The 135546-nt window shown below is 35.8% G+C and overlaps 4 protein-coding genes and 1 long non-coding RNA gene across 12 annotated transcripts; 4 read left to right on the top strand and 1 right to left on the bottom strand.

Moving 5' to 3' along the window:
- Window positions 1-15381: 15381 nt before the first annotated feature.
- Window positions 15382-16676, top strand: LOC128210244 (uncharacterized). The gene has a single exon (XM_052914461.1). The coding sequence runs from the start codon at window positions 15411-15413 to the stop codon at window positions 16431-16433; it is 1023 nt and encodes a 340-aa protein (XP_052770421.1). The 5' UTR covers window positions 15382-15410; the 3' UTR covers window positions 16434-16676.
- A 3102-nt stretch (window positions 16677-19778) lies between these two features.
- LOC128211188 (regulator of G-protein signaling loco-like) lies at window positions 19779-81890 on the top strand. Of its 7 annotated transcripts, none has more exons than XM_052915654.1 (19): window positions 19779-19955; window positions 26745-26867; window positions 28356-28525; window positions 30474-31222; window positions 31816-33228; window positions 33815-33893; window positions 53349-53504; window positions 59192-59371; window positions 59635-59721; window positions 60000-60152; window positions 60501-60632; window positions 60822-60933; window positions 61212-61378; window positions 61697-61882; window positions 62062-62259; window positions 62466-62562; window positions 75209-75468; window positions 79175-79346; window positions 80113-81890. In XM_052915654.1, exons 2-19 carry the CDS (start codon window positions 26753-26755, stop codon window positions 81096-81098), a joined length of 5412 nt encoding a protein of 1803 aa, XP_052771614.1. In that variant the 5' UTR covers window positions 19779-19955; window positions 26745-26752; the 3' UTR covers window positions 81099-81890. The 7 variants fall into 7 exon arrangements, with proteins under 7 accessions (XP_052771614.1, XP_052771617.1, XP_052771616.1 ...); XM_052915650.1 differs by lacking the exon at window positions 19779-19955 and adding an exon at window positions 24610-24892; XM_052915651.1 differs by lacking the exon at window positions 19779-19955 and adding an exon at window positions 24610-24892 and having other exon boundaries at window positions 80116-81890.
- Window positions 81891-90767: 8877 nt separating this feature from the next.
- On the top strand, window positions 90768-93023 carry LOC128211128 (G-protein coupled receptor 84-like). Of its 2 annotated transcripts, none has more exons than XM_052915553.1 (2): window positions 90768-90837; window positions 91566-93023. In XM_052915553.1, exon 2 carries the CDS (start codon window positions 91618-91620, stop codon window positions 92929-92931), a length of 1314 nt encoding a protein of 437 aa, XP_052771513.1. In that variant the 5' UTR covers window positions 90768-90837; window positions 91566-91617; the 3' UTR covers window positions 92932-93023. The 2 variants fall into 2 exon arrangements, with proteins under 2 accessions (XP_052771513.1, XP_052771514.1); XM_052915554.1 differs by lacking the exon at window positions 90768-90837 and adding an exon at window positions 90900-90940.
- A 14157-nt stretch (window positions 93024-107180) lies between these two features.
- LOC128210313 (uncharacterized) lies at window positions 107181-108896 on the top strand. The gene is made up of 3 exons (XR_008257142.1): window positions 107181-107353; window positions 107944-108083; window positions 108568-108896. It is a non-coding gene; the product is annotated as an uncharacterized LOC128210313 (long non-coding RNA).
- A 2802-nt stretch (window positions 108897-111698) lies between these two features.
- On the bottom strand, window positions 111699-112752 carry LOC128210706 (neuroglobin-like). The gene is made up of 2 exons (XM_052915058.1): window positions 112715-112752; window positions 111699-112374 (listed from the first exon to the last, which is right to left on the bottom strand). The coding sequence occupies exons 1-2, from the start codon at window positions 112750-112752 to the stop codon at window positions 111699-111701; spliced, it is 714 nt and encodes a 237-aa protein (XP_052771018.1).
- Between the last annotated feature and the right edge of the window lie 22794 nt (window positions 112753-135546).

The raw sequence follows: 135546 nt of genomic DNA on the forward strand, positions 1-135546 counted from the left end.
TTATACAAAAAAGTGAGAAAAATAATACATATCTTTGTTGATGAAGTTGTCCACATAACCTTACGCAAACCTGACTGCCACTGTAGCAGCATTGCGCAGCTTCCCCAACTCCCCCTGCAAAGGGCATCTCTTCCGGTAGGATGGTTGGCCACTTCTGGTACCCTGGACACTGTAACATTGATATTTATATGAAAAACCGATGCAGTAACTTATTTCAATTAGTAGTTTATATATAAAAAACAAGTATAATAACTAAATAAACATTTGTTAAACATGTGAATTAAAGTAGTTATAAAAATATCAATCGAAATCAATTAAATTATGTTTATTAAACAAATATTTTCATATGAATTAATTCAGTTTTATTTTGTTTTGCACTTTCATCTCACGAGCCTTTCATACCAGTTTATTTTAGACCACGTTTAGACTTATACAAATGAACCTCACCCCCCCCCCTCCCCCAAATGTGAAACTTTTTATTTAAAAATATTACATTTTGACATACACGAAAATGAAATAAACATTTTCTGCTACTTGGGTTCGGTTAAAGAAATCTTGGGAAAGGATGCTGGCACCTTTTAGCATTTTCACTGTAAGATTTCTAAAACCAACAGAAAATGCCTTTTCAATTTTCATGTATTTAAAAATAGAATCATTAATTCCAAGATTCATTGATGTTTAATAACATAATTGATTTAATAAGAACCTTTTAAAAATTAATCCATATATTTTAATAAATTCATCATAAGGCTAGGAAATATAAAGTGACCTACTTAGTGAAAACATTCTATTAAGGTGAATTGTTTAAAAAAACAAATGCTGAGCCAAATAGTGCAAACAAAAACTTATACAAAAAGTGAGAAAAATAATACATATCTTTGTTGATGAAGTTGTCCACATAACCTTACGCAAACCTGACTGCCACTGTAGCAGCATTGCGCAGCTTCCCCAACTCCCCCTGCAAAGGGCATCTCTTCCGGTAGGATGGTTGGCCACTTCTGGTACCCTGGACACTGTAACATTGATATTTATATGAAAACCCGATGCAGTAACTTATTTCAATTAGTAGTTTATATATAACAAACAAGTATAATAACTAAATAAACATTTGTTAAACATGTGAATTAAAGTAGTTATAAAAATATCAATCGAAATCAATTAAATTATGTTTATTAAACAAATATTTTCATATGAATTAATTCAGTTTTATTTTGTTTTGCACTTTCATCTCGCGAGCCTTTCCTACCAGTTTATTTTAGACCACGTTTAGACTTATACAAATGAACCTCCCCCTCCCCCCCCCTCCCACAAATTTGAAACTTTTTATTTAAAAAATATTACATTTTACATACACGAAAATGAAATAAACATTTTCTGCTACTTGGGTTCGGTAAAAGAAATCTTGGGAAAGGATGCTGGCACCTTTTAGCATTTTCGCGGTAAGATTTCTAAAACCAACAGAAAATGCCTTTTCAATTTTCATGTATTTAAAAAAAGAATCATTAATTCGAAGAATCATTGATGTTTAATAACATAATTGATTTAATAAGAACCTTTTAAAAATTAATCCACACATTTTGATAAATTCATTATAAGGCTATGAAATATAAAGTGACCTACTTAGTGAAAACATTCTATTAAGGTGAATTGTTTAAAAAAAAAACCAATGCTGAGCCAAATAGTGCAAACAAAAACTTATACAAAAAGTGAGAAAAATAATACATATCTTTGTTGATGAAGTTGTCCACATAACCTTACGCAAACCTGACTGCCACTGTAGCAGCATTGCGCAGCTTCCCCAACTCCCCCTGCAAAGGGCATCTCTTCCGGTAGGATGGTTGGCCACTTCTGGTACCCTGGACACTGTAACATTGATATTTATATGAAAAACCGATGCAGTAACTTATTTCAATTAGTAGTTTATATATAAAAAACAAGTATAATAAGTAAATAAACATTTGTTAAACATGTGAATTAAAGTAGTTATAAAAATATCAATCGAAATCAATTAAATTAAGTTTATTAAACAAATATTTTCATATGAATTAATTCAGTTTTATTTTGTTTTGCACTTTCATCTCACGAGCCTTTCCTACCAGTTTATTTTAGACCACGTTTAGACTTATACAAATGAACCCCCCCCCCCCCCCTCCCACAAATGTGAAACTTTTTATTAAAAAATATTACATTTTGACATTCACGAAAATAAAATAAACATTTTCTGCTACTTGGGTTCGGTTAAAGAAATCTTGGGAAAGGATGCTGGCACCTTTTAGCATTTTCACTGTAAGATTTTTAAAACCAACAGAAAATGCCTTTTCAATGTTCATGTATTTAAAAAAAGAATCATTAATTCGAAGAATCATTGATGTTTAATAACATAATTGATTTAATAAGAACCTTTTAAAAATTAATCCATATATTTTAATAAATTCATCATACGGCTATGAAATATAAAGTGACCTACTAAGTGAAAACATTCTATTAAGGTGAATTGTTTAAAAAAAAACAATTCTGAGCCAAATAGTGCAAACAAAAACTTATACAAAAAGTGAGAAAAATAATACATATCGTTGTTGATGAAGTTGTCCACATAACCTTACGCAAACCTGACTGCCACTGTAGCAGCATTGTGCAGCTTCCCCAACTCCCCCTGCAGAGGGCATCTCTTCCGGTAGGATGGTTGGCCACTTCTGGTACCCTGGACACTGTAACATTGATATTTATATGAAAAACCGATGCAGTAACTTATTTCAATTAGTAGTTTATATATAAAAAACAAGTATCATAACTAAATAAACATTTGTTAAACATGTGAATTAAAGTAGTTATAAAAATATCAATCGAAATCAATTAAATTATGTTTATTAAACAAATATTTTCATATGAATTAAATCAGTTTTATTTTGTTTTGCACTTTCATCTCACGAGCCTTTCCTACCAGTTTATTTTAGACCACGTTTAGACTTATACAAATGAACCTCACCCCCACCCCCTCCCCCAAATGTGAAACTATTTATTAAAAAATATTACATTTTGACATACACGAAAATGAAATAAACATTTTCTGTTACTTGGGTTCGGTTAAAGAAATCTTGGGAAAGGATGCTGGCACCTTTTAGCATTTTCACTGTAAGATTTCTAAAACCAACAGAAAATGCCTTTTTAATTTTTATGTATTTAAAAAAAGAATCATTAATTCGAAGATTCATTGATGTTTAATAACATAATTGATTTAATAAGAACCTTTTAAAAATTAATCCATATATTTTAATAAATTCATCATAAGGCTATGAAATATAAAGTGACCTACTTAGTGAAAACATTCTATTAAGGTGAATTGTTTAAAAAAACAACAATGCTGAGCCAAATAGTGCAAACAAAAACTTATACAAAAAAGTGAGAAAAATAATACATATCTTTGTTGATGAAGTTGTCCACATAACCTTACGCAAACCTGACTGCCACTGTAGCAGCATTGCGCAGCTTCCCCAACTCCCCCTGCAAAGGGCATCTCTTCCGGTAGGATGGTTGGCCACTTCTGGTACCCTGGACACTGTAACATTGATATTTATATGAAAAACCGATGCAGTAACTTATTTCAATTAGTAGTTTATATATAAAAAACAAGTATCATAACTAAATAAACATTTGTTAAACATGTGAATTAAAGTAGTTATAAAAATATCAATCGAAATCAATTAAATTAAATTTATTAAACAAATATTTTCATATGAATTAATTCAGTTTTATTTTGTTTTGCACTTTCATCTCACGAGCCTTTCATACCAGTTTATTTTAGACCACGTTTAGACTTATACAAATGAACCTCATCCCCCCCCTCCCACAAATGTGAAACTTTTTATTAAAAAATATTACATTTTGACATACACGAAAATGAAATAAACATTTTCTGCTACTTGGGTTCGGTTAAAGAAATCTTGGGAAAGGATGCTGGCACCTTTTAGCATTTTCACTGTAAGATTTCTAAAACCAACAGAAAAATGCCTTTTCAATTTTCATGTATTTAAAAAAAGAATCATTAATTCGAAGATTCATTGATGTTTAATAACATAATTGATTTAATAAGAACCTTTTAAAAATTAATCCATATATTTTAATAAATTCATCATAAGGCTATGAAATATAAAGTGACCTACTTAGTGAAAACATTCTATTAAGGTGAATTGTTTAAAAAAACAACAATGCTGAGCCAAATAGTGCAAACAAAAACTTATACAAAAAAGTGAGAAAAATAATACATATCTTTGTTGATGAAGTTGTCCACATAACCTTACGCAAACCTGACTGCCACTGTAGCAGCATTGCGCAGCTTCCCCAACTCCCCCTGCAAAGGGCATCTCTTCCGGTAGGATGGTTGGCCACTTCTGGTACCCTGGACACTGTAACATTGATATTTATATGAAAAACCGATGCAGTAACTTATTTCAATTAGTAGTTTATATATAAAAAACAAGTATCATAACTAAATAAACATTTGTTAAACATGTGAATTAAAGTAGTTATAAAAATATCAATCGAAATCAATTAAATTAAATTTATTAAACAAATATTTTCATATGAATTAATTCAGTTTTATTTTGTTTTGCACTTTCATCTCACGAGCCTTTCATACCAGTTTATTTTAGACCACGTTTAGACTTATACAAATGAACCTCACCCCCCCCCTCCCACAAATGTGAAACTTTTTATTAAAAAATATTACATTTTGACATACACGAAAATGAAATAAACATTTTCTGCTACTTGGGTTCGGTTAAAGAAATCTTGGGAAAGGATGCTGGCACCTTTTAGCATTTTCACTGTAAGATTTCTAAAACCAACAGAAAATGCCTTTTCAATTTTCATGTATTTAAAAAAAGAATCATTAATTCGAAGATTCATTGATGTTTAATAACATAATTGATTTAATAAGAACCTTTTAAAAATTAATCCATATATTTTAATAAATTCATCATAGGGCTATGAAATATAAAGTGACCTACTTAGTGAAAACATTCTATTAAGGTGAATTATTTGAAAAAAAAAACAATGCTGAGCCAAATAGTGCAAACAAAAACTTATACAAAAAGTGAGAAAAATAATACATATCTTTGTTGATGAAGTTGTCCACATAACCTTACGCAAACCTGACTGCCACTGTATCAGCATTGCGCAGCTTCCCCAACTCCCCCTGCAAAGGGCATCTCTTTCGGTAGGATGGTTGGCCACTTCTGGTACCCTGGACACTGTAACATTGATATTTATATGAAAAACCGATGCAGTAACTTATTTCAATTAGTAGTTTATATATAAAAAACAAGTATCATAACTAAATAAACATTTGTTAAACATGTGAATTAAAGTAGTTATAAAAATATCAATCGAAATCAATTAAATTAAATTTATTAAACAAATATTTTCATATGAATTAATTCAGTTTTATTTTGTTTTGCACTTTCATCTCACGAGCCTTTCATACCAGTTTATTTTAGACCACGTTTAGACTTATAAAAATGAACCTCACCCCCCCCCCCCTCCCACAAATGTGAAACTTTTTATTAAAAAATATTACATTTTGACATACACGAAAATGAAATAAACATTTTCTGCTACTTGGGTTCGGTTAAAGAAATCTTGGGAAAGGATGCTGGCACCTTTTAGCATTTTCACTGTAAGATTTCTAAAACCAACAGAAAATGCCTTTTCAATTTTCATGTATTTAAAAAAAGAATCATTAATTCGAAGATTCATTGATGTTTAATAACATAATTGATTTAATAAGAACCTTTTAAAAATTAATCCATATATTTTAATAAATTCATCATAGGGCTATGAAATATAAAGTGACCTACTTAGTGAAAACATTCTATTAAGGTGAATTATTTAAAAAAAAAAACAATGCTGAGCCAAATAGTGCAAACAAAAACTTATACAAAAAGTGAGAAAAATAATACATATCTTTGTTGATGAAGTTGTCCACATAACCTTACGCAAACCTGACTGCCACTGTATCAGCATTGCGCAGCTTCCCCAACTCCCCCTGCAAAGGGCATCTCTTCCGGTAGGATGGTTGGCCACTTCTGGTACCCTGGACACTGTAACATTGATATTTATATGAAAAACCGATGCAGTAACTTATTTCAATTAGTAGTTTATATATAAAAACAAGTATAATAAGTAAATAAACATTTGTTAAACATGTGAATTAAAGTAGTTATAAAAATATCAATCGAAATCAATTAATTTAATTTATTAAACAAATATTTTCATATGAATTAATTCAGTTTTATTTTGTTTTGCACTTTCATCTCACGAGCCTTTCCTACCAGTTTATTTTAGACCACGTTTAGACTTATACAAATGAACCTCACCCCCCCCCCCCCACAAATGTGAAACTTTTTATTAAAAAATATTACATTTTGACATACACGAAAATGAAATAAACATTTTCTGCTACTTGGGTTCGGTTAAAGAAATCTTGGGAAAGGATGCTGGCACCTTTTAGCATTTTCACTGTAAGATTTCTAAAACCAACAGAAAATGCCTTTTCAATTTTCATGTATTTAAAAAAAGAATCATTAATTCGAAGAATCATTGATGTTTAATAACATAATTGATTTAATAAGAACCTTTTAAAAATTAATCCATATATTTTAATAAATTCATCATAAGGCTATGAAATATAAAGTGACCTACTTAGTGAAAACATTCTATTAAGGTGAATTGTTTAAAAAAACAACAATGCTGAGCCAAATAGTGCAAACAAAAACTTATACAAAAAGTGAGAAAAATAATACATATCTTTGTTGATGAAGTTGTCCACATAACCTTACGCAAACCTGACTGCCACTGTATCAGCATTGCGCAGCTTCCCCAACACCCCCTGCAAAGGGCATCTCTTCCGGTAGGATGGTTGGCCACTTCTGGTACCCTGGACACTGTAACATTGATATTTATATGAAAAACCGATGCAGTAACTTATTTCAATTAGTAGTTTATATATAAAAAACAAGTATAATAAGTAAATAAACATTTGTTAAACATGTGAATTAAAGTAGTTATAAAAATATCAATCGAAATCAATTAAATTAAATTTATTAAACAAATATTTTCATATGAATTAATTCAGTTTTATTTTGTTTTGCACTTTCATCTCACGAGCCTTTCCTACCAGTTTATTTTAGACCACGTTTAGACTTATACAAATGAACCTCACCCCCCCCCCCCTCCCCCAAATGTGAAACTTTTTATTAAAAAATATTACATTTTGACATACACGAAAATGAAATAAACATTTTCTGCTACTTGGGTTCGGTTAAAGAAATCTTGGGAAAGGATGCTGGCACCTTTTAGCATTTTCGCGGTAAGATTTCTAAAACCAACAGAAAATGCCTTTTCAATTTTCATGCATTTAAAAAAAGAATCATTAATTCGAAGAATCATTGATGTTTAATAACATAATTGATTTAATAAGAACCTTTTAAAAATTAATCCAAATATTTTAATAAATTCATCATAAGGCTATGAAATATAAAGTGACCTACTTAGTGAAAACATTCTATTAAGATGAATTGTTTAAAAAAACAAAACAATGCTGAGCCAAATAGTGCAAACAAAAACTTATACAAAAAAATGAGAAAAATAATACATATCTTTGTTGATGAAGTTGTCCACATAACCTTACGCAAACCTGACTGCCACTGTAGCAGCATTGCGCAGCTTCCCCAACTCCCCCTGCAAAGGGCATCTCTTCCGGTATGATGGTTGGCCACTTCTGGTACCCTGGACACTGTAACATTGATATTTATATGAAAAACCGATGCAGTAACTTATTTCAACTAGTAGTTTATATATAAAAAACAAGTATCATAACTAAATAAACATTTGTTAAACATGTGAATTAAAGTAGTTATAAAAATATCAATCGAAATCAATTAAATTAAATTTATTAAACAAATATTTTCATATGAATAAATTCAGTTTTATTTTGTTTTGCACTTTCATCTCACGAGCCTTTCCTACCAGTTTATTTTAGACCACGTTTAGACTTATACAAATGAACCTCACCCCCCCCCCCCCCCCACCTCCCCCAAATGTGAAACTTTTTATTAAAAAATATTACATTTTGACATACACGAACATGAAATAAACATTTTCTGCTACTTGGGTTCGGTTAAAGACGTCTTGGGAAAGGATGCTGGCACCTTTTAGCATTTTCACTGTAAGATTTCTAAAACCAACAGAAAATGCCTTTTCAATTTTCATGTATTTAAAAAAAGAATCATTAATTCGAAGAATCATTGATGTTTAATAACATAATTGATTTAATAAGAACCTTTTAAAAATTAATCCATATATTTTAATAAATTCATCATAAGGCTATGAAATATAAAGTGACCTACTTAGTGAAAACATTCTATTAAGATGAATTGTTTAAAAAAACAAAACAATGCTGAGCCAAATAGTGCAAACAAAAACTTATACAAAAAAGTGAGAAAAATAATACATATCTTTGTTGATGAAGTTGTCCACATAACCTTACGCAAACCTGACTGCCACTGTAGCAGCATTGCGCAGCTTCCCCAACTCCCCCTGCAAAGGGCATCTCTTCCGGTAGGATGGTTAGCCACTTCTGGTACCCTGGGCACTGTAACATTGATATTTATATGAAAAACCGATGCAGTAACTTATTTCAATTACCGTATTATATCATGTATAGGACGCTAGCATAGATAGGACGCAGGCAAAAAAATAGTTGAGAAAACGGGTAAAAACCCTTAATATTAAAGATAGGACGCAGCGGAAAAATGTCAAAATCGGAGCCGAAAAATTGAGGTTGGTAAAGAATTTATAACATATATTGAAGTAAAAGACAACCAAAAAATTGTATATAAAGCATATTTCGATAACTGTCTTGTGTATTTCGATAATTATCGTCGTAATTTAGCATACACAACAATGATATATGTCTTGATATTTTGAGAACATTCACGCATATTATAAGACTTATACAAATGCCGTAATAGTCCCGACTGACAGTCAACCGTTGCAACCGTTGCAACCGTTGCAATAGTCCCGACATGCCTTCTTAATGACAGTCAACCGTTGCAACCGTTGCAATCGCAACAAAACTGTGTATTGTCAAAACTATTGATTGTTTTGATAAGGCTTGTCGCTGCACGGATTAAAGCATGTTGGCATAATTAATGCATGTCGGTAATTAGCCTTGCCAGCGGAAGGCACATCGGGTTAAGTGCGAACAAACAACCATACGGAATTACCATCGCAATAGTTTGTTCTATTGATGTTTTTCTAATGACAGACAGCGGGTGTTTTTCACACATTCGCACATTTGAAAAGATTTGATAGTGACAATAATGCTACTTTGCATTATGCACATTCCTTTATTAATTTTTTAAAACAGTAACATACAACCCAAATGTTTTGTAAAATATCGAAACATTAAAATCATGAACACAATTAATTGATATTTACCTCGTTTCCCGATTTTCCGTTGCCGTTATAACTCAATCCAGTTAAAGTGCTGACTCACATCGAGTTTTTGTGAGTAGCGTCCCTTTTATAAAAAAGCAAACACTCATGTTTGTTTTCAATTTATTTCTCAATAAATCATTTTAAAGTAAACATTCAATATATTTCTGCGTGTGTTAACTTGCGTGATTTTACCTATGTCAGTTGTTCTCTTCGGTAACGCAGTACAGATACTTACTATTACCGCGTTCTTCCCCGGTCCGATATTTTCGACCTGAAATGGACTTGGAAAAAAACAGATGAAATTCTAATAGCATAGAAAGGACGCAGGCAATTTTTAAGACGAGGATTGGGGGTAAAAAAGTGCGTCCTATGCATGATATAATACGGTAGTAGTTTATATACAAAATAAGCAAGTATCATAATTAAATAAACAATTGTTAAACATGTGAATTAAAGTAGTTATAAAGAAATATCAATCGAAATCAATTAAATTATGTTTATTAAACAAATATATTCATATGAATTAAATCAGTTTTATATTCTTTTGCACTCTCATTTCATGAGCCTTTCCTACCAGTTTATTTTAGAGCACCTTTAGACTTATACAACTGAAGCCCCCCACCCCACCCCTCTCCTCCCACCTTGTGAAACTTTTTATTTAAAAATATTATATTTTGACAAATATTGTCTACGAGAACGAAGTTGGTCACTTAAGCTTACGCAAAGCTGACTGCTACTGTAGCTGCATTACGCATCTTCGCCAACTCCACTGCAAGGGGCGTCTCCTCCAGGTGGATGGTTGACCACTTCAGGGCGTCTCCTCCAGGTGGATGGTAGGCCACTTCAGGGCGTCTCCTCCAGGTGGATGGTTGACCACTTCAGGGCGTCTCCTCCAGGTGGATGGTTGACCACTTCAGGGCGTCTCCTCCAGGTGGATGGTTGACCACTTCAGGGCGTCTCCTCCAGGTGGATGGTAGGCCACATCAGGGCGTCTCCTCCAGGTGGATGTTTGACCACTTCAGGGCGTCTCCTCCAGGTGGATGGTAGGCCACTTCAGGGCGTCTCCTCCAGGTGGATGGTTGACCACTTCAGGGCGTCTCCTCCAGGTGGATGGTAGGCCACTTCAGGGCGTCTCCTCCAGGTGGATGGTAGGCCACTTCAGGGCGTCTCCTCCAGGTGGATGGTAGGCCACTTCAGGTACCGTGGACGCTGTAACATTGAACAGATGCAGTTACTTATTTCAATAGTAACAAACAAATATAATTTACAATCAAATAAATGAGCCTTGCTATTCATGTGAACATTGTCGCTGATGACACGTGCACAAAGTTGTAAGGTTATTAAGATAAGGCCAACGTTATAGAAAAATTGTTTATGTCCTAAGAATTAGTACATGTAGTACAATGCAAATAAATCTGAACAAGTCACACGTGAGTTTGTGGATTGTTTAAATACATCATCTAGAACGTTTGTAAGTTCTTTTTCCAGAATGCTTTTTTACAAAACGCGGAAATAAAGGTTCCTTTATTGAAGCAAAGAAAAAAATAAACACATCCAAATTACAAGTGCATTTCCTAAAACAACAGTTGCAATGTACAGACCATAATGAATGGTCAAGATACAAAAAAGTATAAAACAATGTGCAAATTATATGTGAATATTTTTAACGATTGTTTAACCTCATCGATGATACACTGTTCACCTGATACAGCCCAGTCATCATCAGTGAGTGGTCGCCAACAGCCATCTGGTCACCTAGCCAACTCCACTGCAGGGTCATCACTTCCGGTTGGATGATTGGACATTTCCGGTACCATAGATGCTGAGTCATCATCATTGAGTGGTCGCTAACAGCCATCTGGTCATCTAGCCATCTCCACTGCAAGGGCATCACTTCCGGTTGGATGATTGGACGCTTCCGGTACCATAGATGCTGAGTCATCATCAGTCAGTGGTCGCTAACAGCCATCTGGTCACCTAGCCAACTCCACTGCAGGGGCATCACTTCCGGTTGGATGATTGGACATTTCCGGTACCATAGATGCTGAAAGTGCTGAACCATTTAACTGATGCAGTCACTTTTTCAATATTTTTTTACTTAAACAAATACTTAGTATAATGAAAAAAACTTGATGTATTTCTTAAGCTATCAGGAAAAGCCCTTGTTATTCTAAAATTCTGTATTTTTTTATTATTATTACGAAGACTATTTTTTTTCTCAAACAATTATTGATTTCATTATGAACATGAGTACTGAATTCATTTTTCCCATTTTATTGTAGTTCATAAATGATAAGCTTTTGAAATATAAAGTGACCTATTTGGAGAAAACAGTTTAAGATTGACTTTGTAATGGGAAATCTATATATCTCTGTTAAATGTCAACTCCTCTTCCGAGTGTTACTGACATGATAGTGCAGATAGTGCCAGAACTAAAATGTAAAAGAGATGGTTTGGGTTTAAACTCATTCCAATACAAAAGCAAAATAGTAATAAAATAGCAAAATTACCTTTCGTTGATGTGTCCATGGCAGCTGCATAGGGCGAAGGTCAATACGTCGTGGGTATGCGTCAATGAATCGTGGAGAAACGTCAGCGACTATTTGAACTATATAAAACTGATTTTAAATACTTCCGGACAGAGCAATCATATATAAAATCGTTCGACAGGAAAATGTAGATAAAGCTGACATTCTTGTAAATATTACGCTTTTTTAACTGTTTAGCTGGTACCTTTTGAATGATCAAATGCCCTGAACGATTTGTTTCACAACCAGCAAGTGAAAAAAAAACGAAAACTAAATGGAAACAGTTCCGCATAGTCCGATACAATAATAAATCCAAGCACAATCCCAAAGAAATACCTGGAAACAGACAAAATTATCCTCATGGCAGCCACTATAATTTCTTCTTTTTTGTTCGCTTTCCTGCTTCAACTGACCAAGGTATAGCTAGCACATGTGTATACATGCAAGGTTGACCACATATGACTCCGTTCACTCAAACCTAATTGTACACATGTCCAGGGGCTAGAATACATTGTTTGAATACAATATAATCCTTCCACAGTCTTTTTTTGTTTGGATATATATATATATAAAATATAGAGTGGTTGGTGTCCTGGCACTGATTAGATGAATTATGTTAATATAGCGTGTACTGTCCTGGTGGGGCGAAGTATGCATTTATTTTGTTTGAAACAGGTCACAAGTTTTTTATTTGCCAATCAGCATTTTGCCTTTGGCCGATTACACAAAATAAATGTTAATATGGCCAAGTCACAAACGTACATGAGCAAAAAAATTCATACTAGCATCTGATATAAATTATTAAATATAAGTAAGCTAATCCAGTTTGATTCAATTCCAAGTTTTCTACGTATATCACTCTTAGTGGAACAACATAGTAGGAACTGAAATTATAACTCTGTGGAATAAATTTTCATTAACGTACTGCCATTATTTGTGATTGTCCTCGTCTTGAAAGAAGTCTAAATAATAGATACAGTATGAGTTTTTCTCTACGAAATGACGAAAAAACTAGTAACTGTATCTGACTTATACGACGATAAGTGTATTGCATATATTAGTGAGGATTTAAATGCATTAATGAATAAATACAGATTTATAAATTGATAAATAGAAATATTTTTTTCCGAACGATACACATTAGATTATCAGTATAGCCTTTCTAAATACAATGTATCGGCTAGTGGGATTACTCGAAATTCTCGTGCACGATCCGCTTACAAGCATAAGAAGACACTTTTTCAATAGCTGTGCTGGGGGTATAGTCGTTTAACTGCAGAAATCAATGATATTTTGCAAAAGTCTAACAGTGCCAATATTACCATTTTAAGTTAAGACTATGCAAATAAAAAAGATTGGAATGATAACGATAGCAATACTTTCCTTTGGCCGTTAGAGCTAGAAACTACAATTAGCTATCTTTTATATCCCTATACAATTATATATATACTAAAACGGAAAAGAATCATATGTCAGAACAAAAGTCTGATTAAGAAAAAAATACGATTCATATAACGTTTTACGGTACGGTTATCTTAGGCTACCTTTAAGCGTCATTAACTGCTTATAGAAACGAAATGATAAGCCATTAAAGGCAGTGCCATAAATCGTCGAGATGGTCGTTGTCCCCATGGCATGATTTTCGGGACGAACTTTAACGAAATCGTGATAGTAAGAGCTATTCTAAACGAAGAACACTTTTTATTGACTGATTACTGATAAGTATTAACATTACGAATTATGCCATTCTGTTGTTTAAGTCAGTTTCATGGTTTCTGTTTGTAAGCTGGTTGAAGGTTGCCTTTAATGGAAGCAATTTGCATCAGTTCATATACGAGTCTAGTAGTAGATTAATAAATAATGCTAATAATTAAACACCTTTACAGTAATTTCAAAAAGTTGAAAGGTATTGAATTATTATATGATCGTCGAATGGACAGTGAGCCACGTTAAAATACGACATATTCTTTGTTATTTATTTCCATGAACGCGTCGACGCGGTTGCGACTACTACGTTTACTGCGTCTGTTCGACGCACGCCTCCAGCATTGAGAGTGTTAGACGGTTATATTCACTGTGTGTATACCACGTGATAAATTACGTCATATATGCTACATCAGAAGGCTAAATTTTGCTTAAAATGAAGACTTAAATCAAAGATAACGTTTCTTTTACAACACCATCTTAAATGAAACAGTCTATGACGCTTAAAGAGCCCCGCCTTCGTTTTATTATTGGAGTTTGATAAGGTGATTAGTTTCATCAAACACTCCAGAATAATCTTTTGACAGTGCTCCGTCAGACGGTCGTATTGTGAAAAGGTTTGTCGAAGTGTTTTAAGAAACTATTTAACTCTCAATCAAACTCTGGTAAAAGACCGAAGGCGGGGCTCCGTAAGCGACTTAAACTGCGCTATGTTTCATTTAAAATGGTGAGAGAAAATAGGAAAGTTATTTTTGTTTAAAGTCTGTTTAAATATTGCCTTCCGACGTAGCATTTATGACGCAATTTATAACGTGGAATACACACACTGTATATTGAAGCGTACCTGTTCTGGTTGTGGCGGTGCGCGTGGACATAATTGAGGGTTGACTGTGTTTCAAGTTTTGGCTCATTTTCATCCATTTGATCATACGTTGTCATTCCACTAAATTACTAACGCAATTTCGATGTATATTTTTTTTTGTATTCAAAAATATAACGAATAAATCGCAACTCTTCTCTCAGCATGTAGCGACATGGCCACAAAAATCCCCAATTAAAAAGCGCTACTATTGTGTTTATATGTACGTAAACCATATGTGTTTTTGTTTTGTTTTGATCATTAAAGCTGCACTTTCACAGATTGAACAATTTGAAAACTTTTTTTTATTCTTTGTCATGGAACGAGCCAATTTTTGCGAAAATCCATAGAAACTAGTTTTATAAGACTCCTGACAAAAAATCAGATAGCAGATTTTTATACAAAAGTTTAAAAATTGATGTTTTATGCATATTTTCTTAAACTGTTCAGAATTTTTTTCGAACGGAAATATGAAATCTACGATCTGAATTTTTGTCAGCAATCTTATATCATTGGTTTGAAGATATTTGCTCTTTCCAAGACAAAAAATAAAAAAAGTTGTTAAAATGGTCAATCTGTGGGAGTGCAGCTTTAAATCCAAATGATTTTGAATAAGAGTGTCACTTTAATACTTATTGCGTGAGTATTTATAGAAGTCAAAACTCATCGACTGCGCTATTAAAATACCCGGAGGCAATATTTATTGATATTGATAAAATCAGAGTGTTTCCGTGTTTTGATATCACAAACAACAGTTTAAAATTTAATTTTGAAATAACATGATGGTGTAGATAGAAAAAAAACAACAACACAAAATCGAAATGAACATGGATTTATTGACAGTTAAAACTGTGTTTGTAATTGTCTTAAGCGCGTTTCAGCTGGTGACGTCATTTCCAAGCGGACCACCAAGAAGCGCATGCGTGAACTTACTTCCGGTTCATATGAAAGGTGGGCAGCGGCTGCGGCCCCAGAACACCTCGTGCCCTTACTCCATTACAGTGAACGTGACGTCATATGGTCCAGGGAGCGTCATATCCATAAGGGTACACAGTTATGTGCGGGCGATGTTCCGGGGACTGATGTTACAAGTGCGGCCGCTGCCGAATAAAAATGGCGAATCTTATAAAGACGAGCCTCTAGGAACGTACATCAGAGAGGTGGAAAATGTGAGGATGATGACGTGCGGAAATTCCCTGGACACCATCGCCCACAAAGACGGTTTTTCAAAGATAGAAGCTAAGTTCGTCTGGACGGCGCCCCTGATGACAAAAAATGACGTCCAAGTGACGGCAACTATTCTTAAAAACTTTACCCATTTCTGGTCTGACGTCAAGTCTCCGCCGATTCGGATTAACAGAGAACCCGGCACTCAACTTCCGGTGGAGACACTAGAAAAGCCATGGGTTAAGGAAATAGTTATGTCCGCGGAGGCGCGAAATGATAAGAAAATGGCACGGAAGTTAGTGAAAGATCGGTTTGAGAAGGGGCTTAAAGGCGTCGTCGATCCCAATGGGTATATTATGGTGAGCTACGTAGCGGACTTGCTTCCGTTCGAGGACAGATGGGCGGTGGCGCAGCAAGTGATTACGTCAAACCTTGAGGCGTCACAGAGTCTAGAGACGTCACTTGACGTCACGGAGGATGAGTTCGATACGAAGGTGCGAAGACCTGGGGCGATTGGAATCGAGGTGCCGGTAGGAATCAAAGTGGTTGAAGGCAATTCGACAGTCGGAAAATCAGACTATGTGAAGTTTTTACGGGAAGTGATTCACGGGGACCATTCACACATTAAGGAACTTACAAACATTGTTGAAGATGGTGACCAAGGAATCCAACACTGAGGCTGTATTTTTAGCTTGGTGTCATCATAGATAAGCTTAAATGTCGCCCATTTCTATATGGCAAATATGTAACTATCGATAATGGTTCGGAATAAAGTGAAACATGACCCTTAATTCAAGCAAACGATTGGTTGGGCGAAAATAATATTAAGAAAATAAGTTTGTCTACATAAGTGTCACAATACTGATTTATAATTTAACATTCGAATCACATACCGCTGTTAGAATTGCATGAATTGAATTGACAAGTATGTGCTGTATTGTGTACGTTTCTTATTGACCATGATTAAAAGCTATCATTACTTTGTTCGTATGTTGTTGTACTAATGTTATTAAAATTGCACAGTATAATTAGTATACCCCATCTAATAATCATGCCAATTATATAAATTTATTGAGTGCAAGGGGAATAATAGTGATTGGAACTACTAACTGGAGTTATCTCGCCTGTTGACAACATCCATCCTCAGTAACAATTTTGATGAAAAAGGGGCACAATTGCGGAGAACTTAATCCGGTTAACAAGAAAAATAAAGCCTACTGTATTTTCAACAGAACAGAACAGATATTTTATTAAGACTTGTACAATGTACATCATCTTCTTAACCACAAATGGATAATAAATAAACAAACACATGGTATGACATAGGTGATACATTCTATGAGATAGAATCATAAATACCTTAAAAAAAAGTATATATTCAAATCAGGTGAAAATGAACAAAACTATTATAATTAAAAATCAATATTTAAAGTTGATCTTCTAATACGCAGAGCTTGTTTAACAAATAAAGATAGTTTTATAAGTTCTTGTTTATTTCTTGTGTTTAACAGTTCAATGAACTTAAAAACATACGGACGTAAATAATAATACCGTTTTATGTATTTCTTTCTTATAGTTTCAAAACGTGTACACATACAAATAAAATGCAACGCAAATTCAACGCAAAGGGAAATAACTCAGTTTTATGATGGCGATTCATTGAAATGGACATGCCAATAAACAACTGTCCGCAATTTTCAAAATGATTAAACTGTAAATGCGTGTATATATTGTCTGCACTTTGCACAAACCAATCTTTAGGTAAACGGGACATAACTCTTGTGTTTCTGCGAGGATTCGTCTGGTGATCGAACTTGGCCTGGGCAGTCATGCTGAGAGACACTGCCACAAAGTTTCATCATAATCGGATATTTTTTTTTATTATTTGTCGCCGTATAAGTTGTTTCGTAGAATAACAAGTTTATAAATGTGTGTTCTTCCATATGCTTTCTATTTCTTGTGTTAAAATGGAGAACAGCTTAAATTGTCGAGTAATTGAAACAACGAACACAGTAAGCAAAAATATTGTTGATGAATTAATTATTATTAAAACGTAAAGAAGAAAAATAATGGACACAAAATGTTAGTCAATGCTCATTCAGAGCAAGTGGCAAAACAAGAGAATAAGTTGAGAAATATATATACGAAATGTTAGATACACAGAGACGTCAGCAATGTTTTAACTGTGTGCTGCTTCAACTAAAGAAGACATATTTACAGAATAAGGATAATTTTGTCAAAGTTGATTTATGAGTGCAGATAAGCAATGGACAATAATTAAAGCTGCACTCTCACAGATTTACCATTTTTACAACTTTTTTTTATTTTTGGCTTGGAAAAAGCAATTTAATGTTTGGCGTAAATATCTGCAAACCAATGATAAACTGAAGATTGCTGACAAAAGATCAGATCGCAGATTTTCATATTACCGTTCGAAAAGTAATGTTTTATGGCTTACACATTTACCAACGGTTAAAAAAAATGCATAAAACATCAATTTTTGGACTTGAATAAAAAAAATCTGCGATCTATTTTTTGTCAGCAGTCTTATATAACTGGTTTCTATGGGTTTTCGCAAAAAAGCCTCGTGCAGCTTTAAAAGTATCGTGACTATTACAATACAAACTATCTTCTTTTTTTTGTTGTAACAAAATTTAAATGTGAACTAGTGAAATTCAATTCCTATTACATGAACAGAGAAAAGGTTGCATGTTCTACACGCATTTTCAACATGACCGGTCGGTATATTCAAACACGTTTAAAGTGAAAGTTTAACCAGAATTGAGATTGGGTAATGACGTTAAAAAAATAGTAGTATACACTCACAATAAATGGTTCTTCGAACAAAAACAAAACAAAACAGACAGCACCCCCCCCCCCCCCCCACCACCCATTGTTTTAGACTTTGCATCGTTATGTAACCATTTCAATTGGAAGAAAATGTGTTTCTGTATTTATAAATGTAACCATTTTTTATCGAAAAAATGTCATACAACCTCAAGGCGCTACAAGTGGTACAGACAACATGTATGATGTCTAATGGGCTACGAGGAAACTATTTCCTTGAAATGTTCAGTGGTTTAACTCGTTTTTACTTAATAATTCTGTGTATGATGCTATTATATTATTGTCTGCACAAGAAATAAACTTAACCTAGAGTCGTATCCATAAAGCATCTTAATTTGTCAACAAAGTTGAATTTAAAAGCCCCCACCAACAACAATGTTTCTACACTAAAAAATGATAATAAGCAAGCAACAGATTCGTAGAGGCATATGAATAAATTTCAAGAAAAAGGAGTGTATTTGAAGAATGCGTTGTTTAAAAAATCGAAGAATTTCATTAACTAAGAGGCTTTAATATAAAAATATAAATACGTCCAATGGACCTTATATGTACATCCTGGGACCAATAACAAATCCTACTCCTAGGTACACCGTGTACCTAGTCCAAATAATTGTACGTTGACGGATTTTTTTACGAATTTTGATATGGCAAATAATTCAAGAAGGAAGAATCCCGTATAACACGTCTATTATTTTAGACTAACCGTGGACCATATTAGACTTCATCAAGATTCATCAAGACTTAATCATATTCAATTATTGCCTGTATGATATAAAGCTGACGATGCTATCAACGCCGCCTCAAGCAGTACCTTTAACATATATATTATACATATCAACATAAAAGTTTTACTGATGCGAGACACAAATGGTTTCAAATTTAAACAAGACAAAAGCAGAGCAAAATGCTAACCGGCGGTCAAACAAGACCCCCATCCCATCCTTTCGAATTTTTTAATTTGAACTCATTTTGCCCAATGAAGTATAAAAGCCGTCTATCACCAGACTATATATAACATTCTCTAGGCAATATAACAACTTTAATCGGTAATACAAAGAAGGACCGCAGAAATCCGCACTTTAAACATGACTGGAACTGTAATATTTAAACCAATGAGATGCTCAGATTTTATCACGTGACCGAATTTAATCGTCGGCCATCTTTAGCCGCTGAAAACAAAACAATAAATTTGAACGAAACAAGTTAATTGTTGGCAAATTTATATGCAAAATGCAAATCTCAAATACAAAACACATATGAGGTAGAATCTGCTTTATCTATGGACCACTTCCTTCTACAATTGCAAGAGCAGAACCCAAGCTTTTTCTAAAATTACCAATGTAAACAAACAGGTGCGTGTTGTTGAAATCAAATTGAAAAGAATTTTATTGATATAAATTGAACTGTGTGTACTTTGTTTATACTTTCATTATATACACTATTTGTAATAGTTACTTGATAAATTAATGTGAGTTAACATATTCTGTGTTTTGTAGTTTTGGCTGAGATTCTTTTTAAAATGAATTTGTGTTTATACATCTGTCAGTTGAATTGAAAGGGGTTTCGTACTCAATCACTTTCGTACCATTTTAAAACTAAAAACAGGTAACAGGTATACTTTAAGCTCAGTATAACAAATATAGATGTACTGCTTTCCATAGATATCCTCAGCCCATCTGTCACTGGGGGTTTTGCCCCGTATCTCAGTACACCCTCTAGATGGCGGGGCAGGTAGTGGTGATCAGTCACTACCTCGTCTGTGTCTAAAGTTGGTTCACTGCGTAGTAGCCATAGCCAACTGGATGCTCTCTCTGCAGCTCTCCCAAAAGCGTAGACAACAGCCTCTCTGACTCATCTTTTGATGCCCATAGTTCCCACTTTTTTCCACACTGACTGTGATGGAAAGCCTCTACATCCAACTTCCACTGGGAAACCACGTCTTCCAACCCCTCTCTCTACATGTGTTCACCATGGCTTGATATTTCCCCTTCTTCAGCTTGTTCGCCTCCTCACTTCTCTCTTCCCAGGGTACCGTTAGCTCCATCAATACAGCCAGCTTTGGAGACCTCGACCAAATAACTATGTCTTGCCAAAGAGTGGTATGGGTCACTTCCTCGGGAAACTTCCAACTTTTCCCTAAGTCATACCAACATTTCCCAGTATTGAGATTCTTGTTGGACACCCTGCATGTTGTTGTTGTAGGATTCTTTTCCCAAAGAAAAATAGTTATGTACTGCTTTAGCTATGCCTTGGTGAGTTGTGTCACTCATTGTTGTTGGCATCATTATTGTGCACTTTACCTTGGCCATAACTCAAAAATTGTTTAAGATATTCAAATAAAACTAAAAACACCTATACTTCCTCAATCTTTGTCTTTTAAACTAACCAGCCATTCAGGCTACTGTTATTGAAAATTTACAGTACCTGCCCGAAAAAAATATTTAACCACCAACTGATGTATGTAATTGGTAGACTGTTAATGCTCAAAAAGACAAATCTTTACATATAGAATCGTTTAATTGAAACATATTACACATGATACGACACAGGAATCTTTTATTTATTCTTTGCTTACATAAATAGCATGTTTTCAATTTTGCTTCAAACTGCTTCTTTAATGTTGTTCTTTCCTCGTGTGTCACTCTCCCTCCTGAATTAATTGCATCAGGCTGATTCTCGTACACATACTTCAATTTGGCAAGCAATGTCATAGAAGTAAGTACAGTAAGAAGGAAAGCGGAAACAAAATTAGCACATTACTTTTGCTAATTATTGAGGTTTGACTGTAAAAAAAGAATAGACAAGCGTTTGCTTCACTGCACTCTTGTTTCCACCATTAACTACATTTTTTTGCGCGCTTATGAAGATACATTATTATATGAAAAAGTTGAAAAGCAAAGTTTAACTCTAGACAGCTTATACTTTGGTAGTCAAGACTACCTGATCATACATCTAGGTGCCGGACTCTGAGATAAAAAGTTGAATAATTGTTTATAAAATTGTACATATTTTTACTGGTCAACTTGTGTATAATGTGCTTAATCAGTGCATCAGTTACTTCCCTTTGAACTTTGAACTGATTGAAATTAATGACATTGATTTACATCTCACTCATTGCTTTGCACTTAACTGTAGATACATGTAGCCCAACACCCTTTATAACTGCAATTTTGTGAAGTTGGAAAATTCTTAGAGTTTGAGAGGCATAAACTGCCATGTTTCAGAGGAAAACTTCCAATATTGATGTCAAGGAAGCTCATACTTCAAGTTTCAAGTTCTTAATGAAGCCCTGGTTATATAAAAAGAACAATGATTGAAATGGAAGGCTGTCTGGTTCTCCCAAGTATTAAATATATTTTTTTAAATTACATAAAATTGTATTGAACATATTATAATTCAATGTGAGTCTGTGTTTTCTGCATCCTAACAATAATTTATAACCCCCCATAGAAATTTTTAAGGGGGGTATATTGGAGTCACCAAGCGTTTGGTTGGTCTTTCTGTTTGGGAGGAAGTCTGTTGTAACTTATTTGTTGAGCCAAGGTTGAATTTCCATAGCTTAAGATCGATTATTCTGAAACTTGGTGTATATGATCACCATGAATTGTTTGTGTACATATAAAGTGCTTTACTCATTTTGTGTTTTTTTTTGCCGCCACTTTGTTAAAGAGTTATGGCCCATTACTGAATTTGACCATTATAGTGAAATGGGGTTTGGTTTTATTTGTTACTTATTATTATAATTTATGGTATAAACAACACCTCACAGATTGGTTATATATCTGATTAGTTATTTGTTAGGAAGATTTCTGCATTGTGGAAGTAAATATGTTGAAAAAAATGTCATTTTGGTGGGGTCCAAGGGAAAAGTCATTTATTTTGTAAAAGTGACAATGTTTTTAAAATTATGAGGATTTATAATTTCATTTTGCTTGTGATCCCACAGAATGTACATTCATATCAATCACAGAAAAATAGGTAAACTTTTAGGATAATACAAATACTGAGTTTCATCTCATGAATTTCAATTTGCAATAGATTTGGATAAGCTAGTTAATTATTGTAAGAGCTTGTTGACCAAGGGAAATTAATGTAGTGCGCTGAATAATGATGTTTGTACAATCAAAATTCAGTGAAATATACAAGTAAACTGCTGGAATGTTTAAGAAAAATTCTGATTTTGTTGATAACATTAAATAATTTTGTGGTGAATGTGTATAGAGATATAGAAGGTCTTTTGTCTTCCTTAATAAGTGGTGTGATTTTGGTTGGAGGAAAAAATAACTTAAATAAAAAGATATGTAAAGATAATGACTATTAAAAGGATTTATTGTGATAAAAACAAACATTTATAGATGTGCAACTGTGTGAAAATGTTTAATGGCAACATTTCATCAAATGATTTTTGCATTTAAAATTAAAAAATGTCCTTAAATTACAAATAATTTCTTTGAACAATAATTATTTATTAAAAAAAAGTGAACTTAGCTTTTTTTGCAAAGTACCTTTAGAGCTTTTTTTGCGTAAACATTTTGAAATTATTGATAAAATATTTACTTTAGAGCTCTGTTTTGAGCTGTTGATGGTTTTTATCATTTAATAAATTAAATGTTATCAATTCCCTTTAGAGTGGCACAATATATGATTTTATAAAGTTTAAAGCAATTGACTTTAATGATAAAAAAGAATACATGGTTTATGTACAGATTATAAAATATAAGCAATTTTTCAGCCTTTTACTGTGAAATTTGTGGGCACATGTCAATCACTTAATATATATATATATATATATATATATATATATATATATATATATATATATATATATATATATATATATATATATATATATATATATATACACTGAAAAGTTTATAAAGAGTATATATCAAGCTATTAATTTAAAAAAGATATTTATAAAGGCTAATATTATCCTTTTTATTATTAATGTCAAATGTATTAATAAAACATGATAATGCATTATAATTAATAAATATTTCTGGCAGGCATCAACCTATAAATATTGTGCACCTTTAGATTATGCAGAATTTGTTTGTTGATAAAGCGCAATAAGGAAATAGCAGTTATTTTCATAAGATTGATTTGTTACAAGCAATTTGTCTCACCTTTTTAGTACTATGTATTATGATCCTAAAGAAAAGTCTATCTATAATCATAATGGATGTTTTATCACAAAATTATGATGAGCCATCTCACTTGAACGAAAGAAGAAAAGTAAACTTTTGGTAGCTTTCCTTATTACGATTTCTTTTATAACATTGTTGATATTTAGTGTAATAGTATAAAAGGGTTCAAGCTTACTGAATTCCTGTGATAAATCATTAATCGGCTATTATAAAGGAGGATTTTTAGCTATTGATTGATATATCAGATAAACTGTTTATAACATATTATTGCTCGTAATGGTTCTATTATTTTTATATTGAAACGAAAGGAATATATGCTTTGGTGCATTTAATATGCTTTTAAAGCAGAAAAAAATGGGTGATGTTGCTTTGCTAAAATTGTGTTCCTCATTGATACATTTACAGTGAAATAGACTTGAAAAAGATGCTCTTTTTTTATTCAAAATAGAAGGAATTTAAATATGGGGAAATTAGTGAAAATTCAACCTGCTTTTTAAAAAGCACTTGCAATGCAATTTTCATTAGTGATTGGACGATTAACTCTTGCATATTTTGAATTACCAAAGTTGATCGACTGGGATGCAGAATTGGTATATTGTGTGACTGACGGCTATTTCGCATCATAGGTTACTATTAAATGCTTGGTTGGAAATGGTGTGGATTTATAATACCAGTAGATTTGTAAACTTTGGATGACTTGATATGTAACAGTGTAACCTTTTTAACGTTAATTATAGCGTTTTAACATACCATGAAAGGTTTTTTTATGATGTTAAACGTGGTTTAGCATTGATGAAAAAAAACGACGCAAAATTAAATGATGGTGGTTCTTGATGTTAATGTTAACACAAATAACAGTGGTTTAAAAATGGATAACATAATGAAACAATTCAGTAAAATGCCTAAGGATGTTAACATAATACAAAACAATCTGACCAGAAAGGAAAAACAAGTGAATGCGCAATACAATGGTAAAGACAGAAACACACATATTTGTGAACAGTTTGGTGACGCAACTAGAGACAGAGTTCTTGATGGTTGTGAGGATAATTTGGTCGAGAATGGGGATAATTTAGCAGAAAACTTGGATTCAAGTGCGAATTTAACTCCGGTTAAATTGGTCATTCACGATGCATGGTGCGGTGAGTCATGTGTTAAATGTACCGCTCGGGAAGTTGAAATCAAAGTTAACTTTCCAATTAGGGATTCAAATTTCAGACGCTTTTTGATATACCATATTTGCCCTATTGAAGTAGGGTGCACTGAAGCTATGAACTAAGCATTTCTTGTAATTATTAAAAATTTTGTGTGGCTGTCCATAATAAAATAAGATAGCTGGTAAATAACCTAAAATACAAAACAGAAGCTTGTACAATACTAATAAAAAAATATATAATTTATAGTAATAATATTTTATTTTTAGTTTTTAGTAATAAAATATGATGGTAGTTACAGTGGTATACGTTGCATTTTTGAAAGTTTTCCGTGAGGATAAGCATTTTTTCTTCAAGAATGTAACATTTTACCCACACATAGACCCCCTTGTGCTTCTCTAAGGGCATTTGTGTCTAGGAGGACAAGTCCAACATTTGTGAATTGAAAATTAAGGTGTTTAAAAACAAATTAAGGCTGTAAAGAGAACGTAAAAAGATGGGGAAATGGGGGTTATCCCCATAAGTCAACAGGGTCTTAAAAGGAATACGTGAGACAGCTACCCATGAACAGAACTCATTGAACTATTCATGAACTATTCATGAAGGTTAAATGGCCACCCATTAAGTCATGAACCATTCATGAATGGTTCTTGAACAAATATGTTCATGAACAATTCATGAATAGTTCATGGCTGCATTTGTTCATGAATGGTTCATGAACTCATCTTTTCACAATTTTTTGTAAAAGTGGCCATTTAACATTCATGAATAGTTCACAAATAGTTCATGCACTTGGTTCATGAACAGTTCAAGAAAAGAACATGAATCATTCATGAACAATTTAAAACATTTCGCGTATGGGGTATTTCAGCTACATTTCAGACCAATAGTACAATTCTTATGTTCCTCTTCAGAAAAAATATCATTAACCTGTCCATTATGAAGAGAATGGATGAATTGAAAAAAAATAGAAATGAGGAGGTGGTGATACATTTTCATACTTTTCAAACTACCTGCACAAGAATAATTACTCAGTTCTACTCATAAGCATGACATTTATAATCTCCCTTGGTTTTTAGCCCCCGAAATAATCACATGTCAACATGATTTTTTTATGATTTTTGCTAAGGAAATATTACTTCAGTTGATAAAATTGGTAGAATTCACCAAATATAGCATAGTTTATAGCTTTTTACCGTCTCCGTGGCCTTGTGGTTAAGGCGTCCGCCTACGGAGCGGGAGGTCGAAGGTTCGAGTCTCACAAGGGGCTTGTTCTGACATGGCCGGTTGCCAACCCAGCAGCTAGTTATATCGAGGGGTACCGATTGCGCCTGGCATTTGGGATAAGGAATCGGGGTAAAGATGTTCACGAATGTAGGTGTCTCATAAGCCCAATGGGCTGGCCCTTAACTAAGAGGGGTGACACTATAATAAACAAACACACACTTTAGCTTGTTTGTTCCAATAATATTAAAGAATTATCTAAGCCTTCGCGTTGTCGTCAGCGTTATTGGCATTGATGTGGAAAAACTAATACATTGCTCGTTACTCAAAATGGATCAAGATATTCAAATAACATTTGATACACTTCATACCTCTGACCATTTGCAAGGCACACATAACTCTTCCTTAATAATTGTCCAGTTATTGCCCTTTTTCATTTCTTAAAAAAACAGTGCATTGGGGTTTGCATTGTGGGCCCTTGTTTATGATTTGTGTTGCAGGAATAATTCCATAGTGAATTTGATCAGTAGAATCCACAAAATAAGTTATTTTTAGTACAATGGTATCAGTGCTGTGTACTTATGCCTGCAATACATTTTGCATACCATTTTTCCAGAGTTGACAATGTACCCTCCCCAGCAGCTTCATCAGCCAAGACGGCGGAAGAAACGCCCAGCCCATGGGCTCAAAACAGTGGAAGTCAGTCGCGGCAAGTCTGGATACGGGTTTACCATCTCGGGTATGCTAAGTTCATTCCTTTAACTAAGAATATATAATTTGGTTGATGCTGATTGCAATGAGACTTATAGATTATTTTTAGTTTGTCTGTTTTTCAATAAAAAGGTGAGGAGAAAACATTTTTTTTGCCCTGTTGTTGTTGTAGCCATTGTGTTGTTGATATAGCTTTGGTGTTGTTGTCGTTGCCATAGGTGTTCTGTGAAAACCTAAATGTTGGCCATGTGTAAACCTTTAAAGAAATGAACATGTCCTTATTTTTACTATGACAATGTCCATAAGGTGGAACAAGTTTCATAAATCTAGTTTATACTGTTATTAAGGTCAAAATAAGAAAAAGAGACAAGTAAAGTAAAAATCTAACATGAGTTTAGTTTGTTGGCAGTTTTTCTACCTATCTTTTAACATGCACTTTGTTCATGAAGGAAATGTCTTTTCAGTCTTCGCTCTTGCTATTTATCAAATTATTTTGGCAAATGCAAGTTTAGGAATATTAATACTTGTACTGTAAGCACTATTATCGAAACGTACAAAAGTGACGGCTTACATAATTATAGGTTTGCAGTTTTTCCATACAGTAATTGCACTGCTGTGTATTTACAAATGCATGATCATGTCCTGTCCATGTAATTAGCATTACTTACGTAATTCCAAATTCCAAACTGCTGATCAAGTAATTGTTAAGCGCTTCATGTAGAATGTTGCATGACTTTGAACACCAGTTTCAGTTTTATTGTCTTAAAAGTTAACTTCCTTTTTAAGAACGAAAAATAAAATGTTTTTAGTTTGAGAAGTAGAACATAATATTTTCCTCTTCCATGAAAAGATATTTATTTAAGCAAAGGGTTTGATATATATTTTGACATTAGGTCAATGTCCTACTGCCATCTATAAGTAATAAACATCAACATCTTTCTGCATTAGCAACAAATTGACATTGATATTTTATGTTTTCAGCTACTTATATGTCTTGAGCACTGAGTTACATGAATTGCATTACATTATTGACTATTGGCCCAAGCCCCTTTTTCCCCTATTGTTTTTAGGGGCTATAAGTTTACTTTTTAGTTTAGTAGTTAATTTGTAATTTCTTTCAGCTTGATTGTGACTAAAGCTTTTAGCTTATAGATTTACTTTCTAGTCCATTTTCTAGGTAGAAACCAGTACTGGTGTTGCTTTTTAAGAGACCATGAGGAAGTTTCCTTAGTGGGGATCAAACCCACAACCTCTTGGATGAGGGATGACACCTATACCACTAGACCACTCTCAAACCCACAACCCCTTGGTAGAGGGGCAGACACTAAACATCTAGACCACTCTCACTCTGGTGGGGATTGAACCCACAACCCCTTGGTAGAGAGGCGGAAACCTATACCACTAGATTATTTTCATCCTTTTAGTTTACATTTATATTTTCTGTCTTAGCTGTAAGTGAATATTAATGTAATTCGGTGCTAGATATAAGTCTTACATTAATGTTGTTCATCTTCAGGTCAGCATCCGTGTGTGTTGAGCTGCATTGTAAACAACAGCCCCGCAGACAAAGTGGGTCTGCGTCCCGGTGACTACCTCATCTCAGTAAACGGACTTGACGTCTCTCGACACAGCCATGACGATGTCGTCTGCATGGTCGGCACCTCCACAGGAACTCTTACCATCCAGGTATGAACAAAACAGGGGCCCACATTCATAAAGCTTTTTAAGTCTTTTCTTAACCTAAGTTGATTTCCTAAGATTTTTGAAGCCATATTGAAAAAAAAAGAATAATTGTTTTTTTTTGTAACAAAAATATTTGTATATTCAATAAAATCAATGAAAATAAAGTATTTCAGATATTAATACAGTAGGTTATTATAAGAATATCACCAGCGAGAAACATAACTTCAGAAATTCAGGGCTCTCCCGAGGGGGTGACTTGGGCGAAGTGGCAATTTCAAATTGACTTAAGTTAGGAGATGACTTAAGTTTTTTGATGAATACTTGAATCTAAAAAGTGTGAATGCAGATGACAATTTTTTATATAAAAGTTTGTCTTTTTTTTAAGTATGAATTTCATTAAGTGCGAAACCCAAGACAAAAGTATGAGTCCTTATGCAATAGTGTGAGCTGCTTAATATGAGTAAGTGAGGATCCTTGAAAATGTTGATTTTATACTTGTACACTGATAATTGATATAATCTCCCTCAATAATTGCCTTCTTTGTTGATCAAGAGAACACATTGAATCAAAGTCCACATTCAGTTGTTTGTCCAGCGTAATCATGTGACTAGTAAACGTTTGCATTGGTTTAACAATTATGAATATTTATATAAGGGACCTGGGTGATTTGGCATAACTTGGCAAAAACTGTTAGATATAATCATAAAACTAAGAATGTATATTACCAATGACAAAATGCATATATATTTCAACTTCATAAGACCTTTTTAGCAAATAATGGACAGAGACTTAGTCTATCTACATATGGGAATTGTTTTTATTTGTACATTCTTGTATCATGAAATTGGTTAAATAGCTAACAAAATTGGTTATGTAATGAAGGAAAAAAGTTATATTCTGTTAATACTATTGCTTATAGTCTTGTTTTCTCAATTTCACTTGAACTCCACTATTTTGACAGCTTTACAAGTCATGTAAGATTATCCTATATTATCGTCCTTATCAGGAACAATATTATCTAAATTTTGATACATGGTATTAAGCAAATAGGGAAATTTTGTCATAATTTGGCTTTTGGGAAGTAGCCTTATTTCGGCCCATTTTGCATTTGTATAGAAAGTTAAGAAATCCTTATTTACTTACATGTCTATTTTTTTCTTTCTTTTTTCTTACTTCTAAATCATGGATATTTGTACAGTGTTTTTTAAACGATACAGTAGAATAGGTATGTATGAATGTTACTTTCATGTTTTGTGTATGTTGTTGTACCTACTGTTTGAATAAACGAAAATGTCCATTAAAAAGAAAAAAAAGAAGAAAGTAATCTTTATGTGATGTCACTCTGGGGAAAACATTTTTTCTTTATGCAAGCCAACTTGGTCAAATACAGAAAGCAGACAAGTGTTTGCATTGACTTAAGTTTTTCTAGTAACACTATTATATTTTTGCATTTTACTTTCTTGAGTGAGCATGAAATTGGTTGACCAATGGTCAAGTGAAGTGAGGAAACAGATTTTTTAATCATCATATCTGATCAACTTTTTCAAATTATTCATATGTATAATTTAACTGCTGATATAGGAAGTAATATACAGAGTAAAAATAACTGTGTTCAAAATTGAGAGCAGCCTTGTCTCGCAGATAGATTGGATTTGTTATTTTCTATATTAAGACTTAGATGTTAAATTGGCTGTTTAAGTGACATTCCTTTAATGCAAGGTCTCTTTTTATATCTTGCTGCAAGTTTAAGCCGTAATATGAATTGCCATAATAAGCTTAAGCACTGCACTGGTAAAACACTTTCAAGGCTTGCTCAAAATCTAGATATAATATAGCATCCATGTCAAAAAATGATGCCAAGAACTAGTGCAAGAATTCAGGCTTGTGCGTTTGATGAGTGTAATTTTGTTACATGTTGAAACTCAATGATAATTATGTTGTTGTTTTTTAGGTGGTAGAGAACTACAACAGCAGCGACTCCTCTGATGATGAACACTACCAGTGGGCCAAATCCAAGTACCGTGCCCGACGTGGCCACCGTGCTGACAAATACAGTGAGAAAATGGACAAACTTCTCGCAGACATAAGCAACCAGGATCGTCATTGTCCTGATGGCACCAGCCATGACCCAACCTCTCGGCCCCTAGCGGGAATGGATAAGATTGATAACAATAAAAAAGCTGATCAATTAAAGGCGCGATCATCAAGACCACGTCTTCACATGCCAGTGGGCGCCGAAAATCATGAAATTCAAGCTGTGGGGACTAGTTATATTGAAGCGGGTGCTACTAACATGTTCAAAGTACCTTTTCAGAAAAGTATTTCGTGTTCAAATGTGCCAGCAACATCGAGTGTTCCTACGCGTAATAGAGTCGAACCGAAGCAAGCGTTCATTAAGAGCACATCTCAGGGACAATTTAATGCAAAACAAACACCAACGAACCAACATTCGTACCCTTCTCGATCTCACGCCACTCCGCACCTTGCTCAGATGTCGCGGGCCAATATGTACGACCAATTTTCTCCAAACTCATTACAGCAAATAATTAACCATTCACTACACTCCTATAGTGCTGCAAATGAGGCATTTATTATGAATGAAGATGAGACTGACAGCGACGACGAAGATGATGATGATGAGGAGGAGGGTCCGTTCTCACCCGAAGGAGAGATGGTTAGGATCGTGGTGGGATATATTGGGTATGTAGTTACATGTAGATGTATGCATATAATGTGCCTTTTAATCAGACTTCTTTATTTAGTTTCGTTATCAGAAATTTTAGCTTATTTGTTTTTCGATGAAAAAATAAATCAAGGTATTGTGATAGTGTGGTATTGTTGTCTGCTTCGTAATTCAAAAACAATGGCCATAACTCAAAAGTCATAATTTATTTAAACGAAACTTGGTATACATGTTGCTAGAGACAATACACACAATATTAATATTATTTAAATTTGGAACAAATATATAAGTATTTATCTGGCCTTCTTATTTTTCCTTTATTTCTAGGAAAAATGGGATTTTAAAAATAAAATCACGCAACACAATTTTACACAGTCAGAAAGGTCCTGGTGGATGTTTCAATAACTGGTTTTAGTCCTAACTTCAATAATCTTTAATCTGTATAAACATCACAAATGGCAACACATTAAAATCGACAAAGATCTTTATAGAAACAGCCCCCAGACTTCCTTGGGAAAAAACAACAAAGATATCAAGTATTGCATAGATTTGTGATTTACATAGTAAGCATTTCAACTGTAGTGTTTAATAACATCTCAATTTATTTCAGTTCACTTGAGATGCCGGGAGATCCGAGCCAACCGCATGTGAGGATACAGTCCATACGGAATGCTGTGCGAAGACTCCGAGTTGAGCAGAAAATCCATACACTTGTTCTTATGATCGTCACCCCGTATCGGGGCGTTACGCTTGTTAATATGAGCGGGAAGGAGATAGCTTTCTATCCCGTGGAGCGACTGGCCTTCAGCGGGGTGTGTCCAGACGATAAGCGTTTTTTTGGTATCGTGACGCTGCGGCGGATGGCAGACAACAGTGATAGTGATGGGGCTTCCCGAGAGGAGACGCAGGGTTGTGCGTGCCACATCTTCATGGTCGATCCTGAGCTAACGGCTCATAACGTTCATGCAACAAAAGCCAGGTCGTTCGGCTTTGATTGCACTATGGCCCAAGGTACACAGCGATGTGTGGAGTTTCCGCGATCAACTACACCAATAATAATGTCGATCTCAAACTTGTACAAAGACAGACCCAATACCTCAGTGGAAAATGATATGGAGAGATCTCAGGTGTTCGCGAATCCAAATAGACAGATTGAGCATGTAAGGACCAGTAGTAGTAGCAGCAACAACAGTAATAGTGACAGTGGTCTAGGGTTATGTAGGGATGATAATCGGCCCAGTAGGGGTGTGGGTGTGGTGGTTGAAGATCCGACCCCTCCCCCTGTCCCTGCCCGGCCACAACCCCCACCTCCTCAGCTTCCTCAGGTCAAGTGGTCGGGTAACACAATGTACTTGATGGATGGACCAGTGAGACAAGCGAGAACCTCAAGCTCCAGTTTAGACCAGGTTGATACGACTCATACAAGTAGTAGATCGACAGCTACTCCGAATCTAGATGCTTCAACAAGTCCAGAAATGTTAGCCTCAAAAGATAAGCTGAATGTTCGAGCTTTGCCTGGAAAGTCGCCAGGAAGAAACAGTTTGCCAGGTGATGGATTTGAAGACCAGAATGCAGCAGAAAAGCTGCGACAGGGCATGCAGAAGTTGTTACAGACGCGTCAGAAGACCTCACCTCCTGATCACACCAGCAGTGACACGGAATCCCGCAGTTCACATACGGGTAGCGATCTCACTAGATCAGCATCAGATAGATTTGAACGGCCCGTCTCAGCACCTTTTAAATACTTGTCAAATGAGCATCATTCTGATAGTAAGCTAACAAAGAACAAATATAATCACATAAAGCAGGACTCAGACTCTAGTCTTGCGGACAAACTGTCTCCACGGGCGTTTCTCTCGTCAGCATTTTCTCCTGTTGAGGGTCGAAATTCAGCCTACAAAAAGGGTCGGTCCAAATCCCGCCCCCATCAGGAAATGAGGTCACCTTCGGCCCCGCCAATCCCCAGTTACCATGGCGATGATGAAGACAGCGATGAGGAAGGAGTCAACAGTATTATAAAGAGGTAGGTTAGTTTATGCTTACATTAAGCCACAATCTATCATAAACATTGTTTGTAAGCAGTGGCTTGACTTACTCAGTAAATATGCTCTTAGGGCCGTATTAAAAACAAAATCTTAGATTAAACTTAGATAAAAGTGAAATCTGGCTGTTTTGATTGGACTTAAGATATACTGGCCAGTCAAAATACTTGATTCTTAGGTTTAGATCAAGATGATTTACATTGAATTTGGCCCCTGGGGGCCATTTTATCAAGAATTCTAGAAGTGATTTTGTACTTGGGTGAGATTTTCAGCTGTGAAGTACTTCTATCTAAAATCTCTAGGTATGAAATGCTGTTCCTTTCTTTTTACTTTTGAAGAAGCAAAAATATAAGGAAATATATTTCAAGCTATTGTCATAGCCTTGATTTCAGCGAAGAAGGCATTGGCAGCAACAGTGTCATGTAAAACCATTGCCTTGACCATATGAACTCAAAAAAAGTTCAAAATATTCAAATGAAACTTGGTGCACTTCTTGAAAGGTAGCATTTTTAGTGAACAAGGATTTGCTTCCCACACTTACTTTAACCATCTGTTTTTGTCTTGTAGATTTCAGAAGGAACACACTCTGGGACTGACTACCGACAGTATAGAACTCCTCAAGGGGGAGCACTCCATATACAAACAGGTAATTGTTATATCCCTTAGTTCCTTTTTTCATATATACTAAAACTTTAAAATTCAAAATACATGGTCAACACTTCCTTCCATGTCAAGGGGGATCACTCTATCTAAACCAGGTAGATCTTTATTTCTGGTTATGCTAGTAAGATCAATTAGTGATACACTTCCATTAAGATTTATGCTTTTGAATAGCATGTGTTTACTTGTGGAATTTTAAGAGAATGGACATATTCCTGAATTTCTTGAATTCCTTACATATTTAAACAATATTATCATTCTGAGAAATTAGTTTCCCATTTTCTTTATCGATACCTAATCTAGTTTCACAGTTACCTCCCTTAACTAAATATTTGCATTTGTAAAGTAAACATTCCTAATTTAGTCAATACTTGAATCGTTAGGCAAAATCATTATTTGCAGCTTCACTTAAATAAGAGATTAACCAAATCCTAATTCATGAAGTTTGATAATTAATTCATTTCAATCTCATCAATTCATTGTACATTTATGAATAAAAGTACATTCTTAAAACAATACATATAAGTGCATTGCCACTATATTAAGAGTTATAGGAGACTATCAATTTTATAATATCAATACATTCTTTTTACAGATAAGAGCAAAATACCCGTGCTATTCCAATTTAAAAAAAATGCTTTAATGCTGCACTCTCACAGATTGAATGTTTTGACAACTTTTTTTATTTGTGAGAGTGCAGCTTTAAGACAATGTTTTTATTTTTTAATTACTGATAGTGAAAATTTGTACACAAAAAAGAAATGGGGGTTAGATAATGAATCCACATATGATCGGATTATTTGTGGTCGGATTAGCAGAGCCATTTTACATATGATTTTGAGCGTTACATATGATTATTAAAAGAGAGCTATTATCTACATAAATTCTAAAATCATGAGTGATCAGGAAATGTAGTCAAAAACATTTGACTTGTTGAGATATCATAACACGTTATTTTTATACATTGGTCAATGTTATTTCGTATCTGACACATGAATTTTATGTGGTCATTACCAAAATCACCAATTATTCTAATGAGAATACTATTATGATCCCCCCACATAAAGTTCATACTATTAAGGGAAAACCATCATTATGTAGGCTGTTCATTTGATTACATCCAAGTAAATTGAAATATGTGATTGATTTCCCCAATTCTGTGTGTCAGGTTAGACACTAGTTATTGTCCGATAGTCGTTAATGTCAATTATAACCTGTAATGATATGATTGTTTGTACTTATGGCTATTTTAGGCCAGAGGAACAGAATTATTAGATTTTCATCTGTAATCAATTTCTGGTCTGTATTTTGAAGAGAACATGTTGAGGTACAATACAATTGTGATAACTCGAATATTCGTTAATTCGAGAACAGTGAATTGGTGGAGGTTGTGGCTAAGCGCAGACCTCTATATTTCTTTGACTTTCAAATTAAATATACTGATAATAACCGGTTGAGGTAGCTTTAAAATGGTGTTGTGAAAGACTTAAACTTATGCAATAACTAAAAAGTCATCAAAGATATTCAAATGAAACTTGGTACACATGTTGTTAGTGGCAATTTGATCATGTATATCACATGTATTCGAGCATGTTTAGCAGCCCATAATTTCACTTCAATAATTGTTGAATTATGCACCTTTTTTTGACAAATAAAATAACATAAACTTTTTACTTTTGGTATAGCTTAAGTTCGATATTTAGGATATTCACATAAAACTTGTGTTGCAAGCGACACTGTTAGCATGTTTGTTGCAAGATCCATAACTCTGGCTTAAATAACTGTTTAGTTATGTCCCCTTGTTAACTCTTATTTAACAGAAAGAATGGGCGGATTTAATTTTGAGATAAGTTAAATTGGCATTTTTTCACCAATTTTAGGTCTCTTCGCCAAGGTCAAAGTGTGTCAAATAAAAAATGCTGGGGCAGGGAGTTCAGATTTGGTTAAGTGGGAATTAGAATCTTAAAATATTATTTCAGTGGCCTCGTCTACATGCATCAGTTTGACCAGAGCTTGATAGGATACTTGTTAATATTGCCTATGAAGTATTATATTTTTGTGGTTCGTATAAGATTGTGCTACATGTATAACGCTTGGAACTATCAGTCATTCATACTTTTCCTTGTCATGAAGCCGGTATGTAATTTTTTCACAGACATATAGAAACTTAAATTGCATAAAAAAATATTTTTTTATTTATTGACATTTTATGTTTCAAATGTTGTAACATTAAAAACTGCAAGCTCATTACTCTGTTTAGCAATGTGATTTATGGAATCCTACCCACAAATAAGCTAGGTCTCTGACTATTTTCGTTAAATTTTGTTGTTCGGTGATGCCATAAAATTTTGTATCATCTGGAAAGGAATATTGCTTTTTTATTTCTAATATGTATTATAAATGACCAAATGCCCCCCCCCCCCCCCCCAATTTAAAAAAAAAACCCCACAACAACAGACTTTTAATTTTAAAAAAAAACTTTAAAATTTTATACAAAAGGTTACTTAAATGCCATTTCCAATAATGGCAATAACATTCTTTTATAAAGTCTAATAAAAAACTACCATACTTATTTTTAAAAAGGATTTAACCCTAACCAACCAGTTACTATTGTTTTGACCTGACCTGAAAATGTGTCAATTAATGCTCAAAATGTTTTCATTTCAGCAGATTAGTAAAAATAAGTGAGAAATTTAGTTTTATTCATTCAATCTTTTTTGTGTCAATTATTTGGGTGTAGATAATGGTGAAACACTTGTTGGCTTCTTTTGTTTTGTCTATTTTTTGAAGCCCTTTTATCTCAACTTTTAAGTAAAACTAAGTCTGAATTTTATCTTAATGCATCTTGTACTTTATGTTTCACTTATTTATACAACTTCATTTTCAAATCAAAGCCGTAAGGGAAACAGTGATTTTTGAGTTCCTGTATTTTTTTGTTCTAAATGGACTAAACAGCTCAGAAATCTATGTTGATTATAGGGATTAAATCTAGCTTTTATTGCGCATTTCCTGTACAAAATAACTGAAACCGGAGACATTCATAATATCAGTAGACTGCATAATTTCCTTAACATTTTCACTGAATTTAAATAAATTTTATCTTTTCAATTGAATGTGATGTATGTGTTATTCGAATGGTTTAAGGCCAATTTATGTCAAATTTTAACTTTTCGTCATATATCTATTTGTCAAGCAAGCTTTGATAACATCAGGAGTTTAAGCCTGCATTAGATTGTCAAGCTTATTTAGTTTTCTTAAGAGTGGTTGGGTTGGCTACGTCGGTTGTGTGTATTCATTGAGTCATCTCTCATGATAATAGTCTTGTTTTTGGTGTAGATGGTTGACTTTTATAGAGGGAAGTTTAAAATTATATTAGAAAATTGTTTTTAAGTGATATCTATGGTAACTTGAATTAGTAAGTCTGGATTATTGTGAAACAGTAATTATTACGCAGTTTATTGTCATAACTTAGAAGAAGGAAAATATTTATTCTAACAATAGATGGTTTTATGATTAATGCTGTCTTATTCAGCTTATATGAACAGTAGCTGCAAAAAAGGTTGTTTCGGTTATATATCTTGGTTGAACAAAATATGAGAAGCCGCTGCAAAAAAGTTATTTAGGCAAAGTGTGTTACTAGTGTAACTGGGTTGATTGAAATATGAGAGTAGCCACCAGAAACTGTGCATAAACATATAATATAGTGGAGGTATCACTGTGAAAACGGACATATAGTGATAAAAATATCTCAGTAAAACTGGGATAAGATAAGCGCCTTTCAGAATGATGAGGTATCAGGTGACGGTAAGTGCAGTCATCGTTTTCTTACTTCTCCTGACCTGTAAGTTGATTGTTGAAAGAAAAGACATTTTATGTTAAGAAAGTTGAGTTAAGGGCAAGGGGGTTGAATATTCTCTCAGTATTTGTTGTTGTTTTTTGAATTTCAAAAATTATACTTTTTTCACATAAACGACCTCAAAATTCACAATCCCATGGATTTTTCTTCTTTTTATGCCCCCTTTTGAAAAAAGTGGGGTATATTGTTTTGCACATGTCGGTCGGTCGGTCTGTCTGTCGGTCGGTCGGAATACCAAATGGTTTCCGATCAATAACTTGAGAACGCTTTGACCGAGGGACCTCATACTTGGTATGTGTATTGGTCATCACCAGCAGATGAACCCTATTGATTTTGAGGTCAGTGGGTCAAAGGTCAAGGTCAGTGTGACCTTTACATGAAAAACGGTTTCCGATCAATAACTTGAGAACGCTTTGACCCAGGAACCTCATACTTGGTAGGTGTATTGGTCATGACCAGCAGATGAACCCTATTGATTTTGAGGTCAGTGGGTCAAAGGTCAAGGTCAGTGTGACCTTAACATGAAAAACGGTTTCCGATCAATAACTTGAGAACGCTTTGACCCAGGGACCTCATACTAGGTAGGCTTATTGGTCATGACCAGCAGATGAACCCTATTGATTTTGAGGTCAGTGGGTCAAAGGTCAAGGTCAGTGTGACTGTAAGCTGAAAAAAGGTTTTCTGATTGTCCATATTTTATTTAAGTGTCCAAATCCTACTAACAATTTGGCTCCCAAGGGGGCATAAATGTTTCACTAACATCTCTTGTTTAAACGCTACAATTAGTACAGGCTCTTAGAATGCTTCAAACCATGCTTAATTCCTTGATTCGAACCAGAGAGCTTCAGGGAGTTTTGCCACCTGTGAGCCCTGGGTAAATCACCATTTTAGGCATTTTGTCCTTATTATCGCAATTCTGCAGCCCGTCTGCCGCATGAGAAAGTTACACTGGCACGAAATAAGATAACCAGCCTACCAGTTCTGCACTGGTAAATATCTTTCGGGATTGCTCAAATTTGGAATTTATGTAGCACAGCTTCAGGGCTTTTTCTATAGTACCCACGGGCAAAGCATAATATGAGATATTTTTCCCAATCTCCAGAAAAAAATCCCAATCAAAAAAAAAAAGAGAGAAAGTCTTTTTACATGTGTTCATTTTCAACATCCTAATATATTATGTGACGTTAAGTTTTTTTGATAATTGAACTCGGAAATCACTGATTTTCATCACATTCCGATATCTGTATGAAATATAATCTGTCATGATCAATTTATTGCAATAGATATTTACACAAAAGGATTGATATTTCTGCCATTTTGGGTCTTTTAAAGGGAAATAAACTAATATAAAATCATTTCCTAATTCACAGGAGACTAGACAGCTTTTTCTTTTAACTGTAAAATTTCCCAATTTCGGCATTTTAACGATGCAAAATTTCCCAAAATGTCTAGGGTCTTTTTCCCGAATTGGGCAGAAAAAGCCCTGCGTCTTATTAAAAAGTTATGTAATAGACTATAGTGTAAAAATTGAGTGGTGTTCAGCAATTCAAAGGTCTAATTGTGATTATGTAAGATGTATAGGGAACAGTAAAAGTAATTTGAGCTCCCATTGAACGATAAATAACTCGGTGCTGCTGATGTCAGTGAAAAGAGAGATCTATATTGAAAAAAAATGTTGTTTGAAAACTGAGAATTGAAAAATTGGCACCACATTTGTGGTTTTGTCGCATTTTATGTCAACAGGAACCAAGGCTATGACCATTTTATCTGATGTCAATCTGGCTTCCCATTAAGCAAGACTTTTTTTAAGCAACATGACTCATATTTCATGAGGATATTTAAACAGGGAGTCTCCATACATTGTAACTTCAATGCATAAAAATGCCTAGCAAATTGTATGAAAGGTTAAAGAAAAAGTCACAGTGGTTATCTAATTTATTTGTTGTTTTAACGAAAAAGACATTTTTGGTGTTATTTGATGCACCAGACAATTTTGGGTTTAGTAATTTTCATTTACACAGGAAAACTCGAAAATAAACTTAGCAATATCCTGCTGTCGAAAGTTTCTTATGGGATCATTGAATAACTAGGCCCTTTTTCGACGGATAAAATCATAATTTGTTTTGCGAAACACTTTGCTGGAGACATAAGAGCAAACACTAAACAATTATAAGGTTTTGTTGTCTGCCTGTGTTTGCTTTTAAATATTCTTACAAACACTTCAAACTCAACTAGGGCCGACCACACGTAAAATTTTATCTCATGGAATAAAAATAGATTAAAACATAAACCCAAACATCAGTGAAATGTTTGCAATGATTGTATGATTATGATCAGGTATATAATGAATAAGAGACATATATATTAATTTACACTGTTATAAAAAAAATAATGTTACAGTGTATTAAAAAGAGATTGGCCCATTTTTTCTGTTGGTTCAATTCTGGTTATCTCCCTTGTATTGTTATTAGGTTATAAGGTTTTATTATTTTGACAACAAACTTGCATTGTAATAATATTTATAGTTCTAAAGTGACTATTCAACAGCTATTTTGAAAGGAATTTGGCTTGAACAGCTATTTGGAAAGGAATTTGTCTTGAAATCATCCTTTGTTGACAATTCTGTTAGTTCAATTCTTGTTACCTCCCTTGTATTGTTGCCCATCATATGAATGTTTATTAAATCATGGTTATTATTTTTTAGACAACAAACTAACATCGTTATATTGCAGTGCTCCAGCTAGGCCTTAATAGCAAGGGTGTCACCCTGCTGCCCTTTTCCGGCACACTGCTGCCTTTTCAAAATGCCCCGCTGTGCCCTTTATTGTTTGACTGAGCCGCCTTCGATGGTTATGAACTATATTTGATATTTATTGGACATATTGTCAAGTCAATGTTCAGAAATAAGTATTAAAGTAATAAATATACTTAACTTTGACACTTAACTAAGGATGACAGCTAAGCTTTTCATAACAAACTATTAGTATTAAAAGTAGTTACAACACATACGCAATAAGAATTGAACATTAGCCCTAAATGCAAGTACCCAATTATGGCTCGTTCAATGCCAATTAAAAGTGCCCTTTCTGACCTAGCACTCTTGCCTTTTTTAAATCCTGGCTGGAGCACTGTAATACTATTAAAAGTTCCAAAGTGATTGTGTTACAGATAATTTGATTTGAATTTGTTTTGAAATCATCGCTGCATTAGTTCAATTTTGGTTATCTCCCCTGAATTGTAACCATTTGAAGGATTGTATTATTTTGATAACAAAACTTACATGGTGATAATATTATTCGTTCCAAAGTGACTGTTCAACAACTTTTTTGAATGGAATTTGTTTTGAAATTGTCGTTGAAAATGATAGTAAATACTTTGTCATTTTGTTTGTTTTAAAATTATCTATTAAACCATTCAATATCGATTGACATTCACTAAGGATAATCCGGTTAAGCTAGCTTTGCCGAAAATGCATTCATTTGGCTGACTTTTGGTAAATCAGGATTTACTTGTTTATGCAAACACAGATCTATTTTCCTTAGGTCTTCTGAACAAGTTCCAAAATGTTAATGCATACCTGATTGACTTAAAAAGTTAAGAAGTAATTTATGGTACCTCAATTTCAGTATAACTTCCTAGTTCCTAGTAATTTGCATATAATATGTTCTTTTTGTTAACTTTTGTTATCTTGCTGATAAGACATTGTTAAAATAGCTATATAAAGAACTAAGAGAAAACCATATAAAGAACTTTTTTAACAATTTATAGCCTTGTTTGAATGAATCAGGTTGACCTTTTCATAAAATAAACCATTACCAGTACTTAATTTAAATGGAAAATGGAGACGTATCTGAAATGAAACTTCTATAATAAACTTAACAAGAGTATATATTAATTTTGAAAAAAAAAATATTCCAGATAATTGCCTTATAAGAAAAAGTATTTGACCATAAATGTCATAAATCTACTGCATTTTCCCCATTGACCCCCCCCCCCCCCCGCCAAGCCCTAGCTACCACAGTTAAGAAACTTCAGCGGATTTCTACACAGCTTTTGTCTCCTTGACCAAAAATGTATAAAAAGATAACTCATTATAACTCTTCTCAACTAGTGCATTATATGTTTAATGCCTCCTGGACCCCCCCCCCCACACTCACACACACACACTCGCAAAATGTTCGGGGATTCTTACCCATTTACACCCATTCATGAGACCACTTCTGTTGAAACACATTGAATTATGTTTCTTGCGATCTTTTCCATCTCATTTGTCTTCTGTTATGTATTAAGTTAATAAAAACATGAAACAGGAGCCTTTTTACCTAACAACTTATTCTGTTGATTAATGTTATTTTGATTGTCTTAGCAATGATACTAACATTTAATATATAAATAAACAGGTATTCTATTTGCCCGATATCTAATTGGGCAATGAAATTGGAAAATGAATAATATCAATTATTTACTTTATTAGCGAAATGTTTAAGGGGGTATATAGTGAAGGCATGCAAATATTTTTATTGCGATAATAACCCTCGCTATTTGATTAAGCGCCTTTCAAGATTCAAGGTATAGATATCACAAGATTGGATTGTCATCTTATGCCAATGAATAGAGAAGTGTTTTAGAATCGTTTTTTACGCTGAACTATAATAGTCTGGAATATAATTTATTTATATTATCCATGTTCATTGAAAAAGTTGAACATACTTTTCAAAATAATGTGAAGGCAGTACAAAGAAATTATCTCATATTAATTGTCAATAAAAAAACTGCCAGTGTTTGTTTCAAATTTCGCAGACAAGTAATTACAGTTGGAAGTGATTTTGTAGTTAAGATAAAAATATTCTAGCTAGGATAAAGCCTTCGAAAGGTCAGCGAAGATCTATCTCACTGGATCCCCACTGACGGAGAGAAAAGAACGTGTCAACAAAAGTTGGATCTTCTATTCAATCCTAATGGTCCTGTGGACTTAGTTTTGACATCAGCCAACACCAATACCTGACAAACTTTTCGTGAATCTCTGCAAGGTGTTAGACAGGATGGGCAATTACTGCTATTGGCTAAATTTATCCCAGTTTTAGTATGGGATTGATGATTTCGGAAGGACCTGTAATTTCAGTAAGAATTTTGACAATGTGAAAGGTCTTATCAACCATCTTTTGTGATACTTTTTGTTGGAGAGGGATTATGAATGGGAGATGCAAAGCTTCCTTCATTCTTTTGTGATTTTATCCTGTCTTGAAGATCCATGGTATCATTCACAATAAGGACTTGAATTTAATACTTGTATCATAATGGATGTTATATGACGAACAGTTTTATGTGAAATCTTGTTTTTTTGGTTTGAGTTGATGGTTATAAAGCATTTGATATATATTATTGTGTGATGTTATTACGCGTGTTATTTTAAATGCACCAATTGACAAGCTTGTATGAAACATTTGCATGGAGGAAGTTATTGAAGGGAAAGTCATAAAATATTTCGTATTTATGTAAATTCAAAGTCAAGACAGTGTTCAGTGTTCATTCATGCACATTCAGACATTGCAAAAAGTTTGAACTTCTTATGAAACATGCATAACAACCCGTTAAAACGAAAGGCAGCACCGAAACCTCCCATGACCTCTGTGGTAAGTAAGAACTTGTTTAACATATGTTGGGGAGGATGATTATGGATGGGATTTAGTTTTTTTAGGGCCTAGTATAGCAAAAGCATCATATGATCCCATTTTCATTTCAGTTGGGGCACTTAAACTGACTGATTTTTTTAATATTATGATATTTTGTCATACATGCATTCATTCAGATAAGATAGTTCCCTTCGATCACTCTACAGCCAATCAGCACTCAGAGTAACATGTACACTATTTTGTTTGTTTTAAGCGAGATGACTTAATGAATTCATTCAAAGGGCTGTGTTGTGATGTCTTTTTCTTGCAAGAGAACATGTGTTGGGCTAGATGACTTAATGGATTCAGTTCATGGGCGTGAGGTGATGGCATCTTTTTGCAAGAGAACATTTGTTAGGTTAGATGGATTCACCTAGGCTAGGTGGATTACTGTAGGTCTTGGTGATGTAATGTAATATTAGGCAGTAGCTAGTGACTATATAGTGGGCTTGTTCTTAGGGCTGTAATTTAAGGTTATGTGACATAGTGGATTCAGTTCTTAGGGACATGACACTGTGATGTCCTTGTCCTTTCTTGTGAGACCATAAGTCTGGCGGACCTAGTGGATTCCGTTTTTAGGGACGTGATGTGATGTCTCCTTATTGCAAGAGAACACATCATATCAGATTTGATTAAATATTACTGATTTATTGGCATTCCTAAGGCAAAGAATGAAAGAAGTCTATCATCTGAATTGAGTTGAGGAGTAGAGCAAAAGTGTTCTATTTGACTCTTTATTCAATCTCACATAGAACCATATTGCTTTCACACCTTGGTATGTATTTAGATGTTTGGCTAAAAGAAGAAAATTTAACCACACATGAATCTGTTTTGAATAAGTTTGACAAAATAAGCATCCATTAAATTTGATCAAATGTGTGGGGGTACAAACCAAAGTCAGCCTATTGATGGCATTGAAACGCTTTGAGAGACATTACTTCATAGCCAAAATGATCACCGTGACATTTATCAACAATTAATAGTGTGTGTTCAAACAGCAATTTTCATCTCAAATAACATTATCCTTTGGAAGAACCTTTGAGCTCTTTGATATCATTATGTTTTGAAAATAACTTGACAAAAATCACAATTCAACATTTAGGATCCTTTATAGGTAAAGTTGGCATCTCAGATATTTGGGCGAATTTTGATAGACAGGTGCATTAATTTTAATACAGTGAGTGTTGTATGATTTTTATCAGTTCAATCACTCTTTGAGTTTATGAGGTAACGTTACTTGGCCTCTGGACAATTAATAGGAAGCCGAATTAAAAAAAAAAATGCATTTGTCCATGGAAGAAAGCAACATTGTATTAAGTTGGATTGGTAATCTCATTCTATCATTTCACTTGGTCCTCCTTTGCTTTGTCAAGCAGACAAAAAAAGTTCTTTTTTTCCCACTAACATCTCCAAAAAATAGGGAAAGTAAGGGGCATAACTTTTTTTCTTCTATTTTTTTTTTTTTTGGAAAACCAAAATTCTGTACCAAATAGCACCTATATCACAGGGTTAACACTATTGTAGAAAAAATGAATATAAAAAGGTCTCATTTTGACATAATTATTCATTTAAAATTAAGACATTTTTTATGAAATCTCGAATAAAAATCTCTACAACGGTACAGCAAAAAGTAAGTGAAGGATTGGGAGGAAAAATTGTTGGTTGAGGTTATTTTTATTTTTTACGCCTCATTTATAATTTACCTTACGTTCCAAATGTCTTTAATTGTAAGAATATGTTCACAGCAGGATGAAACCACATTATGGCAACATGTCTGTACAGTTGAAAAACTGCAAATCTTTGTGATTAAGCGTTGTTCTATGAGAAAAATAGATCAAATCTGTGTAAAAAAATAGTGCACAAAAATTATTTTAGAGAAATTAGGTGTGCAAGTCATGGTAAATAAATAACTTATATAATGTTAACATACCTCAGTAATTTTAATAGTCCAAACATTTCAAATTTCGTGTTCATGGTACAAAAAGTACCTAATTTTTTTATGTAGGTGTTTTCCCTTACTATTTATTCAAATTATATCCATTCCACTTATGCCAATAAAAAAATAAATTCCCCTTTTTCACAGCATCCGCCGAAACGGAGTTTGTTTGGTGTCAAAATATCACATGACTACACAATGCTGAGCAAATGAGTCGATCAAAAGGGGGTAGAGTCAGTCAGGTGAAATTAGTATTATCGCAAAAAAATGTGTTATAAAAATTATTTGGCGATCAAAATTTAAAATTCGAGCAGCTACCACAGCTTGCGGTTTTGCTTTGCTGCTCCATATCTTTGTAAATCGGCAAAATTAAACTCTAGCAAATACAAAAAGCACCATCAATTTAAAAACAAATGGCCGATTTATTAACTCATTTTACAACACCTGTTTTGTTCACATGTTTGTCATTAAAATTCATAAAAACGTACTCTTGCTGTACATTGAATATTAAGTAAGGCGAAAATTAAATACAGACATTGTCTAGCCTGGAAGCATATTTATTTGTTTTACTAGTACTCAAATGCTTTCAAATAAATTATTCAAATGAGGGCAGACATTCCATTATAATCATTGTAAGATCTATTGAAATTTTCAGAATAATATGTTTTCTCTCTAGGGGTTTTCAGTTTTTCAATGTAGACTTTAAACTGAAAGAAATAATTGTTGCGAAGATGGCAGTTTGTCAGTCGAGCCATTGTTTATCTGGGTGTGAAAATTATATGTTATTAAAACTGTGTTTTGTGTACAGATAATGTGCTTATTATACTGCGATCTTTGCCTCAGATGTTTGTTGTTCGATGTTTAAAAATCAACTTTCATAGTAGCGACATGACTTAATGACTGAGAATAAGGCATTTTTTCGCGTTGGATGTGGAGTAAAAATTATAAATGAACTTTAATGTCGTAATTTAATATGCTGGTTTTCCCAGTTAGCTAAGTATCACAAGTGTACTGTAACTGTCACGTTAAGAAACCTCTATATTGTCAGAATACAAGGAAAAGAAAATTTCATGAAAATAATTTAATTGTGTGGTTTACAGACAAATGTGTCTTTTGTTTCATTTTTTTTCTCAAGGAAAAGAATATGCTTATGATAGTGAAAATTGTCAATATTTTGTGTACATGATCACCATCGGACACTTCTGTTGGTTCAGCAGTTAAAGAAACAGACTTTGATTTTGACACAGTATGCTTAAGCTCGAAACTTGTGATTATTATAAAAAAAGGAATTCTAGAAAGTTTAATATTAGCTTAATTTTTTTACTTGAGTATTTACCTGATTACAACACACCAGAAGAAATAAACTGTCTAAGTTAGGATGATTTACAAGTATGGTGTCAAAAAATTCAGGATATTGTTTGAAATAATTTATGGCTTACTGTTAAAAATATGAAAATGCTTTTTCGAAGACGGAATTCTTACTCGGTGTTTGAAGCAAACAAAGTAAGTACATTAATTATATTTATTGTGTGTGTTCAGAGGAGGTAGGAGTTGAAAGCAATATTATATGTTCTTCGTTTAAAGCGAACAGATACATTTCTGTATCGTTGCGGCTCTCACTCACAACACAATACAGGTGTGTGCAAAAAAACAAACAAACAAACAAAAGTGTTTTCTTTATTCTATGTTACCATGAACTTTTTCATTTTTACCCCTAGATTACTTTATAATGGACTTACAATTTTTCTTGAGAATCACCTTATAATTGCTATTTTGAGTAGTTTGGTGTATCCTAACCTAGTATGGTAGGGGTGATTTAGTGTTGTGTAACCAGATATGATAGTGGTGGTTTAGTGTTGTGTAACCTGATATGGTAAGGATGATTTAGTGTTGTGTATCCCAAAATGGCAGTTATAGTTTAGTGTTGTGTAATCTGATATAATAGTTATGGTATAGTGTTGTGTAACCTGATATGATAGTTCTGCAATGCGTTCAGTAAAGACGGTTGCCGGGAACGTTTGTGTTTTGGTTCCCTGCTTGCAGTTTATGCGCTGCGTTGCAACAGGGATACAAAACAAAACGTTTGTGAGCGTATTGTAAACGCTCGCCTTACTGAACACATCGCTGGTTTAATGTTGTATAACTAGATATGATAGGGATGGTTAAGTGCTGACTGTAACCTGATATGGTAGGGATGAATTAGTGTTGAGTAACCTGATATGGTAGTTATGGGTAAGTGTTGTGTAACCCGATATGGTAGTTATTGTCAAGTGTGGTGTAACCTGATATGGTAGTTATGGTTTAGTGTTGTGTAACCTGGATATGGTACTAGTTAAGGTTTAATGTTGTGTAGCCTGGTATGGTAGTTATGGTTTAGTGTTGTGTAACCTGGATGTGGTAGTTATAGTTTAGTGTTGTGTAACCTGATATCGTCATAATGGTTTAGTGTTGTGTAACCTGGATATGCTAGTAATGGTTTAGTGTTGTGTAACCTGATATGGTAGTTATAGATATATATAGTTTAGTGTTTTGTAACCTGGTTATGGTAGTTATCGTTTATCGTTGTGTTACCTGGATATGGTTGGGATGAACTAGTGCAGTGTAACCTAAGTAACTTATTCATATAAAGGTGGAGAACATCTAAAGGGTAGTAATAATTTTTTCCTTGAACTTTAAAATGTGTTTCATATTTTTGCTTCTTTTTTCATAGAAAATCTCATATTCTTGCGGCTAGAGACGTCAGATTCATAATTTTGCTTGTCCATTTTTAGAAGAAGAGAAAATTGATGTATTGTGGGAGCCTGTTGCATGATGTCAAAGGCAGTGATGACTGCTTGGTGGAGAAACTTTTACCAAGAACATGACTCAAAAGCCATTCAAAGGAAACTCCAATTTTAAGGAAACTTTAATGATTCGGATTCCCAAAGTTGCTATTTATATTAACCTCAGTTAATGAGAAATGTACCAATCACAAATTATTTGACTTCAACACATTTTTATCTTCTGTATGATGCTTTAATCTTAATTTTGAATTGCACTTTTGAATACACAATTAGAAGTGATGTGATAACTTCACCCTGTTGAGTACCAAATATCCCTTCAATTTTTAACTGTTAATTTGAGCCTCAATGGAGATATGCTGTTATTCTGTAACATTTTTAATACACTAAATACACTTAACATAAATTAGTTAATACATGTAACATTGAATTGTTAATATATGTTACATTGAAATGGTGTTTGAGTTTAATTAAATGAATAAGTCAGTAGGACTAAGCATTAAAGAGCTTGTTTACCCATGTCAATGAATTTATTGATGAAGTTTCGTGGAGAGTATTTATACTGCTAGTCAAATACAGATTCTAATAGAATTACCTATGTTGGAGAATTAAGAGTGATTTAATGTTCTCAAACATTTAAAAGTGGTTTTATATCGGCAGGAAAAGGATTTTATTGTGCCTAATAACCCTAAAATTTATTCAAGTTTAGATCTAGTTGAGGATATTCATCTTGTACCGTAAATTATAAATGCTCAGTATGAAAATATTTTGACATATATTTCACGTGAATCGACCTTATTTGATGTATATCAGGTTCATTTATTATGTGAAATTGACCTTATTTGTTGGGTTATCATTATCGTAATGTTTTGATCAGCTTGGACAAATTGTGACATATTGCTATTTAGCTGAATGAAGGGCTGGAGGGTTTCGTGTGAAATATGATATGACAGGTAGCAAGGATGGGAGATTGACTTCTGTAAAACGTTGGGTGTAAATAATTACACAATAAACCTGGATGATAAAAACGTGCTTAAATTAATGATGAAACTTGGTATTTGGCAAAGTTTCATGTGAAAACATGTTAGACTTTTGATGGTTTTGTTGCATTTTAGCGAGGTGCAATCCGAGAAAGGGAAGTTATATATTGAAGGATTTAGCTGTTAATTTGTGCCATTTGACTTTTACAGTTTGTGGAGACTTGAATCAGTTTTGTGGTGTGTTTTCCTTCAACGTACCGGAGATTATAATTATTGCGTCAAAGGGATCTAGCAGTTTTGTTCTCAGGATCTAGCAGTTTTGCACTTCTATTTTTCAGTTTCATTTTGACATTTACATTGTCAGAGTTGCAGTGTTATTTGAATGGAGTAAGCGGAAATGGAAATTTAAGTTTTGACGCACTGGTTTTATTTTTTTTGTTCTGTGTAGATATATCTAGGCAACAAAAAGAAAACGCAGGAAAATTAGCCCTGGAAATGTTCAATTTTGTTCAGCAATTTTCAGTTAATGTGAGATATGTCTCTTTCAAAACTAAAAGGGTTGTCATGGATACGGTTATCTTCGACAGTGAATAAACTGGCTAACGATAAAAGAGTTAGTCCTGCAGGAGATCTCAGTTTGTCCCACTCCATCGCTGATATTGAAAAGCTATTTCAAGGTGTCTACAAGGAGCAGAGTGAATGGCATCTTGAGGTCTGACTTATTTGGATTATTATATTAACTTATTATTAGCTCGACTTTCGTTGTTGTTGTTTTTATGCCCCCATCCAAAATTGGGGGGGGGGGGGGGGTATCAAATTGCTTTTTGTCTGCCTGTGCGTCTTTCAGTCTGTAAGTATTATGCCCACTAATGTGTTGCTCGAAACTCCAAAACTATTTCACTTACAGTCAAGAAATCCATTTCTAGTAAAGGTATTTTCATAGTTTTTTTGTTGTCTTGAGTTATCATCATTGTTTTTCACAACCTTTTTTTTAATTGATTAAAATAAATTTAATGTTTGCTTTTGGTTACTACTTTATTTGTTCTAAAAAGCCAGTTTTGCTTTTATGGCATTTTGTTTTACCCCCCCCCCCCCAATAATTCCCACTGGCCCCAAAACCCATTTTTGATTTTTTTTTAGCCCTTTAGCTGCCTGGGGTCATCCACTTCCTTGAACTGTCATTGAGCAGTCAAAGTAGGCTGCATGGATTAGATTTTGTTTATATTTTGAACATATCACAAACGAGCGCTGTGATATGTTCATAAATTTCAAAATATAAGCAATAACAAATTTTAAGTTTGACCTTATATTATCACGTATGCAATGCGCTCATTATTTATCCAGACCACAAACAGGAAAATTACTGAATTATTTTCTCCATTTCAAGACGTCTAGGCATTTTATGAAAAATAATTTTCATATTTAAAACACAATACAGCAATTTCATTGGCAAACAAAGAGGGCCAAACTGTAAAAAAAGTAAAACTGAAATATCATATTTTGTTGTTCATGCAAGCCGTAATTAATACACATATTAGGATGGCTCATTTTCACACGTCATATTTAAATGCATGTCCTTAATATGAAGTTCAAATATCTATAGTTATTTGCAAATAATTTGACACTTTTTTCTTGTGATCCAATATGCAGTATTTGAAATTAGCGTAATTAAGCTCACAAGTCCTGCACTTGTTAAAAACTTTCCAGGCTTGCTCAAATTCTTGATATTATATAGTAGCTGGCTTGTTGATAGTTTTTGTTGCCATTTTTAACACAAGTGTAAGAATTCAGGCTTATTCATTCTTAAGTCTAGTTTCGAAGACCGAAAATGGTTACTTAAGATTACATATTTAAACAGACACAGCATGGTAGAATTATACGTAATCTTTTAACTTAAGTTTCTGTACACAAAATATAAGTTTACATCATGTAGTCTAAAAATGCACAGCAGTAAGACTTTCCTTAGTTGCAAAGAAAAAACAAATCCGGACTTCCCTTTTTCAATCCTAATGACTAGAGTTGTCCCCCCTGGTCAATTATGAAGTGACCACAATGAGTTCACAGCAATTAAACATTGACCATGCATTCAATAACTGGTTGAAAAGTTGTTCTAGCAGTTATTGCATTTTAAATTGTATTGCCACAGAATTTGAAATTGATAAAATCATTTCTTATATAAGTGGTCCAATGATTTATTTGTTCACTTAAATTAAATGATTTGATAAACTTTTGGAAAATAACATAAGAAATCATAGTTTTAATTATGATACAAAATGTAATCATCGTATCTGTATGTTTCAATTGCATCCTGTCATTCGTTATTTGGTTTTGGAAAATTTTAAATAAACTCTTTTGAAAAAATATAATTGTTTGACTGTGTGAAAATGTCACATAAATTTGTCACAATTTCATGGTTATTATTTCTCATTTGTTCCATTAACGTGCGTTACAAGCCACAGCACATTTTAAGGCAAATTGAAGTTTTGACGCAATTCAAAAATATAATTATTTTCTCCTTTCGCCCCTTTTATCAAAGCCTCGTTTGTTGATAAATGTTTTAATATGGCAAAAGTTGTTTTATAAGGCAGTTTGAATTCAAATCTTCCGTCCAATTATCTGTGATCGTTATAGCTAAATACGGTACAATACACAGCAATAAAATACTTCACAAATAGAAAGGGTATGTTTGTATATGAGAATGTTATATTTACAGAACCTTTGAATATTTCAATTTTATTATCATGCGAGATTTGGATTTGATGACACTGTCCTGGCGGGATACTTAACGATACTTTGCGGTTAACTGAAAAAGTGAAAGGAAACCCTGATAATTCATAATCCCTACCTGAATTTTCAATCTTCCAATTCGTAAACTGGAAAATGTTATAACGATGATTTAATAGCTGTAGGTGTTAGGACATCTAGGTGGCCTTCGAATAAGATATTAAAATTGGGAATATTATAATTTGGGTGAAATATCTAAAAGAGGGTCATGGTTTTGTGAAAATCTTGTTTGAGAAAATTGGAACATTAAAAGTTCGGTGCAAAGATTCACCCATATTAAATAACTGAGGTGCACCATATATCTTGAAATAGATGATTTATGTGGATTAATTGAAGAAAACCTGTGATTAATGGCATGAAACTTGGATATATTTGTTATTTTTACGAAACTAATACTGACACATGTAATTACAATGGATGACTTTGATTGATTTTAAAATATGAGGCGATTGTCGCTGAAGTTTTTAACCAAAGAAGTCTATGAAATATTTAAGGTATGCTTTTATTTGTTTAAACTGAATCATTCACTATTGATATATATACATAGGTGAGAGGGGCTAGTGGTTAAGGTGTCCGCCTCTCAACCGAGAGGTAACTTAGGCTCGATTCATAGCAAGGGTACTTTCTCATGGCTGCTGAAAATGGATGCCAAGACTGGGTTGTTTTTACCTAGGCAATGGAATTGAGACTGATTCTATCAGTTTTTAACACATTCAAGCTAAATTAAATGAGTATAAACTATAAACGAAATCAATTCACAAACTTATATTATTAATGGACTAAATTCTATATCCATAAAAACATTAATAAATGATGAAAGGATGTCATGAAATAATTATATGAATACAATGAATTCTACAACATTTCTGCATTTCTTCAGACTGCTTTATCACTAAGTAAAAGATTCCCGTAATAGAGGGGAAGTACGTTTGATTAATGGTCGATTATAATTTAATCCACTGCAATCTTCTTAATTTACCCCACGCAGACTCGGAGGTAAACAGTGACATTTTAAAATTCAAGAGTTTGGTATCTTTTGACCCCTCTTTTGGTAAATAATATACTGACTTTGAAAGGAAATTTATTGTTCCTGTTAGAGTTTTTCCCAGTATATTTAGCTATACTGTTTTACAAGAAGAAAAGTCCACATAATTCCATAGACTTGGTTTCATTGTCGGCTTTGTCGTTGGCGTTGTCATGCAAAAACATGGCCATAGTTCAATATCCTATCAAGGTATTAAAATAAAGTGGTTCAAAAACAAAATGCACATGAAATGCAAAGCCAAAAACTCTTGTGTAAAAAATGGTGAGTTGTCCCCCTTATTTGACTGGGGAAACCTTGGTTTTTGCCATTCGGTGCTCTTGCGAGATTTCCTCTCATAACCAAAGTCTGTTTATTTTTCCAATTAAGTATTTTAATCTTTCTATTCCAGCGTGACCAAGAGCGGAAAGGCGTGACACCCCTGGGCTCTCCGGAAGAAGGGTCGGGCGTAGTCAAGGAAAGATGGAGTGGTGTGTTTCAAAACGGGCTCTCCCCTGGGAAATACCGGTCCAAGAATCATAGAAACCCCCTCAGTCTCTCACACGAGGTAAAACCCCATTTCGCTGCAATTAGTTAGTTTCGTATTTACTGACGTGTATGAAAAGGAAAAAATACTTCCTGTATATGTTTGTATAGTTTATTGCTTCCAACAGGCCAATCAGAGCCAAGTATTTTGTATACTCTGTTTATTGGTGCATCTGACTAAATTGATCCAAACATTGGGCCGTGACAGCGAAAATTACTTCGCACTTAATTTTCTACTAACCAGAGATTCAACAATAAACTATAAGTTGGTTATAGTTCATCTATTAAAATTTAAACAAATTCATTCCTCTTATTGCAATGATTATCGCTCCCTTGAAAATGTGTGTTGAGTAATTGGCCTAACAAACTTTATGATTATGGCCTAATTAAGTTGCATTTTTAAAGTCAGATAAAGCCTTGTTCACGTCCCACAATTGGACAAAACACCCGTCAAAAAATACCCCTGCAATTCTGTTTAGGCATGTGCATTTATATGAACAATTTGTTTATATGGAGTGTAGGAAAAAACACCTTCTCTGACAACACCTACCGCTTATTTTTGTATAGGTGAACAAAAGCTTCTCATCAGTTTTACAAGGCAGAAGAAACACCTCCTAAGATATAAACAAGTTTTTTAAATGGGTGGATTAAACACCCCGAAACCAAACACCCCATGGGTGATGCAACATGTTTTGCTTTTATTAGTGAAAAGCAAACATGTACCAGTCCTGCTATTTTGGAATATTTGTCTTTTCAAATAAACATGTATTTTCATAAATTAGGCAATTTGTGAAAAAAAACACCCTCAGACCTCAGAAGCATCTGAAGACATTGTCCCTTCAGTTTAACAAGAGACAGAATTCCATAGTTGAGTTTTGTACACAATGTGACCGACCATGCATCAGACTGAACTAAACTAGACTAAACATGTGTTTGCCCCGTTTGATTCCCATGGGAGGGGGGTCTAAAGAGTCCCCAAACACGTTGCTGAAAGTGTTTAAGCCCTTCAGCTGCCATGACAATCCAGTCCTTGATAAATGTGTTTTTTCGCAAAGCTGAATGGAGCAATATGGAGTAAGAACTGCTCTCATCACAGACAATTGTGTTGTCACAAAACGATCAAATCTGATAACTTAAATCAGTTTTAATGAATTAATATTGTTATGAGTTAATTTTCTTGCAATCGAAAGGTGTCAAAAGCTCCCCTGTCAGTGCCTAGGTGAGTGTTGAAGGGTTGTAAATATGCCAGTGTTTTGTTCTGTATGTTTGTGTGACAGGCAGGAGATGTTCTCCCCCTCCCACGCTGTCACTAAGCAATCTGTATCAGGGGCCATCTAGACACAAAGTTGAAAACATTGCCAGCATCAAGTTTGGTGTGTCCAATTGACAGGCAGTCAGGACAGAGGCCTTTTCATTTGTTTTAGGGATCACAGTATCAGGGGCCATCTAAACACAACACTAGGTTCCATTAAAAAATGACCCTTAATTTACTATTTTTTGGGCTGACTATGGGTTGCAGTCCCCCTTTCTCATCGCCATGAGAGTCCAAATTTCCCATCCAGGATAAGCCTTTTTAAAAATTCATGGAATACAGTTATCCTTTAAATTTATGCAAGGGAATATAAATAGACATGATAGAATGTATTTTTAATAGTGCTGATTAACATTGACAAAACTTGTAACCCAGTGGTTGAAAATTTAATTAATATTTTGAAAATTTCCCATTCTTTTCCACTGTCAAAGGGCTAATGCAGTTCTAATGCCCTTTACTTTAGAGAAGTGGTCTGAGGGCCCGGTAAAAAAGGCAGTGTGATCAAATTTCCAGTTAACCATTCCTGGATCACAATCAGTATTAATCAGGGTTAAGCTCTGATTCGGGACTAAAACTGCTATCCTCTAATCCAGAGTCTGACTTATGCTTACCATATTTGAGGGTGTTCGCTTTGCTTTTTTTATGGGGGTATTTCTCACATCAGAGTGATAACCAGTCTTACCATATATTAAGTACAGTGCAGATAATATTGCCCACGATATTTCAACATACACATATCTAACTCATTGGACAGTAAGCGCCAGAGGTACAAAACAGTTGATATACTCCGACCCCACCCCCTTGTGATTGAAAAAAAAAACAGTTTGTGCTTCATGCTTGTCGGGTATACTAAATTTCAGGAAGTCAATTGAACATATTTTCAATGGAAATTTTATACTGCAACCTTCCTTAAGAAGTTTACTGCAATAGTTACACACTGGTGAACATGTTTTTAATTTACTTCAATTTTTCAAGGATAATTGTTGTGCTGTGAGATGCTCCAAACTATAAATCAAAAAATTGAACAACACCCAATATTAATGTGGATTGGTAGGCATACCGGGTAGGTACTTTCCATGGCCTTTAAAATAATTTATATATAATTAGGTTTCTTTCTTCGTCACTAGATAGCTCTGCCGAGCTTAATGTTACATGACTGGGCATCTTTACTCATTGTGATGTTAAATATAAGTTACCTTATGTATATTAAAGTCTTCCATCCATACTTAAAGCATATTTGGGAAATAAACTAACCTTTTAGAAATAACACCAGTTTTATAACTAAAGTCATGTGTTCTGTGACTAAAGCATACATATGATATCATATTTCTTGTTGGTAAAAATATTTCTGCCCAATTTTTTGTCTCACACCTTCAAAAAAGGATTGCTATCAATTATTAAAATAAATGACCAAAATGGACTTCAAAGGAAGAAAAAACTCTTTGAAGGTAGCATTTAATCTTACAGATGCTCTGCCCTCTTACAAGAGCACCTCCTAAATTGGGTGTGATATTCGGGGGATAAGGTGATTAGTTTAGCAGATAGCTGGGACCCTTTAATGATGATAAGAAATTAAGATTGTCAAATCTGTGTGATAATAGCTTATAATTAATGAGGTCAGTTATCACCCCAAATCTTATATTTTTTACTTTTTTATCTATCATCTAGGTGGCTATTTGGCTAGTTTTGTGGGGTTGGGTTTTTGAGGATGGGCGGGTTAATTAATTATTTGGGTAATGATGGTCACTGATTGGATCGTTACGTGATAAGTGAGGTGTATAATGATGGCCAGTGAATGGGTAATTAATATTTAATGTATACATATATAAAGAAGTCATTGTGAGTCAGTCATCAGTTGAAAAAAACTTAATACTTGTACACATATATGGTCATACTTTCAGTAATGTGAAATAAATATTGACTCAATTCTGAACATTATTTATATGCATTGTGTATTGTAAGAAAGTGAAGGAAATTATTTCTTAAGCATGCATATTTTACTGGCAAAATTGAACGAACGCGAACTGGCTAGTTTAATCAAACAAGTAAGTATTGTGAAATTTTATTATTGCAATTTTTTCTTTCCAAATTGTGAATTATTATGAAATATTTATTGAATTTTGCTTTATTTGTTTGTTTATTTGCATAAGCAAACAAACTTCAAACCAGGTACATAAGAATAGTCATTATATCGTGGGAAAACATTATGAAAAATGATATTTCATAAATAGATATGAGACTCCAAGTGAGTACAATTGCAATGTAGTTATAACCAGATTTTTAAATCATAATAAATGGGTTGGTATCAATGGAATCAGGTTTTACCAAATTGTGAAGGTTGAAGCATCTTTCTAAACTCCTGATATTTCAATAGACTGCATTTGTAGAATACATTATCTACTTGTATTTATTTGGCAGAAGAAATTTAGTTTTTTGACACAATTTTGTAGGGGAATGAATTATTTTTTAGTACAAATGGCATTTTTTATTTTCATGGTAATAAGTCTCCTGAGATAAGATTTTTGGCTTTAAAAGAAGTGTTGATTTCAGTATGGATTACCAGTATTTTTTCTCTTTAAGGGCATTGTAAAATTGCCAAGTATTTTGTCAAAAGATAAGTGTGATCATCCACCTGTCTTTTGTTATCAGCCTGTTGTAAAACTATCAACTGCTTCATTGTAAATACATCTATGCCATGATCAAGTGTGTTGCCACTTTTCTTACCATGTGAATTACTTGTATTGAAAGAAAGAAATTCTTTCTCCAGCCCCAAGCCTAGATAACTTAATTAATGCAATCTATTTATGGATGATTTCAATTAGTCTGTCACTCAAGCATCCCCAAAGTTCACTACTGCATTGTTCACTCAATGGTGGCACAATTTGATAATCAGGTGTGAAAAGCAGTCACACTTTACCTCTAGGAATTGAATAGCTGGTGTGTATTCTATCATGTCAATGTCAGGAAAATTTGAGCAATTATCAGATAAATGTTTCCTTCCACATGTGGCTATATAAACTTCACACATAACTGTTAATTTATGTCATATGCATATATTTCTCAAGTGTGTACTGTGTGCCTTTGTGAAACATTCTTGTTCTGCCTGTGATAGATTTAGTTTAGTTAATGGATAGCTGTTTCTGATGAAACAGTGCTATATTGTTTTAGATTGAAATATTTTTTAAGAATAATTGTACATACAGGCTGGAACTATGTTCTTGGATATAAGTTTCATTGGGGCTGCGAGTTATCGCAAAGATGGCTATTCAAAGATATACAAAAAGTTGCAGAAACAAAAGCGACGCTCTGAGTGCCTTCAGGAAGCAATCCCTGAGAATGGGGACATTTTGGATATTAACCAAAATTGTTTGGACAACGCCATGATGAACATGAGTCTGCCTCATTTTTCTGAGGAATTATGGGAAAAGTCTGCTCAGGCAAAAAAGGATCACAAAAATATCAAATCTATTAGGAGAAAATCGGGACTTACTGTACAGCAACTGTATGATAACAGACTGTATGAAAAATACTGTGCTAAAAATTATGCTAGCACAAAACTGAATCAAGTGAGTACATGTAGCCGACATGGTGTTGTTTTATGAAATTTAAGAATTTAAGCAACACATTTTTTTTTGTAATTCCATAAATTTCCTTTGATGTTTCGTCTTCAGGTGTTTAGACTGATAGGATTATAGGTTTGAAAGAAGTAACCTGTGTATTAAAAGCTTGGTTAAAGCACTTTGATCATTACCAATTTGTGAAAAACATCTTTTGCAGAGCTTATAAAGATTTAATGCATGTCGGACAAACAAATTGAATACTGTAAAAGAATTTGGTCTAAATCTATTTATTTTCAAGGTTTCAAAAAAAATAACATCAAACACATTTTATGAAAAAGTAGGTGAACAGAAGAATTGAAATGCTTATGAATGAAATGAACAAGTGGATATTTAATACTGAAGGATATGACTTGGAATTTTTCTCAATAAAACAAGGCTGCATTCTGCAGGTATACAAGGACTGTTATAGTATTTAAGATCAAAGATGATATACAAGTGATTTCTTAACATTTATTAACATGGGACAAACTTAAAAGGAAAACCAAAGCTATCTTCCCAACATCAAAAAGCATTACAATTTGGTTGTGCTTTCATGCTGTTGTTAAAAATAACAACGACAGCATTTCTTGAATATTTTTATACAAAATTTGAACAGGGGAGGTCGAAGAAAACTCTTTGATATTTTTGAAAGGTTTTGATTTCTTTAGTTACATGTTCATATATATTGAATACTAAAATATAGGACTATGAACTCTATTACCACTATTGAAAATGAATTTATACTATACAATATTCTTTTAAGATTGTGTAACAACTTTTACTTTTCTCTCTTTGCAGTCACTGGTTGTGCTTGACCAGGATTCAACGCCCAACAAGCTCTCATCGGCAAGCAGCGTGAACAGCATCGTGAGCCATGTTGCCACAGCAACGGAACGGGAAGAGGTGGGGCGTGTCACATCGTGGGCCGTCAACTTCGACAAGCTGCTCAGGGATCGTGTTGGCATCGCTGTCTTTAAGGTATGTCATTATTATGAAAACAACTTTATTTATTATGGATAAAACATTTATTTAATGGTTGATATAATGATAATTTATTCATAGCATCATAAATCTTAAAACTCATGAATTAAGTTAAATTCAATCTTGCTCATAATCCCTCAAGTATTTTGATGCTTATCAAAGTTATTTTGATAAGATCAGGATTGATGACACCCATGTTAACATTTTACTGTATTTTTAGTTCAAGTAATATATTAAGATTGTATTTTTTACATTTTCAGGAATTCCTTAAGAAAGAGTTCAGCGAAGAAAATATTGAATTCTGGCAAACCTGTGAGGACTATCGCAACATTGCCGACCCTAAGCTGGTATGTTAATAAAGCTTGATTTTTTATCAAATATCTCACAACATTTTTTTGATGGGCTAAATCAAGTCTGAATTTGGTCATCCGACAATCTAACACAAATCTGATGATAAAGTGTGAACTTTTCAATAAAAACATGGTATAGAATTATATTTTGTTTCTCAGGAAGTGGATTTACAACAATAGCAACAGTTGAATAAATTTAAGTTAATTTTTATTAACATAATATTGTCAATTTTATGTTTAAGACAATATTTAACAAGGTGTTTATCATATTACAGCGTAAGGCAAAGGCTCGTGAGGTTTACGACAAACACGTAGCCATGCACAGTTCTGACCCAGTGAACATCGACAGTGCGTTACGTAAGGGCGTGGAAGCGGAGCTGACCGTGGACAATCCTCCACCCACCATCTTTTTACAGGCACAGCAACACGTGAGTCTAGAGTCCATTTTGAATTAATGTAACATGATGGTACAATTGACAAATACGATCATTTACACTCCGCCTAGCAGATTTGAATTATTAAAGATGTTAAACCGATGAAAAGATTAAAATCCCTTGGAACACAAAATTTATGTACATATATGTTTTTTAATCAAACACAAACTGAATCGACATCAGTTTCATTAAATAATTTTGTACACAAAACAAACCTCAGGGTTTAGGTGAGGTACATTTAGTGTCATTTGAGAGGTATGTTTCTCATGTAGATCTATAAGGGATCATATTATGCTACCTTTTATTTGGTGAAATTTCATCTCTATTATGTCTCTCATTCAGATCTACCAGTTGATGAAGCAAGACAGCTATGTCCGGTTCCTCAAGTCTGAGGTCTACCGCTCATACATGATGGCTGAGATGGAGGGTCAGGCACTTAAAATGCCTGGGGCCACATCCACTGACCCACGACAGGTAAGAGATGTTCCAGATTAATATTTGAGGAGAAGAAATATTTTCAATTATAAACATTTTGTTAAAAGTTTGGAAAAGGATCTTAAAAAATTGTTCTCTAAATTTTATATTCTCTAAATTCCCTAAATTGGTTATCAAAGGGAAACAACTGACTTATTTTCGTCATTAAAAATTATCTCCCTTTTGCAGGTTCTAGCAACAGGAAATACTGAAGCTGGAAAGAAGAAGGGAAAAAATGGGAAGGACGGGACGGAGGAAAATAAGGAGAGACGCCGGCGATCTCTTCTGCCATGGAGACAGAGTACGTAAATTATTGATGTCCTTAAAAATCAATGCTGTGAAATTTTAATTTTATCCTATTACATGACATATCACAATAGGAAACTTACAATACCAAAAATAATGTTTTGAAATTTTAAATATAAAAAGTGGGAGCGGTCTATTGATATAGGTGTCTACCTTTTACATAAGTTGTCGTGGATTTAATCCCCACCAGGGGTACTTTCTCATAGTCTCTCTTTAGTATCTCTATTTATACTCTATTTTCTCTTCATTAAGTATTTTCTTTACAATTTTCAGAATCCAAAAAGCAGGGAAACAAGAATGAGAAAAATGAAAACGATGCCAAGAACCTGAAACCCAGCAAAGACAACAAAGATAACAACATGAATGATCTCCCTTTGAAGTGTAACGCCCCCACCACTATTGATACGGTGGCTTCAAAACGAGATTTGGCTCAGATTGCTGTAAGTTAAATGTTTTTGGCACATCTGTTAAGGAAATATTTGTGTAACTCAGCCATAGATATGGTTTTGTGAAAATGGGATTAGTCACAGATTTCCCCGAGTAAAATTTTTATTACTTCACTGAAACTTGAACTTTTTCTTGCATGTTAAATGAGTGGAATTGCTTTAGAAACCATGTTAACAGTCAATCATATGCAGACTACAAAAAACAAAACAGCTTGCAAATAATCAGTTCAAAAGCTCACACAAGCCTATGTTGTATTGATACAGTTTTGCCGATTCAAAATAAACATTATCTTATCTTGTTCTATTTCACAGGTTCCTGCAACGATAGATGAAGAAGCTGAGCAGCCTCGTTTTTGTCGCGTGATCATGCCAGACGGCTCTACCACTGTTGTCGGCACGCGTCATGGGCAGTCTATCCACCACATTCTTGGGAAACTGTGCGAGAAAAGAAGTCTGTCAATTGCGAGCGTTGATGTGTTCCTGCTTGGATCTGATAAGGTATAACACATTATTGCTTTATACGTTAAGATTAAAACTTTAGATTCTTATTGGAGTAAACTGTTTAAAGTCAAATCTTTTGATTCAAATAAGTAAATATATCTTTCACAAAAGCATTTCATTAATCCCTTATTTATTTTTAACATCTAGTAGTTACAATTTTACATTGTCCTTTACAGCCCCTGAACTTGAACGAGGATATTTCAACACTCGGTTCGAAGGAGGTTACTATTGAACGTCGAGTGCTGTTTCGAATGGATCTACCAAACAAGAAATGTATCGGCGTCAAGGCGAAACCAAACCGACTTATTCGTGATGTGTTCAAACCAATTCTCAACAAATACGGCTTCAGAATGGAAACGATTGACGTTCATTTGGTAAGTGTAGGGAGTTTTATTTTTATATCGATTTCATCAACCAATTTCTAAAGTCTCTTATAACAGGACCAAACTAAGCTCGCTATGAAAATTCATAAAACAAAAGAGTTTTTTTTTGCTGAGCATATCTAAAATAATTGGAGACTTCAAATTTTTGTGGAAAAAACAATGATAATAAGTTAATGTTATGTTTTTTCGTTTTTCAGTGTGGCCAGTCTGAGTCTCTATGCCTCGATGATATTGTCTCGTCAATTGACAGCCAGCGTGTAATTGTTCTCTTGCAACCCCCTACGGAAACCCCTGGTACGTATTTCACCCAGTTAGCGGTGTTGTAGGGGGCCTAAACAGGGTCTTGTGGTCTCAGGGAAACTAGCCTTGATTAGGGGCAAGAAAAAGGGGCCAGCAATGTTCATTGGCCAAAGACAAATTCTTTAGTTTTTGTTTTCAATGGTGCTATTTGTTTTTTGTTTCTTTTGTGTAAAGATTTTCCTAATCTTTATTTAGACATTTTGTTACGAATGGATATTAGTTGGAAAAAAGAAAATTCTTTGTACTATGTGATAAAGGTGAAAAGGGAGTTAAATCTACTCTTTCTGTACAAGATTTAAATAACATGAATGCTCTCCCTTTCAATTATAAAATGATCTCCGCTATGTGCAATATATAATGGTTGGCAGCTATGTATTTATATTATATTATTTATCATCATGATATGTATGTTCTGGCTAGTTCTAACACTTTCATGAAGAATATTACCCCAGCTATAAATTCATAAAGAATAACACCCCAGCTTTTAGCTAATAAACAAATTTCATTTTTTAAATGTTATAATTTATAATCTATTTAGCAAAAATTTATAGCTAGGGTATTAATTCATGTTTGAATCAGTAGAAACATCATATAACAATCATATCATATCATATAATCAGATTCAACTAACTAACCTGCATGAATAATAGGCCTTAAATCTTAGTGATTCATGTATTAATTCACCACTACATAAACCTAGCCTCTTTTCCTTTATCTATTGATCGATTCTTACGGTTGGATTCTTTGACTTACTGTTGTATATACTCTTTATTTCTTTTCTGATGTGTTTCAAAGCTATGTTATATTATTAAATGTGCTGATTGAAAGAATAAAAAGAATTCTGTATATGTGTTTTCTTTTGTCATAATTTTGCTTTGAAATTGAATCAGGTTATACACCTTAGGACTAAATTCTCTGGACATACCGATGTGGAGACATGTAGTGCATTCTTTTCATTTCGTGTTAGTTCTTGGATCTAAACTGAGAAATAATATATGCTACAGTCATTGATGTTATCAGCGTCGATGGCATATATTTGTTTTCTTTGTCGTTAAAACTAGTGTTGTGTGACCTTTTAAAGCTGCACTATCACAGATGGACAGTTTTGACATTTTTTTAAATTCTTGTCTCAGAATCAGCTGATTTGGGTAGCAATGCCTTCAATTCAGGCAGTCATGTAAGATAACTCACAATAGAACAGATCTCAATTGTTTGGGAAAATGCTGAAACTTTGATTTTTCATAAAGCGTTATTTACGCTTTTAGCTATAAAATATCAAAATGTGCCACTGGTTTCCAGACATTCAGGCAAAAAGAATAAAAAACGTCAAAACGGTCAATCTGGAGGGTGCATCTTTAACAAAATAATTTAAAAACAGGAAAAAACTTTCTTCCGTCTCTTTCTAGAAAAAAATACTGTTTAAATATGTTAATCACTTTGTTAAAGACTTTCTGTTTCAAAAGTCATGATCGAAAATGATTCTACAGCTTGAACAACGTTCTATGTTATAATATATATCGCGAGTCATCTTCAGAAGTTTTATCGAATTTATGTTTATTTTTAGCAAATTACAGATGATTTTGTTATTTTATGCCTGTTCGTGACATCGTATAATCCATCTTTACGACCCTGTCCCTATTAAGGCCATACATGTATATTTTCTTAGGTTTCCCCAGAGTTTAAGAATCGGGAACATTATCACTAATGCTTTTTACTGTTGTCTTAATTGCTGATCCATTTTCTGGACAAATGTTTCGTTTATTTACGTGAACAGAGTTTTCACCAGTGAATAAAACGAGAAAACCCATTAATCTGGCTTCAGAACAGAACTGCACTTTTACAATTGTTTATGCACTAAGGTATGAGTGACAAGTGACTTCAGTTGACAATTTGGCCCCACTACGGAAATAATTCTGCGACGATTATTACAGCTTTAGAGCGATTCAATTTTTAATTAGTTTCAAATTTAAGATAACATTTCATTAAATGGTTTTAAGCACTTAATGAAATGTCTCCCTTTGGATTTTGTGAATTTTAAGCACAGAAAAGGACTTAGTGTTTATGTTCATGTCTCTGCTAATGGATTTAGTCGGCGGATTCTAATGTTTAAAAGCGATGAAAACATTACTGCCAAAGTTGAAATCTCACTAAAAATGAATTGTTGTACAATAAAGATATATAAATGGTACAAAATTTCTTGCTTATTCTGGACATAGAAAAGCTTTAAGTTCAATTGTCTATCCGCTTATGGGGAGCTCGGCATACGCATTGCATAACTGACAGATGAATGCATGGATAGATGCACGTACATAATACATGGAAACCCAATTGTAACAACTATGCCTAGCTTCCCGTAAGCGGATTCCCAGACTGGAAACTTGGCCTTAGCACAAAAATTAATGTTCACCACAAGAAGTCAGCATGTTGCGTGCAGGTCCAATGGCTGTTAAAGGTCAAGGTCACTGACAGTAAGAGTGTGAGAGTGGTCTAGTGGTAAAGGTACCCGTCTCTTACTCAATATGTTTTGGGTTTTTTAACCACTAAGGGGTATCTCTCATTGCCCTTGAGAATTGACACCAGTACTCAATGTTCCTACCAAGGAAATGGACTCTAGAATGATTCTAGAAGCTTACAACTTTTGTCCAATCAACTTTGGAAGAAATTGATTTAAACTAGTGTCACACCAAAGAGTCATTGGTCAAACGTCCTTGTATTTTGGCTTGTCCGGGTTGTAACTTTGCCATTGCATGGGGGGGGGGGGGGGGGGGGGGGGTAAAATAACTTGCCACAACTGTCATTTCCTCTAACTGACTTAGGATGCAACCTTATTGGCTGATACATTGTCGATGCAAATCTGTCACAGGGGGTGTGTTGAACGTTGAAATTCTTAATGATCAAGTCTACTACTTAATGGTTGCCTATCTGCAATCTCTTTGGCTGAAAATGCAAGTTGTATTCTAAAGGTTCATTGGTCAAAATTCCCTGCATTTCATTGTTCAACTTGAAAAGACTGCGTGGCGTGTGGTTACAAAATACCAACGGGGTCAGTGCTCAGATTCTTGTTGTTGACATGGTTGACGTCACTGTCATGCATACCCATTACTTTTTTACAAGGCCCAAAAAAAAAAAATTTTTGTTTCGGGTAACCTTCCCAAAATTTCTAGGTAGGGTAGGTAGGGATTTTTTTTGATTTTTTTATTATTATTTTCAAAATCTGTCGTAAGTTCAGAGTGTTTTCTTGCACATGGTAGTCTTTCCTACATTACTGTCATTGCCTGACTTTGTTTTATCATATAAACAATAATTCTGATTAAAATCTGCATTTTTCCGCCCTTTGTAACTCTCTATTCGCTAACGAATATTTTTTTTGCTCAGAAACGGAAAAAAATAGTTAGGGTCGGCGCATTTTTATAGGTAGGGTCGGGTTACCCGAAACGGACATTTTTTTTTTTTTTTAGGCCCAATCACATATTATTCCAAAGACCAACTTTTCTCAGAACTGTTCCATTATTGTAACAGTGGCAGGGGTCAATATCGTTGGCATTTCAGATACAGACATCAAGTTTTAAATCGTATGCATCATGCTGGTTAAATTCCAATTAATTAAGAATTACGGGGAGGGGAGTATTCATCTCCCGCATCAAATGCTTTAACAAATAACTAATTCCAATGCACTTTATTTTCATTACATGCCAAATAGGGAATATTGTTATATTGTTTATACAGAAACCTGTTCACTCCTGTTAAATCGAAAAGAAAAATTGACAGTGAAGTCAATTAGCACAATTACATTAAAGTGTAAAACCGTCAATAACTCGGCTTATGCAAGTCCAAATGATTTTTTTTAGAATTTAGATGTCTTAGAGAATATTGCTTTGACATTTAGACATTATCATGACATATTGTTCATTAACTTAATATCAACATTTACTTTGAAGAAATTCATAAGACTTTCTCATCGGGAATCCTAGGAATGATCCCCCTCCTAAATCATCTAAATTGACTTACTTTCTTACTTGTTTATGTCTCAGAGAAATAGTAATAAAATAGCTAAAAATGCTTCATTTACCACTTGAAATTGTTTTCTCCAGGGAGTACCCCCCCAAAAAAAAACCCAAATATTTTTAACCATTTGAACTTCGGTTCTGAGGGAGTGGCGAATGTCAAAAGCTTTTGACCCTAGGTAACACCCCCTCTTACGCCAATTCCTGGATCTGCCACTGCTTAGCTCATAGATTCAAGTTTAAACTGATGCTCCTTGGAACCCAACACATTTGAGTCTGAATGTTTGAGTTTTTCACCAACCCGGACGAGTGGGTTTTCTTAGGGTTTTCCCCACAACACAAGACCACACTCTCAGGCAATATAGTGCCAACGAGAGTGACTTAGTATAAGTTTTCATAATTTTCTTAACAATCGTTATAAATTATATAATTTTAAACATTTGAGTCCAAATTCTGGCCTTATGTAGGTGACTTTAGAATACAGCGTATTTTTCATCTAAAACACCTTAACTGGAAAGATAAATCTGTTATCTTACGTATCCAGTTCAAAAACATTTTCAAAAGCAAATTAAATGCCTGTTTCACCTGTAAGTTACAGGGCAGCCATTTTAATTGTATCATGTGTTGGTTTTTCTGAGTAATGATGTAATGATGTGCTATTTTTTTTCCAAAGGTGAACGCTATTTCAAAAGTCTCTCTCATTAACAGGAGAAACGTGTGTATGCACATTTAAAGTCAGTCTGATATGGTTTTTGCACGCTACACATTGACGTTATTGTCTTAAATTTGTGTCGTTACTTGTGTGACTGAAGTTTGTAAATAATGTTGAAGCCAAGTGTCCATGAAAATTGGTTTTCCTAACGCAGAGTGAATTTTCTTGTACCGTAATCAGAGCAGTGTTTAGAAAGATCAAGATTTTTTTTTAATGTTCCACTTCTTTTCAAAACAACTAATCAGAGCCAAGTATTTGTGCACTCCTTGTTTTGTTCTTTAGCCTAATTGTAGTTGAATCGATTAATTTATTAAACTGTGCTATCATAATTTGTGATTTACTTACTGAGTTTCAAGAAAAAACTGTATTATAAGGATATGTATTACACAAATTAAACAAATTTATAGTTAGATCATTGAGTATGACAGCCCATTAACTCGAGAGTCATATACGCAAATAATCGAAAAAGAGTGCATGCGCATGATATACTTGGTACTAATTGGCATCTATGAACTTGTACTTCAAGTTGTAGCTGTAATGCTTCCTTTTAAATAGATCTGTTTTATTCTTTTACTTTTATTCCTAAGGGTTTCACCTTTTCGCCTTCATGAGTAAATAAAAGAGATAAATAAAGAAAATGAAGGCAACATCAAACACGCGTTGTTTTATGACGGCATTTGATTAAGCAGCAAAACATTTGTCACGTTTATATTTTTTATTTCTTATGTTATAGATCGAAATTGACATTAATTTTTGCTTGATCAGCTTTAACATGTGCAATAACGTAATTGACTGCAGGTTTAAAGACTAAAGTGCCATAAAGCTGATCATGATTTCCTGTTGACAATCCCCTTAATTACTAGAGTTTATCGTTTACGATCCATCCCAGCTTCACTAAATTGCCTTATTCAACATTGCACATCGTGAAATACTGATATTTCCCAGGAACAAGCCAAGACTTTTCCGAAGTTTTTGATCACAAGAAGCCATAGAATGATACTCATAAATACTTGTTAACCTCTGCAAGCCTATATAATGCCTTCAAATGAGCTGTAGATAAGAGGTTATAATGTAAATGACAGACTTTTTTATTTGCCTGGTATTTAATTTATCCTTTTCAGCTCGGGTGTTTTTCAAAGAAAAAAGTTGAGGTTTTGTCATGGCCTTGGTGTTGTTGTTCTTGTCATTGTTGTGTAAAATCTTCAACCTATGGCTATAATTCAAAATCCGTTCAAGATATTTAAATAAATCTTGGTTGATAATACACACATGTTTAAGCAAGGCAAATAACTCAGGCTCTTACCAGTATAACCCCGGCGAAATAATGACCATGGTCGACCATGGTCCCCATGGTTTTTGACAGTTTTTGACGGTCAACCATGTTTTTTCATGGTTAACCATCAAGTACCGTGGGAAAATCATTGCCTGGACCATGGTCGACCATGGTCTACCATGGTCGACCGTGGTCGACCATGGTCTACCATGGTACAAAAAAATATCACCATGGTATACCATGGTTTGACCATGGTCGACCATGGTCTACCATGGTACAAAAAAAGATCACCATGGTATACCATGGTTTTTGAAGGTCAACCATCAAGTACCGTGAAAAACCCCACAGTAGACCATGGTACAAAAGTTTTACTCCGAGAGTCACCATTTCAACCATGGTCTACCATGGTACACCAAGGTTGACCATGGTCAGCCACTGTGACAGTTTACCATAGTCTACCATCATCCTTTTTTATCTGATTCTTTACTTTGGATAAGTCTAAAAATGATTTGTTGATTTTGGTAAATAACAGAAATAGCAACTTAATAAATGTGGTCTTATTCTTTACTGATATTTAGTAAACACACAACTTGTCAACAACAGAAGTTGTGTTTCAGTATTAACCCTTTACCAGCTGTTCTGCTAATTTTAGACTCATCCACAACGAAAGCATCTGATGGAAAGGAAGAATATCTATTGGAAAGGAAGAATGCCAAATTTGAAAACCTTTGAAAACAATTTGTGGGAAATAGAGCATTTGCTCATTAATGAGCATCTATGCTCCATTCCTCTGTGAAATGATGTTCTTGTGTTTAATTACTGTTCAAGAACTATGCAAAACTGTACTAGAACAGTAACTGATCACTTTTAAGAACAGTTGTACTTGAACAGTTCAAGAATACTTTTTAAGAACAGTTCTTGAATTTTTTAAAGACTATTGTTGTTCTAATACTGTTCTATATTAAAGTCTTAAGTACAATATAAGAACAGTTCATGAATAGTGTTTGCACTTAAAATGTTCTTGAACTGTTCATAAAGACAAGTTGGCACATTTAAAGAATAGTTTATGAACTTTTATGTTCTTGAAATGTTCTTTTTAAACAATTTGGCACATCATAGGAACAGCTTATGAACATGGCAAGTTCTTAAAATGTTCTGCATATGTCTTTGAAAGGAAACTTGTACAAAAACAAGTAGTTGCATCAGCAACAGGCAGGAAGTTGAGGTAGCTGTGGTTACAACTGGCTGGTGCATTTAGTGTAACACATTTGGCCCAGTTATAACCCAAAGATTATAAATAAAAAATAACAAACGTAAAAAAAATTCCATATCAAAATAACATGAACATTAAAATTAAATTTATTTTAATTAAAGCACCACATATATCATATGTATCATGTAAGGTGCCATGGATTGCTGGTCACATTGCCTGGATACAGTAATTTATATTTTTTATATATATTTTTTTTTAATAGATTTTTTTATTTATTTTTTGTCAAGATTTTGTCAAGTTATTAGTAACTTTTTTTCATGAAAAATGTGGAATTTTTTTTAAAATGACATATATTCACTATCTTGTCAAAAAAAAAAAAAAAAAAAAAAAAAATATTTTATATAAAATTACTGTATCCAGGCAATGTGACGAGCACCTGTGGTCAACACTGGTTAATTAGTTGTTAAACCGGTTAAATATAATATTTACAAAATACTATAGCCATATTCTAACGTAGCTATATAACTATATTCTAACGGTTACGCATTTAAGACGAAACGCTCTTCACTGGCGGAGATAGTTTCGAACGCCCGCCATTTTTGTCGAAATATAATGCGCCAAATAAAATGATGTCTTGTTTCGTTTATTTAAGGTAAGTTCAAGCGATGTAAGGAGTATAATTCAGTAACGTTTATAACGATCTTTTACGCTAATATTATTGTTTAAAATAACATAGCAACATTTTGAAGTAATGAGCAAATATGTTTTGTTGTAATACATTTTCGCGACAAACATACGAAATACGTTTGTGTAGAAACACAGTTAAATGCTTGTTTTTGACTAGCGTTCAGCTAATACTTAATTTATATATATATTAAAGCAGCTTTTAAATTTGTTTCTTAACGTTGGTAAGCTATTTTTGTCGAGAAAAAGGATCAATTGTAATGGGCCGGCAGCGATGCAAAAGCACAGTGGCTTGATGACAAAGGCTCATTAAAGTCACAAAATGATATACTGTAATGTAATATTACAGTATAGGGTATTTTTTTTTTTTCAAATCTCATTTTATGTTTATGGCAATGTATTATATTGATGATATACATGTTCAAGTATGTATAAAATATAATTTTGGCTGGTTGAATTTTGTTATTGTGACTTTAATGAGCCTTTGTCATCAAGCCACTGTGTGCAAAAGTGGGTGGGGAAGGTCAAAAACTAAAACCTTTAAAAAAGTTTTTATTGTTTTGAGGAACGATCTTTTAGGGGAGTGAAACATATATTTTTGGCGACATGTTAGTAGGGAGTTAACAAATTTTACAATAGAATATTAATATTTTTTATAAAAAAAACTTTCACATTTATTCTAAAAAGTCTGTTGACATTATCACTTTGTTTTCATGTCAAAATGCTCCAGACTACCTATTTAACAATGTTGTGAGTTCGTTATTATATCTTGTCAAATAAAAAATAAAAGTTCTTCAGGTTAATAATGAAAAGTAGTGGATGAGAGATCATTTCCGGGTTACAAATATGTTAATATCTTTTTAAATATAGCTGCAATCAAAACAAAGACATTGTTGATTGGACAGTTTCAATAACTTCGACTCAGTCACAAATATACTCTTTATGTTTAAAGACAATATAGCTTTTTGATATGAAATCTGATAAAATCTTATATCATAAAATATGCTCAAATCCTAATTACAGCTTCTCATGTTGCAATGGATAAATGGGTATGAATCATGCTTGTTAAATATTGAACCTCAAAACTAAGAAGAAATTGATTTTTTTAACATTTTTAAATTTTGGTCCTTCAATGGACTTTTGCATCGCTGCCAACCCTTGACCTTTTAAATAACCACTATGCAAGCAAATTATGGTTAAGTGTCTGAAATGTTGTTTCGTCTATTTTAGCCAACCCAAAGGAGCTAACAAATAAATCATCAGTCCTCAAACGAATCAACCAGTGAAGGAGAAAAACATTCAAAGCCGTAAATTGTCAAATCCATCAGTGAGTAGACTATTTTTTAAAGCAAATGGTAAGATTTTCATTCTGGTTTTGAAAACAATATGGTTGGATGTGTGGAGTGGATTTTATATGTAACAGACAAACACTAATGAGAATCTTTAAAAAAAAATCAGACTCAATAAATTTGAGCTCTTTGGTTCGAAAGAATTAAATAAGCTATCATTAATTTATATACCTGCAACATTGAAATCTTAATTCGCACTGATTTGATAACCAACTGGCCGTTAGTTATTTGAAAATGTTGGCAGTACAAATAAATAAAAGAAATATTTTTCAGGTTGGAAGATGGATGTCAAAGTCTTAGACAACGAAAGGCTTCCAGAGTTAAGAAAAGACCACTTCAACAAAAACAATCATGCAAAGAATGACTGCAAAAAATCTTTTCGCAGATGCGTTTCATCATCAAGTGTATAAGGAAAAGGGACCTGGGTACAGAGACTAGATGTAAATGTCAAGGACTGAAATGAGCAATTTAATGGTTTCTTACTAATTGTGTTTATATGCGTCATAAGAAATTAAAACTGTTATAAATGGATGTGTAGTAATGATGAAATTATCACCTTGTGTCGAATGACATTAACTATTCATGAATTTAGTTCATGAATGACATTTTGGAAAAATAATGTTCATGAACTGTCAAGTTCATTTACTAAGCAGGAGTTCATGAACTTGGTGGAAGTTCATGAACATGATTTGTCCAAATTGTCATTCATGAATAGTTCATGTTATTCTCATCAAACGCTTGACGTCACTGACATGGATAAGTAATTTGCTGGACTAAAGAAGCTCGATACATGGAAAATGATAAATGCGAATCAATTAATACGCTGTCGTTCTAGAATCAAAATAACAACTGTATGACTAACTTTTATCAGTAAATACAAAACTGAGTTTGGCGCGCTGATGCAAAAAATTAAGTCATTAATAACTATGCATTTAAACTCCAGAATTACCTTTAAGAACCATTAATGTGCAGGTGCATACTTTTTGTTTCTTAAATACAATAACTTTATCAACTGTGTTAGTTTGAATTTTTTATCCATGTTTTTATGCACATTGGTTAAAAGTACATGTTTGAAAAATATAATGATATAATTAAGGAGAGATAACAGTTTTACTTGCGTCTATGCTGTAAGAGCGCAGTAGGGCATGTGAGCAAATTTCATAAAGCATGTTAGAGCATCTTGGGTCATTTGCTTTCTTACCCTACTGCGTTCATACAGCATAAGCGCAGTAAAATGTGAGCAATACTTGTAACTTTAATACATAATCATAAATGAAAAAAATGTTCATTGTGGTAAAACAGAAGCAGTTAAGAAAAGTAATCTACTTTTCATGAAGAATTGAAATTGGTTACCTAAAACTGGAGCTTATAAGAAAGTGTTTTCAATTTTCTTGTTGACTATTTCTTTCATAATAGTGGTTGACATTTTAAACAAGAAAGTTATAATGTAACAATTGTTCAAGATTTGTTCCTAAAACGTTATCGTTTAACAATTGTTATCACATCTAGTCAGGAATGTACTGGGTAGATTTCAAGATTTTAATCCATGCAAGAACATTTCTAGATCCGTACTTGATCTATTCTTAACGTGTACAAGAACCACTAGAAAATGATAAGAACATTTTAAGAAATGTGCATGAATTGTTCTTGAACTGTTCCAAGAACTGTACTTTTACTACTATTTAAGAAATGTGCATGAATTGTTCTTGAACTGTTCAAGAACTGTACTTTTACTACTCTTTAAGTGTGCAGGAACAATTCAAGTTCTTGAAATGTAACAGTTTCAGTTTAAGAACTATATTGAAGACGCTCCAATATTTTACATAATGGACAGTTTGAGGCCTATATCATACTAAATATATATATATATATATATATACTATAATTTTGTTCTAGTCAAAGTTTGGCACAAGTTGTTAGCTATTGCAGAGAAATAAGACATTTTTTTTTTCCTTCTCATATACATGTAAATGGGATATCAACAGAATACAGTACTCGGCATGCTAAACTAGATGACGCCATAAACATATATTTTAATCAATACAATTCCATTTCACTGATTTTGATCTTTGTTAAGTTTGTTGTCAATCCTATTTATGTGACCATGGTCTACCATGGTATGTGACCATATTCTACCATGGTATGTGACCATGGTCTACCATGGTATGTGACCATGGTAGTTCATGGTCTACCATGGTAGTTCATGGTCATATACCATGGTAGTTCATGGTCTACCATGGTAGTTCATGGTCATATACCATGGTAGTTCATGGTCATATACCATGGTAGTTCATGGTCTACCATGGTAGTTCATGGTCTATCATGGTAGTTCATGGTCATATACCATGGTAGTTCATGATATATCATGGTAGTTCATGGTATACCATGTAACGTCAAATGGCCGCCCCACGGTTTATGACCATGGTCTACCATGGTGTGCTACCATGGTCTACCATGGTGTGCTACCATGGTATCAAACCATGGTAGACCATGGTCTACCATGGTATAATACCATGGTCTACCATGGTGTGATACCGTGGGGCGGCCATTTGACGTAACATGGTAGTCCATGGTAGTCCATGGTCATATGACCATGAACTACCATGGTAGTCCATGGTAGTCCATGGTTATTGGCCATCATTTTCGCAGGGGAATTGTTGAGTTATGCCCCTTTTGACTGTAAAAATTAAAAATAAGTGGCTAAATAAATGTAAAAACCTAAAAATGTTGAGAGCTGTTATTAACCAGTTCACTCTTTTGAGTTGTTTTTAGGGAAATAATGGAACAAATCCTGACTACGTCTTAAAAAAGTCTTGGGTCTGCGGGAAAAAAATAGGGTCGGTCGGTCATTTTAGAAATTTAATGCAATGTTTACATAATTTTGATATTTTGGACTAATCCAATGATGGGTACTTTCGGTCCAATATATTAGAGTAATTGTATTTCATATTATAAGTAAACAATATCAAATTGACCATGTCGAGACTGAAACGTGATTTTTATATCGTATCTTTCTCTGCCCTCTAATTCTTTCCTGATAACGATTGCACTCCAAACAACAGTCTCCATTAATTTATGACTGTCATGGCATGATTTCCATCCATTTACAATTTCTGATGATACCACATGATATTTTCCGTTCTGTAATAAACGCCCCGATTTTACTGCCATTTCCATTTTTTCCTGTCATTCCAGTAATTATCTAACACGAATTCATGATTGTAATCACATCATATTGACATCCATCAGGGGAAACTACACAAATCATTAAAGCATTTTGTCATTTTCTCTCTTAATTATTAATCTCTATTTCTCATAACATGTTTTTCTACAGTGTAACCGTTTCTCATAATAACATGTTTACTACATTGTAACCCTGTGTTTTTCCTCGTTTTTTTCTAACAGTTAAGCGGACCGGAGACCAAGCGAAGAGATTAACTCCAAAACGTCCTCCCTTACCTAATAAGTTTACTAGCAAGTTTGGTTTCCTTGGTAACCCAACTAACAACAACAACAACAAATCTATTAACAACGATACTAGCTCCTCCCTTCAAGATCTAACTAACGAAATATTCGGCAGTCTTATGCTGGATAAGAGTGATTCGTTATTAGACCATAATTTTGACGAACTTGGAATTTTAGATCCGGTTGTTAAGTCTCCTAAGGTAGGTTCAAGTCGGAGGTATACAATCGAGTGACGCTGTATTTAGTTTTTAGAAACTCTTATAGACCACGCACCTTCATATTGTCTAACAACATTCTAAACGCTTCTATACAGCTACATCTTAAAGCAAGAACTGCGTCTGCAGGGCTGTCTTTCTAGTGGGTGTTGGTAAATTTCTTTGGCTTTGGAAGGCCCAGGCCCCAATTTCTCGAAACTTCTAAAGCTTAACAGGCTTAAGTCGCTTATTTCAATTAACCAAATTACATTCTGAAAATCGATTTTGATAAGTGAAAAAAGGTTTATTCTGATAATCATACAGATTATTCTACATAATTTCTAAAATTTCTTGAAGAAGTTAATATAACGCATTTGATAGAACAACAAAAATAGTGAGATTAGCTTTATCCTGTTACAAGGGACTTAAGAAGTTTCGAGAAATTGGGGCCAGGAGGTCATCCCCACTCTGTTGGCCCCTGAGAAAGGACACTTTTACTGGTGTTAACCAAGGAACCAGTCTAGAGGGATAAACTTCAGCTAATAGCCCCTACTTAATAAACAAAATCAAATCAGTTTGTATAAACTAAATGTCTTGTCCTAGTTTCTTATCATTCTGGTACATTGGGTCTCCTGAAAATCATGTAAATTAATCGTGTTTTATCTGTTAATGGCTAGTAATAAAGAAGATGATAAAACCACTTTTGTTCTTGCTTTAAGACTTTTTTATATGTACTTACACAAAACACGGAGCTTTTCGTTTTGCTTGAACGCTTTCAATTATTGTGTTGTTTTTTCAGCTCATTTGCTTTTATTCTGGTCAGGAACTACACGACCCCCTGACCCCCTTTTTGAATTAAAAAAAAATCAATTTAAGCTACAGTGCTTAGCCTTTTGCCTTGTCGCTGATGACTGAATGAGGGATGACTTTAAAAAGCGTAAAAGATATTGACATTAAAAAGGTGGTACTCGTGTTTACAATGATGGAATGCACATGTGTAGTAAGTCCCATAACTCGAGCTACAATATATGTTGAGTTATGCCCCTTGAATGACTGAGAAAATCAGAAAAGCATTGACATCCTTATAAGGTACTTTTGTTAGCCTAATCAGAGTTAAAAAATTGAATCTGCCATTATAAAGTTGCTAATGTAGAAGCTTAGAATTGATATTTTTGGTATTCATAGTTTTTGCAGTGTAACCAGTCTGTATCGGGCTCAGTGGTCAAAATAAGCCCAAGCCCGCAAGCCTTGCTCTGGTGAAATGCTAATTGGGCTTGCTCATATTCTGGATTTTATGAAGCAGGGCTTGTTCAAATTTGATGCTAAGAAGTCAGACAGTTTGCAGACTCATGTATTTGAACATTACAAAAGTCGAGTATTAACATAACTGTCTGATATATATTAAACATAAATCCTGTTTGTAAATATATAAGTACTTGATTAACTATGTCATTTGTGATGTGAGCTATTAATTAAATGCGTAATTCTAGTGTCCTAATTCTAGTGTCCGTGTAGTGGGTCTTTCATAATTGTTACAATTAAAAGATTTCAATCTTATCTTCGAATTAATAAATCTAGTCCTCAAAATGGGAACAACAATTTGTTTTGATATCAAAAGAAAATGTTTTGTAACAAAATACTATCAACTAGTTTCCCTAACTTAATCTTAAAATCGATTTTTTTATCGATCAGCTCACTGTCATACTCTTTGCTTTGATTTTTGTTAGATCTTATATTTTTTTATCTTTTCGTTTTTTGCTTCTTGGCTATGCGTAATATTTCTATTATTAGCTCATCTAATTTTCAAAGAAAAAGAGCGGATGTATCGTCATATAACCTTGATATCAGTGTCGTAGGCGGCGGTGTTGTGCAAAACCATAAAACTTGGCCATGACTCAAAAACCATTTAAAGCTGCACTCTCACAGATTGATCGTTTTGACAACTTTTTTATTTTTTGTCTTGGAGCCAATTTTTTAGAAAATCCATGGAAACCAGTTTTACTGACTGCTGACAAAAAATTATATCACATATTTTTATATTTAAGTTAAAAAATTGATGTTTTATGCATTTTTATTAAACCGTTAGTAACTGTTTAAGCCATACAACATTAATTTTCTAACGTAAATATGAAAATCTACGATCTGATTTTTTTGTCAGCAATCTTATTTCATTGGTTTGCAGATATTTACTCAAAAAAATGCTCTTTCCAAGACAAAAAATAAAAAAGTTGTAAAAATGGTATATCTGTGAGAGTGCAGCTTTAAAATATTCCAATGATAGTTGGTACACATGTTGTTGGAGACAATTTGCAAATGTAAGCAAGGGGCATAACTCAAGCTTTAATAATTGGAGTAACATCCCTTGTTTGACAGAAAAAACTACAAACAAGAGCAGACAAGCATTAATGTTAGATCTGCTGCGCACTTGTCTGAATTTATTTTCAAAAATTAAATTTCTTTCTTTGGCTAACCTATTTTTCTGGCTTCCTGGCTATGTGTGACGTTTTTGTTATCTGTCCATCTTTAGGTGGCTGTCTTATGTCAATTCCTGGTTCACTTTGGTCTTAATGACCTCTTTATAAGTAAATAACACTTGTGTCTTTTCGATAGTGATCAAGTTTTAATACACACTTATGAAGTACTATTCAATCTCGTAATTCACTCTATACTGTATGACACTTACATATTGTTAATTTCAATATCTTTATATTGTTAATTGTTCATATTATAATTGGGCCGATTGTTCAGAACAATGTTAAAGTTACTGATCTTGAAGTTTAATGGATGCACTTGTAATATAAGCTGTACTTGATTTATTAAAATATATGAGCACATTTTTTAAATAATTCATGTTTAAAAGTTAACAACGATTTCTTTAATCACGTTGTTAACTTTAACAAAGTTCTGAACAATCTGCTCATTGTAACACGTCATTACCTTATATTCATGTTTCTTTTAAACCTTCAAGTTCTCAATATAAAACATAATTTTTGGATAAGGGAAACTTAAAGTATTAAATTTCTGAGAATTATTTTTAAATGAATTTTGAATTATAGAATAATGTTTTTTAACTCGACCAATTAAAATTTCTCTCATAAAGGAATTCTAAATGTTTTATGTGCTTTGCAATGTTATCTTGCAAGCCCACGCTTTTGTTGGCTTTTATCCTTTCTGTGACGCCATCAGAAAGTTAAGTGCATGTTAGTGATACTTGTTATGAAATATTCATTACAATATTGCTTTACAGGACTGGCGAAAAAGCTGCAACAACGTGTTTAGCCTTTTCTGTAATATGTCTTATGTGAAAAAAAGGGTATTATTTTCATTTAGACTGGTTAAATCACAATTTCTGGTTAAATCACAATTTCAAAACATTTGAAAACACAGTCAAAAGCTTTGTGTTATATTTTAATAAATTTACTGCTTTTTCGGAAACAGCTCATAATATTTGACCAAAGCGCTGAACATTGAAGAAGTGATCAATGCACAAAGATCAGAAAAACAGTGAAATAATGTGTGGTACACATTAACTACAGAATTTGCTCTGAGATTTTTTTTCAAAATTAGCAGAGACAATTTTGTTTACAAATCAAGTATCACTGATAAGCCATTAAAATATGTTTGATTGTTTGAGAAGTTTGCCCTAGTATTTATGATCAGCTTTTTATTTTTAACATGTTCATTTGTTGAACTGTTTTCATTCCTTCTTCAGGTGGAGACAGTGGATCTGACGGTGTGTTCGCCATCCCGCGACCACCCCGACGCCGCCGACCCCGGACCGGAAGTGACGAACAGGGGCGTGGCGGGCAGGAAGCTGCGGAACAAACAGAAAGTCACCTTTGCCCTCCCGAAACATTCACACCAAAACCAAGCTAGCAACACAGGTTTGTTTTTGTTATATATGAATTTTAGGGTGTAAATTTCATTATATTTATGAGCTCACGTTTGGAGAAAATAAGTCAAGGTGATATGATAGCTTTTCTCTGGACCTTCTTGTCATTGGCATAGTGCAAAAACTGTAACCTTGGCCACAGCTCAAAAACTGTTTAAGATTTTCATATGGCATTTTGTACACATGCTACCAGATATAATATGCTTTTGTATAGCCATGCCCAAAACTGTGGGTTAAATGATTGTGGAGTTACCGGTATGCCCTATGTTGGTCAAAGTCATGCAAATACTTTAACCGTGTCCACTAGCAGAAACTGTCAAGTTATTCACATGGAAGTTGATACACACATTACAAGAAACAATACTCTCACATATAGCTAAGCTCAAGACTCTGGCTAAAATAATTGTCACATTATGTGTCTTGTTTGATTAAAGAAAAAAAAACAGGCCTGCATTGGTGTTCTAATTGCATTCCTGAAGGCTGAGAGAAACCTAAAATCATTTGTCATTGTAATAAGCGTTGCTGTCAGGACTTGACATTTATGGTATTGAAAGGATTGTATGAGAATTTACTATGTTGAAATTTGTCCCAGCCCTGTGCCTGACCTTGTATTTGGAAGTGAGAGCTGACTTTCAACAGTGAAAAATATCAAATTGTTATTTTACTGTCTGAAACAGTGAAATGTTTTTTTTTGTTTTACTGATACATCTCTATAAATCAACCAGAAAGCATATGATAAATAATATTTATTTTATTAGCAGGTGGTTCATCCTCAAAGGAGAGATCGAAAAATGTGGGGTTAGCTCCCCTACCAGATGGTGCCAAACAAAACAATATTGAGAATGTTCCTGATGCTGCTAGCAACACTTCTATTAATGTTCAGAAACACACAGATGGTATACGCAATCATGACACGGGTGGTACACACAGTCACAATCTCCCGCGAGCAGATGTTACCAAGGCCAAAGGTCAAAATGAGAAAAAGTCTGAAGCGGAAGATTTGGACCATGAAAGCAGTGATAAACGAGCATCTCGGGACTTAATGACTGAGATCGATGATTACATTGAAAGTATTCATGAAAACTTTGCCGCCTATACGCGAGATAGTGCTGTTACTGGTAGTCCTAATGTTAGAAAATCATTGGGTGTTTTAGATACACCAAAGTCGGCAATAAAATCTTCGAATAAAAGTTTTACTGAGGACGGGGTTATACCTGACAATGACGATGCGGATAGTTTCTTTCGAGGAAGCCCTCCGACTGAGGATTTTTTTGGTGACTCATATTTCTTAGAAAAAGATTTTAAGGATGAAGGTCTAAGTTATAATTATAACAAGTACCTTGCAAAGTCCAGAAACTTTGTTACTCAACGAAATAAGTTCATTTCCGATTCTCAGCCAGTAAGTGTTCAGTTAACAGAGCCAGCAAAATGGGACAAGATTGCGTCGCCAAAGAATAAAGTGATGACGAGAGGAGCTTCTGCAGGCTCGTTAGAAACGACGTACATGTCTTCGTCACATTTGCAACATAACAATAGTGATTCTTCCCTAGAGAGAAACTATCATATAAACCCAATAAATCCAACTCCAAAACCAGGATTTCAGCGCCACTCGCGGCACACATTTCTACATAGTCCAATTACGTCGTCATCTGACGAGAGCAGTCTGTCAGCAGTCGACACTGACGGAAGCGTTTTACAACACTGCAGAACAGATCATGCTTCAGATGAAGTCACATTTGTTTGATGTTTGATTTTTTAGAATGGGAAATTAATCAGCAATCTTGATATATTTATTTGCTAAAGGAAATTGGTATTTTAATATGAGGGCAGTACATAGATTTAATATGCAGAATATCGCTATGTATGAAATTAATCAAATTTTCAAATTAATAGCTTTAAAGAAATTTTTCCTAACAATAGTAAATAAGTTAAAATAACAACACACAAAAGAAAAAAAATTATGAGTGTGCATAAATTTTCGGGAAAACTGTCATATGGAAAGAAAAGTAATTTGCATTTTAGCTTTCCTCAACTTAGATGGACATAAGTTTAAAAAAAAAAAATTGATACAAAATAGTATAAAAATCTTGAAACTATTTTACTGCCTTTTAGCGCTTTTGGTATGAGACCTCAGGTTGAACACTGACAAAACTCATTCTGTTTTATATTGTTTTACAGCAGTATTGCTCTGAATTCTCAAATTATGTTTTATTGTCTTTTAAGCCTGTCTGATTGTGAACCAAATATCTTCAAAATCCGCAAACATTTAAAGAACATTATACAGTACTGATTTAATGGAGGTTGTTTCTTCTTTGCAAAATTTGCTGTCTGAAATTTATCCACGTTTAATTTTATTTGAAAAAGACATTTTTAGTAGAAAAACTACCAGTATTTCTTATATTACTTTTCATTTTTTGGGTAGCCACAATTCAATTTTTCAACTGCATGTGCAGAATTTGTCTTCGACTACGGTATATTTTTACTTTTAAGGATTCTTCATTTAAGTGAGACATCTTCTGTCCATATCTTGAAACAATCTTTCTCTTTTATAACAAAGGTAATGTAGACATGCACTACTATAAGTACTTTTATTTTTACAGAAGCTAGAACGTATTTTAACTATTTTAATGATTTTGTAGTCTATTTTATACTGAGTAAATAAGTTGATAACATTTCCCCACATATATAGTTTCTTTTTTATAAATCCTCAATAAAAATATATATTATACATTCAACATACAGCAAATGACATTGTTTGTACCACATGGCACATTTAACGTATGCATCTTATTCAATGTTAGTACCAATGGTATACATCATATTCAGTGTAAGTACCCATGGCACATTTTTATCAGGTGCAACTTTTTTGGAAAATTCTAAAACTGGAATATATGAGTTCTGAATTAAGGTTTTTTTGGTAGGTGATAAATTTGGAGTGACACCTGAACCTCATTGTAAGACTTCATATGATTTATATCGATGACAAAAAAATAACAGTATTGTACCAAAAACCCGAAACTGTTGATAATTTTAACATCCATGTTGCACTATGCACTACGCACTTTATTTTTGACCAATTTCCAGCTGGTAATCAGGGAATGTTCCATTATTGATAGGTAATCATAGCGTTAATGAGAAAATAACAGAACAGGTTCCCTCTTTCAGGATCTAGTGAAAACTGGTTTGGTTTAATTACATGTCAGTTTTTTATCTTTCCTACTGGTGCCAATTATTTAGTCATTTACATGTTGTTGCTTTTACAATCACGAAAATTTTTGTTTGATAAGGGTTGATTAAATGTTTTAATAATTATCTTATAACTTATTTAAACAAATAAACATTAAAACTCGGGACAAGTAATGCCATGTTGATGTTTTGTATAGTACACAGGGGTATTAATCTCATCACAGCAGTTAAGAATAAACAGATTTAAATGCAATAACACTTATGAAAAAGGAAAAAAAAAACGTATTAAAATGCTGAATGTATAAAACAAATAGTTCCGGAGAAACTAAACATTATTTTATAAGATTATCTCTTTGAAAGTTGGAACAATTTGTATGATGTATTGATTTGAGCCTCAATACCATTTTAAAATGAAATACATGTGTATGTATCACAATAATCATACTGCTGGCATTGGCATAGTTTATAAACATACCTCGACGTAGTTTAAAAACAAACTGCTGGTATAGGTTATAAACAAACCACTGGCAAAGTTAAGCTTATGTAGTTCAAAAAATACTGCTGGCATAGTTCATAGACATATTGCTTGTATAATTAATAAACAAACTGCTGACATAGTTCATAAACAAACTGTTGTCATAGTTCATAAACACACTGTTGTCATAGTTCATAAACACACTGTTGTCATAGTTCATAAACACACTTTTGTCATAGTTCATAATCAAACTGCTAGCATTGTTCATAAACTGCAGGCCTTTTTCATAAACACACTGCTAGCATAGTTCATAAACATATTGCTAGCATTGTTCATAAACAAACTGCCGGCCTTTTTTATAAACACACTGCTGGCATAGTTCATAAGCATAGTCCCTGGTGTTGTTCCTTAACAAACTGCTAGCGTATTTCAAGATGTGCCTGTATTTAGACAATGTGCCAATAAATTACTGTGTATTGTATGAATGTAATATAAATGTGCATTAATGATGTGATATTATTTTAGCTATGCACATAAATGCTTTACACATGTACATAGATAAACTATCGTTATTTAATTGGTACTGAATATTAATTATTATTGTTATAAAAGTTTAAAGAACAGAAAATGTTGTTTTTTATATTATATTTATAATGAGATTAGCTGTCAAACAGTTTTCATCAATCAGAATGAAACTTGGTGCAATGTTGTTTTGTGTTGACTGTTGCGAATCATGAATAACAGTCTGCTTGTTTACTCTCTCATGAAATTTCAGTCAGAAAAAGTGTTACTATGAAATCTAGGTCAACTTTAATTTTTCATATTGGGTCAAAAAGTAGGTCACTGGTAAAATATTAGAAATTAGTGTTAACTTTAGCAGCGGCATTACATACCAAATCGTTATGAAATACGGATAGGTTTGTTTTTACGACTCGGTGATCGTTTGTTTTATGAAATATAGGTCAAATTCATAAAATGTTCATGTTGTGTCAAAAAAGTAGGTCACTTGGTAAAATATTTGGCAAACATTGTTAACCCTCAATAAAAGCAAGAGTTTCGATCTAATCTTGGAAACTCTTTGATATGAAATCTAAGTCAGCTGATTATGGTTGGGCCATGTTGAGTCAAACTGTGTTTTGTGACAAATGTTAAAATAGCTTCAATTTACAGCCCGATCGCCTACCAATTCTTTAAAATTGTTTCATGTGGGATCAAAAGGTATGTCATGTGGCGTGATCAGTTTGAAAAACCCCAACAACAACTGTGAAGGTTAAATTTTCATTCCAATAATCTTGAACCACGAGCAGGATGTTTGTCTTGATGAAATCTGGGTCAAGGTCACACATGGCTTATGTCAGATCAAATTGAAGATTGAAATTTCGAAACACCTTTTCAATACACCTGAGGCTGCATTTTATACCCAAAGTAGATGAAACTTGGTCAGAATGTTTATCATGATGTATACAGATTTATTTTAAATATAGGTCATTTCAAGTATAAAAAAGTAGGTCACTTCTTCAAATTAATACCAGACCCTACATTTTCCAGCCAATCTATATGAAGCACGAACACAGTTTAGGTTGTCTTACTGAGGTGATCATGGCCCTCTTGTTTAAAGTGTTTGTTGTTCTATTTTGTTGTTCTCATCAACAACAGTACACGCCTACGCATACGTACCGTTTATGAGGATATGATTTTAATTAGATGGCTACCAATCCCCCCACTTAACTAAGTCTGGGCAATTCAGTGCAAAGAAACCTTTTTAGCTCGTCTGCTTTATAAGAAAAACACGAGGTATTGTGATCGCCTCTGTGTGTTGGTGTGTAAAAAGCTTGAACCTTGGTCATTATTGTAAAACCGTTCAAGATGTTCAAATGAAACTTATAACACATGTTGCCAGTGACAACACGCGCATATATACAAAGGCCCGTAATTCTGGCTTTAATAATTGTTGATTTATGTCCCTTTTTACGGCTTGAATTCAATAGACTATCATTGTCACTGAAATACGTGCCAAATATAGCGGTTAGAAATATGATATGCATTATTGGTTGACAATGATCAATATAAAAAAACTACTAGCGATAGTTTGGCGCTCTTTAACTTAGAAATTCGTGAATATTAATGTATTAAGGCTTATTCTGTTTTATCTATTCACAAAACCTTTAGTGTTTTTTTGTTTGATCATAAAAGCCAAATCAGTTCAACATCCATCTTGGCGGCCATCTTGAATTTAAATCATCTTTGAAAAAGAATCTGGGAAAATCAAAAAAATAAAACTTCAGACATCTTATATTATTTTTATGCAACAAACAAAATGGTGTTCTTCGGGGCACGGGATCTTTATTGTCGACTTAATTATAAATATATTTGCATCGAACTGTTTTGTGCGCCTTTGAGCAGACTCTAATACAATATCGGTCATGAGAACGTTATTTGAGGGCAATCAGTGTTGTTATTGTTTTCCAATTCAGCAATACCAGTTCCAAGAATTAACCACATTGTTTATACCGGAAGGAATTGCGCCAGGGATGTTTGTAATATCGTAGAAATTGGATTCAGGGTGACTGACACAGTTCATTAATGAAAACAGTGAACTGCGACTTGCTCTTTCAACGAGAAAGTAATTTGGTCGAGAACGCAAAAACAGCTTGTGTATCAAAAACAACGACTCCAATAACATATTTCCAGCGTATATTTGGCCATTTGATTTAATTAAGCAGCAAAAGAAGCCCTTTCAAATAATGCCAATTTACCACGGCATCTATCCAGTAATTTATGGTGGCTGATTTCTGCCACAACTACAATACGATGCGATATTACAAACGAACGAAAATACGCCAAATGGCGGGGCAAAAAAACGAAGATAAGCGATGTGAAATAATAATCTTGCCCCAATTTCTCGAAACCTCTTAAATCCCTTTTTACAATATGTATGTAAGCTCACTGTTTTCTTTCGGTATAATTTGTATACTTTAAGAGTTTGTTGGACTTTAACAGGAAATTCTCTTTATGATAATTTACTAATTATCAAGATTAATTAATATATTCTGCTTACTGGAATGTGCTACTTAATCTTGTCATTCTACATGGCGTATTTTTGTATTCTCGCCCCGCCATATGGAGTATGAAAAAGTTGTGGAATATTTTTGAAAATGACATATATTCACTATCTTCACCAAAAAAAATAAATAATAAAAATAAAAAATATATTAAAAAAAAAAAAAAAATATTAAACAGTATATATTACTGCATCAAGGCAATGTGCCGAGCACCTGTGCACTGGATGACTGATCAATGATTTCCTTGCGAAAAACATAAAGTTTCAAGTGCACTTGGCATTAAAAATGCGGGTGTAATGTAACTTATCCCCGAAACAAATGAGGTCAACCTACCGGAACGTTCGATGGAATATATTTCAGCGTATTACCAAGTCATCATCAATTTTTCTGATTGTCACATAATATGCACCCGCATTTACATTAACAAAATGAGCAAAAATTAGCACATCGATTGTCAACATGAATGACATCTCGTAATTTAAACACTTAGATAATTATGCATGCTCCGAGCCCACTAGACAAGTTATTATATTTCGATTTCTCTACAGAATTATATTTAATGGCGTTTGAGTACGTAACGAATATCATATCCTGGTCATATTTTATGTTATTAATATTCAATTGATTCTTTGCTTGCCTGATATCACACAAAACAATTACGTTCTGAAATGAGCGTTTAGAATTTATATCAAAGTGCTATAAAATTATTTTCCATACTTCTCACCATCGTGTTTCGGGTTGGGGACCCCTCTCCCCCTCTAAAAAATAAACCAATAAATTCAATTTTGTTTTGTCCAAGTCAACTTTATTGTTAAAACTGGTTGAAAAACAACAACATGAATAGCATAATATATAATAATGCACAACTTAACACTAAACATATCAACGTTTTCCTTGGGAGACGACCACAAACCCCGCACAAACACGTTTAAACCAAACATTATTCCATTTTGTCTGAGGGCGCCCTCTGTAACTCAAACTCATGGAGCCGCCCCTGCATCTGAAAGTGATCTCAGATTGTATGGCACAGCTGGGTGAATTTCATTTGTATTAAAACAGTTGACGAGTCAAATGTTCCCATGTTTCCTATTAATGGTACAACGTCCGATGTTAATGGATTTTATACACAGTAGTCTACTTAATTATACGAGAAAAAAATATGACAGCTAATGCATTGAATCCTTACAGGGGATTATCAGATGTGGCAGAGAATATCGATCCTTGTTAGATTTTCGTAGACCACGATACGTAACAGAAAATGGAGAAGAGATGTGTTGAAAATAAAAACAATCTCAATACATTTTTTTTTATATTTTGATATTTCTTAGCGTTTCCACCAAGATCTAGGTAGGCTTAATATTGTTTTGGATACCCCGGATTCTGTACCAAACTGACCTATATCAGGGTATATCACTGTAATATAATTTTCTAATGATATAATTGGCAAATTTTAACATATTCACTCAAAACTTGCACATTTTTTAGGAATTAACGGGAAAAAATCCACACTACGGCCAAAAAAAGTGTGTGGTAAGAAGGAAAAAAATATGGCCGGTTTGGTTAGTGGAAACACACTTTTTTACGCTTTACCGTGATGTGTCTCTAGCTCGAACTGGATGTTGTCTTTTTAGACGCTTTAACGCTACGACCACTACCCGTAAAAATGGTATTTTCCTATGTGCACCCCATCTCATTGGACCACATTCTGGCATTGACAGCATGATAAAGTTCAGAATTAATCCTGAAATCAGACAATTTAAGGCTGCACTCTCACAGATTTACAATTTAATATGAAAACTTTTTATTTCTTGTCTTGGAATAAGCCAATGTTTGCGTAAATATTTGAAAATCATTGATATATAAGACTGGTGACAAAAGATCAGATCGCAGTTTTTCATATGTATGTTCGAAAATTAATGTTTTATGGCTAAAAGCGTTCCTAACGCTTTAAGAAAAATGCATGAATCATCCATTTTTGAACATAAATATAAAATCCTGTGATCTGATTTTTTGTAAGCAGTCTTATATTACTGATCTCCATGCATTTTCCAAAAATAGCTCGTTCTAAGACAAAAAAAAAGTTGTCAAAACGTTCAATCTGTGAGAGTGCAAATTGTACGGTTGTAATCATGTTGTTTGTGGCTGGACATTTACATAAAAAGTGGAAGCAAGTACATCCAAATGGATAAACCGTGTACTTACTTTCGCCCAGTCTTGGCAAGGAGTTATGACGTCATCATTTATTTCAAGATTGCACTCCGATTAGATTAAGTCATTTAAACAATGGTGTACGACGTTACAAATATCAGCCATTTTTTTACAACCGTATGTTGTCATTGTTACATTTCTTGAAGAACAAATACTAAATTGCAAAAGGTACTGACAATTTTTAATCGTAGTGAATTATTATTTAAGACGTAAATATAACTATTGATCGCATCTTTTTTCTTGCGTGCATGCTGCATGAACCCAGAAGGGCCTGCGAACAAATTACTAAGAAGCGCTAAATGGCTTTTGAAATAGTTTCAACATGCCCCAGTATCACAAATTAATACTTAGTCGATTCCCAGTTTCAAACTTACTTATTTTATGAGTATGATTTTACTCAATTTCTGAATAGGGAATTTTCTGATCAAATGTGTTGATAAACATCTTTTTTTTCAAACTTTCAGAGAATAAAAAAAATTGAAAACAAACAAGAGCTTGGGAAATTGCTAAAAAGAATTGTGCTAAATTACATTTTAGGCTGTGGAATCATGATATTTACATTGAAATATTGACCGAAGTGTTTAATCAACATACTTTTATGCTTATATAAGGTCAATTGAGTTGAGATTTAGATTGTGATTTCATTTCAGCATGTTCGTGATATTGGGGCGGGGGTCGTATTCATAAAACCTCTTAAGTCATTTCCTAACTTAAGTCGATTTCCTTCAATGTTTGACGTCATATTTAAAGAAAAGTATGAGTAATTGTAACATAAAGAAATTGTATATTCAATAAAATCAACGAAAAAAAAAAATCAGCCCCCAATTTATCGTAACTTCATTAAGCCTTACAAGCTGGAGAAGCTTTTTTATTAAACCAGTTCTGGTACTTAAAGCTGCACTCTCACAGATTGAACGTTTTGACATTTTTTTTTGTCTTGGAACGAGCCAATTTTTGTGAAAATCCATGGGAACCAGTTATATAAGACGGCCGACAAAATATTAGATCGCAGATTTTATATTCAAGTTTTAAAAAAATAATGTTTTATGACTTTTTCTTCAACTGTTAGTTACGGTTTAAGCCATAAAACATTAACTTTTGAACAAAATTATGAAAATCTGCGATCTGAAGATTTTTACGCAAAAATTTGCTCTTTCCAAGACAAAAAAAATTGTAAAAACGGGAAATCTGTGAGAGTGCAGTTTTAATAATGATTTATTTAATAAAACAAAGCTTATGTTGGTTAGCATAAAGATAATTACCCTTTGAAGTTCAAGAACCATTAAGAATGTAAATATTACACAAATTATACCAAAACTTAGTGCGCTTAAGCTTAACCCAGTAATAAGGGACTTAAGATGTTTCCTGTTATAAGGTTATTATATAATAATTGATATAATTAGTGATACGCCCAACTTAACGAATGTCTAATGTTAGGAAGTTACTTAAAGCTGCACTCTCACAGATATACCATTTTTACATTTTTTTATTTTTTGTCTTAAAAAGGGCATTTTTTGCATAATTTTTGCAAACCAATGATTTATGATTGCTGACAAAATTAAAACGTAGATTTTCATGTTTCCGTTCGAAAAATAATGTTTTGTGGCTTAAACCGTTACTAACAGTTTAAGAAAAATGCATAATTAAAACATCATTTTTTCAACTTAAATATAAAAATCTGAAATCGTTGCAAGACAAAAAATAAAAATGTTGTCAAAATGTTTAATCTGTGAGAGTGCATCTTTAAGATGTTTTATTAATACCGATCCAATATGGGGTCTAAGCCCATTTACCCTGCATTTGGCACATATCCCTCATGCTCAAACACATTTTAAAGACTGTTTTCATCCCTGGTAAAGTCTATAATATGTATTTCTAACAATCTTTCCAGAACAAACATGCCATTGTGTAAATAAACCCATTCGATTGGTTGAAAATATTTGGACGTGTCGGAACACGATTCCAATTTCAATGCCAACCAAGCACGCCCACAATCGCATCAACAGATGCTATTTGCATATAAAAACGAAATAAAATCTCCCACTGTCATACTACTTTGGATATTAATCGGATGAGTATTTAAGGGACTTCATCGTATTTTTATGGTCAGACAATTGCGGATCATATTAAAAAATGCTGGTCGTTATTGGAAGTTCAAATAAGCTGTTTTGACATCATAAATGTTTTAAAATATTCCACAGTGTAATAGATTAATGCTTCCTTTTTTCTGAAAAGCGTTAGTTCGCACACAAAACAACTGGTAAAGGTGTAGTTTCATGTTCAGGAAATAAATGAAATACCTCTCGATTTGAATTAATATTTAAACAATTTGTGGCCAAATTTAAATCTTTGAGCAAATCTCTTTACGCATAATTAGGATTTGAAGTGCTTCCGATAATCAAGATTGATATCGTTCGGATGTGAAGATTTCGAAGTAAGATTTTTACCCGGAATTGCGTGCTTAACACGTGACCGGAACTGTGTCACGTGACATCGTTTGATGTCGCACTCCTAATGTTCTCCCCTGAGCTTGGATTCACGTATATTTGGTGGTAAGTTTGTAGATTTTTTATCACATTTTCAGGTGAAAAGTTGAAATCATATGATAAAAAAAAATCATATTACATTTGAATCACCATGCTGTATATTATTGATGTAAGCCGAGAGAAAATAATGTTTCTAAAATATTGCGACATGATGTGTATGATATGTGTACTTGTGCAATGACGCCGACGGAAACTATAAGTGCAGTGTCTAGCATTGATAATCGAACTATGGGAACTATTTACATACTATCTTCTTTTAAGTTCCCCAAGTTATTTTAATAATTGTTTAAGATTGCATTCGAAAAAGTCGAGATAAATATTATAAAGTTATAGAATATTAAAATATAATAAAACATACATCATATGAACAACTAATTTTGTCAACTTTTATCTTATAAGAAAATGAAGATTTTGTTCCGTTTCTGTCCTGCTTGTCTTTGCATGACGAACACTCCAATGCTATGAAATTTACGGTGTAAAACCAATTGCCTCTAAAGTAATGTACATTTGACATATGGCCATCTAACTTGGTATGCACTTTGGTTTTCGGCAGTAAATAACCCCGAATAACAAGGCGCACTTTGTTTAAAAATGACATAAATACGTGTTCGTCTTATTCAATGAATAGGCATTAGAGGAGGGGAGGGGAGGGGCCATATTTTTTATAACATTGCAACCATGAGTTGAAATAGAAAAACAAACCAATCAATTTGTACAAACTTACTTTGTTTCAGATTAATTAAGAAGAGAAGGGTCAGTTCTCCTAAGCCACAAACACAGCTTGAGATGAACGCCTCGACGGAATTTCCGGCTGATCATGAGCCTCTTGTTGAGACGCTCGCAGAACTCAATCTCCGGTTTGCGAACGCCCTACTTCCGCTGGCTGCCATACTAGCACTGTTCTGTTTGCTCGGAATAATTGGAAATACTATCGTTATCGTCGTATTTTCTTTCAGCCCTGAATACAGAGGAACAAATTTCAAAACATTTGTGATCTGCCTCGGCATAACCGATTTGCTGTCATGCGTCACGTTAATGCCGGCTGAAATCATCAAAACGCGCAATTATTTTTGGTTCCCGAGCCCAGTCACTTGTAAAGTGAAGTGCTTCTTCAATGTTTTTGCAATGACATCAGCGGCACTCGTGCTGTTAGTTATTTGCATCGACCGCTATAGGAAGGTTTGTCAGCCATTGAAGAAACAAATATGGCCTGGTTTGGCTGTCAAAATCCTCGTGGCCGTGCTGACGTTTTCGTTTATGGTTTCGTTACCGGCGCCGGTGATGTGTGGGATCCAGCAGTCCAACAAAACTAACATCTACGGAACTAACACTACGGTGTTCGTCTGCTCCGCAGAGGAGCAGTATCAGCGGCACACCGGACGCTTCGTGTACAAGTTCGGCATGTCGGCGCTGCTCGTTATCGTGTCCATCGCCTTCATCGTCATGTACGTGTTCATAATAAAGACCGTGGTAAGGCACTGGGGTCGCGGGCCGGGAGAGAGCGTGCGCTTCGAAGTCCGTGAGACGCGTTCACCGGAAGTGTCAGAGGCAGAGCGAATTAGCCCCGACAACCAGGATGACGTGTTCAAAGCAAACCCGGTGGAATATCCGGGCAAAGACACAAACAGGGTTTCTATCAAAATAACGGACAAACGGGCTGTGTCAAGGAAAGAGAGCGACCTTTCCAACTCCAGCAGCGCAAATAAGACCAGAGTAGAGGCAAAATGTAGCATTGCCTCCAGTAATTTGTCATACAAATACAGGTACAAAGCCTTCCGGAGCTTCAGCAGTTCTTCAAGCGCCAGCCGGCGCCGATCATCCTCGGGGATGTCCGGGAAAATTCCGTACAAGACGCTGATCTGGTTCATCCTGACGCTTATCTTCCTCGTGACATTCTGTATCAACGCAGGCTTGTCGTTTCTTTCCACAAGAGAGCATCTATTCGAACCAGTCTCGATCCTATGGTTCCAAATATTTCTGCGACTGTATTTCATAAACAATATCATTAATCCGGTTATCTATGCCGCTCTTGATAAGCGCTTTAAGTCTTCCTCCAAATACTTGTTCCAAAAAATGAAAAGCAAGATTTGCAAATGTTGATTAAAGCACTCAGAATGGTTTATATACAGCCAGTAAGATGAATTATTGATATCAGTATTTTATAAAATATACTTTCTGTAATAATCTTTAAACCAGGTTTCTTTTCCGAATATTTAATTGTGGCACCTCGATAAAATGGTTGGCTTCCAACAGATGGTTGCCGCTCAATGACATTATTAATGTATGGTGATGAAACTTGATGTGTAGGTTCCTTATGTGACTGAGCTTGAGAAGGCTTTTTAAATTGCTTTTAAGTTTGGCAGAGTCAATATTAATGTCATTGTCGCTGTTACTGAAATAATTAAACGTTCACTAACTTCAGTTGAAATTACGTTATATGAGTATAAAGCAAGCTCACGAGACGACGAACACTTGGTTTACATATTCGGTCAGTAGGGTCAAGGTCACAGTCACTGTTACTAAAAATATAACACATAGTTTCTGATGAGAAAGTTTAGTACGACATCATTCATAGTATAGAAAATTTATGTGAACATGTGTCTTGGAATTGCTTTTGGGGTGGGTAGGGTCATGGTCAAGGTCGCTGTTTATTAAGGATAAAAAAGTTTATGCTCAATAATTGAGTTAGTTATAACATATAGTGACAAAAATATTGTAAGCAAACTCACGTGAAGACGTTACCTTGGGATTGTGTTTTTGTCATTTAGGTCAAGGTCAATGTTTTCTTAAAACCAAAATAGTAGAAAAAAGTATTACCTCAATATCTAAAGTTAAGAAGAACAGGTAGTAAGGAAACTTTGTATATAGGAGGCGCATGTTTAGACGTACTCTGGGTTTGTATTTTGGGTCCGTGGGGTCAAGGTCGACGATGATGTTAATAATTAAAGAAGAAAAACAGTTTCTGCTCAATTAATTGAGTTTGAAATGGCATACAGTTACTAAACTTGAAATACAGGTCTGGTCCACTAAAAAGAAACCTTGATACTACTCGGTAACTTCAGTAAGGGAAGACGTATTAATGAAAGTTGGTTCTGGGCAAGCTTCAAGAGCAATAAAGATTTAAAAGATAACAACGATGGCGATAATTAAGAACGTTGTTAATTTAACGAAGTTCTATAAAATCGGCCCATTTTTGAGATAAAAACGTTCAATTCGGCCAGCTGTTATTTTTTTTAAATTGAACTGTGTTAAGTGCACACATAATACGTACATGTTTCTCGTCCACTATTTGCGTCTTTATGGTTTTTGGGGAGTGGAATACGTTTATTATACGGTGTCAACTAATCCATATAAACAGCAGCCTCAGTGTCTTTGATGATTTTTGCTTTGGAGACTCTGAATATCCAAATGTTAAATAAAGTTCCCTATACGCGCATTATTGTGGCTAGGTGTCAACATACTAAGGTGGGCGTCCTTCCTAGTGACAGTCACGGTTTTATTAGGTTTGGCGGCATAGTGCACAGACAGGCTGTAACCTGTGTTAGAGCTTCCCCTGGTTCTTAAACGTACGTCAGTGATTTATATAAAACTTATACTACATACACTTGGTTGACAGTGAAGTGTTTTATCAATATACTACTACACTGTCAAACAGGACATTTGTATAGACGTTAACACTGTGTAAACGGGTTGTTTCATCTAGATTCCGAGTTGCACCGAAAGGATACCGAGTTGCACCGAATGGATAACGGGTTGCTCAGAATAGATTACGGGTTCCTCTGAATGGATTACGGGTTCCTCCGAATGGATTACGGGTTACTCCGAATGGATTCCGATTAGCGAAAGACATATATCTCGCTTAAGCAAGTAACATCATGTATATACCAATGCCTAAAAGAAAGAGTGTTTTATTACTATGAATTCAATATTCAATTAAACTAATATGTAAAATCTTCTGTATACATGAATAATAATAAATATTGTTTTTATCATACTATATTAATGTGAAATAACTTTTGTAGACCCTGTGAAAATGTATACATGTAATACGCAAAAAAAGGCATTAAAAATATTATGTCTTCTTATATGCTTTTCGCTGAACTACGCCGGGAGTTTTATCAGTGAAATAACAACAGTGCTAATATTTTCACTGCAAACTTAAGGAGTTAAAATATCAACATTCAAAACCAAATCGTAGTTATTTCCTTTTGAACAAAGGGCAAAAGCTAACTTTTTAAATATAAAATTATGTCAATAAATTATATTAAAAAAGGTTGCATATATTCTTATATCACAGCTCCAACATAAATGACACAACGCCATTGGTCCAGGACTGGTCACGTGGTGACCCCATATTTTCTATATTGTGTCACCAAATTTATATCGTACCAAGAGATGATAATTTATCAAACGGGAAAAATACTCCCTAAGGTTATAGTTGGTCAGACGACCAATCCGCATTCTGGGGCAATAGTCTGTCAGTTAATCTGCTCCCTGGGGCTATAGTTGGTCATACAACCAATTCGCTCTCTGGGGTCATAGTTGGTGAGACGAGCAATCTGCTCCCTGTGGTCATAGTTGGTGAGACGGTCAATCTGCTCCCTGTGATGATAGCTGGTCAGACGAGCAACCTGCTCCCTGGGGTCATAGTTGGTCAGACGAGCAACCTGCTCCCTGGGATGAAAGTTGGTCAGACGAGCAATCTGCTCTCTTCGGTCAAAGTTGGTCAGACGAGTAACCTGCTCCCTGGGGTCATAGTTGGTCAGACGAGCAACCTGCTTCCTGTGGTCATAGTTGGTCAGATGGTAAATCTGCTCCCTGGGGTCATAGTTGGTCAGACGAGTGATCTGTTCCATGTGGTCATAGTTGATCAGACGAGCAATCCGGTCTCTGGGGTCATAGTTGGTCAGACGAGCAATCCGCTCCCTGGGGTCATAGTTGATCAGACGACCAATCCGCTCCCTGGGGTCATAGTTGATCAGACGAGTAATCCGGTCCCTGTGGTCATAGTTGGTCAGACGGTTAACCTGCTCCCTGGGGTCATAGTTTGTCAGACGAGCAATCCGCTCCCTGGGGTCATAGTTGATCAGACGAGTAATCCGGTCCCTGTGGTCATAGTTGGTCAGACGGTTAATCTGCTCCCTAGGGTCATAGTTGACCAGACGAGAAAACTGATCCCTGTGGTTATAGTTGGTCAGACGAGAAAACTAATTCCTGTGGTAATAGTCGGTCAGACTGGAAAACTGATCCCTGTGGTCATAGTTGGTCAGACGAGCAATCTGCTCCCTGTGGTCATAGCGTTTCCGACGTTTAATCCTACGTATGTCAATAATACGTTTCCAACCGAAAACAGCACACGCGGAGTACATCTGTTACAATGAAGCCAATTTAATCATATCGGTCACTTTCTCAAAAGGATGATATTGCTTTTACATATAAATGAGGCTCTGTGCTTCAGTTCTCAAAGAGGGAATCTATGAGTAATTATTTCATTTAACCTAGAACTGGTTATTACCAGTGTTTGATTTTAGTCTTGGCACGCCAGCACAAAACACCATTCGGAACTCCTCGGCCATTTTTTCAAAAACAACCTCGGATGTATTTGGACGGTTTACATACTCAAAAAGAGGTACGTTTAAGTCCGCTGCAAGAAGATCGCGTAGTAATTTTATTTAGCAGTTAAACTTTATGTCTTAACACTTCGGAATCTTAATTATGTTTGCAATTATACACTCCACTGGTAACCAATTTAAACTTATATCAATAAATGCAACTCTAAAACACTAAATTGAATTAACGATATCATTAAAAAAAATTACGAACTACTTTCACTGATGTACCGGCATACATCCGAGGTTGTTTTTGAAAAAATGGCCGAGGAGTTCCGAATGAAAACACTCGAGATTAAAAGTGATCTTTATGAACTTGACAATTACCACACTATTATTAATGAAGACATTACGTGATTCGACGTAAATTGGAGGAAAAAAAGCATCGTTGCATTAATCAAGACCAGTGTTTCAGCAGAAAAAACAGATTTCTGTAATTAAGACTGTGTTTTTCTTTAAACATAATCCGTGGGTGAGCATTCGGTACGTTGCAATTAGAACAGGACAGCACATTCCTCTCGAGTTATTCAGAACAGAACTCTACTCCAAGAGATGATAATTTATCAAACGGGAAAAATACTCCCTAAGGTTATAGTTGGTCAGACGACCAATCCGCATTCTGGGGCAATAGTCTGTCGGTTAATCTGCTCCCTGGGGCTATAGTTGGTCAGACAACCAATTCGCTCTTTGGGGTCATAGTTGGTCAACGGTCAATCTGCTCCCTGTGGTCATAGTTTGTCAGACGGTCACTCTACTCCCTGGAGTCATAGTTAGTCAGACAGCCAATTCGCTCTCTGGGGTCATAGTTGGTCAGTCGACCAATCCGCTTTCTGGGGCAATAGTCTGCCGGTCAAGCTGCTCCCTATGGTCATAGTTGGTTAGACGGTCAATCTGCTCCCTGGGATGATAGTTGTTCAGGCGAGCAACCTGCTCCCTATGGTCATAGTTGGTTAGACGGTCAATCTGCTCCCTGGGATGATAGTTGTTCAGGCGAGCAACCTGCTCCCTGGGGTCATAGTTGGTCAGACGATCAATCTTCTCCCTGGGATGATAGTTGGTCAGACGAGCAACCTGCTCCCTGGGGTCATAGTTGGTCAGACGAGCAACCTGCTCCCTGGGAGGATAGTTGGTCAGACGAGCAATCTGCTCTCTTCGGTCATAGTTGGTCAGACGAGCAACCTGCTCCCTGGGTTCATAGTTGGTCAGACGAGCAACCTGCTCCCTGGGGTCATAGTTGGTCAGACGAGCAATCTGCTCCCTGTGGTCATAGTTGGTCAGACGAGCAATCTGCTCCCTGTGGTCCTAGTTGGTGAGAAGAGCAATCTGCTCCCTGTGGTCATAGTTGGTCAGACGAGCAATCTGCTCCCTGTGGTCATAGTTGGTGAGACGAGCAATCTGCTCCCTGGGGTCATAGTTGGTGAGACGAGCAATCTGCTCCCTGTGGTCATAGTTGGTCAGACGAGCAATCTGCTCCCTGTGGTCATAGTTGGTGAGACGAGCAATCTGCTCCCTGGGGTCATAGTTGGTGAGACGAGCAATCTGCTCCCTGGGTTCATAGTTGGTCAGACGAGCAATCTGCTCCCTGGGTTCATAGTTGGTCAGACGAGCAATCTGCTCCCTCTGGTCATAGTTGGTCAGACGAGCAACCTGCTTCTTCGGGTCATAGTTCGTCAGACGAGCAACCTGCTCCCTGGGGTTATAGTTGGTCAGACGAGCAACCTGCTCTCTTTGGTCATAGTTGGTCAGACGAGCAACCTGCTTCCTGGGGTCATAGTTGGTCAGACGAGCAACCTGCTCCCTGGGGTCATAATTGATCAGACGGACAACTTGGTCCCTGTGGTCATAGTTGGTCAGACGGTCAGTCCGCTCCCTGTGGTCATAGTAGGTCAGACGAGCAACCCGGTCTCTGGGGTCATAGTTGCTCAGATGAACTTCCTCTCCCTGAGATCATAGTAGGTCAGACGAGTAATTCGCTCCCTGGGGTCATAGTTAATCAGATGAGCGATCCTCTCCCTGAGGTCATAGTTGGTAAGATGGACAAACTACCCCCTGGTGTCATAGTAAGTCAGACAAGCAATCTGTTCCGTGAGGTCATTGTTGGTGAGACGGTCAATCTGCTCCCTGATGTCATAGTTGGTCAGACGAATAATCTGCTTCCTGATGTTATAGTTGGTGAGACGGTCAATCTGCTCCCTGATGTCATATTTGGTCAGATGAATAAACTGCTCCCTGATGTCATAGTTGGTGAGACGGTCAATCTGCTCCCTGATGTCATAGTTGGACAGACGAATAATCTGCTCCCTGATGTCATAGTTGGTGAGACGGTCAATCTGCTCCCTGATGTCATAGTTGGTCAGATGAATAATCTGCTCCCTGATGTCATAGTTGGTGAGACGGTCAATCTGCTCCCTGATGTCATAGTTGGTCAGATGAATAATCTGCTCCCTGATGTCATAGTTGGTGAGACGGTCAATCTGCTCCCTGATGTCATAGTTGGTGAGACGGTCAATCTGCTCCCTGATGTCATAGTTGGTCAGATGAATAATCTGCTCCCTGATGTCATAGTTGGTGAGACGGTCAATCTGCTCCCTGATTTCATAGTTGGTGAGACGGTCAATCTGCTCCCTGATGTCATAGTTGGTGAGACGGTCAATCTGCTCCCTGATGTCATAGTTGGTCAGATGAATAATCTGCTCCCTGATGTCATAGTTGGTGAGACGAGCAATCTGCTCCCTGATGCCATATTTGGTCAGACGAGTAATCTACTCCCTGGGATGATAGTTGGTCAGACGTGTAATCTGCTCCCTGGGATGATATTTTGTCAGACGAGCAATCCGCTCCCTGGGATGATAGTTGGTGAGACGAGCTATCTGCTCCCTGGGATGATAGTTAGTCAGACGAGTAATCTGCTGCCTGGGATCATAGTTCTGCTCCCTGTAGTCATAGTTTGTGAGACGGTGAGACAGTCAATCTGCTCCCTGATGTCATAGTTGGTCAGACGAGCAATCTGCTCCCTGGGATGATAGTTGGTCAGACGAGTAATCTGCTCCCTGGGATCATAGTTCTGCTCCCTGGGGTCATAGTTGGTGAGACGGTCAATCTGCTCCTTGATGTCATTGTTTGTCAGACGGGCAATCTGCTCCCGGGGATGATAGTTGGTGAGACGGTCAACCAGCTCCCTGATGTCACAGTTGGTCAGACGAGCAATCTGCCTTTGGATGATAGTTGGTCAGACGAGTAATCAACTCCCTGGGGTCATAGTTGGTCAGACGAGTAATCTACTCCCTGGGGTAATAGTTGGTCAGACGACCAATCCGCTCCTTGTGGTCATAGTTGGTCAGACGAGCAATCTGCTCCCTGTGGTCATAGTTGGTCAGACGGAAAACTGCTCCCTGTGGTCATAGTTGTTTAGACGAGCAATCTGCTCTCTTTGGTCATTGTTGGTCAGACGGGAAAACTACTCCCTGTGGTCATAGTTGTTCAGACGAGCAATCTTCTCCCTGGGGTAATAGTTGGTCAGACGGGAAAACTGCTCCCTGTGGTCATAGTTGGTCAGTCGAGCAATCTGCTCCCTGATGTCATAGTTGGTCAGACGGGAAAACTGCTCCCTGTGGTCATAGTTGTTCAGACGAGCAATCTGCTCTCTTTGGTCATTGTTGGTCAGACGGGAAAACTGCTCCCTGTGGTTATAGTTGGTCAGACGAACTATCTGCTCCCTGTGGTCATAGTTGGTTAGACGAGTAATCTACTCTAATCTAGTTGGTCAGATGGGCAAACTGCCCTCCCTGGTGTCAATAGTAAGTCAGACAAGCAATCTGTTCTGTGAGGTCATTGCTGGTGAGTCGTTACTGATTTGACATACATTGTAGTTACCATCGTATTGAACTGGTTTTCAAATAAAACAATTAAGTAGATTTCATCAAAAAATGGTTTTTACCAGGATTTGCGTTGATCAGATGAAAAAGGGGCCTCTTTTGCGTAAAAAAGGATACAAATAATTCGACCTAATTACCTACTTTTGACCAAAGGTCACCCATATTCTAACTTGATTGAGAATTCAACAAAACAATTATTCTCAGCCAGATCGGATGAGAAAAAAACCGCTAAATTTCTCCAGCAAAAGTTCATTTTTATAAATAAAGACCTTTTAAAACCATACAGGCCCATTTTCAAAACATAGTTTTTTTCGGAATTTTACATTGTAACTTGATTCTTTTTGACCAGGTTTGACCCATATTCGAAGTTGATCGATCATTTACCACGTCAATCATTTTGGTGAGGTTTAACAGAGATCAGCTGAAAAACAAGTCTTTAATGCTTCAACAATATTTGACCTAGTGACATAGATTATGACCCCAAATAACACATATCTGAACATTTCGAAAATTCATCAAGACAACCTTTCCGAGCAATTTTGGGAAGCACTGGTAAACAATTGGGACTTCAACCAATTGTTGACGACGGACGACCCACATACCGCAATACATCACCTGGTCCCCTCAGCTAAAATGTGTACGTAAGAACTGTAATACAAACACTTGTTTATTCCTTGATAACAGGAAATATATAATCATCAAGGATAAACGGAACAATGGATAAAGACCAAGCACATTTCCATTACAACTGATAATTAAATATTGATGAAAAAAAATGGTGGAATTATACGACAAAAAGGGACAAAAGATTAAATTCGATACACCAATCTTTTATCAACTGTTTGACATGTGCTTTTGTTATTTACATAAGTAACCAACCGTTTTTAATGTTGCAGTGCTCTCTTTTGTTGTGTTTTGCTTAAAGTACATCCTGTATTTCCGATTTCCATATATGAAAAAAGTAATAAACGATATATATTATGTGGGTCAACTATTTTACTATATATAGGGTAAAACATGAGGCTATTAGTACTGCTTTTTGATCCGGGAGATTGTATTCGACTCGAGTGAATTTTTGCCGAGTGAAATCAAATTCTTTAAAAAGTCATGAGAGAAGGCAAATACATCTGATAAAGGTAAAAAAATGAAAATGAACGAAACGCTACCTGTACGATAACTTGTGACGTGTGAACTACATTTGCATACTACGTCATCGATTCATGTGTAGTTTGCAGTTAGCAATATTTCGCAATCTCTCTACCATCGAATGATACTAAAGCATCCCCTGGCTCACAAATTTGTATAAACATAATTACTGAAGTCCTTTTAAAATGTCCATTTTCGTAAGCTTATGCATGTAAATGTATACATTAAAATTATATGTGTTAAAATGCACCTATTGTATGCTATACTCATTTATTAGTGATAATTAAAACCCATTTTGATACAAGAGGTTTCCTCATGGCATAGGTGTATTTTGTCATGCACTTATTCTCATATGTGATGCATGAGGAGATGTTTTGTGCAGATTTATTTGACTGGCCATTGGAAGAACGTAAACAACAGCTTGATTTTAATTTTTTTTCGACCAACAAAAGCAATGTGATTAGGGCATCATGAAATGTGCCGCAATTTTGATTATTTAACTTGTGCATCGTATAGTGAAAACTATGTATACATTGTTAACAATAGATATAAAAGGAAAAAAAAACCCACAACAACTGCATTGCAATTTGTCTATTATCAAACATACTAGTAAGTGCTTTATTACAATATATTGATGTGAAAATGATCATGAATTACATTTTGATGTACATTAGAAAATAAGAATACTTTGAGGTCAAAATTAAGAGCATATTTTCTTACCAACATAGCATTATATATCATAACAAAATTACACTGTAAGTAGGTAGATCCAACTCATCTTATGCAACAGAATAACTCATGATTATTAACTACATGCAATTCTACCCACTTCATCGTATGGCATAAACTGAAAGTCCCTGAGACTGTGAAGTAAACAGCGAGTCACCTGAGATACCATTGAGAGACCCTGAATGTTTGCGGAAATAAACATTCTTAGGCGTCGCTTCATCGTCGAGAGATTCGGGGGAGTTGTACCCAGCCTGGAGTTTCGCCAATAAGTATACAAACAAATGACTCCAACTGTCCGACACTTGTGCTGTGAATCTGGCGTCAAGAGCGCGCGCCCACTGCCACATAAGGGCTTCATAGAACACTTCGATGTATTCGACCTTGAAACCCACGTAATGTTTGTGCTGCTGCCCCAGAGTAAATAGCAGCTGAGCGAGGGTGTTGTCAAGGTCATCAAGGTTGTCCACAGCGGTCCCAATCGCGCTCATGAAGCGGGCAGCGTGTCCCTTAATCACAACGTTACGCGCAAGTTCCGAGTGACGGACATTCTCAACTTTAAAGAGTTTCTTTATTTCCGGATGAATTTCAAAAATACGCAAGAAAATCTGCATCCCATTCCCTCGCATGTCTTTGGCTAGAACAGACCAAGTCCTTCTGACAATGCGACTTTCGTCTTCAGAAATATTATTGCTCACCGTGCTAATGTTGTCGAGGGTGATCCGAATGATCGGTGTTCGGTTCGCGTCCATGCCATTTTCCAGCAGCTTTATACACGACCTGTAAATATAATACAGATGGTCGTTGGTGGCCTCATATTTCGCAATTTCATAATTTAACATTGGGCTACTCTGTGATATAAACTTCTAAATTTTCTGTCTGACGTTTACCATTTTACTTATTTACTTTTATATTTTAACATTCAAAAGTTAACTTGTTAAATGTAAAATCGTCAGGACTAAACTTGAATTGCTTATAGGTAAATCTCTAAGGGTTATCGGTAAATTGTGATATAAGACAAGAAACATGTAAGTCGTAAACGTTAAAAGAAAATTGGTGAAGGCAGTATGAAAATCATTTAATTGCAAATAAATTATAAAGTCATCACCGGTCTTATTACCTATGAGCACTATTCACCGCAGAACTGGTACAGCCCATGTTTACCCATTAAAACGAAACACCCTGTAAAGGTCACTCTATTCTTTAACCCCTTTGTTCAAGTCACCACACGTCTTAAATCACATACCGGATCTTTACCGTTAATTCGTGTCTTTGTTTTAGTCACCACACTTCTTAAGTCACAAATGGATCTTTATCGTTAAACTATGTCTATTTCATATTCCTCACGCCTTTAGTCACATAATACTGATCTTTATCGGTAATGTCCTTGTTCTGGACACGATTTATTTAATCACGTTTCTCTCTTGTTTTAATTAGACAATGCCTCAATTCACATCAAAATAATTTTATCTGAGATCATACGTTCGCTATAATGTCTCGATAATGCAGCTATGACGAGCGGTGTCGATTGATAACTGCGCTGAATGTTCTTTTAAAGGTACGAAATAATTAAATGTACAGGATTATGTCCAGGATACCCTCTCCATATTTAAGATTTAGAGGGCAGACCTATTTCAATTCGAGCTTTCGCCAGAATACTTTTTCTACGGGAAACATTGGAATGAGTGTCTGTGTACATTTCCACATGCGGAACCAATGAAACGACCTCATTAATTATTTATGATGAAGAGATTTTCTTAGCCAAGTTGCTAACCGTAGTCAGCGATGCAGAGCGCAGTGGTGTAACGGGAGTGTCCGACGATATTGTTAAGGCGTTAAAAACGTTTTGTTTCCACTGACCCGACCGATCCTATCTTTTCCTTCTGACCCTACGCTTTCATGTTTGCAGTAGTTTGATTTTATTTACTTAGTTTCTTCAAAAATGTGCATTTTTTTCATTGAACATACAAAAAAATTACCGTTTTATATTTAAAAGTTTCTACAATACTTTTATACCTTAAATAGGCCGCGGTTTGGTACATACGCCCGGTTAAAAAAAATAATAGAAAAAATAAGTTACGCCTATCTACCTACCTATCAACCATATCTTAATTGAAGATTTTAGTGGAAACTTTCTTTCAAATGACCAAGGGGCATAACTCAATCAATATTAAGCCAAGGTACGCATGCGCGCATTGTCATTGGCGACGTGTTTACAACAATTTCTTTCGAACACTCGAAAGTTTGAGCCAACGGTAACGTGTATGCACGCTTAAAGAAATGCTATTAAGTTATGTTGCCTCATTGATTAACAACAACAGACCAGCAATAACACTCGCCTACGTGGCTCTTGTTCCGAAAGCAAACCAGAAAGAAGATGATATCACCAATGTTTACGAACGCTCTCTAGTCCGAAAACAGACACAGACTCTGAGAAAAAAAGGAAATGAAAAAGATACTTGAATTTTTCTTACAAAACATGGTGAATCATTCGAGTGTTTAAAAGCACTGAAATTGAACTAGGGCTTGAGTTCGTTTGTAATCATGGGCCCGAGGGGTTCTCACCAACGTGTGTTTGTTTTACATGTATATTAATAATTAAAATGTGATTTGTTTTTCGACGTTTTATCTAAAGTGTGTCACTAATCAGTATTAAACCAAGAAACGCACACGCGATGTACATTTGTGACAGTGAAGACAATTTATTCATATTCTACTTACTAATAATAGTAATATTGTTTTCATGTATTAATAAAGCCCTGTGCTTTAGTTCATAAAGGGGGAACCTATGAGTAATCATTTCATTAATCTAGAACTGGTTATTTACACTGTTTGGTTTTGGTCTTGTTTCGTCAGCACAAAACACTTCGAGACTGAGAGCGATCTGTATTAACTTGACAATTGCCACACTACCATTAATGAAGGCCTTACGTGGTTTTTCGTAATTTGGAGGAAAAAAACATCGTTTTCATCAATCAAGATCAGTGTTTCAGCAGAAAAACTGTTCTCTGTAATTAATACATTGTGTTTTGTCTAAAACATATTCCTGGGTGAACATTCATCGCCAGTTATTCAGGCCAGAGGTCTTCTCAAGGAGATGATATTTCGTCAGATGTGCAAAATTTTCAGTGGGGTCAAAGTTGGTCAAACGAGCAATCCGCTCCCTGAGATCATAGTTGGTCAGAAGGGCGATCTATTCCCTGACGTCATAGTTGGTCAAGACAAGCGATCCGCTCCCAAAGATAAATTTGCTCAATTGTTACTGATTTTGACCTAGATACCTACATTTTGATACACATTTTGATAGTAGGCGTTTGAAATCAAAAGTTAGCAAGATTTCATCATCAAACTCTTTCTGACCATGATACACGATGATCATATAAATATACAACATGTATCCCAACTACAAGGACACTCTTAAACTTGACATTTTGACCTAGTATTGACCCGAGATCACCTATATTCGAACTTGATTGATGACTCATCAACATAATTATTCTCAGAAGGTTTTTCACTCTATATTGTGTAAACAATATTATTTTACTCATATACCTAGTTTTAAACAAGGATGTCCGAAATTCAAAATGAGATTCAAAGCAACCAAACAGCTTTTAAAGGAAGAGAAAACAATCATTCTGATAAAGTTTCATAACACTGTGAGATTTTTGACCCGATATTACCCATATTCGAAGTTAATTGAAAAATTGCCAAGTCAATTATAGTTAGGTTTTACAGATAAGTCCAAGTGACCTTATTTATAGCCCAAAATAACCCATATTCGAACATGTCTGAAATTGCTCTAAGACGATTTTTCTGAACTAATTTGAGAAGCATTGGTCAAAATCTGCTATCTCTAGAGAGTACACAAACCAATTGTTGACAAACAACCCACCTGCCACAATGCATCACCTGCAGAGTTGATATGCCACGTGGTTTGTAACATGCGGGCTTCTTTTGTGTTCTATGTCATCAAGGTATGTGTATTTTGTAGTTCAAATTTCGCAATGTTTTGCAATTACTCTATTTTCGAAAAATACATAAGCAACATGTTTTAGTCACCACATGCCTTAAACCACATAATATGGATCATTACTGCTGAATCTGTCTTTTTTCTTTCTGTTTTGTCTTTAGTAAAATACGTTAATATGTGTCTTTGATTTAGACACGAATAATTTAATCACGTTGCCCTTATTTCAGGCAGATAATGCCTTAATTCACATTAAAATACTTCCAAGATCACGTTTATATATATATCTAGCCTAGTCTTTAATTGACAGAAATTTTCACCGAAGCTCAATATTGTAATTAGCAGCATTTTCTCCTTAGCGCGCATTCGCTTTTAGACTGTCGGCTGCAAGCCGACAGTCTTTAGAGAGCGGTATTTCAGAAACGCGACTAGTCGCGTGACACGACATATTGAACATGAATATATTAATACACACCACCTGCGTAGCAACAGAACTACTTACGTGAATGCGGGGCGTCAAGTACTTGCTTATGTGTATTTAACGCGTTATTGCCTTTTTTATGACAAACATTGCGTGTTACTCTTAGTATAGTTGTACTTGCAATTTGGTGAGTTTTATTGAACAAAGTAATGAAACATAATGAAAGTATAGCATTTACATACGAAGTCATTTTACTCTACAACCAGTAGTAAGCTACACCACATGTTTGCACCCCGTGTGACGTCACACATATCCCGGCATTCAAGACTGACCCGGCAAACCCCGGCAAAGAACATATTTTATGACTGAAAGCTATTAAGAAATAAATTATACGCGGTTAAAGAGTTCATATCATGTAATATTTTGTTAAATAGCTTTTATGTTTCAAATGATTTATTTTCAGCAGCAATCGAACTATTGTATTTGTTTGAGTAAGTTATTCGGATTATCACAGTGTGTCAACGTTATGCCTATTGTTATTTTGCACAATAGGGTGCAGTTTTTAAAGTCATACACAATATGGCGGCGATTATGCGGAAATAAAATTGAATGTTACTTCGAACACGTTCCTCTACAAAATAACCGACCTGTATTTAGTGTTATTGCTTCAACATCAATCGAAAAAAATGGCATCAATGTATGCGTCTAAAAATGTTAAATTTAGATGGAGACAATCCAGAAATGAGCTGCCAGGAAGTGATCGATTTCGGACACGAAGGTACATGTACATTAGTCTGAAATAATAAACGTGTTATACGGGATTCTTCCAATCCCTAACGTCTAAACGTTACCCACTTTTGGTACAAAAAAATGTATGTGAAGGATATGCCATTTCAAAATCTGTAAAAAGATCAGTCAAGTTACTATTATTTGGACTAGTGCTTCAAGTGTTTGATTTATTTTCTTTATAATGTATAATGCACCTGTCAATTGTAGAGCCAAGCTGGGAACTGCCTAAAAATCAGTTACCCGGTTAGCTCAGTTTGACAGAATAATATTTTGTCAGTAGTCTTATATCACTGGTTTGCAGATATTTACGCAAAAAATAGGTCATTCCAAGACAAAAAATACAAAGGTTGTAAAAACAGTAAATCTGTGAGAGTGCTGCTTTAAATGACTAAATGTTTTGATTTGGCTCAATTCTCACCTAAAATCTTATAGTTTTGTTGCACTTAAATGGTTTGTTTTTAACAACATTACACTTGCATATGTATAAATTTGTTCTTAAATTTGTAATTGAGATTGGAAGATTCATTCTCTGGAAAGTAGAAAAGGGCATGTTACATACTGTTTTCATTGCCATGACAGAAACCATATTGAGGAGCTGGTCCACCTGTAGGAAGAATTGCGCTATTGGTTGGAGCAGCACTATTCCCCAGCCATACACCAGCACTTAGTTTGTCATAGGGAGCATTTCTGAGCAGTTATGGAGACCACTAACTATGCAGGTATGTCATAATCAAAATCTTGGTTTATATAAAAAAAAATATAATTTAGCATATGTTGAGAAGAAATTTATTTCTAGATTGAAGGCACACACTATAATTTGATGCCCAAAATATATATTTCTTATTTTAATGCGTTATCATGTCTAACTCATTTGATTTAAATGATCAAAGCAAAAGAAATGCAATTGATTAATCTGCAGATATGCAAATGTAAACTTTTTAACTGGGGAAATTGTTGCCACTTGCCTATTTATTAAAGAACATATTTATAATTAATAATGTTTAATCTGTACACAAATCATATGCCTTCTTTGTTTTAACCATCAATGTCAAAGAGTCCAGCATGATAATGGATTAAATTGAAAAAAAAAATGCATTAATTTATATGAACCCTTTAAAACAAAGACATTTCCTAAATCCAATAAAATATAATTGAATATTGATGCAGAGTTCAGTGAGAATATAATATAACTTTTTTTTGCAGTTGTTGCAGTGAAACTTGCACCAGTGTGTTTACTGTGGAAATAAAGAGACAGTGTCCGGCAATGAAGACCCAACTCAAGATCTGACCTTGTAAGGCCAATATGAAATAACTGTGTGGAAAAATGGGAAAAACCTGCAGTCAGGAATGCACGGAAATCATCAAAAGAACAGTGTTAAATTAATCTTGAATAACTTGACATTTATTTTGTTTGACATATTTATTCATGGTGCAGTGAAAACATTCTTTTTTCTCATGGTTATTTAAATTTAGAATTGATAGGAGGGAACATCACTATGTAGTTTCATGTTCATAGTCAGATCAAAACCCATGTACATGTATAAATGAGCATTCGAAAATATCAAAATGGAACTTGTTGTATGTAGTGTAATTTAATTAACATAATAAACAAAAATATTTAATAAATTTCAATTTATTATGCCCCCTTCAAAGAAGAAGAGTATATTGCTTTGCACATGTTGGCTGCTACGTCCGTCTGTCTGAAAGTAGACCAAAGCTTTTGCGGGTGATAGCTCTACAATTCCTAGACCTATTGTCAAACTTGACATGAAAGTTTGGTTTGACCAGTAGATGACGCCTTTTGATTTTAGGGGTAATATGGTCAAAGGTCACAGTGACCTTGAACAGGAAGGTGTCAAAGCATGTCTGACTGATTAGTTGACAATGCCTGCACCTATGGCCCTGAAACTCAACATGGAGGCTAAGCCTGACTATTAGATGATCCTATTGATTTAAGGGATCATTGGGTCAAAAGACAAGGTCACAGTGACCTTGAATGCTTAAAGGTTGTACTAATAATGACTGGACAAAGCCTGCACCCATAGCCCTTCAACAACTTGACTTTGGGGTTTGGCCTGACCAGTAGGTGATCCCTATTTATTTGTCACAGAGACATTGAACGCAAAAAGCTTGCCTGTGTGACAACTCGACAAAGTCTGCACCCATGGCCTTCAAACTTGAAATTTAAGGTTTGGGGTGACCAGCAGATGACCCCTTTGGATTTGGAGGTCAAGGTCACCACTCCAATATTGGTCATTAAAACTATGTCATTTACTTATTCCCTGCTGCTAAGAGGATACATGTTTATCAGCAAATATAAGCCATCATCTGAATATGATTGAAAAATTTACCAACTACCCTCATATTTTGAATAGCATAATCTTAAAACTGCCTCTAAGACATCTTTTGTCAATGAAAAACCAGTTGTCATTTCGGTCCATGCATATTTCATTCAATTGTCCAGACATTCTTGACAACATGGCGCTAATTAATGCTGCAGGTTTGAAATTTAAGACATTAGTTTTTTTCTTCAGCACCATGCAGATTTATTAACACTTTTATAATAAAAACAAACTAGAAACAAATTTTAAAGATATTGTATTTTTCATGGTATGATGCCACAGCACCATGCGGATTTGTTTTCACTTTTATATCAAAGAAAGTAACTCGAGCACAAATTTTGTAGATATGTGGACTCTGTTGATAGAAGTTCTGGGAGGCATTTTTAGGCTTGAAAGAGCATCATTTTAAAGTTATATTTTTATTTTGTCCCTTGAATCTTGGGTATAGTTTGTATTGTATTTGCATTTTAGAGACATTGGCTTCAACAGACCCTAATGAAATGAAGGAATGTAATTGCTTACTGAAACTGTTAAAAGCGACGTCATAAATTGAAGCAATTTTAACATAATGAATATGCATTTAACTAATTTAAAGTGGTTAAGACTTAGGAAACTTGAATTAAGAACCTTGTAGGCCATTGGATACATGATTAAGTAGGGCCAATATATTTGTGCTTATTATAATCACATTTATCCTCCTTCATCTACCTTAAAAAGAGTGTTCATCATTTGTATAAAATCATTTGATCACGTTTCATTTGAAAGAACTTTGCGGTAGTGTTTGCTTGCGTCAGTTACATCACCGACAGTCTTGCAGCGCTTTCAGCGCTTTGATTATATTTCCTTACTGCTAATTTGGCGGGCGTGGTTGTTCAAAGCGCTATGAGTGTTATTTAAACAGAAAAAAGTGCCTTATGATTAACTTACTGTTGATAATTATTGACCTAATGAAAGTCTTTAATGCAAATTGTCAGTCCTGAACTTGTTAGAAAAACAATTGTCCACAGTAACAAGCGTGTTTATGTTGAAGTATACTGCAGAGAATCGTATAAAACCTCGATAAGTTGCCCACCGGTTGTCTTTGGACTGGCTGTAAGATTTCATTGCTTAATAGAAAGTATTGGACACATATTGACCAATCAATAATCATTTTGGCTAACTTGGACTTAACCAAAAAAATACCCAGCTGCTGTCCACCTTCACTACCCAAACGAATTGAAATCGACGTTAGCTAAACAGATACTTGAACGTATAAAACCAGACCTAGGCGTATTAAACACTTTTTAACTGCGTGATGCAGTTTGAAAAGCGCTATAAATAATCATATCAATAACTGGTAATAAACAGTGTTTGATTTTGGTATTTCTCTTCAGCACAAAACCCTTCGAGACTGAAAGCAATCTTTATGAACCAGACTATTATCGCATTGCCATTAAGGAAGACATTGCGTGATATCTCGTAATTTGAAGGAAAAAACCATCGATGCATTAATCAAGACCAGTGTTCAGCTGAAAAAGGAACAGATTTCTGCATTTAAGAATATGTTTTCCTTTGATATGAGATGATTTGTCCAGAGCTATTTTACTGGTCATTGGGCAAACGTAATCAACAGCTTGACTTTGAAAAACTTCGATCAACAAAGTAATGTCCTTAGAGCCTCATGAACTGCACCGCAATAATGATCATTGAACGTGCGCATCTTATATTGAAAACTATGTCTTCATTGTTTTTAAAAGATATAAAAGAAAAATGTGCGATTTGTCGATTATCAAACATAAGTGCTTTATGACAATTACTTGATGAGAGCATGTTCATAAATTACATTTTGATATACGATAGAAAATAAGTGCACATTAAGGTCAAAATAAAGTGCATATTATCTTTACCATCGTAGCATTTCATATCATAACAAAATACAACTGCAAGTAAGTACATCCAGTTCATTAATTGCAACAGGATTCATATTATGATAATGAACTAATTCCACCGGCTTCATCTCATGGTATAAACTGAAAGTCCCTGAGACTGTGAGGAATATCGCGAGTCACTTGAGATTCCATTGAGAGACCCTGAATGTTTGCGGAAATGTACATTCTTAGCCGCCTTCTCATCGCCGAAAGGTCCGGGAGAGTTGTACCCAGCTTGGAGTTTCGCCATTAAGTATACAAACACGTGACTCCAGCTGTCCGACACTTGTTCTGTGAAGCTGGCGTCAAGAGTGCGCGCCCAATGCCACATAAGGGCTTCATAGAACACTTCGAAGTATTCGACCTTGAAACCCACGTAATGTTTGTGCTGTTGTCCCAGAGTAAATAGCAGCTGCGCGAGGTTTTTGTCAAGGTCATCAAGATTGTCCACAGCGGTCTCAATGGCGCTCATGAAGCGGGCAGCGTGTCCCTTAATCACAACGTTACGCGCGAGTTCCGAGTGACGAACATTCTCCACTTTAAACAGTTGCTTTATTTCCGGATGGATTTCAAAGATACGCAAGAAAACCTGCATCCCATTCCCTCGCATGTCATTCGCAAGAACAGACCAAGTCCTTCTGACAATGCGACTTTCGTCTTCAGAAATATCATTGCTCACCGTGCTAATATTGTCGATGGTGATCCGAATGGTCTGGGTTCGGTTCGCGTCCATGCCATTTTCCAGCAGCTTTATACACGACCTGTAAATATTATACAGATGGTCGTTGGTGGCTTCATATTTCGCAATTTCATAATTTAACATACAACAATTTTGCGATTTATTAGCTTCTAAATTTTCTGACGGCGTACTTCATTTTACTTATTTACTTTTTATCTTTAAACATTCAAGAGTTCACTTGTTAAATGTAAAATCGTGAGGACTGAACTTTAATTTCTTATGGGAAAGTCTCTAAGGGTTATCAGTAAATTGTGATATAATACAAGAAAGAGGGAAGTCATAAATGTTTAAAGAAAATTAGTGAAGCCAGTATGAAATCATTCGATTGTAAATAATTATGAAGTCATCACCGGTTTTATTACCTATGAGCACTATTCATCGCAGAACTGGCACAGCCCATGTTTTCCCATTAAAACGAAATATCCCGGAAATGTCACTCTATTCTTAAATCCCTTTGTTTAAGTCACCACACGTCTAAAATCACATACTATGGATCTTTATCGCTAAATTGTGTATATTTTTTATTCCTCACACGCATTTATGTGAATCCTTATCGTTAATGTCTTTTTTCTTGACACGATTTATTTAATCACGTTTCTCTCTTGCTTTGATCAAACAATGCCTCAATTCACATCCAAATATTGTTTTCTGAGAACATACTTCTTAGATCCCATTTATATACATTTAGCCTGGTCCATAATTGACAGTGAGTTTTCCCGAAGCCCAACATTGGAATTAGCAGCATTTTCTCCTGGGTGTACGTTCGCTATAATGTCTCGATAATGCAGCTAATGCTGAGCGGTGTGGATTGATTACTGCGCTGAAAGTCCTTTTAAAGGTACGTAATAATTAAATTTTAGTTATAGAATGAGATCCAGGATTCCCTCTCCATATGTTAGATTGAGAGTGAAGACCTGTTTCAATTCGAACTTTCGCCAGAATACTTTTTCCACGGGAATACAATGGTATGAGCGGCTTTGCATATTTCCGCATGCGGAACCAATGAAACTTTCTCATTAGGTTTCATGATTATGATATGTTCTTGGCCTAATTGATAACGGTACTCATTGAAGCATAGCACAGGAGTGTATCGGGGGTACTCGACGATATTGTTAAGTCGTGAAAAATGTTCTTTTTCCTCTAACCCGACCGACCCTTTTTTCCGCAGACCTTACGCTTTTTTTGTCTTTGTGTGATTTTCTTTTCTCGTAAATCAATAAGAAAATGTGCATTATTTTTTCAGTGAACATGTTAAAATTTTACCATTTTATATTTTTAAGTTTCTAATATAGTGTTTACCCTGATATAGGTAGGTTTGCTACAGAATCCATGTTATCAAAACAAGATGTTATGCCTACCTACCAGGAGATGTTAGTGAAAAAAACAAAGAACTTTTTTTGGTCTAATGGGCATAGTCAAAGATTTTTTCCCATATGACCAAAGGGCATTACACAATAAATATTAAGCTTAGTTATGCAAGCGCGAAATGTCATTGGTAACGTGTTTACAATAATTTATCTCGAACGAGTTATAGCTAAGGGTAACGTTTTTCTTAGCCAAATTGCTTACGGTTGTCAACGAAGCAACGCGCAGTGGTGTAACGGGGGTGTATGACGATATCGTTAAGGCGTTAAAAAGAAGTTTTTGTTTCTAGTATTGGGATTTTGTTAACGTAGTTTCTTAAAAAAAGTGCATTTTTTTAATGTTAAAATTTTACAATTTTACGTGACTCTTGGTCCGAAAACAAACTAGAAAGAAGATGAGATCAGCACTTATGTTTTACGAGCGCTCTCAAGTCCCAAACCAGACACAGACTCAGAAAAATAGGAAATGAAAAGATACTATACTTTTTCTTACAAAACATGGTGCAACATTCAAGTGGTTAAAAGCTCTGAGTTTGAACTTGGGCTTGAGTTTGTTTGTTATCACGGACTCGAGGGCTTCTTACCAACGTGTGATTGCGATACATGTATATGCATTTTTTACATGTGATTTATTTCCGACATTTTATCTAACGTATGTCACTAATCAGTATCCAACCTAGGAACGCACACGCAAAGTACATTTGTGACTGTGAAGACAGTTTATTCATATCGTCACTTACTAAGAATAGAAATATTGTTTTATGTACAAATAAAGCTCTGTGCTTTAGTTCTAAAAGGGTGAATCTATGAGTAATCATTTCATTAACCTAGAACTGGTTATTAACACTGTTTGGTTTTAATCTTGTCTTGTCAGCACAAAACACTTCGATTAAGAGAGATCTTTATCAACCTGACAATTACAACACTACCATTAATGAAGACATTACGTGATGTTTCGTAATTTGGAGGAAAAAAGCACCGTTTTCATTAATCAAGACTAGTTTTACAGCAGAAAAAACAGATTTCTGTAATTAGTACATTGGGTTTTTCTTAAAATATATTCCTGGGTGAACATTCGGTACGGTGTAACCTAAGCATGGTAGCACATTCCTCGCTAGTTATCCAGGCCAGATATCTGCTCCAGGAGATGATCTTTGGTCAGATGGGCAAATTTTTCCCTGGGGTCAAAGTTGGTCAAACGAACAATCCGCTCCCTGAGGTCATAGTTGGTCAGAAGGGCGATTTATTCCCTGACGTCATAGTTGGTCAGACAAACGATCCGCTCCCTTAGATGACCAGATGAGCAATCGATTCATTAGAGATGATAGTTGATAAACGAAGCAAACTACTTCCTGCAGTCATAGTTGATCATTCGGGCGATCTGCTTCTGAGGTCATAGTAGGTCAGACGGGAAATCTGCTCCTTGTGGCCATAGTTGGTCAGTCGTCGGGCGGTCTTCTCCCTGAGGTCATAGTTGGCCAGACAGTCGATCCGCTCCCTGAGATCATATTTGGTCAGACGGTCAATTTGCTCAGTTGTTTCTGATTTGACCTAGTTACCTACAATTTAAAACGAGACGTTTTAAAATTTAAAATTTCATAATCAACCTCATTCTGGCCATGACACGCGGTGATCATATTGCTATGCGATCTTCATCAAATTTACAAGGACACTCTAAATTTTGACCCAAGATCACCCATATCCGAACTTCATTGATGACTCATCAACACAATCATTCTCAGCAAGTTCTGCACTCTTAATGGCGTAAACAATATTTTTCTCATATAACTAGTTTTAAACCAGGATGTCCGATATTCTAAATTCAAAATGAGATTCGAAGGAATCATGCAGCTTTTAAAAAAAGAGGAAACAATCTTTCTGATAAAGTTGCCTAACGCTTTGATGAAAGAGCAGCCAATGTTTAAACAAGATTTGAGATTTTTGACCCGATATGACCCAAATTCGAAATTTTATCGATACCTTACTAAGTTAATTATGATTGACCTAACATGAGAAGCATTGGTCAAACACTGGTTTAGAGTGTTCACAAACCAGTTGTTGACAGATACCCACCTGTCACATGATATATCAACTACAGTGTGAACAACAAAGGTTTGTGACGTCAAATTTTGGTATTACACGAACAAAAAACCCAGATAGAAATAACGCTGTAAGTTTGTAATTTTCATATCAATATTTACAAAACATAGCACAGGCTAAGGGTAAATTTGTGTTGAAAATGCAATACTATACTATATGTTGTATTGATTTATAAGAGATAACTTGACAAATTGCATTTTGGTATAAGAAGAGAGGATGTCCTCATGGCTTACCTGCTTCTTTATGAACTGACTTCCACATGACTTCCCATAGAAGTTGTTTGGTCCGGTGCTATTTTACTGGTTATTGGTCAAGCGTTATCAACAGCTTGATTTTGAAATAGTTTGATCAACAAAGCAATGTCATTAGGGCCTCATAAATTGTACCGCAAATCTTATAGTGAAAACTATGTATACATTGTTTTCAATAGATATAAAAGAAAAAAAACATGTGCGAGTTGTCTTTTTTCAAACATAAATGCTTTATGACAATTTATTGATGTGAACATGTTCTTGAACTTCATGTTGATGTACGCTAGAAAATAAGCGCACCTTGAGGTCAATATAAGTGTATTTTATCTTTACCATACTAGTATTACATATAACAAAATGAAACTGCAAGCCAGTACATCCAGTTATTTAATTGTAACAGGATTTATATCATGATAATAAACTAATTTCACCCAATTCATGTCAAGCATCAAATGGAAAGTCCCTGAGACTGCGAGGAATCAGCGAATTATCTGAGATGCCAACGGAAGAACCTGAACGCTTGTGGAAAATACATATTCATAAGCGCCTCCTCAACGTCGAGAAGCTCGAGAGGCTCGGGAGAGTTGAACCCAGCTTGGAGTTTCACCATTAAGTATACAAACACGTGACTCCAGTTTTCCGACATTTGTGCTTTGAATCTAGCGTCAAGAGCAGCTGCGCGAGGGTGTTGTCAAGGTCACCAAGATTGTCCACAGCGGTTCCAATACCACTCATGAAGCGGGAAGCATATCCCTTAACCACAACGTTACGCGCGAGTTCCGATTGACGGGCATTCTCCGCTTTAATCAGTTCCTTTATTTTCGGATGGTTTTCAAAACTACGCAAGAAAACTTGCATCCCATTCTCTTCTGACAATGCGACTTTCGTCTTCAGAAATAGCATTGCTATTTTTGCCCGATGTACTAGATTTTACTAATTACTTTTTATCATTCAAGATATCACTTGTTAAATATGAACTCGTGTGGACGGAAATTAATTTCATAATTACAGGAAAATCTCTCAGGGTTATCAGTAAATTGTGATTTAAGACAAGAAACAGGGAAGACTTAAATGTTTAAAAAAAATAGTGAAGCCATCATGAACCTCCTGCAAAATTTGATTGCAAATAAGTTATGAGGTCATCACCGGGCTCATTACTCATGAGCATTATTCACCACAGAACTGGCACAGCCCATGTTTACCCATTTAAACGAATATGTGAAGAAATCGCTCAATTTGTAATTCCTTTGTGTAATATTTATGCAAAAAACTGCACAAACAAGCTCAGTAGCAAAACGTTTAAACATAAACCCGGTTTAATGGCACTGGGTAAACGCCAAAGACGTATAACATAAAATCACAAACAAGAAACATGGAAGAACAGCACAAAACTCCACAAGCAGCACAGTGCAGTTATCCATGGACACTAACCATGTAATCACGTTTCTCTTTTGTTTTAGATATGCAATGCCTTAATTCACATCAAAATAATTTTATGTGAGATCATACTTGTTCGTTTTTATATATATATATAAATATATTTAGCATGGTCCATAATTGACAGTGATTTCTTCTGAAGTCCAATATTGGAATTAACAGCATTTTCTGTCGGGGCGTATTTCCTTTCACGTCTCGATAATGCCGCTATGCTGAGAGGTTTTGATCACTGCGTTTAAAGTGTTTTAGAGGTACATTTTAACTAAACGCTTAGTTCAGGAAGTGGTCCAGGGTGCCCTCTCTATATTTAAGATTGAAAGGGGGGGAACTATTTCAATTCCACTTTTCGCCAGGGAAAACATTGGTATGATTATATGTGAATATTTCCGCATGCGGAACCAATGAAACGGCCTCATTCATTCATGATTTTGACATGGTCGCTTACGGTAGTCAACGAAGCATTGGTGTAACTGGGTTGTCCGACGATATGGTTCAAGGCGTTAAAACAAAGTTTTTTTTCCAATAACCTGACCGACCCTTTTTAACCCCACGATCCTACGCTTTTCGGTTGCAGAAGTATGATTTTTTTTCATAAAGTTTCTTAAAAAATGTGCATTTTTTCAGTGAACATGTACATTTTACCGTTTTATATTAAAAAATTGTAATCACGGCCCGAGAGCTTCAAACGAACGTGATTTCGTGATACATGTTTATTCATAATAAACTTTTGATTGTTCCCGACGTTTTATCTGACGTATGTTCCTAATAAGTATCCAACCGGGAAACGCACGTGCGACGTACGTATATGACAATGAAGCCAATTTATTCATATCGGTCACTTCCTTAAAAAAGGATATTGTTTTATATATCAATGAGGCTCTGTGCTTTAGTTCTAAACGGGGGAAATGTATGAGTTATCATTTCATTACCCTAGGACTGGTAATTTACACTGTTTGGTTTTGGTCTTGTCTCATCAGCGCAAAACACTTCGAGACTGAAAGCGATCTTTATTAATCTGATAATGACTTTACCATTAATGAAGACTTTACGTGATATCTAGTCCTTTGGAGGAAAAAAGGAAACAAAAACATCGTTGCATTAATCAAGACCAGTATTTACAGCAGAAAAACAGATTTCTTAATTAAAACTGTTTTTCTTTAAGCGTAATCCTGAGTGAACATTCGGTACGATACAACTAGGACAGGTTTCCTTGGGCCATAGTTGGTCAAATGAGCAACCCGCTCCTTGAGGTGTCCAGACGAGCAATTAATGATAGCTGATTAAAGTAGCATAGTTGATTAGACGGTCATAGTTTATTAGACGGGCGATCCGCCATCTGAGGTCATAGTTGGTCAGATAGGCAAACTAATCTCTTAGGCCATAGTTGGTTTAACGAGCAAACCGTCACATGAGATGGCATAGCCAGCAGTCTGTTCCATGGATTCAAATTGATAAGACGAGAAATCAGCTCCTCTATGAGCTCATAGTTGATAAGACGGACGATCTCTCCATGCGGTCGAAGTTGGTCATGCGGCCAATCAATTTATGTAGGTAATATTGGGCCAGACGGCCAATTTGAGATCATAGTTGGTGAGACGGACAATCTGTTCCCTGAGCCCAAAGTTTGTCAGGCGGTCAATCTGCTCCATTATAAGGTCATTGTTGCTCAGACGGTGAATATGCTCCCTGCGGTCTATGTTGGTCAGACAGGCAATCTGGTCTATGAGATCATTGTTGGTCAGATTGGCGATCCGCTTCCTGGGGCCAAAGTGGATCAGACGGGCAATCCGGTTCCTTACTTCATAGTTGGCCACACGGTTATGAAAGATGTTCAGGCGAGCAGTCTGTTCCCTAGGACGAAAGTTTGTCAGGTGAGCAATCGAATCTCCGGGTTGGTAATTAGTCAGACGGGCAATCTGTTCCCAAGGATAAAAGTTTGGCAGTTGGGCAAACTACTTCCTAGGATGAATGTTAGTCAGACGGACAATCTGTTCTTTAGGATGAAAGTTGGCCTTAGGGCATTCAGATCCCAGGTTTGATAGTTGGTCAGACGGGCAATATGCTCACTGTGATAATAGTTGATAAGACGAGCATTCAGCTCAATTGGATGATAGTTGGTCAGACGAGCAATCTGCTCCATGGGCTGATAGATGGCCGAAAGAGCAAAATGCTTACTTGGATGAAAGTTGATAAGACGAGCAATCTACCTCATTGGAAGACCAGAATCTTCTCCTTTAGATGAAAATTGGTCAGTCGGGCAATTTGCCCCATTGGATGATAGTTGACCTGACGGAAAATCTTCTCCATTGGATGTTGTTGACTAGAATAGCAATCTTCTCCCTTGGATGATAGTAAAGGAGACAAGCGATTTTCTCCACTGGATGATAGTAAGTCAGAAGAGATTATGGTCCCTGGGCTGATCTGCTCCCTAGGATGATAGTTGCTCAGAAGGAAAATCTGCTCCCTGGGATGATAGTTAGACGACCAATCTGCTCCCTGGGATAATAGTTGGTCAGAGAAGCAATCTGCTCCCTGGGATTATAGTTAGTTGACAAGACGAGCAATCTGCTCCCTGGGATGATAGTTGACAAGACGAGCAATCTGCTCTCTGGGATGATAGTTGGTCAGACGGGTAATCTGCTCCCTGTGGTCATAGTTGGTGAGACAAGCAATCTGCTCACAGGGATGATAGTTTGTCAGACGAGCAATCTGCTCTCTGGGTGGATAGTTGGTGAGACGAGCAATCTGCTCTCTGGGATGATAGTTTGTCAGACGAGCAATCTGCTCTCTGGAATGATAGTTGGTGAGACAAGCAATCTGCTCCGTAGGATGATAGTTGGTGAGACGAGCAATCTGCTCCCTGGGTTCATAGTTGGTGAGACGAGCAATCTGCTCCCTGGGGTCATAGTTGGTGAGACGAGCAATCTGCTCCCTGGGATGATAGTTGGTGAGACGAACAATCTGCTCTCTGGGATGATAGTTGGTCAGACGAGTACTCTGCTCCCTGTGGTCATAGTTGGTGAGACAAGCAATCTGCTCCCAGGAATGATAGTTGGTGACACGAGCAATCTGCTCCCTGGGATGATAGTTTGTCAGACGAGCAATCTGTTCTCTGGGTGGATAGTTGGTGAGACGAGCAATCTGCTCCCTTGGATGATAGATGGTGAGACGAGCAATCTGCTCCCTGGGTTCATAGTTGGTGAGACGAGCAATCTGCTCCCTGTGGTTATAGTTGGTGAGACGAGCAATCTGCTCCCTGGTATGACCACAGGGAGCAGATTACTCGTCTCACCAACTATCATCCCAGGGAGCAGATTGCTCGTCTCACCAACTATGACCCCAGGGAGCAGATTGCTCGTCTCACCAACTATGACCACAGGGAGCAGATTGCTCGTCTCACCAACTATGACCCCAGGGAGCAGATTGCTCATCGTCTCACCAACTATGACCCCAGGGAGCAGATTGCTCGTCTCACCAACTATGACCCCAGGGAGCAGATTGCTCGTCGTCTCACCAACTATGACCCCAGGGAGCAGATTGCTTGTCTCACCAACTATGACCACGGGGAACAGATTGCTCGTCTAACCAACTATGACCACAGGGAGCAGATTACTCGTCTCACAAACTATCATCCCAGAGAGTAGATTGCTCGGCTCACCAACTATGTCTCCAGTGAGCAGATTGCTCGTCTCACCAACTATGACCCCAGGGAGCAGATTGCTCGTCTGACCAACTATCATCCCAGAGAGCTGATTGCTCGTCTCACCAACTATCATCCCAGGGAGCAGATTGCTCGTCTCACCAACTATGACCCCAGGGAGCAGATTGCTCGTCGTCTCACCAACTATGACCCCAGGGAGCAGATTGCTCGTCTCACCAACTATGACCCCAGGGAGCAGATTGCTCGTCTCACCAACTATGTCTCCAGTGAGCAGATTGCTCGTCTCACCAACTATGACCCCAGGGAGCAGATTGCTCGTCTGACCAACTATCATCCCAGAGAGCTGATTGCTCGTCTCACCAACTATCATCCCGGGGAGCAGATTGCTCGTCTCACCAACTATGACCACAGGGAGCAGATTGCATGGTGAACATGTTCTTGAACTTCATGTTGATGTACGCTAGGAAATAAGCGCACCTTGAGGTCAATATAAGTGTATTTTATCTTTACCATACTAGTATTACATATAACAAAATGAAACTGCAAGCCAGTACATCCAGTTATTTAATTGTAACAGGATTTATATCATGATAATAAACTAATTTCACCCAATTCATGTCAAGCATCAAATGGAAAGTCCCTGAGACTGCGAGGAATCAGCGAATTATCTGAGATGCCAACGGAAGAACCTGAACGCTTGTGGAAAATACATATTCATAAGCGCCTCCTCAACGTCGAGAAGCTCGAGAGGCTCGGGAGAGTTGAACCCAGCTTGGAGTTTCACCATTAAGTATACAAACACGTGACTCCAGTTTTCCGACATTTGTGCTTTGAATCTAGCGTCAAGAGCAGCTGCGCGAGGGTGTTGTCAAGGTCACCAAGATTGTCCACAGCGGTTCCAATACCACTCATGAAGCGGGAAGCATATCCCTTAACCACAACGTTACGCGCGAGTTCCGATTGACGGGCATTCTCCGCTTTAATCAGTTCCTTTATTTTCGGATGGTTTTCAAAACTACGCAAGAAAACTTGCATCCCATTCTCTTCTGACAATGCGACTTTCGTCTTCAGAAATAGCATTGCTATTTTTGCCCGATGTACTAGATTTTACTAATTACTTTTTATCATTCAAGATATCACTTGTTAAATATGAACTCGTGTGGACGGAAATTAATTTCATAATTACAGGAAAATCTCTCAGGGTTATCAGTAAATTGTGATTTAAGACAAGAAACAGGGAAGACTTAAATGTTTAAAAAAAATAGTGAAGCCATCATGAACCTCCTGCAAAATTTGATTGCAAATAAGTTATGAGGTCATCACCGGGCTCATTACTCATGAGCATTATTCACCACAGAACTGGCACAGCCCATGTTTACCCATTTAAACGAATATGTGAAGAAATCGCTCAATTTGTAATTCCTTTGTGTAATATTTATGCAAAAAATTGCACAAACAAGCTCAGTAGCAAAACGTTTAAACATAAACCCGGTTTAATGGCACTGGGTAAACGCCAAAGACGTATAACATAAAATCACAAACAAGAAACATGGAAGAACAGCACAAAACTCCACAAGCAGCACAGTGCAGTTATCCATGGACACTAACCATGTAATCACGTTTCTCTTTTGTTTTAGATATGCAATGCCTTAATTCACATCAAAATAATTTTATGTGAGATCATACTTGTTCGCTTTTATATATATATATAAATATATTTAGCATGGTCCATAATTGACAGTGATTTCTTCTGAAGTCCAATATTGGAATTAACAGCATTTTCTGTCGGGGCGTATTTCCTTTCACGTCTCGATAATGCCGCTATGCTGAGAGGTTTTGATCACTGCGTTTAAAGTGTTTTAGAGGTACATTTTAACTAAACGCTTAGTTCAGGAAGTGGTCCAGGGTGCCCTCTCTATATTTAAGATTGAAAGGGGGGGAACTATTTCAATTCCACTTTTCGCCAGGGAAAACATTGGTATGATTATATGTGAATATTTCCGCATGCGGAACCAATGAAACGGCCTCATTCATTCATGATTTTGACATGGTCGCTTACGGTAGTCAACGAAGCATTGGTGTAACTGGGTTGTCCGACGATATGGTTCAAGGCGTTAAAACAAAGTTTTTTTTCCAATAACCTGACCGACCCTTTTTAACCCCACGATCCTACGCTTTTCGGTTGCAGAAGTATGATTTTTTTTCATAAAGTTTCTTAAAAAATGTGCATTTTTTCAGTGAACATGTACATTTTACCGTTTTATATTAAAAAATTGTAATCACGGCCCGAGAGCTTCAAACGAACGTGATTTCGTGATACATGTTTATTCATAATAAACTTTTGATTGTTCCCGACGTTTTATCTGACGTATGTTCCTAATAAGTATCCAACCGGGAAACGCACGTGCGACGTACGTATATGACAATGAAGCCAATTTATTCATATCGGTCACTTCCTTAAAAAAGGATATTGTTTTATATATCAATGAGGCTCTGTGCTTTAGTTCTAAACGGGGGAAATGTATGAGTTATCATTTCATTACCCTAGGACTGGTAATTTACACTGTTTGGTTTTGGTCTTGTCTCATCAGCGCAAAACACTTCGAGACTGAAAGCGATCTTTATTAATCTGATAATGACTTTACCATTAATGAAGACTTTACGTGATATCTAGTCCTTTGGAGGAAAAAAGGAAACAAAAACATCGTTGCATTAATCAAGACCAGTATTTACAGCAGAAAAACAGATTTCTTAATTAAAACTGTTTTTCTTTAAGCGTAATCCTGAGTGAACATTCGGTACGATACAACTAGGACAGGTTTCCTTGGGCCATAGTTGGTCAAATGAGCAACCCGCTCCTTGAGGTGTCCAGACGAGCAATTAATGATAGCTGATTAAAGTAGCATAGTTGATTAGACGGTCATAGTTTATTAGACGGGCGATCCGCCATCTGAGGTCATAGTTGGTCAGATAGGCAAACTAATCTCTTAGGCCATAGTTGGTTTAACGAGCAAACCGTCACATGAGATGGCATAGCCAGCAGTCTGTTCCATGGATTCAAATTGATAAGACGAGAAATCAGCTCCTCTATGAGCTCATAGTTGATAAGACGGACGATCTCTCCATGCGGTCGAAGTTGGTCATGCGGCCAATCAATTTATGTAGGTAATATTGGGCCAGACGGCCAATTTGAGATCATAGTTGGTGAGACGGACAATCTGTTCCCTGAGCCCAAAGTTTGTCAGGCGGTCAATCTGCTCCATTATAAGGTCATTGTTGCTCAGACGGTGAATATGCTCCCTGCGGTCTATGTTGGTCAGACAGGCAATCTGGTCTATGAGATCATTGTTGGTCAGATTGGCGATCCGCTTCCTGGGGCCAAAGTGGATCAGACGGGCAATCCGGTTCCTTACTTCATAGTTGGCCACACGGTTATGAAAGATGTTCAGGCGAGCAGTCTGTTCCCTAGGACGAAAGTTTGTCAGGTGAGCAATCGAATCTCCGGGTTGGTAATTAGTCAGACGGGCAATCTGTTCCCAAGGATAAAAGTTTGGCAGTTGGGCAAACTACTTCCTAGGATGAATGTTAGTCAGACGGACAATCTGTTCTTTAGGATGAAAGTTGGCCTTAGGGCATTCAGATCCCAGGTTTGATAGTTGGTCAGACGGGCAATATGCTCACTGTGATAATAGTTGATAAGACGAGCATTCAGCTCAATTGGATGATAGTTGGTCAGACGAGCAATCTGCTCCATGGGCTGATAGATGGCCGAAAGAGCAAAATGCTTACTTGGATGAAAGTTGATAAGACGAGCAATCTACCTCATTGGAAGACCAGAATCTTCTCCTTTAGATGAAAATTGGTCAGTCGGGCAATTTGCCCCATTGGATGATAGTTGACCTGACGGAAAATCTTCTCCATTGGATGTTGTTGACTAGAATAGCAATCTTCTCCCTTGGATGATAGTAAAGGAGACAAGCGATTTTCTCCACTGGATGATAGTAAGTCAGAAGAGATTATGGTCCCTGGGCTGATCTGCTCCCTAGGATGATAGTTGCTCAGAAGGAAAATCTGCTCCCTGGGATGATAGTTAGACGACCAATCTGCTCCCTGGGATAATAGTTGGTCAGAGAAGCAATCTGCTCCCTGGGATTATAGTTAGTTGACAAGACGAGCAATCTGCTCCCTGGGATGATAGTTGACAAGACGAGCAATCTGCTCTCTGGGATGATAGTTGGTCAGACGGGTAATCTGCTCCCTGTGGTCATAGTTGGTGAGACAAGCAATCTGCTCACAGGGATGATAGTTTGTCAGACGAGCAATCTGCTCTCTGGGTGGATAGTTGGTGAGACGAGCAATCTGCTCTCTGGGATGATAGTTTGTCAGACGAGCAATCTGCTCTCTGGAATGATAGTTGGTGAGACAAGCAATCTGCTCCGTAGGATGATAGTTGGTGAGACGAGCAATCTGCTCCCTGGGTTCATAGTTGGTGAGACGAGCAATCTGCTCCCTGGGGTCATAGTTGGTGAGACGAGCAATCTGCTCCCTGGGATGATAGTTGGTGAGACGAACAATCTGCTCTCTGGGATGATAGTTGGTCAGACGAGTACTCTGCTCCCTGTGGTCATAGTTGGTGAGACAAGCAATCTGCTCCCAGGAATGATAGTTGGTGACACGAGCAATCTGCTCCCTGGGATGATAGTTTGTCAGACGAGCAATCTGTTCTCTGGGTGGATAGTTGGTGAGACGAGCAATCTGCTGCCTTGGATGATAGATGGTGAGACGAGCAATCTGCTCCCTGGGTTCATAGTTGGTGAGACGAGCAATCTGCTCCCTGTGGTTATAGTTGGTGAGACGAGCAATCTGCTCCCTGGGATGATAGTTTGTTAGACGAGCAATCTGCTCCCTGTGGTCATAGTTGGTGAGACGAGTAATCTGCTCCCTGGGGTCATAGTTGGTGAGACGAGCAATCTGCTCCCTGGGGTCATAGTTGGTCAGACGAGCAATCTGCTCTCTGGGATGATAGTTGGTCAGACGAGCAATCTGCTCTCTGGGGTCAAAGTTGGTGAGACGAGAAATCTGCTTCCTGGGGTCATAGTTGGTGAGACGACGAGCAATCTACTCCCTGGAGTCATAGTTGGCGAGCCGAGCAATCTGCTCTCTGTGATGATAGTTGGTGAGACGAGCAATCTGCTCCGTGGGATGATAGTTGATGAGACGAGCAATCAGCTCCCTGTGGTCATCGTTGGTGAGACGAGCAATCTGCTCCCTTGGCTGATAGTTTGTCAGACGAGCAATCTGCTCTCTGGGATGATAGTTGGTGAGTTTGTTAGACGAGCAATCTGCTCCCTGTGGTCATAGTTGGTCAAACGAGTAATCTGCTCCCTGTGGTCATAGTTGGTGAGACGAGCAATCTGATCCCTGTGGTCATAGTTGGTGAGACAAAAAATCTGCTCCCTGGGATGATAGTTGGTCAGACGAGCAATCTGCTCCCTGGGGTCATAGTTGGTCAGACGAGCAATCTGCTCCCTGTGGTCATAGTTGGTCAGACGAGCAATCTGCTCCCTGTGGTCATAGTTGGTGAGACGAACAATCTGCTCTCTGTGATGAAAGTTGGTCAGACGAGCAATCTGCTCCGTGGGATGATAGTTGGTGAGACGAGCAATCAGCTCCCTGTGGTCATAGTTGGAAAGACGAGCAATCTGCTCCCTGGCGTTATAGTTGGTGAGACGAGCAATCAGCTCTCTGTGGTCATAGTCAGTGAGACGAGCAATCTGCTCCCTTGGATGATAGTTTGTGAGACGAGCAATCTGCTCCCTTGGATGATAGTTGGTGAGACGAGCAATCTGCTCCCTGGAATGATAGTTGGTGAGACAAACAATCTGCTCCCTGGGATGATAGTTTGTTAGACGAGCAATCTGCTCCCTGTGGTCATAGTTGGTCAGACGAGTGATCTGCTCCCTGTGGTCATAGTTGGTGAGACGAGCAATCTGCTCCCTGGGGTCATAGTTGGTGAGACAAGCAATCAGCTCCTTGTGGTCATAGTTGGTAAGACGAGCAATCTGTTCCCTGGGGTTAAAATTGATCAGACGAGTAATCTGCTCTCTGGGATGAGAGTTGGTGAGACGAGTAATCTGCTCCGTGGGATTATAGTTGGTCAGACGAGTAATCTGCTCCCTGTGGTCATAGTTGGTCAGACGAGAAATCTGATCCGTGGGATGAAGGTTGGTGAGACGAGCAATCTGCTCCCTGGGATGATTGTTGGTGAGACGAGCAATTTGCTCCCTGGGATGAAGGTTGGTGAGACGAGCAATCTGCTCCCTGGGATGATAGTTGGTGAGACGAGCAATCTGCTCCCTGGGATGATAGTTGGTGAGACGAGTAATCTGCTCCCTGTGGTCATAGTTGGTAAGACGAGCAATCTGCTCTCTGGGATGATAGTTTTTTAGACGAGCAATCTGCTCCATGTGGTTATAGTTGGTGAGACGAGTAATCTGCTCCCTGTGGTCATAGTTGGTGAGACGAGCAATCTGCTCCCTGTGGTCATAGTTGGTGAGACGAGCAATCTGCTCCCCGGGATGATAGTTGGTGAGACGAGCAATCAGCTCTCTGGGATGATAGTTGGTCAGACGAGCAATCTGCTCCCTGGGGTCATAGTTGGTGAGACGAGCAATCTGCTCACTGGAGACATAGTTGGTGAGACGAGCAATCTGCTCCCTGGTGTCATAGTTGGTGAGACGAGCAATCTGCTCCCTGGGGTCATAGTTGGTGAGACGACGAGCAATCTGCTCCCTGGGGTCATAGTTGGTGAGACGAGCAATCTGCTCCCTGGGATGATAGTTGGTGAGACGAGCAATCAGCTCTCTGGGATGATAGTTGGTCAGACGAGCAATCTGCTCCCTGGGGTCATAGTTGGTGAGACGAGCAATCTGCTCACTGGAGACATAGTTGGTGAGCCGAGCAATCTACTCTCTGGGATGATAGTTTGTGAGACGAGTAATCTGCTCCCTGTGGTCATAGTTGGTTAGACGAGCAATCTGTTCCCCGTGGTCATAGTTGGTGAGACAAGCAATCTGCTCCCTGGGGTCATAGTTGGTGAGACGACGAGCAATCTGCTCCCTGGGGTCATAGTTGGTGAGACGAGCAATCTGCTCCCTGGGGTCATAGTTGGTGAGACGATGAGCAATCTGCTCCCTGGGGTCATAGTTGGTGAGACGAGCAATCTGCTCCCTGTGGTCATAGTTGGTGAGACGAGCAATCTGCTCCCTGGGGTCATAGTTGGTGAGACGAGCAATCTGCTCCCTGGGATGATAGTTGGTGAGACGAGTAATCTGCTCCCTGTGGTCATAGTTGGTTAGACGAGCAATCTGCTCCCCATGGTCATAGTTGGTGAGACAAGCAATCTGCTCCCTGTGGTCATAGTTGGTGAGACGAGCAATCTGCTCCCTGGGGTCATAGTTGGTGAGACGAGCAATCTGCTCCCTGGGATGATAGTTGGTGAGACGAGTAATCTGCTCCCTGTGGTCATAGTTGGTTAGACGAGCAATCTGCTCCCCATGGTCATAGTTGGTGAGACAAGCAATCTGCTCTCTGTGATTAAAATTTGTCAGACGAGCAATCTGCTCCGTTGGATGATAGTTGGTGAGACGAGCAATCTGCTGCCTGGGATGATAGTTGGTCAGACGAGCAATCTGCTCTCTGGAATTAAAATTTGTCAGACGAGCAATCTGCTCCCAGGGGTCATAGTTGGTGAGACGAGCAATCTGCTCCCTGAGTTCATAGTTGGTGAGATGAGCAATCTGCTCCCTGGGGTCATAGTTGGTGAGCCGAGCAATCTGCTCTCTGGGATGATAGTTGGTTAGACGAGCAATCTGCTCCCTGTGGTCATAGTTGGTCAGACGAGCAATCTGCTCCCCGTGGTCATAGTTGTTGAGACGAGCAATCTGCTCTCTGGGATGAAAGTTGGTCAGACGAGCAATCTGCTCCGTGGGATGATAGTTGGTGAGACAAGCAATCAGCTCCCTGTGGTCATAGTTGGTCAGACGAGCAATCTGCTCTCTGGAGACATAGTTGGTGAGCTGAGCAATCTGCTCTCTGGGATGATAGTTGGTATACGAGCAATCTGCTCCCTGTGGTCATAGTTGGTCAGACGAGCAATCTGCTCCCTGGGGTCATAGTTGGTCAGACGATCAATCTGCTCCCAGGGGTCATAGTTGGTGAGACGAGCAATCTGCTCCCTGAGTTCATAGTTGGTGAGATGAGCAATCTGCTCCCTGGGGTCATAGTTAGTGAGCCGAGCAATCTGCTCTCTGGGATGAAAGTTGGTCAGACGAGCAATCTGCTCCGTGTGATGATAGTTGGTGAAACAAGCAATCAGCTCCCTGTGGTCATAGTTGGTAAGACGAGCAATCTGCTCCCTGGGGTTATAGTTGGCCAGACAAGTAATCTGCTCTCTGGGATGATAGTTGGTGAGACGAGTAATCTGCTCCGTGGGATTATAGTTGGTTAGACGAGTAATCTGCTCCCTGTGGTCATAGTTGGTCAGACGAGTAATCTGCTCCCTGTGGCCATAGTTGGTCAGACTAGTAATCTGCTCTGTGGGATGATAGTTGATGAGACGAGCAATCTGCTCCCTGGGATGATAGTTGGTGAGACGAGCAATCTGCTCCGTGGGATGATAGTTGTAAGTCGAGCAATCATCTCTCTGGGATGATAGTTGGTGAGACGAGCAATCTGCTCCCTCTGATGATAGTTGGTCAGACGAGTAATCTCCTCTCTGGGATGATAGTTGATCAGACGAGCAATCTACTCCCTGGGATTATAGTTGGTGAGACGAGTAATCTGTTCCTCGGGGTAATAGTTGGTCAGACGATCAATCTAGTCTCTGGGATGATAGTTGGTGAGACGACGAGCAATCTGCTCCATGGGCTGATAGATGACCGGACGAGCACAATGCTTCCTTGGGTGAAAGTTGACAAGACGAGCAATCTACTTTATTGGAAGATAGTTGACCAGAATCTTCTTCATTGGATCAAAATTGGTCAAACGGGCAATTTGCTCCATTGGGTGATAGTTTACCAGAAAAGCAATCTTTTCCCTTGGATGACAGCAAAGGAGATGAACAATTTTCTCCATTGGATGATAGTCAGTTGGTCGGATGGGCAATCTACTGCCCAGGACGATAGTTGCTCAGACGGACAATCTGCTCCCTGGGATGATCATTGGTTAGAGGAGACATTCGCTACCTGCGATAGTTGGTCAGACGAGCAATTGACGTAGAAACCTAGTTTATGACCTAAAATAACATTTTTGAACTTGTCCGAAATCATCACCATCATTATCAACACCACCATATTTTATTAGTAGTCAAATGCCAAAGTATTCTTTAAACGAGACCAAAACAGATTCACAGATCCTTGCCAGAAGCAGACTGCTTCAAATTTTTGTTCGTAGACCCCATGATGTAAACTCTTTTACATTCTCTTTGGTTTTTAGCTTTTTGCGGAATATCATAGAATCTTTACCAGAAACAGACTAATGTTCGAGCTCAAAATAAGTTTTTACACTCTTAAATTGACCCAAATTGCAGATGTCCTTTCAATGTGATTCTTATCTCCACATACAGCTTACCGACATCATGAAGTACCTATTAACATTTTTATTCTCCTAATTTATACCAATTGCAGTCGACCAATCAAAATGTGTTTCTTATTTCCCCCAAATAGTTTATAGATATCATGAGTTACATTTCACTTCACGTGACAATAATCAAAGGCTTTTACTGGGTATCGTTCCAAAAAGGGTCTTGTAAGCAATAAGTTATGTGACGTAAAATTCAGACCAAGCCCTTTTGACAGAATTTTAGTAAACGATGTAAGTGAACTAATTTAAAGACAGGTCTTAATTTAGACATTAACGGTTGGCCTGAGTCAAATCCCTTGGATAGTCGATAGTATCAAGTACTATATATGAGTTTAGCTAAAGGAAGAAAATTCGATTATTATTATTATTATTATTATTATTGAAGTATTCTAGCCATCTTAACCAGATGCTTAAGCGATTGACTGTTACATCTATTCCCAGAATATCCAATTGACACCTGCCGGTAACAGTAATGAAGCTCTTATAAAAAAATAAACGCTATGGCCTTTTTGACCACTAAGTAATAAGATAGAAATGATGACCCTGGCGAGGAGCGACTGTGTTACATTAGGCCACAATGTATTGTGAAAATGTATCATGTATAAAATCAAACCGGAAAACACGTATTACCTGGGTTAACAGTCTTTACCCCACCCATCCATTCCAGAACTCGCAGCAGATATAGTTCAGTTTGTACCTCAATTGTTCAGTGCAACATTCAATATCCAAACCCTATCATGAATTTGTTCAAAACGGTGAATGAAATCATATTAAACACAACTATGTACCTGTTTTATTGTAATATGTGTGAATTGCAATTTCTTGAAAAAATCCCATGCTCCTTTTTTGAACCAACAGTAAAACCATTTTTTACCAAAATTTCGAATTTGGTTGTTTAGTCATTGACACGAAGAATGAGAGTATAGAATTAATATATTTGAGTCAAACCACTTGATCATTCATTGATGCGGTGTAAGGTTTTTTTTATACTATTATTCTGTATTTAAAGGCTGAAACTGTGAAATATTAGCAGAATTTACAGCCTCTTCGTTAACATTTTTTATTCTCTGTTGCGACAAAATATTGCACTTCTTTTATTTTTTTCTGAGTAAAACGGCAGGTATTTGAAATACCCCCAAATGGCTTTATTTTCCTCTTAAGTTTAGTAAGACACATAAAGCCATTTGGCACAGGTAATAAAACGGACCATGAACAAACACAGACGCATAATAATAAACGAAACGCTACTTGTACGATAACTTGTGGCGTGCGAATTGCTTTTATGTACAACGTCATCGATGTATGTGTATTTTTTAGTTCAAATTTTGCAATGTTTTGCAATCTCTCTATTATTGAACAATACAAAAGCATCCATTGGCTCACAAATCATTAAAACAACAATGATTAATAAAGTCCTTTTAAAATATCCATTTTGATAAGCTAATGCATTTAAATGTTTACGTACACATGATATGTGTTGAAAATGTACTTTTTGTATAGTGTATGTTGTATTCATTTATAAGTGCTAACTAGTTAAAGACAAAACGCATGTTGATACAAGACGTAAGGATGTCCTCATGGCATAGCTGCATTTCTTAATAAACTGACTTCCACAATTATGTAGGAGTTGTTTTATCCAGAGCTATTTTATAGTTCATTTGACAAACATAATAAACAGCTTGATTTTAAATTACTAGTAGTACGATCAACAAAGCAATGCCATTGCACTTGTGCATATTATAGTATTTCTAAATTGTTTTCAATAGATGTTAAAGAAACTAATCTCATTGTGATTTGTTTATTATAAAACATAAGTGCTTGATGACAATTTATTGATGTGAACATGTTCGCGAATTACATTTTGATGTCCCCTAGAAAATAAATACACCTTGAGGTCAAAATCAAGTGCATATTTTCCTTACAAACATAGTATTATATATCATAACAAAGGAAAACTGTCAGAAAAAAAATCTTCATCGTAATCTGCTGGAAGCTAAGCGATCAGATGCCTATAATAACTTTAAATAGCAAAACAACGTTTAGCTCCTTCTTATTTCAATGTAACTTTGAATGACCAACAAAACCCTTAAAAAGGACCAAAATGTAAAAATCATACAATTAATACAAAACCATCATCTTCAAGGGCAAGAATTATCCTAACATATATGTAGGAAGTAAGTTGATCTGTTGAAAGACTAAGTCGTGAGAACTGTTTAACCATATTTTCCCTATATAACTCTATAGGCACTTTCGCTTCAGCGGATTTCTCCAAAGTTGGCAATGTAGTAAGTAGATCCAGTTTATCTATTGCAACAGAATATATCATGATTATAAACTAAATGTAATTCCATCTACTTCATCGTATGGCGTAAACTGAAAGTCGCTGAGATTGCGAGTCATATGAGAGACCCTGGACGTTTCTTAGTTTAATAGAAAGTACAGCTACTTTGTAATCATAATTCTCTGTTGCGACAAAAGCTTTGCATTTCTTTCATTTTCACGAAATAAAATGCCATTTGTTATTTGAAATAAAATTCATATGTTTTCTTTAAGTTTAGTAACACAAATAGCAAATTTGGTAAAGGTAATAAGACGAACTCTGAACAAAAACAGACACATGAAAATGAACGAAACACTACTCGTACAATAACTTGACGTGTGGACTACTTTTGTGTACTACGTCATCAAGGTTTGTGTATTTAGTTGTTCAATTTTTGCAATGTTTTGCATTTTCTCTATTATCAAATAATACAAAAGCCTCCTTTGGTTATTTCAACAAAAAGGAAGTCCTTTTAAAATAACCATTTGTATTAGCTAATGAGTGTTAATTTATACGTAAACATGATATACATGTATGATGAAAATGCACTTTTTGCATATTATAGTGAACACTATTTCTACAATGCTTTCAATACATACAGAAGAAAAATCCAACCTCATTTTGATTTTTCTATTATCAAACATAAGTGCTTCATTACAAATTATTGATGTGAACATGGTTATGAACAAAATTTTGATGTACGCTAAAAAATAAGTGCACCTACCTTGAGGTCAATATTAAGTGCATATTTTCTTTAACAACAAAGTACTATATATCATAACAAAATAAAACTGTTAGTAAAACGATCCAGGTCATCTATTGAAACAGAATATATCATGATAATTAACTACATGCAATTTCATCGAGTTCATCTCATGGTATAAACTGAAAGTCCCTGAGACTGTGAGGAAAATCGCGAGTCACCTGAGATGCCATTGGAAGACCCTGAAAGTTTGCGGAAATGTACATTCTTAGGCGCCTCCTCAATCTCGAGAGGTTTGGGAGAGTTGTATCCAGCCTGCAGTTTTGCCATTAAGTATACAAAAACGTGACTCCAGCTGTCCGACACTTCTGCTGTAAATCTGGCGTCAAGAGCGCGCGCCCACTGCCACATTAGGGCTTCATAGAACACTTCGAAGTACTCGACCTTGAAACCCACGTAATGTTTGTGCTGCTTCCCAAGAGTAAAGAGCAGCTGAGCGAGGGTGTTGTCAAGGTCATCAATGTTATCCACAGCGGCCCCAATCGCGCTCATGAAGCGGGCAGCGTGTCCCTTAATCACAATGTTACGCGCGAGCTCCGAGTGACGAACATTCTCCACTTTAAACAGTTTCTTAATTTGCGGATGGATTTCAAAGATGCGCAAGAAAACCTGCATCCCATTTCCCTGCAAGTCTTTGGCTAGAACAGACCAAGTCCTTTTGACAATGCCGCTCTCGTCCTCAGAAATATCACTGTTCACTGAACTGATGTTGTTGAGGGTGATCCGAATGGTCGGTGTGCGGTTCGCGTCTATGCCATTTTCAAGCAGCTTCATACACGACCTGTAAATACAATACAGAAGGACATTGGTGGCTACTTATTTTGCAATTCCATAGTGGTTATAGGTTCGTGAAACTGGTTAGTGATTTTCAAATCAAGGTGTTATCTCTTTATGTTTGAATAAAATATTGAAAAAAATATGAAAGCATTTAATGTGAAATTTTATTTCAAATAAATTATGAGGCCACGACCGGTCTTACATACCTATGAGCATTATTCGCCGCAGAATTGGCACAGCCCATGTTCAGACATTAAAACGAAAAACTCTATTCTTAATTCCTTTGTTTTAGTCACCACACGCCTTAAATCACAAATAAAGGTCCTTATCGCTAAATCTATGTTTATGTTTTAGTCACCACACGCCTTACATCACATAATATAGATCCTTATCGCTAAATCTATGTTTATGTTTTAGTCACCACACGCCTTAAATCACATAATATAGATCCTTATCGCTAAATCTATGTAAATGTTTTAGTCACCACACGCCTTACATCACATAATATAGATCCTTATCGCTAAATCTATGTATATGTTTTAGTCACCACACGCCTTATATCACATAATATAGATCCTTATCGCTAAATCTATGTATATGTCTTAGTCACCACACGCCTTATATCACATAATATAGATCCTTATCGCTAAATCTATGTATATGTTTTAGTCACCACACGCCTTATATCACATAATATAGATCCTTATCGCTAAATCTATGTTTATGTTTTAGTCACCACACGCCTTAAATCACATAATATAGATCCTTATCGCTAAATCTATGTATATGTTTTAGTCACCACACGCCTTAAATCACATAATATAGATCCTTATCGCTAAATCTATGTTTATGTTTTAGTCACCACACGCCTTAAATCAC

This window comes from Mya arenaria, chromosome 12 (genome assembly GCF_026914265.1).
Source record: "Mya arenaria isolate MELC-2E11 chromosome 12, ASM2691426v1".
Taxonomy (NCBI): Eukaryota; Metazoa; Mollusca; class Bivalvia; order Myida; family Myidae; genus Mya; species Mya arenaria.

Bases quoted from the DNA above. Each gene is read 5' to 3' on its own strand.
- LOC128211188 (XM_052915650.1), top strand. From the start codon at position 24,619: ATGGATAACATAATGAAACAATTCAGTAAAATGCCTAAGGATGTTAAC. The intron at 53,505-59,191 runs GTAAAACCCCAT...CTCTCTTTGCAG, and splicing joins CCCTCAGTCTCTCACACGAG to TCACTGGTTGTGCTTGACCA. The intron at 60,633-60,821 runs GTAAGAGATGTT...TCCCTTTTGCAG, and splicing joins CATCCACTGACCCACGACAG to GTTCTAGCAACAGGAAATAC.
- LOC128211128 (XM_052915553.1), top strand. From the start codon at position 91,618: ATGAACGCCTCGACGGAATTTCCGGCTGATCATGAGCCTCTTGTTGAG.
- LOC128210244 (XM_052914461.1), top strand. From the start codon at position 15,411: ATGAACATGGATTTATTGACAGTTAAAACTGTGTTTGTAATTGTCTTA.
- LOC128210706 (XM_052915058.1), bottom strand. From the start codon at position 112,752: ATGGGCTGTGCCAGTTCTGCGATGAATAGTGCTCATAG. The intron at 112,375-112,714 runs GTAATAAAACCG...TAATATTTACAG, and splicing joins GCGATGAATAGTGCTCATAG to GTCGTGTATAAAGCTGCTGG.